The sequence below is a fragment of the Perognathus longimembris genome, chromosome 10 (assembly GCF_023159225.1).
Source record: "Perognathus longimembris pacificus isolate PPM17 chromosome 10, ASM2315922v1, whole genome shotgun sequence".
NCBI classification, from domain to species: Eukaryota; Metazoa; Chordata; class Mammalia; order Rodentia; family Heteromyidae; genus Perognathus; species Perognathus longimembris.
Genome location: NC_063170.1, coordinates 6,338,227 through 6,481,345, shown reverse-complemented (window position 1 = coordinate 6,481,345; position 143,119 = coordinate 6,338,227). Strand labels below are relative to the sequence as shown.

General features: G+C 48.6%; 2 protein-coding genes across 3 annotated transcripts; both read left to right on the top strand.

The window, feature by feature from the left end:
* The first annotated feature begins 16,087 nt into the window (after window positions 1–16,087).
* Window positions 16,088–22,539, top strand: Nudt7 (nudix hydrolase 7). The gene is made up of 4 exons (XM_048355077.1): window positions 16,088–16,205; window positions 19,799–19,952; window positions 21,186–21,344; window positions 21,920–22,539. Exons 1-4 carry the CDS (start codon window positions 16,171–16,173, stop codon window positions 22,280–22,282), a joined length of 711 nt encoding a protein of 236 aa, XP_048211034.1. The 5' UTR covers window positions 16,088–16,170; the 3' UTR covers window positions 22,283–22,539.
* A 22,359-nt stretch (window positions 22,540–44,898) lies between these two features.
* Vat1l (vesicle amine transport 1 like) lies at window positions 44,899–136,504 on the top strand. Of its 2 annotated transcripts, none has more exons than XM_048355440.1 (9): window positions 44,899–45,201; window positions 63,949–64,078; window positions 67,774–67,932; window positions 90,736–90,878; window positions 96,835–96,938; window positions 98,958–99,013; window positions 101,560–101,754; window positions 134,618–134,701; window positions 135,925–136,504. In XM_048355440.1, the coding sequence occupies exons 1-9, from the start codon at window positions 44,969–44,971 to the stop codon at window positions 136,021–136,023; spliced, it is 1,203 nt and encodes a 400-aa protein (XP_048211397.1). In that variant the 5' UTR covers window positions 44,899–44,968; the 3' UTR covers window positions 136,024–136,504. The 2 variants fall into 2 exon arrangements, with proteins under 2 accessions (XP_048211397.1, XP_048211396.1); XM_048355439.1 differs by having other exon boundaries at window positions 67,774–67,989.
* The last annotated feature ends 6,615 nt before the right edge of the window (window positions 136,505–143,119 follow it).

Below are 143,119 nucleotides of genomic sequence, written 5' to 3'. Positions count from 1 at the left end.
CAAACACCACGGCGATGATTCCAAGAATCACGGGGACTCCGGTTCCATGGTTCATACCTGCGATTCCAGCTGTTCAGGAAAAGATTCAGAGGATCAGAGTTCAAAGGTAGTCCGGAGAAAAAGTAACAGAGACCCCATCTCAACTAAGAAGCCGGGCCTGGCGGCCTGTAACCGTGATCCTAGGTACATGGGAGTGGAAATAGGAGGATCGAAGTCTGAGGCCAGCCATAGACAAAAGAAAAAAGAAAAGAATAGAGGCATCGTTTAGGTGATAGAGCACCCGCCTAGCAAATGCGATGCCCTCCCTGAGTTTGAATCCCAGCACTGGCCAAAAAGAATTATTTTTTTGTTTGTTTGTTATTTACAAAGACTCTCAGGTCAAAGAGAGGAAGGGAGAGAGGGTTGACGTCAAGAAGAGAGCCTTTCAAGCTGAGGATCCTCCCGCAGGCCCACAACACGCCTGCCAACCGCAGGAAGGATGCCGTTTGTGCAATTACGTGAACTTTGCAGGTAATGCGTGGGAAGCATTTTGAAAATCTAATTTCCCAGCTCGCTGCCTCTGCACACAGCCCCCTGCCGGAGGGTTCTGATGAGGAGGCGGAGCTCTGCGCCGGAGGGGCCAGCCCGCAGGTGAGCCTCCTCATAGTCAGCCCTTGGTGTCCCCCCCCCCCCATTCCAGGTCTGTGGTTCAACTAGCTACAGATCAGAGGGGTCAGAAAGGGATGGGGAGAAAAAAGAGGGAAGGGCTAGGGACAAAGAGGGGAGGGCTGTGTCTCTCCTGAACCTGGTCTTGGTTCCCTAAACACTACGCTGCAATCCTTGCTTGCATACATTTCCTTTGTATCAGTGCTAACAGCTTAGTGAGCCAGGCGCCAGGCTCTTGGGGGTGGGGGGCTGGGGGGGGGGGTGGGCAAACTCCTGTATTAACGCAGTGAACCCTCTACAAGTGCCCTTTCTGATTTCTGCCTAAAATGTTATGACAGAAGCTGATCATACCCAGAACTATCCCTGTCTGCCATTTCATTTCCGTATCACCTCCTGTTCTCTTTTTAATGGGTGCATTCATTGCGGCTAGTAAGGGATGTGGCATTTCCAGGCATGCATAATGTACCTGACCCCCTTCACCACCACCACCACCCCTTGCTTCCCCTCCCTCTTTCCCTCTCCCTTCCACCTCTCCCCCCCCCCACCTCCCGCCTCCCGCCCCCTCCTCCATCCTTGGGGCCCGGTTTTTGTTCTTGTTCTTTGTGTTTCCCCCTTAATTTCCACAAATGGAAGGAAACACGTGATTCTTGTCTTTGTGGGACTGTCTGCCATGGTAACCGTGGAAATCTGGGCTCCATGACCTTGAAGCTAAGTGTGCTCAAAACTACATCTGCTTCAAAGGTACCAGTGGCTCACACCTGTAAAACCAGCTACTCAGGAAGCTGAGGTCTGAAGGTCATAGTACAAAGCCAGCCAGGGCAGACACCTCTGAGAGATTCTTATCTCCAATAAACAGCAAAAAGCCAGAAGTGGAGGTGTGGCTCAAGTGGTCGAGCACCAGCTTTGAGAAGAAAATAAAGCAAGAGCACAAGGCCCTGACTCCAAGCCCCTAGCATCAGTACCAAATTAAATAAACAAATGTGTTCATGGTATTTCTCTGGTTTGTGCCCCGGGATTTCGGGTTCACATTCTATTTATTATGACATCAACCGATATCATACCACTTCACTCATCCTAGCCACAGACAGGCCCCTAATACATATTTGCTGGGTAATTAGACACTATCCCTAATACAGATTTTGCTTCATTGTGGGGGAGGGAGGGATTTTCATTACGGCTCTCATGGTTGTTTGTGGTGCCAGCACTGGGGCTTGAACCCAGGGCCTCATGCTATCGCTTGGCTTTTCCTTCATGGCTGGAGCTCCGTCCCCACGCTGAGCTGTGGCTGTTTGACTGGAGATCAGAGTCTCTTGGATTTACCCGCCGGGACTGGCTGCCCACGGTGATCCTCGGATCTCAGCCTCCCGAGTAGGGAGGCGGCCGGGCCTGAGCCCCCACTGGAGAACACGGAAGCTGAACAACGCGGCCCTTGAACGAGTCCCCGCGCCTTTGGGGAATGGGAGAGCGCCTCGCTCTAGGATCTGAAAGCACCAGGCCTGCAGGGGGCCCCCCATCACCCCCTGTGAAGCAGTCACACGTGGGGGGGGGGTGGAGAGGGACACATTCCTCCAGCCCTAAGTTTTGCTCATTATTCTGAGATAGGGTCCTCCCTCTTCCTGCCCGGGCATGTGCCTGAACCTGCACACAATCTGCTCCTGTTCAACTCCCCGTCGCGGCTAAGAGAACCGGCGCACACGGCCCTGGCCTCCCTCTCTGCAGTGAGAAGGGAGGGTCTCCAAAACTTGTTTCTGCCTGGCTTAGCTCCGAACCATGGTCCTTCTGATGTCGGTCTCCTCCATAGCTAAGACGACAGGTATGAGCCACCAGTGCCCCGTCACTGTCGGCTCTTTTCAAAGCTCACTCTTGAGATGTTGCCTTTCACATGACCTCCTCCAAATGTCCCTTCCTGATCACGTGCACCTACGTGCACGCACGCACACACATACATGCACGGTACGCCTTCATTTCCACACTGACACGTTCTGGATTTTAAAATCATTCTCCTAAGTATCTTCGTGGGGCCTTTGGAAGGTATCTTGTTTGCATGGTTAAAACATAAGGATAATTTGGTCAAAAGGTTCTCCCCTTAGTCTCTGTGCTGTTTGCCCATCGCCTGGCTCTGTATCTGGACTGGAGTTTAAGGGTGTGCTATGTCCCCAGTGGATGGTGGACTGGGAGACAGAGACAGAGCAAGAGAAGATGAGGAAGTCATATCCCTGATTTCTAGGAATCCTGCTTCTTCCTCCCACCCACGTCCATTCATTTTCTTCCAGCAGCAGAAGTGGAGAATTAACAGCAAATGTGTTGAGATCATTTAGGGTAGAAGAGGAGGGGAGGGGAAGGAGACTGAGGGATTTTTGTTGTTCTTTTGCTAATTGTACCAAAGATGTTGGACAGTGTAAATGAGATAATTTTGCTGATAGACACAGCTATGTTTTTCCACCGATCGCTTCTACCCAGGTGACCAAGGTGCAACCCTCGCTTTGCACCCCCACAGGGAACGGGGGGGGGGGGTGGAGGAGAGGAGGAGAGGGCTAAACGGGTCCGCCCACACCACCGCTAGCTTCTCAGACTCATCCATCACCATTGCTTTATGTGTGTGTCGTTACTAACCACATAATCCTGGGTTTAAAAGACTATCAGTCTGGGACCCAGGGAAAATCCTTCACCAAAATGTGATAAACACAGTCTGAATGCCATTTATTACCACTATAAAACCATCGCTTCCAGGTAGACTCTAAACACTAATACATTTAACACAGGAATTGTAGAATATTTGGTGTGTGTGTGTGTGTGTGTGTGTGTGTGTGTGTGTTGTGTGTGTGTGGATGCATTGGGCTTCATCATCTCACTTGGCTTTCTCACTCAAGCCTAGCCCTCTACCACTGGAACCACAGCTCCACTTCTAGCTTTTTGCTGGTTATTTGGAAATGAGTGTTTCCTAGACTTTCTTGCCTGGGCTGGCTGAGAGCCAGGATTCCCCGGACCTCAGCCTCCTGCGTAGCTAGGGTTACAGGCATGTGCCACTAGTGCCCAAAAGAGTGCTTTGTCTTCATAAATATGAAGCTGGGCCAGGCACTGGTGGCTCCCGCCTGTACTTTGAGCCACTCAGGAGGCTGAGACCTGAGGATCCCAGTTCGAAGCTAGCCACGAGACGCTTAGCTCCATACCAGCAAAAAAAATCCAGAAGTGGAGATGTGGCTTGAAGGGTAGAGCCCTAACCTTGAGTAAAAAAGCCCAGGAGATATATATATATATAAACTGAGCTGGTTTCTCCCCGATCCTTATGCATAAGGGACTAGGAGAGAGCACCCCAGAGCTCAAACAGCCTTGACCACAGCAAGAAGCTCACTGAGTCCTCCCTCCATCTCGTGACCTTACCCTCATCACATCTTTCCTCCTCTGCTGCTTCTATTCCATCTGATTCTGTGTCTCCTCCCATTGCATTGAATCCTGAATGCCAGGTCGCATTTCCCAAAGCTTTTACCTACATCCCAACCTCCTCTCTGTTAAGGGTAATACTGGGACGTACAATGGCAACAAACACGTTCTGCCTGACTCTCTTCCACGCATTCTTCTCAGTCACCTTTTTTTTTTTTTATTAAAGATAAATTTGCGGGGCTGGGGATATAGCCTAGTGGCAAGAGTGCCTGCCTCGGATACACGAGGCCCTAGGTTCGATTCCCCAGCACCACATATACAGAAAACAGCCAGAAGCGGCGCTGTGGCTCAAGTGGCAGAGTGCTAGCCTTGAGCGGGAAGAAGCCAGGGACAGTGCTCAGGCCCTGAGTCCAAGGCCCAGGACTGGCCAAAAAAAAAAAAAAAAAAAAAAGATAAATTTGCCAAAGTGAATGGTGGCTTGCCTCGAGCTGCTGTGTCTCACCCACAGAGGGAGAAAGAGAAGTACGGAAGTCTAGCTCCATAGCTATCTCTCTGGGTCTCGTCGTTGGGTGGAGCCAGGAATAGAATCCAGGCAATCAAGAGCCACAACCTCAACTCAGAATCACCACCCAGTACCAGTGGCTCCCAACCCGGGGCAGCCACGCTAGTCCAGCATTCTGCTGATTAGTTGGAGATAGGAGTCTCTAACATTTTTTTTTTTTTTTTGCCTCTGATGGCTTCAAACAGTGATCCTCAGACCTTTCAGCCTCTTGTGTAGCTAGGATTACAGGCCTGAGCTACTGATGCCCAGCTACTTTTTTCTCAGCCTTAACACTAAACCTAACCCACAGGCACCACTTAATAAATTAACAATAAAATGATCTGGGATTTTTTTTTCCCAAGCATTCACTCAACACCAGGTCCTAGGCTGAATGTTGGAACTACAGCAGTAAAAGAATTGTACACTGCCATGATTTCAGCTAAGCCCTTGAGCCACACCTCTTCCACGACTATTCCAACAGAGAGATCCTCCCATTCCTTTACAGTGCTCCCCGTTACTCGTTTGAGTCCTCTGCCCTTCTACCACAACTCCTGCATGGAGTTCTCTTGCTCGTTCTGACATTAGAAAGCCATGGTCCTTACAATCTTCACTGAGCAAGAACGCAAAAAATCCATACGCCACGTTCTGAGTGTCCCCTGTGAGATTAATCCTCACCCCATTAATTCCCTGGACCACATTAAAACCCGAAGTCAAAAAGGAAAACAAAAATCAACAACAACAACTGGCAAATCTCCACCCATGGCCATGGGTTTGGAGCCAGTTGAGGAAATCTTTCATACATTTCTACAGCCCGTCAGAGCCTCCGGTTTCCGATGACTAAAATCCTCTAAGGACAAACGGGAGAAGAAGAGCTGGTTGACAGCTTGATGACTTAAGGACTTTGCAGACACAATGGGTTCTAAGAGAAATGTTCTGCAGAGCACAGCAGGCTGCAGCTGAGAATGGAGGGACACAGAACCGCAGACCCTTATAGTGTCTACTCTTGTTGCCAGAAAGTGTGATTGCTGAGCACTTTGTCACCCATGAGGTGTCTCCACACGTGGAACTTACACGTAAGGGTGGGGCTTGACTTCTGTGCAAAGTCACGAGCAAAGTCACGTGCAAAGTCATGAGAGAATGAGGGGCACACATGTGGAGGCACAGGTAGGGAGGAACTGAAATCAGGAAATCCCACGTCAAGCCCCTGACACTTGTAGCCATGGTCTAATGTACACACACACACACACACACACACACACACACACACACACTCACACACACAGCCCCGTGCCTCTGAGGTCCCTGACCTAGAAAACTGCAGAGCATGAGTAGATCAGAAGCCACAAATTTGAAGCTGGGCATCAGTGACTCACCCCTGTAATCCCAGCTGCTCAGCAGGCTGAGGTCTGAGGATCTCAGTTCAAAGCCAGCCCAGGAAGGAAACATCAGCGAGAAAAAATCCAGACACGGAGCTGTGGCTCAAGTGGTAGAATCCAACAACAACAACAAAAACGCCCAGGGACAGCGCCCAGGTCCTGAGTCCAGGTTTCTGCAGGACACACACACACACACACACACACAGAGTCATATTGGCCCCAACGTTGAGGCAGGAGTTTGACCCTTTTTGTTTCTTCCTACAGGACCTAAAATGATCCAGGCAGGGTGTCTCAAGCCTATAATCCCAGATACTCAGGAGGCAGAGATTGGGAGGCCTGTGGTTTATAACCAGTCTGGACAAACAGCAAGATCTCCTTCTCAACCGACAAGCCAAGTGTGGTGGTTCACACCCATGGTCCCACCTTACACAGAAGGCATAAATAGGAGGATCAGAAATACAAGTCGCCTGGACAAAACCCTATCTGAAAAGTAACTAACGTAAAAAGGGGGGGAAATGTAGCTTGAGCGACAGGGCAATTGCCTAGCTAGTGAGGCCCCGAGTTCAAACCCTGGTACCATTGGAAAGAAATCTAACACGGCCCCTCTCCGGTGCTTTACTAGAGCTTTCTGGAAGAGCAAAAGGAACGTTATTCTCAACACTCAAAAGCTCTCTTCTAACTGCATCGGGTCGCTGACGGTTGACACGAGATTGCTTGATCTCTCCAATGACGGGAGACGGCATCACTGGTCTTGTTGCACCCAAGCTCTTGTGACAAGATAACCTTAGGCCGATGGTCTAGAAACAACAGAAAATCTGTCATGCATGGTTCTGGAAACTGAGAAGTTGGAACCGGAGAGGCGGTAAGTGCCGTCGATGCCTTCCTGTGCACAGGATGACCACCGCGCCTCCCCTCCCCTAGGACACGCCGGTGAGGGACCCCTGCTCCTGCCAGGGTCGGGGGTGGGGGAGGGCAACATTTCTGGGACTACAAAGTGGAAACAGCCCCGGGTGGGTCGCCATGCAGACCTGAGCTCTGGCCTCCAGCAAACCCAGCGGTGCGATCGGCATAACAACATGCCTGCGGTGAAATGGCGAGGACAAGCGCAGGTTCTGACGGGCCTGGGGGGCCTCCGCTAGACTCACCGGGAGCAATCCGTACATGCTACCCTTGTGGACACGGACGCTGACTTCCATTCACAGGCAGGTGCACACGGCCGTTAGTTCTAGGTGAACCATCAACTGTCCTCCAGATGTTGCCTGGGGCTAATGAAGGAACTTCCAGGCCTCCTGCCCACCATACGCTCTCCCTCCACAGCATTGGCACTGGGAGACCCTGGCAAAGCCAGGAAGCTATGCAGCTGGCCCATGCCTGTACACAGGCATGGAAAACTACCTTGTGATTGACTCTGATAAACCCAAGACAGAAAGGGCCGCCCAGCGCTGACAGGAATCCCCTCCATTTTCCACAGGACTGTGTCAGTTGCCAATGTATGGGAAGCCGTTCTTGTGAAAAGGCGCAGTCTAATCACCTTAGGGGTTAGATGCTGACATTTCGACGCGTGGTAAGACTGAGGTCCAGGTTTGCTGAGGGCCACCCAGCTGTACCCCCATGGTGCAGGGGATCTGGAGGGAGAGAGCTGAGAGCAGTTACTCTTTCTTGGCACGATCCCGTCTTAGCTAAGTTGTTTCCTGCTCTGTTGTGTTGCACTGGTACTGGGGCTTGCACTCGGAGCCTAGGTTCTATCCCTTTATTCTTGGCCCACGTCTGACTTTTTGCTGGCAAACCGGTGATCAGCGTCCTAGAGACTTTCCAGCCCAGGCTGGCTTTACACTGCAGTCCCCAATCTTAGCCCACTTCATAGCTGGTATTACAGGTGTGAGCCACCAATGCCTGCTCTTCGTTTGTGATGGCTGCCCAGGTCCAGTTCACTGGATCTCAGAGAGAAGAGTGGGAGCCCCCAGGGAGAGGCCCCTGTTGCTTGGCAACGCCGTGCTTCAGCCTGGCGTGGGGAGAAAGGTTCCTTCAGTTCTTCAAGCATCATCACTAAAAATAGCCTGAGACATGACATCGAAAGGAAAGGCCTCATCTGAGAAGAAAAACCCATTTTGCACAACTGGCTCATCCTTGGGCAAACATAAAAGGACAGGAGTGTGGATGGTTCTGGGCTTTTCTCAGCAAACATGCTGCCTCTGCCTCATTCCACCCATTCGTAACAGTACTCAGGAAATACCTAGCTCCATAAACACACACACACACACACACACACACACACGCACGCACACACACACACACACACCCGACTCTTCTGCTGGAATTCAATCCAGGTTGGATCAAATGCTTTCTGCTTGATTACAAAACACAGCCCTTCAGCTTCCCTTATTAATCTCCCAGAAATTAATCACCTTGGCTGCAATCACCTGAGGCACAAATGTGCCTAATGCCTCCATTTGTCATTCCGGGAGAGACTGTGCCAATTACAGAAGCACCAGCTATAAATCTCCAGGCTTCGGAAGAATATCAGATATTTAATTAGATCTTGAAGCCTCCTCTTCAGCCAGTATCTTAAGGGTCTCCAGGTCCCCCCTGGAGGCTGATAATTAAGGAAAGAACTCATCCTGGAGTCCTCTTGTTCTCCCCTGGGAAGCTCAATGGACCCGTCAGAGTCATTGCTCAACCTGAACGTCGGTGAGAGTGCAGACGGCAGAGAAAGGCAGTGCGTGCAGCCATGAACCCACCGAGCTAGGGGCCAGACCTCCATCCACACAGCCCATCCATAATTGATGGTGGCAGAATAATGGTCTCCCCAAAACGTTCATCTCCTAATCCCAGGCATTTGTGAGCGTTCCACTACACACGGGGGAATAAAGACTTCAGAAATGAAGGTCACTAACTCCACTGTTTCTTTCTAGATTAAGGAGATTCGCCTGGATTCGCCTGGATGGGCCTAATGGCTTCCCAACTGCCCTTAAAGTCAGAAGAAGGCGACAGAAGAGGGAGCCAGAGGCTTATGTGGTTTCAAAAAGGAGGAGGAGGCAGAGGAGGAGGAGGAGGAGGAGGAGGAGGAGGAGGAGGAGGAGGAGGAGGAGGAGGAGGAGGAGGAGGAGGAGGGGGAGGGGGAGGAGGAGGGGGAGGAGGAGGAGGAGAGATGCAGACAGGCAAACCATGTCTGGTTTGGAAGGTGGCGGAATCGGAGCTGAGCCAAGGTGTGGGGACAGAGCCCCATGGGAGCTAGGACGAGGGTGGACAGGAGAGCAGGGCACACCTGAGGCCCGCCGGAAACTGCGGGTTCCTATGGCTGCCTTGTCCTGTGTTTGAGCACAGGCCCCGGATTCTGAGTGCTGGGCATCACATAGGGATCTTGGAGGTGCCAGGCTCGTGGCCCACACCTGTAATCCCAGCGACTCTGCGGGATGGAGGTTCCAAGCCAGCCGGGGCAGGAAGGTCCCTGCGACTCTCCATTTAACCCAACAAAGAAGCCAAAAGAGGAGCTAGCCGCGTGCAGGTCAAAGTGGTAGAGCCCTTAGCCTTGAGCAAAAAAAAAAGCTCAGGGACAGCACCTGAGCCATAAGTGCAAGCCTCAGAACAGACACGAAAGAGAGAAAGAAGGAAAGAGAGGAAGGGAAGAAAGAGAGGGAGGGAGGGAGGGGGAGGGAGGGAGGGAGGAAGGGGGGAGGGAAGGGGGGAGGGGGAGGGAGAGGGAGGGAGGGCAAAAGCACAGGGCAAGCGCCTGTGGGTATTTTCCCACTGCTTCCTGATGTCCTGTCCCCTGCCCCTTGGACTGTGCCCTTTGATCTCCATGCTCCCTCTGACCTACTAAAAGCAGAGACGGTGGGGATTGGGCAGTTCAATCGAATCTGTCCATTTGTCTTCCCAGTGTCTGCTGCATTGAACCAGCACGAAGACTCTGGCGTAGCCTCTACAGCTAGAATAAGGAGCCAGGTTCTCCTCCCGTGCTCCCAACACCTCGATTCTAATCCAGCAAAACCCAGGCCATGGCAATGGAGCCAGCCAGTCCCACCGAGATCTTGAGTGCAAATACACTCTCTTCTGCCTTTAAGTTGTCTTTAAGGGCCAGGCATTCTGCGACAGTCACGCAAAGCTGACGAAGGCAGGCAGGCAGGCAGGCCTCAGCTAACCTTTCCTCCTGGACACCCATGCTCCTTTAGGCACGGCTTTCCTTTAGGTTCAGGATATGAAGCCTTATGGGATTTTATTTCCACAAAAGAAGGGAAATTCCCAGAGCTTAGATGTGTGTTTGTTTTTCCCTCACCACCGGGCAAAGTGAACAGCTTTTCCAAGGTAAAAGATGACAGCCCACGTTTGTCAGGAGTCCCCACGCTGGGGTTCTCACGGTGACCCCAGACACAGAGGCTTGCTGTGGGCACTGCGGACACACAGCCCTGGCCTGGGTTCTGGAAAGATCTCTGAAAGAAGGAATGGGAATCCTTAGCTGTGTAGCGCGTGAGTCCGAGTTCCTCTTCAACCCTGGTTGGGGAAGGGCTGAACAGCACAGAGCGATGACTTTCCGTGACCTGTAGGACAGCACCAAGACTATAAACCTGGTGCCAGTCTGCATCCATGTTCCTGCTTTGCAGTCATGCAGTGGGAGGAGGCTTATTCAAAGCAGGTCTTCTAAGATGACTTTTTAATTGCAAAATGGTCCTATCCCGGCCTTTCTGGCTGGGGGTGGGGGGCGGGGAAGGGGGCGCAGAGAGGAGGAGTTATTGAGAAAGTGTTTGTGTGTCCCGAGAGAAAGGCGGGGAGGTAATTACAAATGATTACCGCTGGGGCGGGCTGTGCTGACAAGATTGGGTCTCAGCAGGCTGCCAATCAAAAGCCTGCTTTCTAATCCGGTAGTTACTCTCAGCTGGCAACCTTCTCCGCTTTTCTTCTCGGACAGAATGGAAATGAGTGCTACACACACGCCTTCTCCCTTTGCTTTCATGGCCCATTTATCCCAGGAAAGCCCATTTGTCTGTGTAGCAGCCTAACCAAATTAGGTAAACAGGGTTCTCACAGGGACCGGCAGCTGCGAGCAAGACCAGCCATCACGAAACACAGAGCTGCTAGGCAGCAGGACCAACACCGTCTGTACGCTCGCGGCAGCTCACAGGCAGTTCGAGAAGGATTTCTCCACCGCACCCCAAGATGCTCTCAATGCTTATAGCTCATCATGGTTAAAAAACAAACCTGCACACCCAGGCTCTGGGGTTCACAGCTGTCATCCTATTCAGGATTCAGCTATTCAGGAGGATCTGAGCATCATGGTTCAAAGCCAGCCGAGGCAGAAAAAAAAAATCCACGAAGGAGACTCTTTTATCTCCAACTGACTAGCAAAAAGGCAGAAGTGAGGCTGTAGTTCAAGAAGTAGAGCACCGGCCTTGATTGAAAAAGCTAAGCAAGAGCTTAAGGCTCTGAGTTCAAGCCCTAGTACTGGCACACACAAACCTGACTACAGAGTCCTCTGTTCTTATGATTTCCAACGAGCCTTGGGATTGACCCAGGTGGAGATGGTCCCATTTGATGGGGAAAAAGGCACCAGGTCCTGATAACATAGTTTGCCCACAATCGTACAGCTAATCAACAGCCAGCTGAGATGTAGATTCAGGTATGACTGGAAAACTGAGAGAATATGTCCCAGCCATCCCAGGGGACCATGTGGAGATAGTCACGGAGAAGAAGGTTCATAGGGAGGTTTATTAGTGGGGCCCTATCTCCCACGGGAGAGGGAGCAACATGGCGTCTGCACCTTATCCAGGTGGCAGCTTCTCTGGGGCTAAAGGGGAAGTAGGTAGGTCTTAATGGTGAGTACGAGCAGCCTATTATAGTTCTAGGGCAGGGAGTTTAGGTATGGGTGGATCTGGGGGCTAAAGGGAGAAGCTGAGGACCTAAGGCTGGGGAAATGCTAACAAAAACCATGATTCCTTCCTTCCTTCCTTCCTTCCTTCCTTCCTTCCATCCATCCTTCTTTACTTCCTTCTTTCCTTCCTTTCCCTCTTTTTCCTGTTTGAAATATTTGCTTGGTACCAGACCCGGGCTAAAAACATTCCATTCACCAGTTCACTTAATCCTCCAAACAGCTCCCCTCGGCAAGTTTGTCTCCATTTTCCAGAGAGGCCAAAGGCAGCTCAGAGAATTTAACTGATCTGCCCAGGGTTACACAGCTAGAACGGGGCAGAGCTCAGTGCCGGCAAACACCGGCCAATCGACCACGTCGCTCACCTTCCTCTAAGTTCCCCCGTTTCTCTCATTTGGTTCTGATGTTTTTCTCTGCAGGGTGGCCGTAAGCCAGGATACTGTTTTCTAGAACAGTCCTGACCAAGAGAAGGGTTACGCTCTGGTGTGCTCCACAAGTGAGACGTGACTAGGAATAAGCAATGGGTACCTACAGATCCCGGAGCGGGGGGGGGGGGGCACTCAGTGTCATCCGTAGGAGGCAGAGGTGCGAGGTCGGAGGTCACGGAGAGCTCACCACACCTGTAGGCCCCACCTGGGCCAGCACAAGTCCAGGCAGTGCTTCCCTGGTTATGTGGTTCGTGGAGTTGTAACCCCAACTTCTCCCAGGAACTTTTCCGAAATGCAAACTGTGGAGCCTGGCACCGGGGGATCAAAATCAGAAAAGCTAGGCCCCGCCATTGAGTGAGGGCAGGAGGCAGGATGGAAGGCAGGGTCCGTGCCTGTCCTGCTGCTGCAACCTAACTCACGGGGAGGAAGTGTTCCTTACCAACACCGCCACCTCCTCTCGTCTCTCTGGAGCCCTCTGTGGTCACTTCTGGGGGCTCTCAGAGGAATGCGGAGTCCTGTTCTACCCGGGGGGGGGGGGGGGACCGATATCTCTGCACAGCCTTCTCCAGCGAGGGGACCCAGGTCCTCCCTGGAGCTTGCAGACCCTGCACCCTCTGTGGGGATGCTCAGGGGACAGGGGACATAGCGTGAGAAGGGTTTTTGCAGGAAGGACGCATGGAATAGGAAAGAGATTCCTTCCTTCCCTTGGCTTCCTGGAAGGCCAACGACAAACAGAAGCTCAGCAAACTTTTGTCACCTCCGCGTCAGTCTTTGGGACACAGGAACAGATCTTTCCTATTGGTACTGAGATGGAGGGGGTCGGTGGAGAGGTCTTCTCTCACCAGGCATCTTTAGCTCAAGTACCAAGAAAACTATGTTTTAAAGCAGGCAATGCACACATTACAAATAAGTTTTTTTTTCTGTCGGTCCTGGGGCTTGAACCCAGAGCCTACGCCTGTCCCTGAGCTTTCCACTCAAGCCTAGAGCTTTACTACTTTGGTCCACAGCTTCACTTCTGGCTTTCTGGTGGTTCATTGGAGATAAGAGTCTCATGGACTTTCCTGCCTGGGCTGGCTTTGAACCTTGATCCTCAGAACTCAGCCTCCTGAGTAGCCAGGATGACAGGCATGAGCCACCAGCACCTGGCTACAAATAAGAATCTTCGAAGTCAGCCATCCACATATTCATGTATGTGTCCTATATACCACTGCAGTCAAATGAGCACTTATGCAAACAGGCTTACAAGTGTCTGCCCGCATGGATTCCAGCGAACACCAAGTTGAGGAAGTGTTGGGAGTATGGATCTAGGGAGAAATGTGGTGTATTCCTGCTCTCCCCCACCAGGAAGGTCAAAGAAGTCAAGAATCTGACCTAGATGGAGGTGGAAGCTCCCATTAGGTCCATGAAAGGCTGAGAGAGCTGAGACTCCAAAGGACCCAGTTCCGCTGAGAGCCAGTCTGTGTCTACCTCTGGAGCTGAGCTATACATAAGTAAAGGAAAACTCTCCAGCCAATTTCACAACTAATTTTCATGCTAATTGAGAGCAGACTGCTACTCTTTGTGAGACTTTGTCATGCCCACGTGCCTTGTAAACCAATCTTCGTTTGATACCAAATGTGCCATCATCCTTGCCACTGGTAATTAAACCTCCTTGATTGTTCTATTACACAAAGATTACAGGACTGTAAAGGAATCAGACATAAGTAATCTTTATCTCAATTTCTAAAGGCACACAGAGAGGGGAACCGATGTGGGCACTCACCCACAAGTGTGGGTGGCGGCTTTTGACGGTCCTGCTTCACAGAAACTCCCAGGCATCTTAATATGCCAGCAGATGCCTGTTTTATTATTATACCATGAAAATTAAACACGGATTTAAAACACCACCCATGAAATCTCATTTCAGGCACCCAGAAATACATTTCCAGCGTTTACATTTTGTAACCTGTGGCAGTTCCCTATGCATTTCGCCTCTACCAAACCTTTGGTTATCAGTCCACACCAGGTCGCTGGAAAACAAGGATGGAATCCCAACTCACCAGATCCTTGGCTTCTTATTTCTGCTCTTGTAATTCGTTTTTTTCTTTTCAGGCTACAGTTCTAATTCCCACTCAACAAAGTGTGGGCTTGCATCAGAATCTTTCTAGTGAGTTGTGGCTCACAATCGTCATCCTTGCTACTCAGGAAGCTAAGATCTGAGGATCCCAGTTCAAAGCCAGCCTGGGTAGATAACTCTGGAAGACTCTTCAATTAACCAGCAAGGAGATGGAAGTGGAGGTGTGGCTCAAATGGTAGAGTACCATCCTTGAGTGTGGGTGGGGGGAACCAGAAGCAAGAGCCCAAGGCCCCAAGTTCAAGCCCCAGTACTGGCCAAAATAAAACAAAAACACCGGGCAGGGTGGAATTTGTGGCACTGAATGACCATCAGATGACCATGTGACCTTCACATGGAGGACTCCTGACCCATTTCCACCCAATCACTGAGAAATTCCTACTCAATCCAGTCCTTAAAGAACTCTCCAGACTTCTAGTCTTTTCTGTCCTATCAGAGGCTGGGCCTTTGGAGTCATGGAGCCATAGGAGAAAAGCGGAGTGTGGGTGGCAGAGGAGGAAAGAATCTGCTGTGCTTTGCGTTCAAGCCTGCAGCTATTCATCTGTACTCTGGACGTGGGAGATTTCATGTGAAAGCCTTCCCCTGAGATTTCACTCCAAGAGCTCAGCAAATCTCCGGAAAAACGAGGAAGGAATGGAAGAAACTTATATTTGGGAAGCATGTCCTCCCCCCCCCCCCCAGGAACTGTTCTTTTGCACAATTCACACAGTCCCACTGCCAACCCCCAGGCAAACACGACGGCTGTCCAGCTGTGTCTGCCTCCCCAGAGCTCCGGAGCTCTTAACCCCTCACTTGCATGCAGCCCAGACCTGCCTGGTACCACAGCTAACCTCCTGTGAATCTCCCCATCCTGGGGCTCCCCCCAGGGAGTGGGCGCTGGCTTTGTCTCAGCACCCATCACTCAGGCCTGGTCCGCAGGTGCTGCTCTTATGAAGGTAGGCGGTGGGAAGACAAGGCTGGGCCCTCTGCCCTCGCCCCTGGCAGGTGCTTTCCTAGAGAGACTGGCATGGTGGGTGTTGGCTTGCCAGGTCTGCCTGGCCCTTGTGGAGCACTGTTGTTTCCGTGCATTTGCCGGAATTATGTCATCACGCTACTGACTTAGGAGCCACCACCCCGTGCAGAGCTAAGTGGACAAGTCATTTCTTCTAGAGGATTCTGACGGTTAACCTTGAGGCTCTGTGTTGGGCTCCCCGCTGCCCCCCCATACCTATCATGATTCATTGCATAGTGTGATTGCTTTGCCTACAACGGTTTCTAAGTTTCCCATTTCCCACGCTTGGGGTGTGTGTGTGTGCGTGTGCGTATGCGTGTGTATGTGTGTGTGTGTGGTACTGGGCTTGAACCCACGGCCCCAGCTGTCTGAAAAGCTCAAGGCTGACGCTCCACCCCTGGGGCCACAGCTCCACTTGGGTCTTTGTAGTGGTGAACTCAAGATCAGGTTCTCTTGGACATCGTCTACCCAAGCTGGCATGGAACCGAGTCCTCAGAGCTCATCTTCCGGAGCAGTTAGGGCTACAGGGTGGCCCACCAGGCCTGGCGTGGAAAGATCTTGCTGTGCCCGGTCTTTCTCATAGGCCTCCTTAATGGTGCTTTCCCAGAGCGAAGGCCAGCCTGCATTTCAGGCCCCGCCCACGCAAGCCACGCCCCCTCCGGCCCCCGCCTCCAACCCGGCCCCGGCCCCAAGCCTAGCCCCGCCCGCCTCCCTCCGCAGGCCCCGCCCCCGTCCCGCCCCCGGACCGGCGCTGCTCTGCGCATGCCCACGCAGGCTTCCCCCACCCCCCCACCCCCTGCACTTCCCCCGCTGGAAGCAAACGCCCCTCCGGGCCATGGCGCGACCCTGTCCACTTCGGGAGCCGGTCAGGTAAAGCCTCCCGGCCTGGTCGCCAGCCACCTCGGCCGCCATCGCAGCGGGGCCGCCCTGGCGTGGTGGCTGGGGCCGAGCTTGCGGCCCCGGCTCGGGCGCTTGCGTCCCGGGCCGCTGGCGGAGGCCCCAGGACTTTGCACCTTGTGAGGCCTGGAAGGCCCGGGCTTCAGCCAGCGCGGTCCCTGGCTCCCGGCGACGGGGCAGTGGACCTCTGGGTCCTCAGAGGACAGGACAGTGGGCCTCAGGAGCCCTTCAGGACGGGGCAGTGGGCCCCAGAAACCCTTCAGGATCCCTTCAGGACGGGGCAGTGGACCTCTGGGTCCTCTGAGGACAGGACAGTGGGCCTCAGGAGCCCTTCAGGACAGGACAGTGGGCACCAGGAACCCTTCAGGATCCCTTCAGGACAGGACAGTGGGCCTCAGGATCCCTTCAGGACAGGACAGTGGGCCTCCGGGTCCTCTGAGGACAGGACAGTGGGCCTCAGGATCCCTTCAGGACGGGGCAGTGGACCTCTGGGTCCTCTGAGGACAGGACAGTGGGCCTCAGGAGCCCTTCAGGACAGGACAGTGGGCACCAGGAACCCTTCAGGATCCCTTCAGGACAGGACAGTGGGCCTCAGGATCCCTTCAGGACAGGACAGTGGGCCTCCGGGTCCTCTGAGGACAGGACAGTGGGCCTCAGGATCCCTTCAGGACGGGGCAGTGGACCTCTGGGTCCTCTGAGGACAGGACAGTGGGCCTCAGGAGCCCTTCAGGACAGGACAGTGGGCACCAGGAACCCTTCAGGATCCCTTCAGGACAGGACAGTGGGCCTCAGGATCCCTTCAGGACAGGACAGTGGGCCCCAGAAACCCTTCAGGATCCCTTCAGGACAGGACAGTGGGCCTCTGGGTCCTCTGAGGACAGGACAGAGTCCCCAGTCACGTGTCTTGCACCCAGTCACCTCTGAACCTGGACTAGGTGGGTCCTGTCCCCACCTACCTGGCTGATGTAAGAACTGAAAGAGGAAGATTTGGGGAGAATGTGGGGCCAGCCCTGCTCAGAACTTGCGTGTTGATTGCCCCAAGGGCCAGCCTCAACAGTGGACGTGCTGGTTTCTCTGAACGGTGCTTGCCCCCCCCCCCCCCGAAAGTCCTTAGGAGCTGGACACTGGTGGCTTCCGCCTGTCATCCTAGCTACTCAGGAGTCTGAGATCTGAGGACTGAGGTTCAAAGTCAGCCCAGGCAGGAAAGCCCACGAGATTGTCCCCAGGTAATCAGAAAATGGTAAGAGAAGAGGACGATGAGGCCCCGATTTTGAAATCCACTCTTATGACTCAATCACATTTAGGGAATGCCATGCCACAGAAAGAAATAACAGCAAGCATGCAGAAACAACCGCTGCTCTAACCAGGGGGCCACCTGGTGGCAGTGGTGACCACCTTCTCCTGGGCAACCTGTGGGCGCACATCCCTGCGTGAACCTTCAAACATGAGCCTCAAGTAGGCCATTCCCACACTGTGTGTGTGTGTGTGTGTGTGTGTGTGTGCGCGCGCGCACTGGGGCTTGAGCCCTGCTCTCTTAAGTGTCCGGGGGCATGTCCTTGCCCCTTCCAGCTCACTGTGGCTTCTAGCAGTCCTTGGCTCGAGGCAGCATCCTTAAAATCGCTGCCTCTGTGCTCACGGGCCTTCTTCCCTGTGTGCATCTCTCAGTAGCCGCTCCTCTTCCTTAGAGGATGGCTGTCACTAGATTGGGGGCTCACCCTAAATCTAACAGATCTCAGGCCCTTCGTGTATCTACGAAGAGTTTTATTTCTGAGGTTCTAGGTGAATGTGAATGTGAGAACGCTATCCAGCCTACGGCACAAGCAAGCAACCAAACATACCCATCAAAGGGATCAGAGAGAGGGGTACCATTGGTGGTTATAAATCCAGATAGTGGATGTATTCAGAAATGGTTATTGCGATAGATAGATAGATAGATAGATAGATAGATAGATAGATAGATAGATAGGATAGACGAGAGGCAAATAGATACCATAGATGATAGATAAGATAGACAGATAAATACATTGGGAGGTGGATCACATGATCCTTCTTGCCTCAGAGGCACTGGGGTACAGTCTGGGTGAGCCCATCCACCTGCCATTGGGTGCCTGGGTTGTGCCTGCACTCTAGAAATCATGGTAAGAACACATAGAGATTGAGGGGCTAGGAATGTGGCCTAGTGGTAGAGCGCTTGCCTAGCATGCATGAAGCGCTGGGTTCAATTCCTCAGCACCACATAAACAGAAAAAGCCAGAGGTGGCGCTGTGGCTCAAGTGGTAGAGTGCTAGCCTTGAGCAAAAAGAAGCCAGGACCGTGTTCAGGCCCTGAGTCCAAGCCCCATGACTTGACCAAAAAAGAAAAAAAGGAGAACACATGGAGGTTGAGACCTTTATGATAGAGCCAGGTAGAGAACAAGGGCTCAGATAAAGAGGTCACCAGACCTGTCTTGCATGCACTGAACTATGGATTTCAACATCCGTATCTGGCAAGTTGAAATACATATTGTAGCATACCTTTTACCTTGTCTTGTTTTGTACATGGGGTTGAACTGGCTAGGCCAATGCTCTACCATGGAAGCCGGTGCACCCTCTGGTCCTTTGGCTTTTAGTTTATTTTTCAGATAGGATATCCCAGATTTTGCCAAGGCCAGCTTAGGACTATGATCTTCCTACCTCTGCCGCCTGAGTAGTTGAGGTCATAGGGATGGTTTACCATGCTGGACCTAGTTTTAAATTTATGTGGGTTTCAGAGTGAACTCTGTACTCAACTGTGTGCTTGGTAGTTCTTTCATTGTTGTTGATGTCATTCCTCATCCAGTCTTGCCAACAATCCCCCATAATTTAAGTGTTGCCGCTCCTATCACCTTATGAGACAATGCACCATCACTCAGGAAAGCTCAAACACAGGCAGGACCAGAGCCCTGGGTATGAGCATGTCTGCTGGGTTTCCATTTCATTTCAGTTTTGTATTTTTCTTTTACTACTTTTTATGAGTCCATTACTACAAGATGGAGGTTCATTGTGGCACTTTCATCCATGCATATACAATGCACCTGCTTGAACTCACCCGCTCTGCCCTCTCTTTTCTGAAATACTTTCAACAGCTCTCCTTGTTCTATTTTTGTTTTTGCAAATCAGCTTCTTAGGTCATATTCAACCTCATTCACCTTCCCGGTGCCCTCATCTCCTTGTCATTCAATGACTTTTTTTTTTTTTTTTTTGTCCTGGGCCTGGAACTCAGGGCTTGGGCACTGTCCCTGAGCTCTTTTGCTCAAGGCTAGTGCTCTACTAATTAAGCCACAGCTCCACTTCTGGCTTTCTGGTGGTTCATTGGAGATAAGAGTCTCACGGACTTTCCTGCCTGGGCTGGCTTTGAACCATGATCCTCAGATCTTAGCCTCCTGAGTAGCTAGGATGACAGGCGTGAACCACCAGTGCCCAACTCAATGCTTTTCTTTTTTTGGTGCGCATTAATTTTATAAGTGGGGGGAGGCACCCTGGAATTTGAAACCAGCATATAGGGAGTTTTACTGAGGGTAACCCTTCCTATTTCTGTTTTCACTTCAGAAAAAACGTGGTCGACGAAGCCAGGGCCCATTTGAGGAAATTTGATGTGGGGACCAAATATTTTCACTTAACAGCTAACAAATACTCAGTCCTTTTACCACTGTCAGTTAAAGATGGGAAACTCTATTTACTCTTCACGCTCCGCTCAGACAAGGTAGGTGGGGGAAGAGGCACTGGCTGCGGCTTCCCAGACATTAAAAATTAAATGAATCAAAAACCCACTAAGCGCTGTCACTTTGCTTATATGTTAAAGCCACAATTACCAAATGGACTTTCAGACGCATGACATTGGAAGGTACAGGAAGCCTTGATAGATGGCTCTTCCCCACCGCCCCCCCACCCCCATCCAAGGGGCTTTCAAAAAGAAAAATAAGGGCTGGGGATATGGCCTAGTGGCAAGAGAGCTTGCCTCCCATACATGAAGCCCTAGGTTCGATTCCCCAGCACCATGTATACAGAAAACGGCCAGAAGGGGCGCTGTGGCTCAAGTGGCAGAGTGCTAGCCTTGAGCAAAAAGAAGCCAGGGACAGTGCTCAGGCCCCGCATCCAAGCCCAGGCCTGGCCAAAAAAGAAAAAAAAAGAAAAAAAAAAAGAAAAAGAAAAAAGAAAAATAAGAAATCTAACTTACAAGTAATTTAAAATACATTGAGAGCAGAATTTCCTCATCTTAGTGCTTAACCAAATGATATTGGCATCTGGGGCCAGACAACTCTTGTTTGTTGGTTTTTTTGGGGGGGAGGGGCAGGGAGGGAATAGTCCTGGGGCTCGAACTCAGGGCCTGGATGCTGTCCCTGAGCTTTTGTGCTCAAGACTCGCTGTCTACCACCTCAGCCACAGCTCTGCCTCCAGTTTTCTTGGTGCTTAGATGGAGATCAGAGTCTCATGGACTCCCTTGCCTGGGCTCAACTGTGGTCCTCAGATCTCAGCCTCCTGAGTAGCTGGGATTATCGGTGTAAACCACTGGCACCTGGCACAACTTTGTTTGTTTGTTTGTTTCCAGATACTGGGGTTTGAACTCGGGGCCTGTGTTTGCCCAGTTTGCTCGCCTACCTGTTGCTCCTGTCATTTACGCCATACCACCGCCGGCACTTCTTTTTTTGCTGGTTATTTTGAAAGTATAACTTTCTGCCCGGGCTGGCTTCTGAGCCTCTAGGTGTCAGCCTCCCGAGTAGCTAGGATTGTAGGGGTGCCTGAGCCCCGGGGCCTCGCCCAAGTGTATCTTTTCAGAAGGATTCGGGGAGACCTTTTTTTTTTTTTGTCTTAGTCCCTGGGGTTGGATTCGAGGCTCTGGCCCATAAGAGAAATCGAGCCCGGTACTTGTTGAGCCACCACACGGTTTCCAGAACTCGAACCCACTTGGCTGCTCCGTCCTTTCCCCTGTACTCAGCTGAGCAGATCGCCCGGAGAAGCCTGCTTTCCTGGAGGAAAGAGGGAGCCCACGGACGCGGATGACACGGCCACCGCCCTCCGCGAGGCCCAGGAGGAGGTGGGACTGCCGCCCCAGCAGGTGGAGGTGGCCTGCCGCCTGGCGCCCTACCTGCTTGACGTAAGGCTCCTCCTCCCGCTGAACGGCATCAGTGGTTTGCAAACCGGGTGCCGTGGAACCCCATGCAGGCTGTTGGGATGCTTTTGCTCACATTCTGTTCATCTTTCCTTATTCCTCAGTCTACATTTATTTTGAGACTCTACTCAGTAATGAGTATCCTTTTAAGAGGGAGTGGTGTATGACCTTTGTTGGAATGAAGGTCATTTGCCCCGCTTTGAGCCGTGCCTTGGACTTCTAGGAAAGCTATGTGGAAGTGGTCACTATTTGCTCTTTTCTTTTTGGCGCTGTTCCTGGGGGCTTACAGGGTCTGAGCACTGTCCCTGAGCGATTTCTCCTCCCGGTTGGTGTTCTGCCGGTTGGCCCCTAGTCCACTTCTGATTATTTTGGTGGTTAATTGGAGATAAGAGTCTCTTAACTTTCCTATTCAAGCTGGCTTTGAACCTTGATCCTCAGATCTCAGGCTGCTGAGTAGCTAGGATTACAGACGTGATTACAGACATAGCAAGCTTTTAACGTTTGAAATGAAACTGCTGTACTTCTTAATTTGTGGCTTTATTTTTATTTTTTGTCTTTAGGAAGATACAGCAATAACCCCAGTGGTGGGTTTTATAGACCACAGTTTCCAGGCCCAGCCCAACCCTGATGAGGTCAAGGATGTGTTCTTCGTGCCTCTGGATTACTTCCTCCATCCGCACGTTCACTACCACCATCAAGTCACGCAACCCAATGACCAGTTTATTGCTCATTGCTTTGAATATACAAACCCCGAGAATGGTCGCCATTATACAATCCGAGGGGTAACTGCAAAACTGGCTGTGCTGGCGGCTTTAATAATTTTAGAAGAGAGCCCCTCCTTTGAGACTGAATTTAATCTCAGTGATCTCATTTCATCTTATCAAAAATTCTTTCTTCGGAAACATGCCACAAACAAGTTGTGATTTGTGAGACCACAACCCACCAACCACTCAAAAGAGTTTCCTGTGTGACTCTCTGCACAGAATGGCAGCAAAGCTGGCATTCCTGGAATCCGAGGGCCTGCTTGCCCTTCCGGCACTGCGGAGCTCAAACCAGCCTGCTTTCCAGTGAGGCCATTTGAGTAGTGTGTAATTCCATCCACAACCTGTGGTACTTTCCCTATACATTTAAGGGAGAGTATCTGGCACATTATAGGCACTTAATAAATAGTTGTTGAGTTCATGACCATGTGGCATTTATTCAATGAGTAAAAAGCAGTATATTTATGTATTTATTTGTATTTGGTGGTAGTACTGGGGTTTGAACTAAAAGTAGGGAGGTCCTAAAGAATACATAGTTAAGGAAGGGAAGGGAAGGGAAGGAGGGAAGGAAGGAAGGAAGGAAGGAAGGAAGGAAGGAAGGAAGGAAGGAAGGAAGGAAGGAAGGAGGAAGGAAGAAGGAAGGAAGGAAGGAAGGAAGGAAGAAGGAAGGAAGAAGGAAGGAAGGGAGGGAGGAAAGAAGGAAGGGAGGGAGGGCAGTCAGGCAAGCAAGCAGGCTAGCCTGCCTGCTTCCATGACAGTTTAAGCTGGATCTATGGCCAGAGCTTGGATCTCTGAATGTTTCTGTGAAGCAGAGACTGGGCTGTCCATCGGGGTGTGTTCCAGGAGGGGACAAAATTCTGCCATCTGTTTACCCACTATAATTACAGCCTCTTTGTCACAGTATTGTTCTGGCCTTAAATAACAGACCAGATAGATATCCTGAGTTACACTGAAGGCTGGGATCAAAGTTCATGGCCAGGCCAGGCTAAACCTTTGCAAGACACAATCTCCACCGATTAAAAAGTTGGAGGTCTGGCAAACAGTTCGAAATTGGCATCTGATCTCTTCACAATCGGATTCTGTTCCACAGCTTGTCCGAGGGGACCGGGCTTGGCCAGCACCACCCAGAATGGCGGATGGAAGTTAAGGAACAAGAGGGGCCTACAGGTGGGAGGCGGAGCCGTATAGATCTCAAGATGCTCGGGAGAGCAAAACGCTGATCTCAAACACAAGCTCCAAGGTGAAATTTTTTTTTTAAAGCGTCCTGAATTTCATGCCCTGAGATCAGATAGGGACTGGCTTGTGTCACAGTTGGCTGAGATTTCCTTGTTTAACTGATAGAAACCACGGTGCACCAGGCAGTGAACCACTCTAACCACAGCTCTCCCGAGGCTGTGGCCCGTCTTACTGAGTGTAGTTATTAGACTTCCTTTTGTAAGCCAAACTATTTATGAATGAGACTTTGCTACAACTGCAGATCTAATGTCATCAGTAAACCCATCGATCCACCTGCCATACAGCTGTCTGTTGGTCCTGGGGTTTTATTTTTCTGAAACTTGGCAGAGAGGAATACCCAACCCACTGCATTATGCCCATCAATGTTTAAATAGCACCCATCTGGCTCCGACCACGAAAGCAGATGTTGGGTAAAGCATCCCCGTTAACGTTCCATAACTCGCCCTGCATGAGCGGGCCTGAACTGCTTTCAGAACAATTGTGGAGACATTTGCCAACGTGTATTTACAGTCTGACAGCGGTGTAATTGCTGGGTATGGGCTGACCTCTCCAGCCAAGCAGAAGCAGCTCTGCGAGCTGTATCTATGAACTGCGCAGACCTGCCTGGTTTTTAAGAGGAGCCCACGCCGCTGAGGTCCGCGGTCAAACGGCACTAATGCAGGGTGCTGGGTACAGTGAGAATCTGTGGCAGCAAAGGGCAAGGCTCTAATGAATAAACATCAGCTCTAGATCGAACACGAAGAGGAGTGACGGGGACCTTTTACCTCAGCACATCTCCATTAGTTCTACTGTGGTCACCTAGAAGGTTCTGGTCCCCTGTGCCCACATTCAAGGACGGAGCTCAGGGAAGGTTGGTCAGACAACTAACTCATCACACCTCCTTAGATTCTGGATTCTGCCATCCAGGCAGCTTACCGATGTATTCTTGGTACCCTTGCAGCACTGGTAAAGGAGCAGTTATGTCCCAGGGAAGAATCAGCACGCCGGGTGTCTGGTGGTGTGAATGGGGAGTCCCAGCTTCACAGGAGGTCTGGGTAAGAGGATCTTAGTCTAAGGCCAGTCCCAGGTAAAACTTGTCAGAAAAGTACCTAAAGCCAAACCAGGACTTCTCAGTTCTGAATAGCAGCTCTAGCTTCCCCTATTCCAAGAATTTAAACAAGCTAGCTATCTTCTGCCGGCCTCAGTTTCTCCTTCTGCATTCAGGAGAAACTTTCTTTTTAGCATTGTCAGGAGACCACAGGAGCAGCCTTTCTACTTATAAATAGAGCAAAGTGTGCAGAACAGAGCCTAGGAATTAGCGCCCAATTTCCTGCTCACTATTAAATATAGTATTTTTAGAACTGTACTATTAAATCATAACAAAGCCAGTGAAGCTATTATTCTCTAGTTCAAAGCTTCCTCCTTTTCCTGTACTGGATGTTCTAGAACTTTCTGTGTTCAGGTCAGTGATTTTCTTCCAAGGCGCACACACACACACACACACACACACACACACACACACACACATCGAGATCAAAAGAGATCCTTAATGTTTTGTTTATTATGAAATGAGGCCCAAACAAACTTAGCAAATAGCCATGTCCTACTAACTCCGTGGGCATTAGAAAATATAATTTAGATAGGCTGAAAGAAAAATACTATTTCCAGTCCGGTCTCAACCACGGTCTTTTGCCAAGGGAAGCAGGTGCACCCTGTTGGGCTTATAGGTAAACAGAAGCTTAAAATAAACAGAATGGAATGGAATAACATAAAAGAGAATAGGGATGAACTTACAAAGGGAGAAGAGACTCAGAGATTTGGGGACTCGGGAGTAACAGTCAGGAGCAACAGTCAGGAGCAGATGAGAGACAGCACTGAGCCTGTGGAAGGAGGGAATGAATGCCAGCAACGTGAGGGGGACAATGAAGCCGCCCTATTGCATGCCCAGCTTTTCACTTCCATTGTGATTCCTAGTTTCAGATTGGAAAACTGGAAAGGCCGAGAGGTTAACTATGTAAAAGAAGGCATTTCCAGTCCATGCTCCTCTTACCCACTTACCCTCCAGGAGGAGAGGAAGGAGCAGGGTTTGTTTACATTGCCATTTGCACCTCCACGTGTGGGGTTGGGAAAGGAGAGAAAAGTTAACCAGTGGAGAGAGGACAGAGTTCCTGTTTCGCCCTGATCCCGTCTCCCAGCTGACTCAGCCAGCATCTCACCCAGTGAAGTAAGTAATAGCTAGAATGATCTTAATTAAAATGGAACCTACCAATTAATTAATGACAGCACGGGCGCACTTGCTGATTTAACAGCCCCTTCACGGTGCCAGATTTCCAGTTAAAGAGCAGAGCGGAGACAGAGGGAAGGAAGCCAGCTTCCGCCCCCCCCCCCCCAGACGAGATGATTTCATTGAACACACGCTGTGGGCTCCGGAGGGTCGCGTGAGGCTCGGATGACATCATGGGAGGGCAGAGGCGCCCTGGGTCCCTTACAGGGCCTGTGGTGGTATTTCCCGTCCAGAGTTCCCAATTACCTGGCTGCCCCTCCCTTCCCAACACCACCTGTCTCCTACGCGCAGGAGTGGGGGTGAGGGACGGATTCTGAGGGTGACAGAATCCCTGGTGTTCAAGGCTTGAGGCACTGTTGGGCGGGGTCAGAAACATTAGGGGGTGTGGCCTAGCAGGAGGAAGTTAGGTCATTGGAGTTGTGTTCATGAAGGGGAAGATGGGTCCCTGGCTCCTTCTCTTTCTTTTTGCTGCCAAGAGTTGAATGGTCTTCACTCCCCATCCCGTGTTCCCTCCACCACGTCCCGAGCTGTCACAGGGCCAAAGCCACAGGACCAAGGAACTGTTAAGTTTTTTTAAAGTAGGTAGCCGGTAAAGGAGAACGCCACACGGTATTCAGGCAGGAGAGAAAGTTTATTACCAAACTGCTGGCCTGTGGCCAAGGTGATCCATGGCCAGAGAGAAGGTAGAGAAGAGAGAGAAGGGAGAGAAGAGGGTGACCCCCACCCAGCCCTGCTTTATCTAGGGCAGGGGCAAGGGGTGTGGCCAGGTGGATTAGGATGTGACTTCAGGGAAAGGGAAGGTAACTGCCTCCAGGTCTGCAGGTTACCCAGGTAACTGGGTGGAGACTTAATGAGGTGGGGGCATCTGCATGGAGCCCTCAGGGAGAGGACCTTACATTCCAGCCTTTTAATAGTTATGAAAAAGGACAAAGACTCTCTCTGGCTGCTTCCTGCTGGCCAGGGGCTTCGGCATTAGGGGTAAAAGGCAGAAATGTGGCCCCTCCTGGAGAAGGCGAGTAGCAGGGTCCCTTGGTGGTAGATGCCAGTCCTTGAATGAAGCCTGGAAGAAGTTTCATGAGGCAGGGGCTGGACAAAAAAAAAATATTAAGGCAAAAGGAAGGGTTTAGGGCACAAAATTAAAAATTGGATTACTTGGACAGTTCTTAAACTCAGGCATGGACAGATGGACAAGCTACTATCTCTTGATCCCCCAGCTCTGATTAATTTTGAAAGGGTGAGATAAAGTGACTCCATTTAGGATGTGACATCATTCTCCTCTTACTCCTCTCCATGATCCTTGTTCCCTGAACTGGCTGAGTCCCAGGGGTCTAGGTGCTTGTTGCCGGGATGGCTTGCCCCTGTTGGCATTCACAGGATTTGAACTCAGGGCCTGGGCACTGTCCCTGAGCACTTCTGCTTGAGGCTAGTACTCTAACACTTGAGCTCCACTTCCAGAATTTGGCTGGTAAGAGATAAGTCTCTTCAGCCATGCTTCCAGCTTGGCTCTTCGCTGATTAATTGGGAGATGGAGTTTGAGAGAGATTTTCAGCCCGGGCTGGCTTCAAACTGCAATCCAAGGCATCTTTGCCACAAAATCCCTTTTTTATTTCCAATTAAAACAACAAGGAGACCAAGGGGACTAGAGCTTACGTGTACTTTGTCAAGAATTGACCAAATACTTGCCAGAATTCTGTAATGACAAAACTCAGTAGATGTGATGAGTTTTAGCACAGATATATAGCTAGATGGACATACTAACAAATGACATTTACACAGACATACACACTGCACATAGGTTTTACAGCATGCAAAAATTAATTTCAGCAGTAGACTCTTTTGGAATTCCAATAGTAAATGACATTTTTTTGCCCAATATTTTAGAACCATGTGCTCAGTTAGAAAAACAATTTTGCTAGCAAACAACAATTTTCAGATTATAAAATGGAGAAACCATATTTTGACAAACTCCAGTGGGATGCCATGTTGAGGGGGGGTGGCAGGACACAAACACACTAACAAGAGAACATGTGGCATGGCATAATGGCGCCTGAGCTGATGACTGTTAAACCCAACATCCACCACGTGGTCAATGCTAGAGAAAAGAACGCTTAGATATCTTTGCTGACAAAGCACATTGGTGGTCAAGCCTCAGTTTCGGAGGTCTGTGAAAAGAGGCAGCTTTGTGAGCAAGGCACATTACCAGGATGGTACAACTTGGAGTTTTAAAGGAAGCAAGTAAGCAGGCAGATGAGGGAGAAAAAGGAAGAGAGGAAAAGAGAAAGCGAGAGAGAGCCTGAATATAAGTGACTTCTGACCATTTACCATTACAGTGGCAAAAACTGTATCTGTTTGAGTATTTCGAGCAGGCCTCATTGCACTGTCAAGAGGCGTGCTAGCAGTGTCCCGGCTTGGGTGTGACTGTGATGCAGAACCCAAAAAGCAAGGGAGGCGCCTGGTGAGTGGATGAGCTTACCGGGCAGAAGCGGCAGAAGCGGCGGACGGAGCGGCAGAGAACCGGATCGGCAGAGAACTGGAGCAGCAGCAGTTTCACTCACCAGGGTAGACAAGTGGTGTGGAGGTGGAGGTGGGTGTGGAGGCCAGCAATGGTATTAGTGAAAAGTGCCACGTGGTGTCTCGCAGCAGTTCGGTTCGTGGAAAATGGGCCGTCAGGACTGGGGATACTCCCAGAAAAAGGAGAAAAATAGAGGGGAATTCCGCCTGTCCTGGCTCTTAAGCCCCATCTGAGTCACGGCACCATATATGTTAGGTTTTTTAAAGTAGGTAGCCGGTAAAGGAGAACACCACGCGGTATTCAGGCAGGAGAGAAAGTTTATTACCGAACTGCTGGCCTGTGGCCAAGATGATCCATGGCCGGAGAGAAGGTAGAGAAGAGAGAGAAGGGAGAGAAGAGGGCGACCCCCACCCGGTGGCCAGGTGGATTAGGATGTGACTTCAGGGAAAGGGAAGGTAACTGCCTCCAGGTCTGCAGGTTACCCAGGTAACTGGGTGGAGACTTAATGAGGTGGGGGCATCTGCATGGAGCCCTCAGGGAGAGGACCTTCCAGGAACCACAGGTCGAAACCTTTGAACTCATGGGCAATACTCATGGTTCATCCCTTTACGGTGATTTTCTCCATGTTTTCTCATGACGACACAAAGCTGACTAGCACACGACACAGGCTGGGAGCCCATCCCCTTTCGAATCTAGACACGCTTGACTCACGTCATTCCGGAGCAAAGCTGGATGCTCCCGTCGCCATGTGTTCAAATCTTTAAGGGCTAACCTTTCTTCTACTCATCTCGGTTCCAGTTGCCAGTCTGCACCTTGAGTTCCTCTTTTCATCTCCCACTACCTCAGGGCCAATCCACGTTCAGGACGGAGACTACCCCACCTTGTTTCCTGAAGATGCCTGCCAGTAATTCTCTTGGTGGTTTCAGTTAGAGGCACGGGGATGTTAAGGCAGGATTTTGTCATATGAGGGGAGTAGAATTTAAAAATGGACATGGCTCTTTCTTGTCTTCAAAAGGGTCTGTCCATTTCTGCCAAATTACATTTTGGATTAAGGTTGTATTCCTCAATCCTCTCATTTGTCCCTCTTCTCTGTTTTCCTCGACCACTGAAGAAAGGTTGTACGTGTTCAACCTTTGGCCTCTCACACGGGCCAAGACTCAGTGTTTCCCTCCGATAAGCTTAGCCATGAATTCTCCTAATATGGTGTTTATTTGTGGCACACCGGTGCTAATTACATTTTCTTCCCACTCCGCTGGATATTTTTTAATGAAATGACAAGGGTCAGGGGAGAGCAGTTTTCTCACCAAACCTACGGGCACTAGATGAGCAAACATATTTGTGTCCAACACCACTGGCTGTGTAATTTTACTGACGATGCAAGGGGAGGGCTGAGAAATGGTGCCAGGGGTGAGTGATAGACTAGCTGTAGAGTGATTATCTGCTCTTGAAGAGAGCGTCTGTGACATTTCAGAAGCAGGAAGGAGAAGCCAGGGCTAAGGCAATGAGAGCCAATGGAGGAGACTGGGATTCAAAGGGAGAGGACAGGAGAGGCGGTGTTTCCACCAGTGATGTAGCAAGGGCAAGGAGAAGCAGGGCAAGAGGAGCAACCTTGAAACAAAAGCTCAAGGGCTGAGTCCAAAGTCAGAGGAAGCAACCATTGCCTCTTGTGCTGCCCAGAAATACACTTCAGAGAGCAGATTAAACTTGCGGCCCGGCAGCTTCCTTCCCTGTAAAGTAGCCTTAATTGGCTTCTAAATTTCTCCTGAAATCCCTGATGCTGGACATTCTCCATTCATATTTGAGTATATCCGGGTAGGTAAGCAGGTTTGCTTAGGATTTTATGTAGGGAAAATATCTGGCTGAGCAAAAGAAAAGAATCACTTCCATCTCCACCCCCCCCCCCCCCGCCCGCCCGCCCGCCCCGCTGGAATTGTTGGAAACTAGCAGCAGGCAAAGAGTTTATTATGTGAAAAGACCACTTAGGGAGATTAATTAAAAGTTCTGACATTTAGAGAAGGGATTTGGGGCAGGAATGTTCCAGTCCAGAACTCTAGGTGGAATTCGATAAGTGTCTAAATGCTCGGCCTTATTAAGTTTATAGTTAGGCATAAGGAAGGCCAGTATTCCAAACATAAGAGCTAGTTGGCTTTGTGTATTTTGTTTGAATTGTTGCCGGTTTAATAGGATTAATGGGCTGTTTCCCTGGCAATGCAGTCCTCAGAGGGGCAAAGGCTATATGCAAAACATGGTCATTGGGTAATTTAGAGTAGAATTCATTTCTGTGTACATCTTTATAACCTCCTTGCACATAAAAAGTGCACAATAGGTACTTAATGTATAGAAATTACCATTGTCATTATTAGAAAACTCTCTCTCTCTTTTTTTTTTTTTTTGCTGGGGCTGGGACTTGAACTCAGGGCCTGGGCGCTATCCCTGAACCTCTGTGTGTTCAAGGTTAGTGCTCTACCACTTGAGCCACAGTGCTACTTCTGACTTTTCCTGAGTAGTTTATTAGAGATAAGAGTCTCAGGCTTTTCTTCCCGGGCTGGCTTCAAACCACAATCCTTAGGGGCGTGAGCCATTGGTGCTAGGCTTCAAAAACATTCTTAGACCATGTTTTGTGCTCTATTATAATCGTGTGGGTGGTGGTGGTGGTAACAGGGCTTGAACTCAGGGCCTTGAACGTGGGGCCTTGTGCTCTCCCTTGGCCTCTTCCTCTCCTCAAGGTTGATGTTCTATCATTTGAGCCTCAGTTACATCACACCTTCCAGCTTTTTCATGGAGTTTTCTCCTCAGGCTGGCTTTGAACCGGGATCCCAGACCTCAGCCTCCTAAGTAGCTAGGATGACAGTCGTGAGCCACTAGTGTCCAACAAACATAAAATTAAAATTTTTTTTCAGCTCCCAGAGAAAGGCCCCCTGCATGCCAGACTGCATTCCTCCTCTAGCGATGCCAAATTCTTAACCCAAGGGGACCCAGACATCAAATGCACTTAGCGCCGACAGCTTCCGCTTCTCACAACCACTCGTTTCCAAGTCCTCCCCGCAGAGCCCAGTATTGCCTTGGCAGGCCAGGCGACAGCTTTGGATGCATTTCAGAGGGCATGACAGAAGTGGGTAAACACGCCATCTTGCCCTGAAAATCCTAGACCACCTTAAGCTCAGAGGCCTTGAAGAATGCCAAAAGCAAAATACAGCAAAGAAACACAATAAACACACAACAGAATGGAAATTGATTACCAAAGAATTCTCTCCCTTCCTATCTCTACGAGATGCCATCTGAACAAAATTCATTAACTTTGGCTTCCAGCTGATAAACACATCAGGAGATAAGCTCACTAATGAACTTTTTCATTTGGAACAGGAGACCACCAATGTTTTCAGGGCAGACAACACTGGAAAAACAGATGCTTATACTTAGCTAGTATGGAGAGAATGAAGTTGTAACTCCTGGGCTAAGCTCATCAAGTAAGTTCTCTTGGCTATAACTACTCAGACTTCAGGGATCACTAAAAGCAAACAAATTATTATCTTGATTTACTCACACTTTGCTACTAATTTTTCCCATGTACTATCCCTCCTCTCTTGCTCCGTGGCTGATTTTGGCCAAGCTAATGAGAAATGAACCGTGCTGTGCATTATTTATTTCTCAGATTATCTTCTTATACCCTAAAATTTGATCAATAAAAATTAAATCTTCAAGGAGCCAACTTGGAAAAAAAAAAAAAGCAATACTAAAACAGATCATAAAACTGCTGGCAGGGTTAAAGCCTGGAGAAAAGAGTCTGCCTTCTCTATCTATACACAATTTCCCATGGAAGATAGAAAAGATTATTGTCAGTCTGTTTTTCAGACCCTGGTAACTACAAGAAAAAGGCTTAAATGAGCACTGCGGGGTCACGCCTGCAATCCTAGCTACTCAGGAGGCTGAGACCTGAGAACCACGGTTCGAAGTCAGGCAGGGCAGGAATATCTGTGAGATTTTTTTTTTTTTTGCCAGTTTCCGGCCTTGGACTCAGGGCCTGAGCACTGTCCCTGGCTTCTTTTTCCTCAAGGCTAGCACTCTGCCACTTGAGCCACAGCACTACTTCTGGCCTTTGGTATATATGTGGTGCTGGGGAATCGAACCCAGGGCTTCATGTATACGAGGCAAGCACTCTTGCCACTAGGCCATATTCCCAGCCCCCTGTGAGATTTTTATCTCCAATTACCACCCCAAAGCTGGAAGTGGAGCTGTGGCTCAAAGTGGTAGAGTACTCGCTTTGAGCAAAAAAACTCAAGGACAATACTCAGGTCCTGAGTTCAAGCCCTATGACCAACCGACATAAACAAACAACAACCAAGAATAAGGCTAAACTTGATAGGACAATATTCTAACAATAATAATTTAGGGTCATAATTATTATCTTCATGTTTGAAGGCTTCCTGCTATTCTAAAACAGAGTTGTGCAGATTATAGCTCAAACCAAGGTTATTGAATCAGAGTTCATTAGCAGAGGGCTCGGCCCACTATTTACATACTGGCTGGCTGCTTTTGCTATTAGGGACAGAGTGGGAGTTACCACTGCAATGTAAAGAAAATTTACCATCTGGCCCTTGACATAAAAAAGTTTGATGAACCCTAATCTAAATGCTATTTCTGCATTTTGGTATCTAACCCTTACCAAACCAAGCAGTTGGCTGGTAGTATTCCCATTTTGTAGGTGGTAAGCTGAGAATAAAGTGGCTCCAAGGAACTTACTACAGAAATTTTACTAAGTGATTAATCAAGTCAATTAATTACTGACTGCCCATCCCTCTTCGAGGCCTTGCCAACCTCCATTCCATTCTTTGATTTGTAAATGTGACGGCTTTAGAATTCACCTAGTGGGGAAATGGTGCAATATTTGTCTGTCTGTGTCTGGGATATTGCACTGAGTGTCATTTCCTCCAAGTTCATGGGTATGAATCTTCAGAAGTATTTCTGCATGTCACCTTTGGTGGGACTTCCATCCTCTTTTCTATACAGTTGCATCCAAAGGGTCCTTGGATTCCAGTCTCTCCACATCCCTACCATACTTGGAAAGCCCCCAGACAGCCATGTCACAAGTCACCCAGTTTACGTGATGGAGACTTGGCCCATGTCAGCCCAGTACAATCTCACCCCTGCCCACTGAGACCTGGAAGTTTCGTGCTTGCTGGGTTCTCATCCGCGACTCCTACCAGCCAATTTCCATTTACTTACACGGCCATCTTTGGAGATCAAGGGCTCACAGGATCCCAGCTAATAACATGTGTCCCTCTTCACAGTTCTAGAAAGATCAAAGCTCTTAAATCCCTTTGTAGACCACAGAACTGTCAGTTCTTTCCTGTTTATCCTTCTTGAAAGGACCACGTTGCAAAGGTTGGAATGCTACAAAGCCCTCGGATTTATCCTTTCTTCAAAGAAGGTAAATATGAAAGCCATGATGTTCCTTATGTCAGAAACCAAAAGGCTTTGTTCTGATGGCAACAGCATCGGAGAGCAGGTGTAGAATCCAATCACTTATGGACGCCCCAGTCTCTTCTCAGGTGTGGGAAAGGGTCTCAACACCCAAGTCTGGGAGAGACACTTCTCTCCAATCTCCTTCCCCTTCCCTTCTTTGATGACGTGTCCAGCTCCACAGTCATACCGAGGAGGACAATGACCAGACACAGTGCTCTGATGTGATGGATTCTAGTTTGAACACTGGATTTGTTGCCAAGTGTTAAAAAAACGGAGTGAGGCTTCATGTCCATACATAGACATTTGGGTTACTAGGTACCACCAAAGAAAGAAGGAAGATCTTTATGAAAGGATGATAGAGCAATTTGGAGCAATTTTGTGGGGTGGGAAAAGAAAAACAGAGAGCTAAAGGGCACACATAGACCACTACCTTTGGGGTTACCGGAAGGAAAAAAAAATCCATGCACAAGTGCTGATATTTAAAAAGAAAAAAAAAACAAAACAAAAACAAGCACACAGATAAAGCCAGGTTACAAGGGAGCTGGTTATCCACAGAGGGTGGGTAAGAGGAAGTGGGTGGCAGGAAGGTGGAGGAGAGCAAACTTCCAGGTAATCTCTAGTGATTTCTAGAAGCCTAGTGACGCATCCATGTGAAAGTAGAATTAAACCATCAGAGGAAAGGAGGGAAGAGCGAACTATTCCAATCCAATCTCTTAGTTCCCACGGGGAAACTAAACACTCATGGGTCCTTGCATGTGAAATCAGATTTGTCAGGTGTCCAACGATCCTGCTTTTAGACTTGAGTTATGCCATCTAAGCCATGCTATACCAAGCCTGGTGCCAAGACTCCCCTATTTCCTTCCATTTGGCTGCAATTCTCCAGCTAGCTGCACAGGTACAGTCTCTGAAATCATGACTTGCTATCACTTGCTTTGTGTTTAGAACGCTTAAAACCGTTTCCCTCTGGAAATTCCCTTTATCCCTTCATTCCTCTGCTCTGGTGTCTTTAAGGCCTATGAGAATGAACTCACTTCATGCAAAGAGCATTCTACTGAGGTAATACCTCCTGACTAAATTTACCTTCCAGAAGGTTCCATGTATTAAAAAGCTATACCGCTTACTGGGAGCCAAGCTTCCATGGTGTGTGTGTGCGTGTGTGTGTGTGTGTGTGTGTGTGTGTGCGTGTGTGTGAAGGAACATACTCAAGCCTGTGTGGTTTCCTAACAATTTGTTCTTCCTTTAAACCTTCCTAGAGATTTCTGATTCTGTGAGATGCTATCCAATATCCTTTAAATGGATTTCTTTCATTAACACACGAAATCGGCCAGCTTCAATTAAGAACCTTGTCTGGTTAAAAAGAAAAGAAAGCTAATATACAATAATGTATTGGGTTGAGTGAAAGCATCATGATCTCACAGCTATACGACCGACTTTTTGCAGCAGCTAGAAAAGAGACAAGCAGAATGAGTCTACTTAGATCACAAGATAGTGTAGCCATGTTGTGTTAAAAATAACCTGCCTTGGACTGCACTGGTGGCTCACGCCTGCAATCCTAGCTGTTCAGGAAGGTAAGATCTGAGGATCGTGGTTCAAAGCCAGTCCAGGCAGGACAGTCCATGAGACTTTTATCTCCAATTAACCACCCTTAGCTCACTCTTCTTAATTTTGTGGGATATATATTACATTCCTGATTGTATTCTCCCCCCTTCTCTTCCCTGGCCCCACTCCACTGCTTTCAAGTACCTACTTCCTGGTGGGTTTTTGTTGTTGCTGAACTTTGACTTTGCCTTTCAAAAGAATGACCCTATTTGAGATCTCCCTAGAATCCTCCATATTTCATTAATACATTTGTATACACTTGCATACCATCCAGCATAGTTACTTGTAAGTTCATAAGCTAAATCTAGCTTCCACATATAAAGTAAAACACCATGAAACTATGACAGGAAGCAGTAGGGGAAACATCAGGGCTCCTGGGCACAGTCAGAAACATTCTGAGTCAAGAGTCAGAAGCACCGCAAATCAAAGAAAGACTTGATAAGCAGGATTGCCTCAAATGAAAGAGATTCCTTAACGCAGAGGACACTGCTAAGATCTTACCACCTCAGGCTCCTATCAGCATTGCAGAAGAGCTTACCCCTCAATCTACATGCTGCTGTCCAAGCCAATACAGGGGATGCCTGAGTCGTGGATGGAACAAAGCATCACCACAGTTCACACCTATTCTGGGAATGGATGTAAGGCCAGCACTCAGAAGTCCCTAAACAGCTTCTTGTTACCCCTCCTCCTCAAGGCGATGTGGTAGCACTGAGTCTGTCAGGGGACAATTGGGTCATGGAGGCAGAGCCCTCATTAGTGTGGTTACTTTCTTTGCCAAAGTGGACCATGAAACTTTCTCCTAAACAGATACTTTAGAACATAGAACATGTCTTCACAAATAGAAGAAAGTGGAAACAACCCGCTGTATTCTATCAGACCACTTGAAATAAAAACTAGAAATCAACAACCAAAGAAACTACAGGAAATGTTCCAATATGTGACGATGGATACTGTATTGACTTACCACGGAAATAAGAGAATAAAAAATATTCCTAAAGTCTAAGGAACATGAAATTTCAACTTGGTAGAACCTTTGAGATATAGCAAAAGCAGTACTAAGAGCAAAGTTAATAGCTATGAATACCTAAATAAAAAAATTTAAAAATAACCAGAGAGATCTCAAATAAATAGCCTAATGATGCACTTCAAGCTCAAAGAAAAGCAAAAACAAGGGCTGGGAATATGGCCTAGTGGCAAGAGTGCTTGCCTCACATACATGAAGCCCTGGGTTCGATTCCCCAGCACCACATATATAGAAAACAGCCAGAAGTGGCGCTGTGGCTCAAGTGGCAGAGTGCTAGCCTTGAGCAAAAAGAAGCCAGGGACAGTGCTCAGACCCTGAGTCTAAGCCCCAGAACTGGCCAAAAAAAAAGAAAAGAAAAGAAAAGAAAAGCAAAAACAAACAAACCCCAAATTAGTAAATGGAAAGAAATAATAAAGAACAAGGGAGAACTTCAGAGACTTAAAAAATATACAGAATTAATAAAATAAAATGATTGTTCTTTGAAAAGATAAATAAGATTGATAAGCCCTTAGCTAAACTGACCAAAAGAAGAAAGGAAAAGATCCAAACAAGTCAAATTAGAGATGGAAAACAGAGATACTACAACAAATGCCAGTGAAATCCAAAGGATCATTAGGGAATAAAAACATAAAAAAGAGTTCCTTGAGGGACCAGTTACCTTGCCTTCTGTGGGAGACACAACTGGAAAGTTGCCTAGGAACTAGAAAAATTGCCCTTCCCAGATCTGCTGGTACTTATATCCTGTTACTTTCAACCTCCAAAACTGTAAGAAATACATCATTTTGTTGGAATTTTGTTCCAATGACCCAAATCAAGGCAACGACTTGAATAACTGACTCTGCCTAGAAGATGAAGGTTCATCACAATGCAGTATTCGCAACAATTGGGGAATTCAATGTGTAGCTCCTTCTTTCTACTTTCTTCTTCTCTGTCACCGAGTCCCCCGTTCAAAACGTCCCTCCTCCTCCTCTACACCTCATCTTTCAGCCTGCCTCAGTGCCGCTGTCGGCATGACAGGATTAATTCCTGAAGATAAAGGGACAGTTTTGCTCCGGCTGACCTCCTAGATGCACAGGCAATACTCAAACTCAAAGTCAAGATCTCAAAAACGATCTCTGTTCAGAAAGACTGTGGGCATATTCAATGAAGGAACATCGGTTGATTTTTCTCAATAAAATATGATTGTCTCTGCAAACAAAGCTGTCCAGAAGGATTTAGTAGCCTTCTAGACATCAGCTTCGAATGCATTCCAGCACCTAACATAACACCTGTGCGTGGCAGGCTCGGAACCCATGCAGAGGATGATGAGCATCCCAAGTTGGGACAATTGTCTTGATGTGATGTGGGGGGGTCACACCAGTGGCTCTCCTTTCTGATCACCGTCATTTCTGCAGAGCGAGTCTTTGTGAGCCTGAGGACAGACGTCGAGGCCTCAGCCTCTGGACTAGAAAAATTCTTTCACCATCAAGGAATCCAAATATCTTCTTTGACCAATCAGGATAAGGACATGAGCCAAGGTTACACAGGCAGCCAATCAAAACCACGGCTCTCCTGTCTGCTTCCTGGTATCTTATAGGATCCTGGGCCTAGGGCAGGGTTTTGTAAACTGGTAGCATTTTGGACTGGGTAATGACATAAGATGTTTAGTGGCATCGTTGCCCTCTGTCCCTTAATTTCCTTTAGTGTAAGTCGTGATAACTAGAAAGGTCCCAAAGGGCCTTACTTCTGCCTGAGAATCGGTGACAAATGGCAAAGATGGTGAACCAGAGCCGCGGTGGCTACATTGGCTTTGCAGAATACACCTTGTTTGTCATGTGTGGTGTTTGTCAGGGATTTATAATCCTAGTACATTTCATAGATCGATCTAGGTTTCTGAATTCTCTCGAGCGTTTGGAACACCTGGAAATCCTGAGCTCACTTTTCTTACAAAGCAAAGTTGGATGTGACAGCTTAAATACGAAACCCTAGGGCCCATCCTCAGGAGCTCTCCCTGCTGAAGACGTAGTGCCCAGCCAGGGGTGTTATTTTGGAAGGTAGTGGAAATTTGCAGAGGTGTGGCCTCACTGGAGGAAATAGGTCACTGGGACCATGTCTTTTGAAGGTCACTTTGCGCCTAGCCCCCTCCTGCAATCTCTTTCTCTCTACTTCTGGCCACCATGAAGTGAGAAGCTACACTCAACCAAACCCTTCCACCATGATGCTCTGTCTCATCATAGGCTCAGAGACAATGGAGGCAGCTGACCAAGGGATTACAACTTCTGAAACTGTGACCCAAATTAAACCTTTCCTCCTCTTTAAATGGCTTCCCTCAGCGTGACAAGAAAACTATCTGGAACAAGGGTTCAAAGTTGAATTGATATTATAGTCATCCCTTTGGAAAGCCATTCACATAACCTGGGTATCACAGACCTCACCACTCCCCGCTGTGTTTGTTTCATAGTTCTTCCAATTGAGAGTTCGGTCTTCTCAAAGCTATCTGTGGGTCTATTTTCATACAATAAATCTGTCAGATCTGTGAGGGCAGGACCGTTTTCGTCTGCCTGTTTCTTCTACAACATCTACCTTGGGCAGGCACTCAGAGATACTCACCCTTTCATTATCTATAGCAGTCTAAAGTCAACCCAGCTGGGAAGTAGAAAAGTTAAGATTTGAACAAGACCTACCTGAAACAAAGAACGCATTCTTTCCACTTTGCTTAGTAAGAATGCATGTTATTGGATGGATGGTCTGGTTGGATGGATGGATGATGGAAGGTAGGTTGATGGATGATGGATGGATGGACAGATAATATGTTCGATCACTTACGTCCTATACTATTCTGTGTGAAGAAAACGTGTATATTAAAAGAAATAGGAAGGGATTAGTCCCCACCAAGAACATTCCTCATCTCCCAAGATTTAAACCCATTTAACCTGGAAAGAGAAAGAGGCACAGCGAGAGAGAGAGAGAAAGAGAGAGAGAGAGAGGAGAGAGAGAGAGAGAGGCAAAGTGTGCACTTCTCAAATTGAGCCTTTCCAGTCATATCAAGGTCTTTGAGTTTCACACAGTCATGACTCTATGAAAGCCTTAACAACTGGAGATGGGCCAGTGGAGTAATAAAGGAAACAGAGCTCTCAGGGAAATCATCTCTCCACTCAAACCAGAGACATCAGGGAAATAAGAAAGTGGGTAGCTGGAGGTCTAGTTCATCCTGATTTATAATAGCATGCTCTCAGCCCTGGGGAAGAAAGATGGAAAAAAAACAACCCACAGAGAAAGGGAGAATTCTCCCTTGTCTAGTGGGCACTGGACCTGCCCTGAGGAATACTTTGCTTTGGAACTTGAATTTTACATCACCATCCCACAGCCATTACTCACAGTGATCTACATCGAAATGCTCTGGGGAAAACACAGCTCTGCACAGCGTTTGGACGAAGCGGATGGCATTATTGTGCAATGATTCATACAAGAAATCATATAGTAGCTCACTAGGGAAAATCCTAGACAATATGCAGGGACCCAGGATAAAAGAAATCACCCTGAAAGGATCTTTTCCCGTAGAAGAGGATTCCAAACCATAAACGACTTCATTAAAATTCCTTCCTCCCTCCGCTGTGGTTAGGCCCTTCTTCACACTTGGTCAGCCATGTTTACCAAGTGACACGAAACAATCCATCAAGTGACCTCTCTGTGGCTAAGTGCTGCTCACGAAGAAAAGGATAAGCGTGGGTGAAATGGCACTAATTTTATTTATCCACGAGCTGGTTAATCCACTGCTAAAATGGTTTCCAGCGCTTTAGGACTAACACCCAGGTTTTCCTGATACCTCCCATTATAAAATTGCAGTTGAATTCTATGGGGGGAAATGAAGACGTTGAACAGGATTGAATAACGTCTTAGATGAGTTGTTGGAAGACAACGCTGAGTCCCAGGGCAGAGTTAGACTTGAGCAAGGGAGGGCTGAGAATCACCTTCTCGTTCTTCACATGGTTGATCAGTCATTCAGTTAAAGCCCTGCAGCATTAGTTCAGAAAAGTCCTCCCTGTACTTCCTGATGCTATCTATCACTCTTCGTTGTAGGACTCAAATGTTGTCACTGGGACATTAAATATGGAAATACTACATTCCCCAGCCTCCTTTGTAACGGGAAGCAGATAGGTAATTAGGCTCTGGCCAATAGGAAATTAGTAGATAAAATAGGGCGGCCTCCTGTTGTGCGCTTCCCTCCTTGTCTCTGTCAACCTGCGTGTGACCGCCCTGTCTTGCCCCTGAGCATGAGGCCAGGCTTTGGTGAACTGAAGATCACAGTGAAGATTTTGTAGTTGAATCGAATGCTTTACGGTTATTTTCACAGTGAAGGTTTTCTTGATGCTTACCATAGTTCTCCTTCACAGCATTGATCAAGCTGGACAAAATTATGTGATTTTTTTTTTCTGTAGGTGCCTGTACTGGATCTTGAACTCGGGGCTTGGTGTTCTCCCCTAGCTTTCATATTCAAGGCTGGCATTCTACCACTTGAGCCACACCTCTGCTTCTGGAGATAGGAGTCTCTTGGACTTATCTTGGCTTTGAACTGTAGTTCTCAGCTCTTAGCCTCCCGAGTAACTACAATTACAGGCATGAGCCACTGGCATACAGCTTACTTTATGATTTCTAAAAAAAAATATCTCTAACAGAATCTGTGCATGCTTCCACCCTTCCGGAGCTCAGCATGCCCATGCACAAACAATGCCTATGCCAGACTCTCTTCCAGGACAGCTTTGCCTAGCTGCCAGGCCCCAAACAGTCCAAGTGCAAGACTGGCCAGAAGCGGTGAATGATCATCAGATCTCACCCACAGACAGCTCAGAGTTGATGGATCCTCCATCTTCCTTGATTCTTGATTAGGGGGAGATAGTGGGGCGGGGGGGGGGGGGTTGCCTCTGAAGATTGTGCTTCCATGTTTCCTTGAGTTCCTAGGATTTAACCCAAATGACCCAGTAATGGCCTGTGGGCAGACTAGTTGCATTGATCTATCTCCCCTTCCTGACTCAGTTCACAAAGTCTTACTTGTATTTCCTGAAATCACCTCACAAGTGGGATAATCAGTGGCACGCAAAGGTCTGAATGAAGAAAGGTTTGCTTGTGGCAACCCAACCTAAACTGATATACATCGACATGGCCAGACCATGAACTCCATTGGAAACGAGAACACGTGTAATACTTCATCTCTAGCACTTTACATGAGTACAAGGTCAGCATTCAAAAGGAGATGAAGAAATAAATATCCCTGCTACTGGAGTTTCTGCTTAGGAGTGGTCCTGAAAGATGGAGATAGAAAATGGCTTTTCTCACCAGTTTTCTGCAGAGCGGTACAGTGCTTCTGACAGTCGTATACCAATATTTTTTTAAACAGTATCCAAATGAATTGTAAGAAATCATGGCCTTCTTTAATGCTAGCCCCTGATGTTTACCAGGGTCTTTTATTGGCCAGAATCTCCTACTGCTTTCTAGTATTCACCTTGTAAATTTGTCACTTTTCTTCTTAGCCTACTCTGTAGCATTTTTATGTCCAAATGATAGAGAAACCTATAAAACCACAGATATTATAGTGTAAAATTTAAGAATTCACATTTCAGAGTCAAAGGCCTCCCTCTTCAAATGCCAACTCTGCTACCAACTAAGCAGGAGCAACACCAAAGTTTATACTGAAGTTTCTCCTCTGTCGCATAGAGTTACTAGTTCTTGTAGCACAGGATTCTTTTCACGATTAAATCGTGGGATGTATGTGTGATAAATAATTCTAACAATATTGAAGTAATCGAATAGAATAAAGACTATTAAAGAATGTAATTGAACACATTGCTTATTGGACAAGTAATCTCCCTGCCCCCGCCCCCCCCACACACGGGGAAATAACAGGCATTTCTAATTACTTCATTTTTTTCTAAGACAATTTTGTCTTCCACTGTTACTCAAAAACCTCACCTCTATCATGCAATACTCCCCTCGGGTGTCCAATATCTTGAGGAGTGCTCTCTCGTTCTTTTTCTTTTTTCTCTCTCTCCTCCTTAATATGTCTCTCACTGTCTCTCTCTCCCTCCCTCCCTCCTTCCCTTCTTCTCTCCTTCCTACTCTTCCTCCCTCTCCCTCTCCCTCTCCCTCTCTCTCTCCTTTCCCCTCTCATGAACAACTGCAAAAGGCCTTTCTTGAAGTCATTGGTAAGGTCATAGAGCTGAGCTGTAATACTAGGCTTCACCAGCAGTGGCCGCTGTTTGACATCACCCTACAGTGCCTAAGGAATCCATTTTATAAATTAAAAATTGATCTATTGTGTTTAATTTTAGATATGCCTCCGGTACAGCTCTTGCTACATGCCACCAGGAAGGATCAAACTTTGGAATACTAAATGAAAGTGTTATACAGGATTCAGAGGTGGATATTCTTCTCCAAGCAGCAAAGAGAACGGTGTGTTCCTTCTGGCTTGTTGACAATGGGCTGTCTGCCAGTTAAAATCTGGGGCTTGTGTGCAGCCAGAAGATTCCCTCAGAAGTAATAATCATGTAGCCTTTATTATACCACGTAAGATACTTTCTCTTAAATGTGGTTTTTGCTGATTGCAAGGTAGATTTACTTTCCTAATGCCAAAGAAAAAACACTCAGAACGAAAGCAAGGGATCTTGGTGGAATAGAAATACGAGAAGGTCAGGAAAAGAGCATGGAACACCTTGAAATTCCCTACAGTAGTGTCAGTCAGAGGCAGAATTGTCCTATAAACAAACGTGACTGTTGAACGTCAACCCGAAGTCAGTTTATATCTCAGCACAGGTGAGAGAACCCATGTGTTGTTTTCAGCACAATGTCTCACTTGCTTAAGACTTGATTTCCTCTTTGGTAAGGGGTGGACAGTCATTCTTATCTCATAAAGATTATTCCGAGGATCGAATTGCACAACATACCCAACACATCAAGAATTACAGACATGGCCAAAACAATGGAAGACATTGTACTGGGTATCAGCACCAAAGACATGTCTGCTCCAAAATTATACCTTCATTTCTTCTACTTGAGGTAGTGAGGATGGAACTCAAGGATCTGTACTTGCTTAGGAAAGCCTACCCCTTGAGCCATATTTCCAGCCCCTTCATTGTTGTTGTTTTTTTAATTTTAGTTATTGTTCAGGTGTTTTTGTCTGAGGGCTTGCCTCATTCAGATCAAGATTCTCCAACCGCCCCCCCCCCCCCACGCTCCACCTCTGGAGTAATCTAGATTGCAGGTGTGAGCCACTGTACCTAGCCCAGTTGACCGGTACAATGCTCAGGTAGCTGAAGGCAGGCTGGAAGGATCAGGAAGTCAACTTCCAAGAGCAGCACTTGTCCAGTCATGTACAGAGCTTGGGGAAGTAAACTTTATAGCCTTCTTTTCTGGTGGATGAGCTGACTCCCATCCATTGTGTTTCCCTGGTGGTTGGTTTAATCCACTTGTGCCACTGCACCCAGCCGTTGGTTGCCTCGTAAATTCCTCCCCCCCACCCCGCACCCAACCCCAGGTGGCTTTGAACTGCTCTCCTGGATCTCTGCCTCCAGGTAGCTTAGGACTACAGGCTGGAGCCATCGCCATTGGCCTTATGAACATGTTCGGGGCACCCAAAGCCAAGGGATTGACATTAGAGAGGCAGAGGCAGAGGGAGAAGGGAGGGAGATACGCGTTTGTTCATGGTCTTCCCCAGGTTGGAGCTCCAAAACCCAGCTCCTCAAAGACACCTCTGGGCATCACCGAGATCATCAGATCCTCCAACACTTGACCCACGGCGGAGAACAAGGTTAACAGACGCACTTCCTGAGCACCAGCGCTGGGGAGGCACACCCAACACTGCGTGCGCCCGTCCCATCAGGTGCCACAAAGCAAGCCTCCTTCCATCGCCATCTTTTTTTCGTTTTCTTTTGAGTGCAATTATTTTTTTCTATGAACTTTTCTTTCAGGGGATCCGACAGTAAACGAGTAAGAAGGCTAGCTGCAGAACAAGAACAAGACTCTGTTGGGGGGGGGACCCAGATTCTTTCAGGAGCTTCTTTACTGACTTGGAGAAGCCTGGGAACTGGCCTGGGGGGGGGGTAGGGGGTTGCTCTGGAAAGGGCGTCCGGGGGGTGGCCCTGCAGGTCCAGGCTCTGCCCTGGGATTTTCAGGGTGCTGAAGGACCTAATTTCCCACTTCCCCAGCTCCCCCCCCCCCCCCCCCCCCAGCTGGCTGTTTGGGAAGCAGCCCGATCTCCAGGCTATCCACATCCCTGCCCCGCCCCCCCCCCCCCCCCCCGGTCTCCCGCAGATCGGGAGAGAGGTGAGGCCACCTCGTCGGTGGCCCTGGCGTGCTCCAGGCCCCGGGCATTCATCTCTGTCCATTTCCAGGCGCCCGCCCGACCCTGCGCCGTAAAGAACCCAATACTGCGGCCGCCAGCGAAGTGGGTGTGGGTGTGGGGTGGGGTGGGCCGGGCTGGGGTGGGGACCGGGCCGCCGCTGAGGAGCGGGAGGCTTCGGAAGCCCCGATCGGGAGGGGATCCGGGGGCGGGTGTGGACCGCCGGAGCCCGGGCTGGCTGGGGAGCGAGGCGGGAGCGGCGCGCGCGCGGCTCTTCGCGGGATTACGGCGGGGGCCGTGGACCCGGCGCCCGCCCGCCCGCTCCCCGGCTGGCGGAGGCTGCAGCCATCGCCGCCGCGCTCCGCCGGGCACCGCGCATTCAACAGGAGGAGCCCCGGTGGCCGGCCGCCCGAGCGCCCCGCACGCGCCCCGCACGCGCCATGGCCAAGGAAGGCGTGGAGAAAGCGGAGGAGACGGAGCAGATGATCGAGAAGGAGGCGACCCGGGAGCCCGCGGAGGGTGGCGGGGGCGACGGCTCGCACCGCCTCGGCGATGCCCAGGAGATGCGCGCCGTGGTCCTGGTGGGCTTCGGCGGGCTCAACAAGCTCCGGCTCACCAGGAAGGCCATGCCCGAGCCCCAGGATGGCGAGCTCAAGATCCGCGTCAAAGCCTGGTCCAGTATCCGCGCCTTTCGCTGGGGGGGGCGGGGGGGCTCTCCTCCCCTAGCGCGCTCCGCTCGCCGGGCGCCCCGGGAGTGGGGAGGGGGCGGGGACGGGAGGGGACACCCCCCCACTGGGGACCTCCGGGGGTCCCACCAGCTCCCCCCCCTCCCCCGAGCCACCCCTGGGGCCGGCCGGCGCTGGGGAGGGCGCAGCCAGGGGACCTCGCCCCTCGCCAAACCAGCCGGAGGGGTGGGCCGGGGATGGGGGCGCCCTGCACGGGGGGGGGGGGGTGTCAGGAGAATTGCGCCATTGCGCGCGGGGCGGGCGGGGGGGGGGTGCTGGGGGTCCCGTAGGAAGAGCTCAGCTAGCTGCCAGCGCTGGGGTGATGGTTGAAATTGTTTGTTTTTTTTTTTAATAAAAAAGAAAGCCACAGCAGCAGCAGCCGCAGTTTGGATAGTTCCCTGTGTGCGGTGGTGGAAGGCGCGCGAGGCGGGTTGATACTTCCCAGGGACCCCGCGAGTGGAGTGGAGTGCGGTCTCCTCATCTCCCCGCTCTTCCAGGGGAGAAGAGGAAATGCATGGCTTCTTGAGATCACTTACCCTGTCAATAAGTGGCGTGTGTGTGTGTGTGTGCGTGTGTGCGGCGCGCGCGCCAGGGATTGAACTCAGGGCCTGGGCACTGTCCCTGAGCTTTTTTTTTTTTTTTTTTTTTTTTTTTTTTATGCTCAAGGCTAGTTCTCTACCACTTGAGTCACAGCTTCACTTCTGGCTTTGGGGGTGTTTAATTGGAGTCTCACAGACTTTCCCTGCCCAGGCTGGCTTTGAACTGTGATCTTTGGAACTCAGCCTCTGGGCAGCTCGGATGGCAGGTCCATGGCTTGGTGAGACTTGGTCTTTCCACCTCTGCTGTGCTGCTCTGATGGAGGCTAGGGGTGGCTTGCAGGCTTCCTCCCCCCACCCCCCCTACCCCCACTTCTTTTCCTTTTCCTCCCTGTAACCAGGTCTGTGGAAAGGAACTGAGAACCGAGAGGGAAGGGTTATTTTAACCAGCAGCTCAAAGCTGGATAAAAGATGAAGCCAGGGCTACGGCCCACCCTGTCTCCTCCCCACACCCCCACCTTCTCTCTCCCAGGGCAGGCAGGGCAACCCTGATCAATCTTTGCTTGAACTCCTGCTCCTGTCTTGAAGCCTAGCTCTCTACAAGGTCCTCCATTCTCCACTTCCCCCAGCCACTCCTTCAGACCCACTCTCAGATGGGATCCCCGGGTGTGTGTAAATCTCTCTGTGTACCCCTTAGGTTCTGGGGAGGCCCGATGGAAAGGGTGCCTGGACCCAGCACTGGCAGGGTGTGCAGACTGTTAGATGGATGGTCTGCATCTCTGCCTCCTGAAGACCCAATACATTGCTTCTTAAAGAGACAGCCACCTGCAAGGTTCTCAAGTTAGATCAGAAACCCATAATCTGTGGCCAGATCAAGAGACAAGAAAAACACGAAAGCCAGACAGCCATCCCTCCTCTCTGCCCCCTTCCCTACGCTGAGAGCAGAGGCCGGGTTCCTTTGCCAAGGTCAGAAGGCAGCTGGTAGAAGAGGCAGCTGGTAGTAGCAATGGGAGCTGAGCTCTAGTTCATCCCATGTATGTGCAGCTGGTGTATCTGACTTTGAACTCATATCAGGTGCCTCTGGGGGACTCTGGGTTAGGGAAGGTGTTTTTGCAAATCCAGGGGCAGGGGTTCTGAGTTCTTCTTGTTAACACTTACCGAGCCAGGCTGATGGATCTTAGACGGCAGAACTCATATCCACTCTCTGAAGCAAATCCTCAGTGTCCAGCATTGTGCACTGGACATCAGAATGAATGATTGTGAAGCAAACGGATGAAGGAGAGAGCTTGCCGGGTGATTGTTGACTCATAATTTCTCTTGCTGGTGGAAGAGTCTCAGTCTAGTGCAAGGAAAGCCTTACACTGATAACTCTCCTTCATTAACCACCCCATTCTGCAGACCGTATTATGTGTATACAAATATACATGCAGATTACACTAATGTATATGCACATATACATGCAATGTACATGCATACATGCATATAATTAATGACCCTGAGTTCTAGGACTCAATAAGAATATATTCAGAATAAGAATATATAAGGATATATTCAGAGAAGAACACGTTGCAGTGATGTTTTAAAAGAACCGGGCCTCCACTACAGTGCCTGTGAGTCTGTGTTCTCTGATCTCTGCATCTTAGACTAATTGGATGCAGGCATGTAGGGACTGAATCATTTTGAGATAATAAATGGTAAGGGGAAGGCCAGCCAGATTGATCCTCAGTCTTAGACGCATACATTTCTTCTCTAGTGGAGCTGTGTGCGCGCACACCCTCCCCCGCCCCCTTGAATCCCTACAGATTCTGCCACCTGATCAGAAAGTCACCAGGCCTGGGGAGCGCTTGAATGCAATAGTGTGGAGGGCCCCAAATGGGTTTCCATTTGCCAAGCTGGAAGCAGAGTTAATGAGTTTTGCAAGGGAGGCCTGGAATAGCTTGTAAGGCTGGCCCACAGGGTCCCTGGTCCTGCACGGGCTGGGCTCGGCTGGCCAGAGAGGCTCGTTGATTGTGAGTTTTAGCCTTGAGATTCAGGATGACTCATTCTGTGTTTTTATGAACCAACGGATGGCCTCTGGGCTGGAGGTCCTCTTTTATCTGCTCTCTATTTTTAATAAAAAACCTTTTTATGATCAAGTAGGATATGCTCTTTACTTGGAAATAAAGCATAATACGTTTGAGGTTGGGTTAGTCAGACCTGGAATGAAGGATCAGGTTGGTTACTCTATGTACTTTGTGGAAATTGGAGAGAAGAGACAGAGAGAAATACTTGTTTTACTTCATTTACTCTCTCACTCATGGGCTAATGAGATGGGAATAATTTTTTTTTTTTATAGAACAAATTGAGGCTCAGGGAGATTGTGCGAATAGCCAGAAACCTGACAAAAATAGTAGAATTAGGATTTGAATCTGCTGTGCTTCGTGCTCTGCTGTTTTCCTTTTACTCCATTTTGATTCCATTTGTGGGAAAGCCGCAAGAAACGTGACTTACCTCTGTAGACCCTGGCATGTATGTTGTTTTCTCTTCCTTCTTTCTTTCCTTCCTTCCTTCCAAAAAAAAATACAGAGATTCCTTGCTCCTTTTAGGGGTAACTTGAGGGGACATTCTTTGGCTATCCCTGGGGTAACACCGCTTGGAAGCCTCTGGATTTCACAGGGTTAAGAATAGATAGAACCCAGCACCCCCCCCCCCCCCCCCCCCGCCCAAGCGTGCCAGGCTGGAGCTCCACTACTGAGATACACCACAGGGCCCCCCAGTGAATCATGAGTGCTATATAGCCTGTGTCCGGCCACGTCACTTAGGACGTAGGGATCAGACTTCCTAGAGCAGACCCAGTTGCTTGCTGGGTGCTGTAAGTGTATCTCCTTGGAGATACAGCCTGCCACAGGGGTCCTTTCCAAGTGGTCTGCTGAGCAGCGTGTTCGAGACATTGAGAGCAAAGGCAGCAGGGAGAGCTAAGTCAGAATGTGGGCCCAGCCTTTGAAGATGGTTGGCTGGGCTGCTTCCATTGCACACTGGGTGTATTGCTTAACTTGCCTTAGATGTCAGTTTCTGGGTCTATCAAATGGAGGAGAGGGAGGTAGTCATGGTGCCTTCCTGCCTTCGCGCTGTACTGCTGTTTGCATGTGAGACTTGTAGGATGATGCTTAGCACATAGGTGATGGTGGATGCATGATAGCTATTATTATCCAAACTATTGTTCTCGGTTGCCATAGAGACCCAAGATAGTTTACCATTCAAACTGGAACTCTTTTCAAAAAGTGCACTATTGGTAATAACTCAGGGATGGCAGGAGCAAGCGGGAATGGGCATAGTCGAGCGAGGATGTGTGGTCCTGTCGGACCGATCAAGGTCGTGTCTGTGTCCTTGTTGCCATCCGTCCTATCCCGCGCACAGGTTGGGTTGGAGGGGGGCTGTGGAGGGGGGTGTGTTGGAGGTTGAGCCGTAGGAAGGTATTTAAGTGACCATTAACAAGCCTTGTCTAGTTGGTGCCTCGGATTGGCTCGTGGTCGAAAGCCACTAATGGATTGAGGACATTTATTTTCCCTGAGTGATTTACGGTGAGAAGCCATAGGAAACTGCTGGAAAGAGACCCATTGGTTGAGAAATAATTTCTGCCAGTCATGGCTCCATTGGCTGATCTGAAAATGGGCCGAGGGCAGACCACACTCGAGGAAAGACATCAGATTGGTGGCGTCCTACTGCGTCACGAGGGGAAGTGGGATGGGAGGAGGGGCGGGCGTTGTTGTGAGGAGCCAGGCACTGAGTTGCCTGCGTGGATTTGGCTTTGTTGCGTCCGTCCTACCTACCAAACATGCACCAAGATCAGTATCAGGGTGGATTTCAAAGGGAAAGGAACTGACGCCGAGAAGCATGCCAGGGTCTCAGACTTCCGAGTGGAAGCGTGAAGTGGAAATCCAAAGCTACCTTGTCCCTGGACTTTGTTAACTTGAGGGCCAGAGACTCAGACACCACAGTGACAAATGCATCGAAGGAAAGGAGAGAAATAGAGATGACAACAGACCAGGAGGCACAGAGAGGCAGCCAGACGAGACAGGACCATGAGTGCATCTCATTGATGTAAAATAGCTCTGATAAGACTCAAAAGTGCATAATGCCCTCCTGCCCGTCTCCCACCATGCCCGTTGTGGCTCCGTGTCTCATCTAGACCGCTGGGGTATGGGATGCTTGGGTCTCCATCTAGGACTGAGTTTGCTTTGACTCTTGACCTGGAATATGCATGCTGATCAAACACAGCCAGCACTCCGTATAGCCCCAGAGAATACTGGAGTTCTTTGCCATGCTTTCTTTACTTGACTGGGTCTTGCTGACCATTGCTTCCCTTGTGACTTAAATACAAGATGTCCCGGAACAACGCAGCATTCAGCTGTCACTAATGAGGTTAATGCAATGAAATACGGCCAGTGCTGTGCCTCCTGTTTATTCAAATAAGCAAATGGTGTCTGTGAGGTTAAGTGACACAGATGTTTGTAAATCTGAGAAATTGCTCTGAGAATTTCTAATGCCCCAGCCAGAAGAAGATATCTTGACAGGCAGATTGAAACCAAGGCTTCTGACTCATCCAAGAATTGGATGGAGGTCTCAGGATTAGATAGGAAAGGATGATGTTGCCATGAGTCAGCGCTGAACCTCATTTTGGTGATGAGAAGATGGACGCATTAGCATAGGGGTCTTTGCTTGTGTACTGGAGTGTATATTTTCTTATTTCCTATATCCATACTGATGAGGTGGTGGACGGTGAGTCTGTATTTTACCCAATAATGGAACAGCCACACTTGATTCCCAGTAACTCAAGAAGGAAAGCAAACCCAGGATCAGTGGTTTTCCTACCTTATAGAGAAAGAGAAATAGGTTTAAATCCCGTCATTCGGACTTACTGCTTGTATTTAGCTATCTTGCCCTCTGGAGAGCATGTTAATCTTATTATCAATAGGGAAACCTCTCTGACTTTCCCTTCCTTTCTGCATCCCCTCTCTCACTATGCATATTCTTCTCTTCCTCTCAATTTTCTCATTGTGTGGTTTTTAAAAAAAGTACTAGACCTCAAAGAATGACCCAATAGCAGAAACAATAATTGGTCAAATTTACAGCACAGGGGGGAAAAGATTAAGAAATTAAAATTTGTTGTAGTAATATTTTATGTGCAATAGCATTCATACAAGTGGAGATGACTTCAGCAAAATAATGTAGTAGATTGCCGGCAGCTTCACAGTGCTATTGAAGACTTTTAAATTCGCTTTGAAAGTTGCTAATGTCATCATAACTCTGATTACCTTTTGGTAAGGGGAATATCCTAGGGGTTGAAACTGTTGAGGGTCAAAGTTATGGAATTAAAAATAGCCTGGGATCAAGAGGAAGGAAGGAAAGTTGGAAGGGAGGGAGGAAAGGAGGGAGGGAGGGAGAAAGAAGAGGAAAGGAGGAATGTCAGAGGGAGGAAGAGAAGGAAGGAGGGAGAGAAGGAAGGAAGGAAGGGAGGGAGGGAGGGAGGAAGGAAGGAAAGAAGGAACGAAGGATCTTCCTGTAGGGCTGGAATTAAGGCGGAAGGACCATTCAGAAGAGGTTCATTCATTCAGCCTTTAGAAAGGATGATTGATGGGGCTACAGGTGAAGATGAATGGAAATGGTCTATCCTTTGGAAAGTGCCTGTGCTTTGGGTCCTAACCCAGGCGCTATGGGTTAGAATTTTGCTTTGCCCTTTATAACCCAATGTGCTCCTTAGTTATGAACCTTATTTATTTTACTTATAAAATAAAGCTGAGATCTTAGAGAACATCTGGCATGTAGTAGATTTCCCCCAAACAACAGCCAGATCTTCACGAAACAGACACTCACCAGAAACCAATAGCAGGTGGCCCACGACAGGCCAAGGGAATGATGATGTAATCAAGGAATCTTGCACAGCCCCTCCCCCTCCCCCTCCTGTGCTGTCTTTGCATTGCAAAGCCCACTGTACACTGCAGCTTTGCTTCTGAGCCTCAGTACTCCGGAGGCAGAGAGCATGGTTTTACCATCTGGGTTTCCTAGGAGAGGAAACTGGGACTCAGAGACTCAAGTGGCCACCACGGTAAGGCTACAATAGATTTGGGTTCCAGCTGGAACTGACCTTAAGCAAATAACATTTCCACCTAGCACTGCTGGTCATACCCACCAGCTAACTGTTCTTAAGAAGACCTGCGGAGTCTGTGAAAGCGCTCTCTGACGGTGCTTTGCACAAAGTCGGTGCACAACCAGGGTCCTTCCTTTGCCTTCCTAAGTCAGTCAGTCATCCAGGCTGTGAAAGTGAGAGCCGAGATTTGAGTTAGCATCTCCTGGTTCTGAGTACCTCTCCTAACAACAGTGCTAGCAAGAAACACACAGAGTGCCGGCGCTGGCATAAAACTGGGCCACCCTATTGGGGCGCCACCATCAGCCCACCGTCGGGTGGTGGTGGTGCCAGGGATGTCTCTGGTAATGGGGGGGGGGGAGGGGTGCACACACCATCCAGCCACAGGAGCCTTTCTTCACTATAGTTCAAAGGAATAAACATTCACAACCTTTGGGTTCATCTTCACCCAAGCGTGGCGAAATAGCACCCTCACGCCTCCAAGATCCAGGCACTTCATCTTCCCAAGACGGAGCCTTCTTGATCACCTTAGCATTTGTCAGAGACGACCAAGTTCAGTTAGAGGCGAGACGAGGCTCTTCATAGGAGAGAGCGGCTATCACGATATCTCCAATTAGCCTGATTCCTCTTGTGTGTGATCTCATACAGGAAATCGACGGGAGTCCAAGTAGCCAAATAAGTTGAATTTTATGACTGAAGGCCCAGGAGACAAAAATAAATGCTTCCAGTGCAAGGACATGCCTTATCTTTGCATGTGGCCTCTTCGTCATTAGAGCATACAGTCAGCTGCTGTCTTCAATCTCCCTTTGCCAGTGACCCCTGACCCTTCAGCCAAATCTCATCTCCAGCAGTGTCCAGAAACATACTCAACGGTGCTTTCCCAAACAGAACCCAAACCCCACACTTTTTCTTTTCCTTTTTGGAGGGGAGGCAGCACTGGGGCTTTTGAACTCCGAGCTCAGCGCTCTGTCTTATATGTTTATAGCTGAAAGTTGGCACTCTACCATTGAGTCATACCTTTCCTTCTTGCATTTTATTGATTCATTGGAGATAAGAGTCTCTCTCTGATTTGTATGCCCAGGCTGGCTTTAAAGGGGGGAATACTCAGATCTCAGCCTCCTGAGTAGCTGGGATTACAGGTGTGAGCCACCGGCTCCTGTCTGTGTCTTATTATTCTGGACTTCCTGAAGTGGCTGCCTCACCCCCGCCCCAGACTAATGCAGGACAATTACCTTCCGTGCAAGGATAAGAAGGATTCACTTGTTGGAGTGGTGGCAACTGCACCCAAACTCTATAGGCACTTTTTTGGTTAGAAAGTAGTGTAAAGTTAAGTGAAGTAAAATAGGCTGGAGGCAAATCCTGGCTCTGATTGTTTTTAGCAATTTTCATGATCTTGAGAAAATGCTGTGCTCTTCTGAAATCTCAGCTTGCTCATCTGCAATAAGGGTATAATCATAGTACCTATATAAAAAAAAAGATATTGGCCTAGTGGTAGAGTGCTTGCCTTGTATACATGAAGCCCTGGGTTCGATTCCTCATCACCACATATACAGAACAAAGCCAGAAGTGGCGCTGTGGCTCAAGTGGTAGAGTGCTAGCCTTGAGCAAAAAGAAGCCAGGGACAGTGCTCAGGCCCTGAGTCCAAGCTCCAGGACTGGCAAACAAACAAACAAAAAAGACATTCTACCTAAAATGCCTAGCGATAAAGTTGGCAGATTGAATGTTTGTTGACTGAATAAAGTCTGTATCATGTGCTGTGGCTCTGATAGCTCCGAGGGGAAGACGCAAAGAAGTAGTAGATTCGAAAGCTCTCTAATATTTCTGCAAGTTTTCTGAAAGAGGCCAACCATTCATACTCCCCATGCCTTCCTCCAAAGGATACAACACTCTAACCTCAAGAGAAGCCCAGAAAGGCAGGTGCTGGAGGCTCACGCCCGTAATCCTAGCTACTCAGGAGGCCGAGATCTAAGGATCACAGTTCAAAGCCATCCCAAGCAGGCAAATCCATCAGACTCTTACCTTCACTTAACCACCAAGAAGCCAGAAGTAGGGCTGCAGCTCACGTGGTAGAGTGCCAGCCTTGAACTAAGGAAAAGCACGCAAGCCCTGACTTTTGAGCCCCAGTACTGGCACGGGAACACACATGAACACACTCACTCATGATAGGCTAGAGGCAGCGTGTCCTCTGCCAAGTGCAAGTAGATGAAGATTAGTTCCCAAAAGAACACCAGAGGAAATAAAAGCCACCACGTAGGATGCCGCTGTTAAATGCCAGGACGTGGGTCATGCTTAGAAACCTTCAAAGGAAAGGCCACTCCATTCCCCTCACTCCTCTCTTTGAGCGCGTCCTTTCTAGCATCCTGATGCCTGTAGCCCGGATCTCCTGCCTCTCCCTGCTTTCCCCTGCCCCCTTTTGATGCCCCTCTCCTGGCCCCTGCCACCTTCTCACACGCTCCGGCCACGGTGTGCCTTCCTTCTAGAGAGCCAGAGAGCTGTCGGCCCGTAGCTCCAGCCGCCCCGCACAATTTTAGGAAGCTTCCAATGCCCAGGGAAGCCTTTCCTCCCGTGAATGAGATCTCATCTCTGGCCCCTGGCCCAAGGGAACGAAGAGCTGAGGCTGACCGTATTTGGTCTCATTCTCTTCTATGTTGGTCTAAAAGAACAAAGCTTCGGGGGTTACAGCTCATCAGGAACACATGTGTGTGTGTGTGTGTGTGTGTGTGTGTGTGTGTGTGTGTTGAGGAAGAGTATGTGCTCCAAAAATTCATACTGTGCATTGGCCACAAGATGGATGAACGCGCTAGTCTGATGACCGTGGCAGACTTCGACAGAGCATAGTAGTTCCACTAAATCCCTTTAAATACTCGATATTTCCCATATGAAGGCCCACAGGCTCTGACACCTTTTCGGTCATCTTGGAAAAGCCAGGAACTTCATTATCCATGGGGTACTGGACATGGAGCACGGTACTTGGACAGCAGTAGGTTCTCCTTCAGTGTCTGCCGGCTGAATAAATCATGAAGAGTTTCTCCCGAGAGTCCACGGGACCTGAATCGAACTGGCAATGCGGCTTCGAGTCCTCTCCCTCCTCTTCCCTAAAGCCTCCGGGCTCGCTGGTCTTTAAGTGAGATCTTGGGAGAACTCTAGAGGGATTCTGTTTGCAGGGAGTATGACATCTCCCAAACACAATCTGTTCAATCCGGCATTTGCTTGCTCTGCTGTCTAATCACTATTTTCTCCTTCTTGACATCTGGCTCCCTTGGGTGCTGGAGGCCAGGGCTCTCCAAGAGAACCTGCGGCGTTGCTTCGGATGCCAGTCATTTCAGGAGCACTGGCTCAGACACTCCTGCAATGCCAGGCCCCGGCATGGAGGCCAAAGCCAAACTCTAAAACAAAACAGCATTTCCACGTGCCGGTCCCTACCTTCCTTGGCCGGCACCAGGTTCCCAACCTGTGCCTTTGAACCCGCAGATGGTGGAAAGTGTTTCCTAGGGACGTTGCCTGGGTGCTCAGGAACACAGTCCTCCTCTTTGTGTTCCCTGTGGATTCTGCCCCTTCCCCCATTGCTCTGTTCTGCCGTACCCTAAGGCCCCCCCCAGGAGATGTCCCTGTTTCTTATCCAGTCTGGGTGGTCAGGCTTCACGGGAAGGTATTTTCCATCCCTTGTGCTGTGCCATAGCGATGATGATAATCGCCCCTCCCAGGGTACGCCGCATGCCACGGGCATTGTGCTGAATGTTCTCCTGGGATCACTCTGATACCAAGGATGTCACACATGAAGAGTCGTGGACAGAGAGGGAGAGGCACTTGCTGAAGATTACACAGTTAGTGTGTGTGTGTATGTGTGTGAGAGAGAGAGAGAGAATGCGCTGAGATGTGAGTCTATATATATATATCTTTGTCCACCCCTTCCTTCTTTTTGCCCCTGTCTCCAATCCATCTTGCCCTCCATGGCCGGGGGGTGAGGTGGGGGTGGGGGGGGGGCGGAGAACAGGGTTCCTGTTCCCAGAACTCATGGCTGCTGTTCAGGCAGAACCTAGTCCCAGGACTCTGGCAAACTGTGCCGAGACCTTCCGTGTCCCCCCTTTGCCTCTCCCCCGAGCACAGACACGCACGCACTGGTGTAGCCAGGCCTCTTCCACTTGAGCCACGTCTCCAGTCCTTTTGATTTGCTTTTTTTGATTTGCTTTTCAGATAAGGTCTTGTTAGACCACGATTCTCTTACCTCCACCATCCAGGGATGTCTGGCCCAGCTAGCTTCACGTATGCATCTTTTAACAGACTATCTGTTAAACCACAGACTGTTGTTTTTTTTTTTTCCTTTTACCAACAAAAAAATAAAGCATCCTTTGTCTCAGATCAGCAAAAAAAAAAAAAAAAAGCTTTCCCATTTATCTGTGCTAGACTTATTCCAGTCATCTAATGGAGAGCTATTAAGCCCACCATTCCTATGATGGCTCTGAATGAATTTGCAATTGGATTCACTTTATCGTCCTGGCGCTACTTACTAAAATTGTTCCGATTGGGGAACTCATTATAAACTCTGACTCAGTATATTATAGCCAGAACTGGGAATGCACGATAAAGGCACCCACGCTCCTAGTCTTCATGAAACGGCATTTGGGGTTCCAGCACCTTCTCTGTCTGACTACAGAGACACAGTTGGTGCTTCTGGGACTCCTGAATATCAGCAGCAGATGTCGTTGTCTCCTTTAAAAAAAAAAAAAGTCAGTTGTGAGGCTTGAACTCCGGGCCTGGGTCCTGTCCCTGAGCCTCTTTGTGCTCAAGGCTAGCACTCAACCACTTGAGCCATGATGCCACTTCCAGCTTTTGAGTAGTTAATTGGAGATAAGAGTCTCATGGGGACTTTTCTGCCCGGGCTGGCTTTGAACCATGGTCATCAGGTCTCAGCCTCCTGAGTAGCTAGGATTACAGGGGTGAGCCATAGGCTCTCTCTTTTTTTCTCCTTTGAGCTTAAGCCTTCCTGTGCTCAGCCCGAAGCTCTCATGGGAGACTCTGTGTTCTCAGGATGGGTTTTTTTTTTTTTTAATCCACTCCTTTTCTTCTTTCATTTTCTTATTTTTCTTCCTGGTCCTCTTCACTCTTGAATAGAGACCATAGAATTGCAAAGCAGCGTCAAACCATGAGGCCCTTTAGGAGATGCCATTAGTGCCACAGGAAAATGTCTCCACAATTACGTATTTTTTTTTATGCCCCTGCAGTCTCTCCCGCTCTCTCCAAACTCTCCCACGCTTTCAAACCTTTTTCTTACTGTCTCTGACCATCTTGTATCTAGCTTGGCTCACTTTCACATTTATTGTTTTACCCTCCAGGGGTAAATCTTTGCTCTTTCCAAAAGGTATCAATCAAGCCTGTCTTTGATCTTCTTGGTTTTTTTCCTTGCCATTACACCATGGTACACCTGGGAACACAAAAGGCTGCCAGGCAAGCACAGCTCAGAGATAATTTCTTTAACAAGGAGAAAGAAAGAAAGGGGTGGGGGAAAGAGCTCAAATTGCTTCTAGGTATTTTCCTATTTGCATTTCCAGTCAAGGAATGGTTATTTGTCAGCCTTTGATGTGCACTGCACTCTACGCATTCAACATTGCGAGATGGATTTCTAGCTGGGCACCAGCCTTTCACATAGCTGTAATCACAGCTACTTAGCTACTCAGGAGGCAGAGATCCAGGGGATCACAGTTCAAGGCTGGCCCAGGCAAAAAGTTTGTGAGACTCCATCTCAACAGAAAAAGCGGGACATGCTAATGTGTGCCTGTCATTACAACGGGCCAGTCCAGGTAAAAAGCAAGAACCGATCTTTAAAATTCACCAGTTCTGGAGGCCTAGTACCCATGAAGTCCCCAATACTGCCAAGGGGGGGGGAAAAAAGATGGGTTTCTAGAGTTCCTCATAATCAACAGGGAAAGACCTGAGGGTAGCAATTCTGCTACTGCCTCCTCAGGTTAAACTTAAATATCAGTCCACCAAAATTTGAAGGCCAGTTAGTTCTTCAGCTGTATTAACCAAGTGTTCGGTAGCCACTCGTGGCTACCATACTGGGTAGCGCAGATTCAGGTCATTTCTAGCATCGCAGGATGTCCCCTGGGACACGCTCTCCTAGCCTGCATCCTCCCTTCAGCCCTTTCTTTCGATTGAGACAGCCAATTTACTCACATGCTCTATGGGGATCCTGCCTCTTGGTGGTTTCATGGAGAAATCAAGCCGTGGTCACTCTAGATGTCTTTACCCCATTTTATATAGAGGCTGATTGGGGCTGGAGAGACTGGAGAATGGGAACACGAATCCCTGTGTCATTCCTCCCTTGTGGGAAGCTCAAGACGCCAGGGCAGAGAGTTAACCACGTAGCCACTCTCTGCGCTAGCTGTGACCCCTGTATGACTGACGCTTGTGGGATTGTATCCCGAGTCCTGATTTATTTGCTGATCTCTGACCCCCTGGGAGGCACTGGATGTCATTGTCACCGTTGCAGGTTGTAACATTATGGCTTAGCCCAGCCCCAAGGCACTGGGGTTCTATGATGGCCAATGACTGCCAAGCTCCTGTCTGAACCTGAAACCTTGGTCAACATCAAACACGGAATATAGAGTTGTTAACCTTTCCGAGAACCGTGGCAGGAATAAATAGCTCCATCTGCCTCCCCAGGAGCGGCTGGGCGTAGATAAATCACTCCATCTTCCCAAATCTAAGGGGCCAGGCTTGGCATCAAGAGGGAGCTTGTTTGGGTTCCATTTGTACCACGCTTTTGTTTCTGCTGAAACCTGCCTGGGGATATTTCTATTCTCAGTATGTCTCCTTGACCATTTCATTCCATGTTGGAAATCCTGCTCGGGTGTGTTTTGAATACTAATTTGGACATACGATCTGCATGAATTTCCTTTCGCACATACTGCTACCACAGAGAACGTGAGCACCTGTATCCAGAGGTATCTGCCCCTTCTTCATCCCTGCGTAGATTATGGGAAAAGGGCTGGTGGAGGAGGTGACACAGCAGTGCCACTGAGCCAAAAAGGAAGTGGTAGACCACGAAACGCGTCAAATGCGTCATAGAGTTTCATATGTCTCAGACAGCTGCAGGGACGAACTAATATATCTACCAATTGTGGTTAGAGAAAGTTAGGTGGGGTGTTCTGGAGCCAGATCTCAGGGGACCATTGCAATGAGAAGAAGGAAGTTGACATACCCATCATTTACTCCTTGCATCCTCTGATTGAACACAGGGGTCCTTTCTAGCCCACAGTCCATTCGGGACAGGCAGTTCTGGTCGACAATTTAGGTAAGAAGCGTTTTGAGATTTGCATAAAAGGTGTCCTTGTCTTAGACATGATCTGCCTTCCAGAATAGATTCTTGTTATTCCTCTCACAATCTTGAGGCCAACTGTGTGCTTTTGAGTGAACCAAAAGGAAAAGAAAAAGAAATGCCAACACGATTTTTGTATTTTTAGATCAATCAGTGCTTCTTTTCTTAGGCATTTCTAAGCTATCAATTGGGATTAAGTAACCAGAAACAAGAACTTCAGTTGTTGGGGAATGAGGAGCTGAATCAAACATCTGTTTCTTTGGCCTCGTGTGGGTTGGAGTTAAGTGCTTTGATGAACATGCTATCTGCAATAACACACTTTCCTCGGCTGTTTTTGTTGTTTGGTCAGAGCCTTGTGTGGGTCTGCTTGGTTCTTCTCAGGGATGACAGAGGCTGGCACAGACACCGGGGTCCTTTACGCCCACCGGGCAGAAGGTGGGCGAGAGTTTCCATGTGGACTCAGAAAGTGTTTTCCTCTATCTAGCCTTCTGTAACCTCAACTTCCTACAGACATGTGGACAGCCCTGGCCGACTGTTGCTCAGAGCTTTTCTCAAGCCATGCATGCACGCACCTTGCATGCATTTTGATTGTGCCTCCACCTGCAGATCTTTTCCTTGTTTTCTTTCCCCTTCCTCTCCGTGCCTTTCTTGATTCTTTGATCTCTTTAATTTCTCCATCGCCCTCTCCCTTCCCTCTTCCAAGCCCTTAATGAAAGACCTTATTCTCATTGCTGCCTTCACGCTTAGCTCTAAGAACTTCTAAATCCTTCTCCCTGAAGGACTGACTCCTAAAGAAAGGAGCCCCATAAATAATCACTGCCAATGATAACTGTTCTGTGACCATGAAGGTGGGGGGGGGGCGGGCATGTGAAAGTGGAGATCGCACCCCCCCACTGTCATGGATGCCAGCGGACCATATCAGAATATTATGTTGGGACCTTGGCCTTTCTTCCTCATAGTTTGACAGGAATTGCCCTCAGCTCACCCTGTCCAGCCCCATCACCATCACCATCACGATCCTGACGTACCTCCACAACATAATTGTACTCAGGGTTCACCTCGTGGCTCCGTAAGCCCTGCTACGGGGGAGGGGGCTGGCAGTCATCACTCACGGAGGCTGAGACCTCACACCCCTCAGGGAAGGCAAGATACTCGACCTCCAGGTCTCATAGAATCATGAGAAGACACGATCTGATGCAGCGTCACACGCCGCTGATTGCACGCGTTACGTGTCCTTCCTGGCATCTGTCAGATCTTTGTGTACTCCTCGGACACTGAAATGTAACAGCCTGTCCAATATTTCCACCAGCCACTTGCAAGTCGAAGTCTACTGACCACCACATTTTCAGAGGCTATAAATCCTGGAGGGTGAGCCAGATTTGTTAATGATTTTTTGGATGAAAGATGGAAAGATCCAAGGAAGAGCCAGGCCAATTGGAATGGCAAGCCTAAGCTAATAAGACCACACTTAATAAGGTTAAACACAATGCTCTGGATTAGGATCAGAAACTCATACTGCCCTAGAGGCTAATGGGAGAAACTTTATATGTTCATAGCTATCTCATCAGCATCTGTTAATTTTGTTTATCCCATCTCATTCCGACAGTAAGGAAGGAGAGAAAGAAAACATGAAAAAAGAGACTTGAAGTAGCTTAAAACTAATAATTTGTCAGCTGTTCTTCAAAGCCCTGTCCCTAGCCCAGAAGCCTTACCTGGAAACGCATTAGCAATGTAAGCTCTCTGCCCTTACCTCACACCTGCTGGGTCAGGGGTCAGGCCCAACCACCTGCGTGCACAAGCCCTCCTGGGAATTCTGATGACAGGCCTACTGTAATAGCAGATAAGATAGTTTTTTAGGGGAACCTTTAATTCATACAGAAGTTGGGATGACATTGACAATGAGGAGAAGGAGGAAGGCAGATTTGGCTGAGAGCTTCCAATCTGCCAACACAAAGCAAGAAGCGTAACCAGTCTATATTCTCTATGAGGCCTAGGAGAGCCACGCAGCTCGGCTTTGTGCTGGAATTTCAGGACAAATTCCTCTGTCTTTGTAAAGAAGTAAATATGGCTATACTACTACCAGAGGGAGAAAAGTCAGCCTGCCATAGAGATTCTTACTCTCCTGTACTGTAGTGCTATTCATAATAGTCAAGTTATGGAATCAGCCTAAGTGGTGTCCAACAACAGATACATGGATAAAGATAATGTGATACAATATATATATTTGTGTATTTATAAATATACAAACATTTATAATATATAAATGTATTTATATTATGTATAATATAAATATATAATACAATGTATAGTATAAATACATATCACATTGTATCACATATTATACACAGTATATAATATGACATATACATATCACATTGTGAATATTATATATGTACATACACATATATATGTGTTACATACTTGCTTCCCATATAAATAGACATACACACACACACAACGGAATTTTATTCAACCCTAGAGAAGATGCAATTATGTCATTGCAGGAAAACAAATGGAATTGGAGATTAATATGTTAAGTAAAACAAGCAGACTTGGGAATACAAAGACCTGGCAGAATCACTGCTGGCCTTTCTGAGGAAACAGGAAGCTCCGGTCTGTTAGTCAGTCCCAGCTCTTCCCGGCTTCCTGTCCCCAGGCCCCACTCATGCTGATGGTGATTGACAGTTAATCAGCTCTAGCATGAAGGCGTTCTTCTCCAGGGAGTCTTCTGCATTTGCAGAACTGTCCAGTAACTTCTTCCGGCATTTCTTCATCAGGGCCTTGGGAAATCGTAAGTTTTCACACAAAGGGAAAAGCAGTGAGTTAACTATGCTTGGAATGCATTAGAGTGTTTGTTTGAGAATGTAAAAGTTCCTTTTATTGCTAAACAGTGAAGCTTTGTTTCTTTGATTGTGTTGCAAAATGGACCGTTTCATAGAAGCGAAGCTTATGGACTGCTGAAGTGTTCCTGAGCCAGCTCGGTAGCTATCTTTCATCCTTTTTCAACAAGTCTTCCCAAAATGCTTCTCAGACTTGCCTTGGTAACTGGAGCTGTGCACTTCAAGACTAACCTTGACTGAATATTCTCTATACCTAGTGCCACACTTGTTTAATTGCTTTACTTATTTGCACAGCAAGCCCATTAGGTGGGCACTACCTAATCCCTGCTTTTTTTAGATGAAGACATTGGAGCCTGGAGAATCTATACCACCTTCCCGAGGCCGCACAGATAAACATGGTAGACAGGAGATTTCGCTCAAACTGGAGACATACATTTTAAATACCCTCAATTAATGCATTGCTTCACTCAGCAGATATTACTTGAGTACCTAACCTATTTGTATTACTTTGGGTTTATGGCATGCCCAGGAACTCTGAAAGTGAAGAAATGTAAGCTGCCTTCAAGAGGGGAGGTGGGAGGGTGCACATTTAAGAGCTGTCCCATCTGGGCAGTATGGTCAAGGACAGCTTGAGAAGGTGGTAAGTTCTGAACCCATCTTTCAAAGGAAGGCATCCCTGTTTGTTTCCATGCATTTTTTATGGATAAGGCTGATGGGCCAGACTGGGGAATGCAGGCAGAATTAGATGCTTCCTTGGCTCCAAAGAGACAGAGGAAGAAATTGGCAAGGTGTGCTTAAAAATAGTTCAACCCAGGGGATAATGTAGTCAGGGGATAATGGCTCATGGGTTGGACTGGGAAGTTTGAGTTCTGTAACTGGAGTCTCTCTTAGAGGGTGGTTGGTGAAACTTAGAAGCACATTACAATCACGTCCTTTGGGAGGTAAAATGCATGCTCAGTGGGATGTGTTCTACTATGTGATTAGTAAATGGGTATTAAATGCCATTCCCAAGGGCACGTCCAGAAAACGGTGCATTAGAGTCAAGTAGATGGTTCCCCTTGGTGATGACTTCCGTATATTTTCATAGCATTCTTACCTTTAAAGTAATGGTTAAGAGGATATACCCCGTGACTTCCTTCATCCGGGGATAACTGAGATGCGGCGTCCCCTTAGCCATCAGGCCAGGCCTTTGATCTCTCTTTTGGAGCCACCCTTCTCCTGCAGGATCTAACGCAGTCTCTTGACGGCTCCACTCATCCTTTTGGGTGTTGTTGATGTGCAGCGCACTGGCACAAGTGAGTGTGACCATGGAGGTGAGGGAGTTGGCTGTTTTGAGAACTTTTAAGTTAGGTTTCCTTTCTCTTTCTCGTCGTTTGGCTGGAGGCCATAGTGTCTGGCTGCTTTCCGTGTGTCTGTTTGTACCTCTCCTTGAGATATATATGTATATATATATATACACACACATACACATACATACATACATATCTATGACCCTTGATTAAGTGCTAGATTGTCTAATGATTAGGCTAGTCGATATGTGTTTCCAGAGTGAGAGTAAACGGGCTCCAGGAGAGCACAAAAGGGCTCAATTTCAAATTAAAGTGAAAACTGCCACTGTTTTCTCTGCCAGAAGTCCATTATTTATCTGCTTAGAAGTAATTTAATTTTGTTTATTGATGACATGCAGCTAAGTGGCCTTACTATTACAGACACTAAACCAGAAAGGAAGGGAGGGAGGGAGGGAGGGAGGGAGAAAGGGAGGAAAGGAAGGGAAGGGAAGGAAGGGAAGGGAAGGAAGGAAGCGAAGACAAGAAAAATGAAGGAAGGAAAACCAGGTCGATGCTTTTATCTCATTTTGAATTTCTCTCTTTTCACAGTGGATTGAACTTCATTGACCTGATGGTACGACAAGGAAATATTGACAACCCTCCAAAGACCCCCCTGGTGCCGGGATTTGAGTGTTCTGGGATTGTGGAAGCCCTGGGGGACAGCGTGAAAGGGTATGAGGTAAGGTCGATTCTGACTTAAAGAGTGATACGCATCTAGAATCCACCGAGGTGATGAAAGACTGTGCCAAACATGTCTGAAACATGTACTATTATTTTATGGGTGATATTTGTTATGACGGGATTTCTTCAGACGGCTCATAGCTCCCTCTGTACAGTCATGCTGGAGAGGCAGGGGTCAGCTCCATAGTTCCATTGCTTTGATCAGTTGCAGAAGAGGATGAAAATCTTTCTCCAGAGGCCCAACAGCAAAGAAATGATTTGGGCTCATCTGCTCAGGGCTGGGCATTTTTAATGAGATGAACCGTCAGAGTGGTTTAAAACCTCATATATATATATATATATATATAATATATATATATTTACATGTTTCTGCTCTGTGTGTGTGTGTGTGTGTGTGTGTGTGTGTGTGTGTGTGTGTGTAATGTTGGAGGATTGAACAAGGCACTCTACTGTACTCCAGACCTTTTTTTATTTTGAGACATAGTCTTGGTAAGTTGCTTAGGCTGGTCTTGAACTTGTGGTCCTTCTGCCTTAGCTTTTTGACTGCTAGAATGTAGGTGTGTACTACCCCATCTGGCTTCCTTTGGAACATTATGAGCTTCCTTGGTAATATTTATGTCCGCTGTCATGAATTAGCTGTTTGTATCTGAAGTCACACACCTGATTCTGTTACTCTCTAGCTCAGTGGCCTTTAGCAAGTGACTTAGTCTCTCTTTGCCTCGATTTAAATGTCTGTAGAAATGTCAGTGATTCATCTGTACGGTGGGACGATTATAGAACCCACTCTAAGCATTTTTGCTTGTTTTTGTTTTCGCTGGGTAGGGGTAAAAGACAATTACTAAACTACAAAGAAAAAAATAGGGTTTATGCTAGTGAGGTTTATCTGAGAAGTGATGATTGCTAATTGAAAAGTCTGCTAGGTAGGATGGCTCATGCCTGTAATCTTAACTACTCAGAAAGCTGAGATTGGAAAGAACATTGTTCAAAGAAGCCCGGAGAAAAACTTCACAAGACCCGCAGCCTAACCAATGAAAATCTGGGTATGATAGCATGTGCCAGTCTCCCAGAAGAAAGCATAAATAGGAGGATTGCAGTCTACCTGGCTTAAGGCAAAAACTGAGACCGTATGCGAAATACAGTGAAAGCAGAAAGAGCTGGAGACACAACTTTAAGTGGTAGAGTGCCTGCCTAGCAATTACAGGCTTAAGTTCAAACCCTCATACCTCAGAAGTAAGTAAATAAACAAATAAAATCAGTGATAAGAAGATGTGTCTAAACTTACATATGCAAGATGTGAAATTTTGAAGGAATCATTCTGACTCCAGGAGTTTGGGTTTTTACATCCAAAAGTCTTCATAGAAGCAACGGACATCTCAAGCATCAGAATGGTTTCTTGTAACTATTACTTGACAACTCATGCAAGCTATTACTTTTATTTGCTCACTTATTTGTATTCATCGTTAATAATGATAGGCTTTGGGGGGGTAAACACCAGGATTTCAAAGAGAAGATTCTCTCCCCCCAACACCCAATCCTTAAGCTATCTCAATGACTGATAAAAGAAACGCATTGTCCACACTTGAAGATGAGAGGAAATCCTTGAGAAAATGGCTTCCCCAGAAGACGTGTCCAGCAAGTGCTAGCTGCTGTTCCTCTCACCTGTGGCCCCCTTTCCCATTTCTCTCTAAGCCTAGTCCTTCTCATGCTGACTTCCATTCTTGAGGTTTATGTGGGTTTTCTTTGAGATAGGGTCTTTCTATTCTAGCAAAGAGGCTTCCAACCTGAGATCTACTGCCTCAGTCTCCTGTGTGCTTGAGGTGGGGTTGGGGAAGGGAAAGAAGGAAAGTGGGAATGGAAGCCCCAGATCACAGAGGGTGTGTGTGTGTGTGTGTGTGTGTGTGTGTGTGTGTGTGTGTGTGTACGTGCATGTACGTGTGCCAGTCCTAGAGCTTGATCTCTGGGCGTTGGCATGCTGTCCTGATCCACAGCTCCACTTCTAGCTTGCTGGTGGTTCGTTGGAAAGAAGCATCTCATGGACTTTACTGGCCAGGCTGGCTTCGAACCCCAGCCCTCAGATTTCCTGAGTAGCCCAATAACACATAGGGTTCTGAAGCAAAGACTTCTCCCTGTCCACACCTCAGGGTGATCTCAGGGAAGGCGAGCCTGTTCGAACTTAGGTCAAGCTTCTAGAAGAGAAGGAAAGGTGATCAGAAGAGGGAATTAGAAAGCCCTCCACACCACGGTGGCAGATTGTTGGCCGTGTCCCTCTGTTCTTGGCTCTGCGTTGCCTCTGTGACTGCGACAGAACAATCTGTGACTGGAACATCTCTCCCGCAGTGGGCTAGCTGGACAGGCTGACTTAAGGACACTCTGGAACCCGCTGCAGAGATGCCGGGAATCACTTAGAATGTTGTTGCTGCTCTTCCCGCTGCCCCCGCATCCGCTTGAGTCGCCCCTCGAGCAGGGCCAGGGCTGCTCTGCTGTCTTTCATCCCCTGGCTGGCTGCACAAGCGGGTCCTTGCGGACACTGCCAGCCACACACCGAGGCTATGACAACTCCGTTCCAAAATAAACAGAGCTGGCCAGGCTGGCGAATCCCCGGTGTGCCTGGGAATTTTCCTCTAGGCCCCTCTGGAATCCCTGGGCCTGCCTACCCACCCTTCCCCACACAATAAATGATCTTAATATCTTCGGACCGATGTCTGCAACGTTGCCATCATAGCATCCTGCTTTTGGCTTGGGGCTTTATTCTCTACTAAAATATCCTTTCTAAATGCTTTTGCCTCCTACGCACAGTCACTGGCAGTATTGGCCACCTGAATTTTTTTTTTAAAGCAAATGGTAAAACATTTAAAAAGCATAGGCTGTACCTCATTTACAGTGATATCTCCAGTGCCGAAAAAACTTCAGATTGAAAAGGAGGCTTAAGGAACAGTCCTAACAGGGGACCACTAGGATGTGGGAAAACGTTTGGGATCAGACACGGTCTTCTCCCGTGTGATCTTAGGGCAGAGACTCAACTTTTTAGACCTTCGATTCTCTTCGTGGCCATCCATGAAGAAGTCATGGAGTTTAAGTAGTTTGGATCAAACGAACATCACAGGGGCTGTGTCATCATTCCTGTCTGAGGAAACAATAGCTTTCCTGTGGGGAATCAAATGCAAATGTAGGAAAGTCTCAAATGAGGAGTGATCAAAATTCTCCAGCCAGATTGTAAATCCAAGGATGATTAAGTTATGGTGGCTAAAGCCCAAGGAACCCCAAGAAAGAGTACACGAGAAAGGTGGTTTTGCAAGAATAGAGGAAGGCTCTTCCTTCCTTCATTAGACCTGCCAACAGTGCCCTGGCCTTGCTGCTAACTGAAAATGATGTCCAGAATGTCACAGAGAGAGCGGGCCTTCCTCCAGCCAGCCTACGGATGAGGTAAAGATGGCTAGGCAGGAATCATAGAGCCGTGGGCGATCCCTTGAATAAGTTGTAAAACTCATAAGCAGCCGGGGGTGGAGTGTTTGCTACAAGCAGACAAAAAATGACTTGTTTGGTCAGAGAACAAGAGACTATGAGACTAGGGAGAATGTGGGCAGAGATGACAAGAAACAATGGTGTTCTTCACTCTCCTTGTACCATGGACAGTTCCTGCTGACGTGGGCCCCTCGTGGAGCCTCCACTAACCCTGTGTTTCCCCATTCTCAGATCGGGGATCGTGTCATGGCCTTTGTCAATTACAATGCCTGGGCAGAGGTGGCGTGTGTACCGGCCGAGTTTGTCTACAAGATCCCAGACGACATGACCTTCTCGGAGGCGGCTGCCTTCCCCATGAACTTCGTCACCGCCTACATGATGCTCTTTGAGGTCGCCAACCTTCGGGAAGGGATGTCGGTGCTCGTGCACTCTGCTGGCGGCGGAGTGGTAAGTGGGCTGCTCGTGACGTGGCTTCCGGAAGGCGCTGCTGGCGGAAGTGGAGCGGCATGAAGCCGATTCTTTGGAGCGCTCTGTGGTTCTGGTGGCGCTCACGTGGCTTGCTCGTGCAGGCTTTGTGTATGATGGCGCCGGGGATAGGGTCAGTCAGCCTCGGAGACGGTCTCTCTGGAGCTTAGGAACGTCACCAGGATGGTATGAGAGGGTGATCTCAGCTGGCTTCCGTCGGGGTCGTTCTCTCCATCTTGAATGGAATAAAATGCTTCCATCATGGTGGGCCGCCTCACAAGTCCTGTCCTGAACGTGAGCTGCCCACCGCTTTCCATGAATTACACCAGGTTCCAGATGGCATCTCTATTTGTGACAGGTGTGTTCTTTTGTGTGCTGGTATATTTTCTTGCATGGGACAAAGGTGACAGAGACGAGACTGGCACACTAGGAATTAGACACTGACTAAAGAACACCCAAGCGTGCTGCGTGTGTTGTCTTTTAGGGATGTCTTTGCTGGGGAGGTAAACTGCGGGAGCTTAAGGAAGGCAGATGTTTCTTGCATGGTTTCACGGTACTGTCTGAGTGAGTACCTGTCATTCTGTATAGGATGTGTCCCCGCCCCTTGACAGGTACTATGTCTGCATTATGGTCAGCTTGGCCCGGATGGAACTGTAGTCTTTCTGAGAGCGACTGAATCATTCACCAACTCAATAAATCCATATTAAGCACCTAACATGTTTTAGACTCTGTGCATGCTGAGATCCTTAAGAAAAGGCCCCTGGATATCATCTAACAGGGGTTGAGAGGCTCTCAAGAATTGGTTATTCCGTAGTTTGATATCCCCCAAGGTGAACTCTTATACTGAATATATTTTCTTGTGTGTGTGTGTGTGTGCGTGCGTGCGTGCACATGTGCATGCATGTGGGTGCGTGTATGCTGGTACTAGGACTCAAGGCTTGGGTACTGTCCTTTGCTCAAGGCTGGTACTCTACCACTTGAGCCATTGCTCTCCTTCTGGCTTTTTGGTAAGTCATTGGAGATGGGAGTCTTACTGACTTTCCTGCCTGGGCTGGCTTGGACCTTAATCCTCCGGTCTCGGCCTCCTGAGTAGCTGGGATGACATATGTGTGAGCCACCAGAGCCTAGAGATATTTTAGGTGAAGGTTTTGTGAATGCTGAATTTTTTTTTAATCCTAGCTGTTTCACGACTATTAAAACCCTGTGCAATATAAAGCACATTTCTATATTTCTTCTCCAAGGAAAGAAGCTTACATCCAAACTGATGGTGGCGAAGATATGGACGTTAAGGGATGTTGTACAAAGTATATATTCAATCACTTTAGCAAATTTGCTGATGTCTTTGACCATGAATAAAGATATAATAAAAGCTAAAAAAAATCCCCTAGGAAAGAGATAGATTTCAGTTCCAGCAATCTGCTCACAGCAAGCAAGCCATTTAGAATGCTGGCATTTATTATTGTGGTGTGCTCAGCATACAAAGTGTTAGAGGCTTGTTTTCATATTATCAGCATAAACTCCAGTTTTTATAGTGATGTCGCACTCAGCCCTGCCAAGAGTTTCTATGCTGCACTGGTGATGTTTCACTTCATTTTACAGTTTTTCCTCCTGTGTTTGTTCCTGTGACAAGGAGAAATTATCATGGGCAGAAAAATCTTGGGAAATAACAGAAGTTCTTTTGGTTTGGTTTTGTTACTACCATTCCTTCGTTTAGGCTTAGAGACACCTTGGACAATAAGACCTAAAACAGGTGAAGGAAATGGGGGGAACAAAGAGGGCAGAGAATAAGATAACGTACAAAATCCAGGTCATAGTGTCCTAAGCTTTGTTGGTGGTGGACAATGGTGTCTTCTCTGAGCTTGGTAATAATGAGTGAAATAGAGAGAAATCGCCCTCCACTCGAAACAATGCTCCTTCGAGGGAGGAAACCATAACTCATTCTGGTTGGGAGACAGAAGGAATACCCATTCTCATAAGGGACGTGTGGAAAACAGTGTACGGTTTCATTGGAATTGTTCCAGTAAACACAATCACCTCTAGGAGCATTTTCCGATGCCATGCTCCCAACATGGTTTAGTAGCATCAAAGTAAAATAAAATGTAACCAAAGCAAATACACCGGGTCCAGAAGGACATGATCTGGCTTAATCTTTGAAGAGATATTAAAGGTGGGGCTGGACCACTCATTTCTCCAATGGCTTACCAAGGAGGAGGGTCTCCTTGAGCAGCTCTTCTCCCAGAGATGATTTGGTAGGTGATAGATGGTGGCCACCATTAGAGAATGGAGTTTTGTCCAAGTGGAGCAGACTCATAGATGTGAAGACTCAAGTGGGCTGGGGTTGATGCTATCTTAGAGGATTCATGAAGGCAGCCCAGTTGAAGGGGAGCCAGCACCGCCCACACTCCAGGGTGGAAAGCACAGTCATTGGACCCCAGTTAGAACTAGGTCCTTCCCTGGTTCTCAAGATACATCCTCCCTGTGAACCCTGGGGAGGAACACGGGCACTGCCCCTCTCTGCCAGCCACCCTGTGAATGAAAGGTAACCACTGCATACGTGGTTGCTGTGGCAGGCAGGACAGTGGCCCCCTGCAGGCAGATCTGTGAGTGTGTTGCCTTACATGGCAAAAGGAACTTCACAGATGTAGTTGGGATAAGGCTCTTGGGATGGAGAAATTCGCTTGTCCTGTGGACCCAAGGTGATCACCAGGGCCCTTAACACTGGAAGTGGGCAGCAGGAGAGGCAGAGAGATTTGAAGATGCTCTGTTGAGGAGGCTTTGAGGTCTCTAGATGCTGGGAGAGGCAGGAGGTGGATTCTCCTCTGGAGCCTGCTGAAGGAACCCAGCCCTGCCCTAACACCTTGGTTTTGTGCCCAGTGGGCTTCAGATCTCTACCACTGTCATGTGGGAAGTCTGCGTTGATCCACCGGAGTTGGTGATCATTGATGTGACAGCAGTGGTAGTTAATGCATACAGCAACATGTCCACTTTTCCTGGTCAGCTTCCACCTTTTCTCTTCCCATGGAGATTCCATTAAGGCCTGAGGAAAAAAAATCAGGGGAGCAAATGGCAGAGCAGGGATTTGAATTCTAACCTGGCAGATTCCACACCTATTCTGTTTCTACTCCACACCCCACAATATTGAGGGGACACGTATTATTCATTCCTTCAGTTTACTCATTCGTGCAACCAATATTTATTCAACCACCACCCAGTGCTAAGTATAGACATTTTTAAGAGCCACAAGATTATAGCCCCAGTATACATTTGCTAACTTGATGCTGATGAGATAGTTGAAAAGAAAGAGAAGATTAAGCCTAATTAGGATAAAGCTGTCTAAATTGGGTTTCTAAAACCAATCAGTGCTAATGCCACTAAGGCTTCTGTCTACTGTGCATCAAAGGCAGGAATGGGGGATTTGCAGACAGTACCTGAGGCTTGACAACCGTAGCTGGGATTCTGAGGAATTTTCATCTGGCGTTGGAAAACAACTCCATCCAGAACAGATTACGCTGTCGCTGGCAGTCCTCAAGTGCCTCCCGGCCCTCTAAACTATGGAAGGCATGGCTTCCCTCTGACGTTCCCTCACCAGATGGCCTGGGGTGGTAATGGGCCTAATTGGATCTTCGGTAACTGATTGAAACATAAAGGGAACGGAATGGAAGAACCAATGGAATGGGACTCATGTCTGGAAGTTCAACAGTTTTGTCGCCACTCCTATTTAACGGTACTGGGGGGGGGGGTGTTCAATTCAGGAACTTGCAGTTGCTATACAAGTCCTGTGCCACTTGAGACACAGTCCTAGCCCCTTTTTCTTCAGTTAACTTTTTTCCAGGTGAAATCTTGTATGCACCCCCAGCTAGCTTTGGACCATACTCTTCCTGCCTATGCTTCCTTTGTATCTGAGATTATAGGCATGTGCTGCTATGATCTGCCAATGTCAGCTAGTAGTAGCAGTAGCAGCAGTAGGAGTAGCAGTATTCTGTGTTGATTTGCCTATTTTACCCCATTTCTCAACCCAGAAACCTCTCATCAGAGCATTTTCTATCTCATTCTTTTTGTGTTTTCTTTGTGCTCCTTACCTGTCACATAAGAAGGCATATGTGTATCAAAAAAGCTGTCTTGGGCCACTGCAGAACATTCGAGAAGAGTTATTTGCTATGCTAAGAAGGCTCCTGTCATTGAATTAGTCTCAGTCAAACAATGGTTCATCTAACAGGCAATCTTGGGGGCTCTTGCCCATGCTAGCGAGCACTCTAAGCATACTACCCTGAGTTTCCGCTCTGTGTCTGTCTGGCGTGTGGTTCTAGGTGGATGTGCCACCCACCATCCCTCCATCATGGAATGACCACACACACAAGCATGGGATCGCAGAGCCGGGAGGAAAGAAAGACATCACTAACTCCTGTCAGTCACCAGCTCTGCGCTGGGCCCTTTGGAGTCATTATTCATCTAACTCTGATGAAGTCCTCCACGCTGGGGGGTTTGGGGCAGTGGGGAGGGCACAGAATGAGCTCCTGACTCAGGAATCCTGAGCTTAGTCCCAGCTCTCCCTTCTTGACCACCATAAGACGCAGTTTCCCACCTCGATGAAGCTGGCATAAGCACTTGGCACACACCTCTGACGGTCCCCACTGGAGATCAGCTGCTGCAATTTCCCAGCGGAAGGGTCCCAGGGCCTCTATACAGAGGCCACAATGCTAATTAGTCAAAGGGGAAAACGGGAACCCCAGCATTCGTGGTGTACCTTCACACAGCGTCAGCCTCGGCCACACCTGCCTTGTCCCGAATTGCCTCCACCTGCCCTGCCACGCGCTGCAGCGGAGAGAGATTTGGCTCAAACCAGACCTTCAGTCCCCCAGGGGCCCACAATGATAGGAAACAGAACTGCTAAAAATTTAAAGAGAACAAAGTGGCTCCATCATGTCCTTCATGAATAATCAAAGGGATGAGGATTAACTTCCTCCAGATGCGGCTGGGGGACTCAGTGTGGTTAGAAGACCCTGCTTCTCTAACTGCTAGCCTGGGAATCAAACACCTGCTTTCCAAAATGGCAGACAGGCTCTTGTCAGACATGTCATGATACAGGGTGCTGCCCTCCCCACCCCCCAATTTCTAGAATCTTCAAATGCCAAAGCCACATACTGCATTCCTCACACTTCTAGTCTGCTGCCGGGTACAAGTTTATATATCTAAAACACTTCTCCTGGGCCCCATCTGTGCCCAGCAAAGCTTCCCTTGATCTTTGTTTAACTCATTCACAGTAAATCATGATTGCTTGAAAAAGCTCCCTTCAGCATAAATATTGTAAAGGTTGAATTTGGCCTGTGAGACAGGTTTCATTTACTCGGTCTCAGTGGAATAAATATATCAGCTCTTAAGAGGCAAAGAGCTAAAACAAAATTAACCCCAGTTATTTCCATACATTCTCTGTGAGGTAGAAAAGATTACCTCCCCATTTTAGCAGAGGAAAGGGAGACACAGAGAGGTTAGGTGACTCACCGCAGGGCACACTGCATCAAGAGGAAGAGCTGTCATGTGGACTTTTGTTGAATCAGGAATCTGTGTGTGTGTGTTTTGTTTTTAAGTGCTGAGGTGCAGATGGGGTATCTCAGATCTAGTGCTGAGTAAGGACTATTTCTGCTTGCAGTAAGATGGGTTTTGTTGGCAGGATTTCTTCTCCAAGAACAACCTGGCATGACCAAGGGCTGAGAGGTACTTGGGAGGAGGGGTGGATTTTTGGTTGACCAGCTGATTTTGGAGCCAGGTAGATTCAGTGCTACAGCTGCCCTGGGCCTTAACTTTCAAGATTCCATGTCCTGGAAGGCAAGGATGGTGTAATCCTTCATCCCTGTATCCCAAGCTCTAAGCCTAGGGCCCAGCAGGTAAGTGTGGCTCGCTAAATACTTGTAAAAAGAATGAAGATATTAAAGAAAGAAGAGCAAAGGACATTTCTTAAGCTATATAAAAGGTATAAGACTCAAAAGTCACCCAAGTTTTGGCTGGGCATGGGTGACTCACATCTGTAAACCTAACTACCTGGAGGCTGAGAGTGGGAGGATTGAGGTTCAAGGCCAAGCTAACAGAAGAGTTCTTGAAAAAGATAACCAGAACAACAACAAAACAAAAAAAACCAGAGCTGGAAGGATGGCTCAAGTGGTAGAGTGTGGCAAATATGAGGCCCTGAGTTCTAACTTTGATGCTAGAATACAAAAAAAGAAGTCTAGCTTTTAGAGCTAGAACTAGAGTTTGCCCTCATTTCCCCAGTTTTCACATAAGACACCTAAAGCACATTCTTCACCTCCTTTGACCTCATTTCTTTATCTATTAAAAAAAATAGGCACAATACCCATATTCTCATCTTTATGTGGTATTTCATAAAGGAGACCATGTAATTGGATTAACATGCTCCATGGCTCGTAGAAAATTCCCATGTTAGCTGCTATATTACTATCATTATTAGCATTCTATTATTATTACTACTGTTATAATCATCCAATTAGAAAATATTACTCAGTGGTACTTTGACATTTATAGCCAGAAACAAGGGAGCAGCACATCACACAGTCTGAGCTGTTGAAGCTTGGAATGGAGGCAAGGAAAAGCCAGGCTCAGCTTCCTGGAAGTGAGGGTGGGGAAAATCGGTCTCCCCTCCCCTCGTGTCTTCTCTGTCTCACAACTGGCTGCTTGGTGTTCTCATGGATGAATGGGTTGGTCTCACTTGTCTCTCGTCAAGCATTAGTTTCCTTGAACACATGAGATGAAATTAAATGTTAAGGGATATTTTGCTCTGGAGTTCTGGCCTCTTGAACACATGCTAAGAACTCAAAGCACATACATTAATCTTGGCTGAGGTCATATGACCCTGGGGACCCATCCACTTCCTCTGTGACACATCGGGCAAGGCCAGGGTGCTTTTACGAATATGAATGCCATATTAAGAGGAAGAATCAGCTCCACTGGAGACAAATGAGCACGTAGCAAACAGCGGCCATGAGATCTCTGTTCCCCCTCACTCCTCCCAGGCTGTCTACCCCAGCCCTGGGTACCCTGTGTCCCAAGTAGTTATCCCGATAGGTGGTTTTTTCAGCTCACTCCATGGTAGATGAAGTTGGCTTTTTCCAGTAGCTCACTCCTTGCTCAAACTAGGCATGGGTCCCTTAACTGTACGGCAGGACAGGAAGAGGAAGTTGGAACCCAGCCTAGCCCTCTCACAAGCTAGACTCCTCCCCAATCAAACCCATACATACCTCCCTGTCTATCCCTGCTTCCTCCCCATCTCTTTCTGTATGTTTCTTTATTTGTTTTTCTTTCTCTTGCTGTGTCTCCCCCCAACTCCAACTCTTCCTCTCCATATTCTTTCCAGTCCTAGCCTCCTATGTCATTAGAATGACATGCCGAAGCCAGCGGTGCCTGGTTTGGGTAGCATAGTTCTCAGGGTAGCCAGAAGACATGGTACAAAACCCAGGAGAGTATGATCTTTGGAGAGACAGCTGCAAATCTGGGCCTGGCTGGACCTAAGGGGCAGGCGTTGACACGGGTGGTTGGGATGTTGTGAGGACCCTATAATTCTGGCTTCCCCAACCCTGTCTATTCTCCAGACTCGCACCTCCACTAAGTTTTTATTCATAAGTCTTAAGGCACTGGATGGATTAATTTCAAGATAAAACCAAGTAGCGATTTTTCAATGTCAGTAGGTCCATTTATATACGCGATGCATCCATAACATTAAGCATCCGATGTACTTTCCACGCTCAATTTTTTTTTCCACAAGCATGTTGCCAAGGATGTTGAATTCATTATCTTATCTGTGCTCACCCAAATTCATGAGGCATAGACGATGATTGCCAAGCGATTTTGAGACCTTTTTTAAACCTAGGATTAAAGTTTTGAAGTGGAGCCAGTGATACAGAATCACGCAACTGGCAAAGGGAGAGATAAAATCCATATTGGGAATTTTTCCCTCCTCAAAACCAATGCATCAGTGCGCAAATACTAGGTGTGGAAGGAGAAAGGAGACAGCAAATCCAGATCAACCCATCTGCTCATGGTTTCTGCTCTCACCTATTTTTGGAACGTCAAAGTGGCCTTGCTCCAAACTGTCTTTTGATGATATGTGTTGGCCTCTGAGAGGTGAGATTGACAGAGGGAAGGCAAGGAACCAGTCTAGGGGCATGGACGAGCTGGAGGGTTTGATCCAAGCTGTCCCAGCTCAGAGAGGAAGGTGCAGAACTTTCCTCACCACACAGCCCCAACACACAGGGTCAGTTCCAGTAGGGTTCCTAGACTAAGCAAATACAAATTTAATTGGCAATTCTTACTTCCCACACCCCTGAGTTCTCCCACAGAGAGTTCTAAACCTTCCAGGGGATTATTTACGCTAGTGAGACCGAAAGCTTTGGTTTGCAGTGATTAGAAGACATGCCCAGCCAGGAGTGCATTAAGGAAGGCAAATATTTTAAGCCTCAACAGCAGCAACTGAATGGAGCAGTGTTCTCCTGAGCACACTCCATGATGAAAAAAAAAAGAATCTGCACATTTAATGCAAGGCCTGGGCTCCTCTCACACAGGAGCAAGTAGAGGTGGTTCTTTGTCACCATTATACAGGGCCCTTCCCCGGCTGTACAGCCCCCCAGTCACGGACAAATGCAGATCGCAGACGCACAAAGGGCAGAAGATTAAAACCGGAGGCACTGGGGGCTTATGGATGGGGCCAGCCTTTCCTCTGCTAGAAAGTCCACGAGGGGCTGGTAGACTTTCAGATCACTCAGTGTGCCTTTATCGAGTGCTGTGCCGCACGATGGAGATCTAGGATGCAAGGACAGATAAAGCAAGTAATGCCAGGATAGCCACATAACCAAGTGGGAAACAAATACATATTCATATAAATAGATGATATATGTGCGTAAATATAAATACATACAAATCATATACAAATGAACATAAGCAAGGAACACGCACACACACACACACACACACACACACACACACACACACACACACACACCACTGAGTTGAAGGATCCAGATGCTATAATAGAGAATAACAGGAAGGGGGGCCTATTGCACACTGCACTGTCAAATATGTCCTCGCTAGCAAGTAACAAAGAAGCCGAGACAGGTGTATTTATCTGAGAATCCGGAGGGAAGCACTTGGCTATCTCTAGGACAAAGCGGGCACCCAGGTAGGGCGTGTGGACTGCTTAAGTCATTGATCCAAGCCCATCCCTTTCCTTGTCCAGTTGCAGAGTTTGCTTGCAGAGATCGGGCTGTTGCGTGAGGGGCACTGCAGTAGGCACCCACATCTCCTTTCCTGAGGTGGGTGCTGACAGCCTCAGGTCATGCCTGCAGGTTGCGGCAGCTCCTGCCTGAGGCTGCCTGTGAGATTGGTTTGGCCCATGCTCAGGGAAGGCTGGAAGGACTAGAGAGACCATAACCCCATGAGCATCCTTCAGCTAGCCCAGGGTAGGGTCAAGGGTCAAGGGTCAAGGGGGAGATGATGAAGTTTGTTTTAATGGTCTCTCAGAAGGACCCCACTAAAACCAAATTCTACTATTTACTGGGGGTATGCCATTTTATTGATTATTTTTCCCTCTTCCCTGCTTCATTACCATACCTGGGCATCTTACTTCCGGAGGTCAACTTTCAAATGCATGCTCTCTGTACACAAATTGTAGTATCACAATCCAGGGAAATTCAAACCCATGACTAAACCTTCCATGATAAGCCAAAGGTTAATACAAGCATGGCTTCCAGTAATGCCTTCCTACCAATCCTACCAATCTTTCTCTGCAGCTACACTTTTCTGGCCTTCCCCTGTACTTATGAACTCTCCAACATGAATGCCTTTGCTAGTTCTCCTTGTTTCTCTACCTGCTAAACTCATATTCATCATTTAAATGTTAACTCTTCCTGGAAGCCTTCTGAGCCTTTCCTATCTCTCTACACACTCTGCATAGTCTTTCTAATATTCCTCTCAAAAATTTCTTCCTCCCATCCATCCATCCATCCATCCGTCCATTCATCCATTCATCCACTATGTAATGTCTTCATAAGCCAGCCAGGTGACATTAGTATTCCATAATCATCCTTTGGCCTTCCTGTGCTAGGTTAGTTTTCTTGAAATTGGGGGAGGTATGCCTTAGATATTTCTGTGTGTCCAATATAGCACAGGGTCCGGGTTGGAGGGAATGCTAGGCAATTAAATTGATAAGACTTCCTCCATTCTAGGCAGACAGCGTCTGTGTGGTGATAGCGAAATTCTTATTTACACAGGAGAGGCTTACAAGAATGATTTGGAATTAACAGTTGAGTATGCTGTCATCCAAAGAGAGATACATGAAGACACAGTTTCATGGTTTAAAACAGCTCATAAAGCCATCAAGCCAGTGACTATGTTTGATTTGCCAACACTAAAATGCAATCTTCAAAGCAGAAATAGTCCTCAGCAGGCTCTTCAGGATATTCTTTTGTGAACCACAGAGATAGAAATTCCTCCTTTCCTTCCTCAGAATCTCTTTATGAGCCTACAGCCATATCAGTTCATTCTAGTCAGGCTTCCTTCTAAAATATAGGCTGCAGAGCTACCCTTATAGAGTTCAGTGGTAGAACACCAGAGTGGCATACAAGAAACCCCAAGTTCTATCCCCAGTACTGTAACAAAAAAAAAAAACAATATAAAGTAAAATAAATGATAAAACCTTAACTCCTGGAGTATCTCCTAGAGAAATTACAGAGTCAGACAATCTCCATTCAAACATAGACCATCTCTGCAACTTGGCCAGCAGTGTGCTAGAGACTAAATTAACAATCATGGAAAAACAGGCTCAGACTGCACCTTCTATGACATACAGTGCCCAAAATGTCACTGCAATATGCTTTATAGTTGTTTGATATTATGATTGGTTGTAAGACATGGATTAGGTAGAAGGAATTACAGTAGAATCCTGCGATAGAATATTCTGTAGCCATTCAAAACATAATGGTATTTAAAATGTTGTCACATTCCATAAAAAATATTCACAGTAGAGGCTTAGGAAGAAAAAAAGTAATCAGGTATACAGTGCTATTCACTATGATTCCAATTTTGTGGGGAACCAAATGCACTGGTAATACATAACAGAAACTCAGAACACAATAAGTCAAATCATGCCAAGGTTTTATCTCTGAGATATGGCAGTGCCGTTAGCATTGTAGAAATAGATAGCATCCCAGACTTTCTGAATTTCATTCTTTACAGTGGCATGGACATGTATCTCATTCACAGTGATGCTTTTAAAGAAGAGCTTAGCCGAGCTTTGAGTCGATCATGGAAGAATGTGGTGTTTCACTTTCCAGTACTTAATGTGTATCAGGAGAGAGTATTCATATGTTCAGAATTTTGTGCTGTGCTTGGAGAAATCGTTGCTCTCAGTTATGCCAGGAAATTTTCAGGAAGGAGGAGTTGATAGGAATCAGAAACAGTGAGTAATTTATCTTGAATTCTTTTTGGTGATGGTGACCTCTACGTATTTAGAGGTCAAGGGCAGAAGGTATTGGGAAAGCCCTGGACTTGTCTCATCATTGCATCCCAAACCTTGGCTCACTATCTGTCTGTCTGTCTGCCTGTCTATCTAAATATATATAAATATATAATAATGTGGATATGAACATATACTATTATGTATATATGTTTATCTTGGCTCACCATATATACTAGACTGCTAGGGGATCCAATCAACAGCTTTGTGGCTGTTAGGCAAGCACTTGTTCACACCTGTAATTCTAGCTACACAGGAGGCTGAGATCTGAGGATCATGGTTTGAAGCCAGCCTGGGCAGGAAAGTCCATGAGATTCTGTCTCCAATTAACCACCAGAAAACTGAAAGTGGTACTGTGGCTCAAAGTGGTAGAATGCTAGCTTTGAGCAAAAGAGCTCAGAGGCAGTGCCCAGGCTCCAACTTCAAGCCCTACAACCAACCAAGAAAAAAAAAAAAGGCCCAATGAAGCCACCAAGAAGTTGTAAAACCAGTGACAAAACCAAGGGACCAATAAGACAACTGTTAATGTGTGTTATGGTTAGGCTGTGGTCATTAATGGCAGCATGATTCTCTTCTGTGGTTTTCAGTGGTATTATTCTGATCTCTTTGATCCATTCAAATGTGGTACCCCAAATCCTGTCACGCAGGGAATATCTGGCATAAACGAAGAATTATCTGGACATGCAGATGCCCAGGTAATTTCCATTATGCCACATTTAAGAGGGTTTGTCACCATCATGTCATTGTCCACTGAGCACAGTTCCATTTGGCAAAGAGCTGAAGGTGTTGAACTTGGCAAGGCTGGAGAAGAGAAGGTCCCAGATGCAAACATTGAAAGAGCAACGATGAAGGAGTAAGACACACAGAGCTACTGTTGTGTGAACCATGCTTCCTTAGAGCAACATTTACCACAACAATACCTACTGGACAGTGTCAGGCCTCCTAAACAGAATTGTCCCACAAGTAAATGGGTTAATTTGGGAAGCCATTCATTGTCGGTTTCCACCTCATTATTATCATCGTGGAGATATTGCTACAAGAAATCAAGTCAGAAATCTCCCCTTCACCAGACAGGCTGGAATGGACAACCCAAGAATGTCCCTGAATGTTGAGAGACTCTGTGTTTGTGCTCTCAGTACTCCCCAGAGATCTCTTTCTCGGCCCTCAGAAGGAGAGCTAAGTCTGAGTTCCTGGTCTAAGATCTTGTTGGAGTGACAGGGAAACGTTTACGTGACGGAGTGTCCTACAGCTGGCTAGCAAATGTCATCAGGGTTCTTCTGCAGACACTCCGTCTGCAGCTCGTACCACCTGGTGAGCCTAAGACCTAGTTCAACATATTTGTTATGAAAGGTTGGGGCATAGTGTGCAGCATATAAATATTCACTGTGCAAAAAAGTAATCACGTAAAATGTGTGGGCTAGTGGAGGGAGGTTCTAGGAAAGGAACAGTGTTGTCTTACGAAGGTGCCCCCCACCCAAAAAAAAAGAAACAAAGGAGAAATGCAAAGATGGTCATTTACTGATTGACTCACTGACTGATTCATTCATTCACTTCTCTCCATATTTAATAAATACCATCCATGTGCCTGGCATTGTGCTTGGGTGCTTCAGATAATAGGTGACTGGTGACCTGTCATTGGTGGTATTGTTCAAGGAGGGGAAGTAACCCGTTGAACAATATTAAGAGTGAAATAAGAGCCAGGCACTGTAATTCTACCTCACTCCTGTAATTCTAGGTACTTCGGAAGGCTGAGATCTGGAAGCCTGCTCTTCCAAGCTAGCTCAGGGAAGAAAGGTCCATGAGACTTATTAATTTCCAGAGTAATCAGCAAAGGCAATGGTTAGAGGTGCTGTTCAAGTGGTAGAGCACTAGCTTAGGAAGTGGGAGGCCCCGAGTTCAACACTCCCAGTATGGACTAAATAAATAAATAGAATAAAATAGGGCTGGGGATGTAGCTCAGTGGTAGAGCACTTGCCTAGTATGTGCAAGGTTCAGGACCTAGCACCACAAAATAAAGAGAGTCAGCAAGAGTGGAATAAGTTAACTCCTGTTGCATGCACAAAGAAAACCAGTTAAGTCTTAATGTGTTTCATTATGAAATGGCTGGATGAGAGATGTTTTGGGGCACATGGCAACTCCCATAAGAGCAGACCTGAAGACGGAGAGGTAGAAAGGTGAAATGACCACAAGCAGGCATCAATCACAACGGCAGCTCCTGCCTGGGGACTTGTCTGGGTCAACTCTGTATCTTCCACAACTGACCCATAAACTACACGGACCTAGACTCTCGGGTGTCACCTTCCAGCTGTGATGGGCCCCGACCATTCTGTTCAGAACGTCAGTGATGGGATTTGAAGTCCCAGAGTCCCTGTGCGTGGTCTCTGGGAGCTGCTAGGAACAGGGCCATGGTGGGAGTGTGAGAACCTCACCCAGAAGGCTGCATCAGATGCCATTGTTGATCACATCCGAGGGTGTGGAAACAAAGGTCAGGCACCTGCTCCTGAGAGTCCCGGTTAATGAGATGATACCTTTTTCCAGCCTGGTCTCTCCCGGCGGGGCACCTATGCCTGCTAAGTAAGCGCTAGTGCACATGAGTGAATCAATACCTGTGTTGAGGGAGATGGCAGACAGGAGTCAGGGAGGTGAGCTTCTATTTCCTGAGCTTTGAGCCTGCATGAGCCTCTAAATTTCTAGCTCTTCACTCTCTGGGTTACCTGATAGGGTAGACTCAATTATCCCCCCGTGAGCTACAGCTCTCAGGTCAGAGTGAGTAGGCTGAGGTCTTTCCAGTGATGAGCAGGAGATCTAAGGGTCGGAATTAAAGGAGAGAACCAGAGATGGTTCCTGTGGCTCTAGAAGATGGACGTGGGACCCAATTTACCTGGGACATGCAGTTTATGTCAGTGGACCAAGGAAAATTAATAACCGCATCTCCTTTCACTGTCAGAAACAGTGTCAGTTTCGACAACTTTTTTTTTTGTTTGTTTGAAAATGATCCATTTGTGAAAACCACAGCTTCAAACTGGGGACAAACTGTAATTTGCCTGGAAAGGGAAATCCAGCATCCCGCTAGGCAATCGCAGCCATGCAGGGAATCTAGCCAGGTCCGCCGGAGGGAAGCCAGCCAGCCTGGAAATGACCTGACCCTGGGTGACGCGGAGCTTGTGAGGGGCACCGGGGTGGACTGCTCTCCGGTCAGGATCCTAGTCCCTGCTTCTGAGTCTACCTCGGGGAAAGAGACTGTTTATGAGCTCCGGGTTGCCCTGCCGCCCTGCGTGGCACCCGTCACGTTGCTAATGAGAGCGCGAAAGTCCGTTCGATCCCTGCCGGGGTAGATGACAGAGCGGCCATGCGCATCTAGTCGGGCGGTACCACTGCACAAAGAAAACTCCGTCTTGGAGGGAAGCGAGGAACGGCCCCGTTCCTGTTGCCAAAGCCCACAGCGAGGAGGGCCCAGGTCTATTTTCCAAACACACACGAAACTATGGTGGGCTGTGGAGTGAGGGTAGCCATGAGTACACACTGAACTCAGCTCTCTGCCCTGTCATCGATGATCGTAAATCCCAGAGAGACTGGGGAAAAGCCACCAAAGGCAGAAAATACTGGACCAAAGGTCATAAAGCAGAATGGAATGTCTTCTGAGTAAGAAAAGCAAGGACCCTGGAGTTTATTAAGCACCTGCGCTGTGCCTCGCTAGGAACCCATTGCTGAAAGCATCTCCCCCTAACCTTTGCGGGGGGAGGGCGGGGGAGTCAGCTCCTCACCCCTTTTACAGATGAGGCCACCGAGGCTCAGAGCACAGTCTTCCGGAGTCACCCAGCTGTCTGTGGTTAGCTCAGATACAAATACATCCTCCGACACTCAGCAGGCTCAGGCAGAGCGCTCCGTGCCTGCCCTGGTCCTTTCTGCTCACGTTAGGGGCTCGAGGCATCCGCACTGAGGGTAGGAGTGAGGCCAGGACTCAGGGTCTCAGCCGCAGTGTGTCCAGGGCTCCCCAAAGCCAGCTAGTTTTAGTCCGGTGGTCCACGTCCCCAGCCCACACCCATGGTGCCCTCCCACCGCATCCTGGGGTCACCTGTCCCTTTTTGCTCAGGTGGAATGCTCCGTGCTGGCTTGAGTCTCCAATGAGCCATGCAGCGAACCAAAAGTGGCCTCCGTGGTGGGTGGGCTGACGCAGGACGGCTCCCCAGCACCCCCTGAACCACCGGCATCTGGCTCATGGGCCCTTCTTAAGACGTCTCTCGTTGCTCACCAAAATTCTGTTTCTTCTGCTATTTCTTCCACTCAGTATATGGCTGCCGGAAGTACGGGACTTGCTTAAGAAGCTCACTACCTCATGGCTTGTACAAAAGCAAGAGGTGTTTTTTGTTTTTTGTTTTCCAAACGGAAGGGAGAGATGTAGAGAGCCAGGAAAAGGGAGAGGAGAGGAGAGGAGGAGAGAAGAGGACAGAGAAAGAACCAGGAGGAGGAGGTAGAAGGAGAGAATCACACTCCATAGTGAAAGAGGATTGGGGAGGGATGGCAGTGCCTTTAGGGGCAAAGCAGGAGAGAGAAACATTTCCAGTGAGCTCTCGGAAGGCTTCTCAGAAGAAGTGGTTTTGGAACAAAACACGAGCGCCTGGTCTACGGTGGACCCTCAACCCACACTTGACCTTGTGGGGTTCCCTAGAATCATCCCGGAGCCCAAGACCAGGAATAGGAGGCTCAACCAGGCTCCACTGGCCCAAAGTCAGGTAGGCAGTGCTAGTTCAGGATGGAGTTGGAGATGAGGGCCAGGCGTGTCATTGTTTATTATACCGACTAATACATATTCATTATGTAAATCAATAGATTTAATGATGACACTCCCATCCGTGCGTATAACATGCTGTGATCATATCAACCCTCCTGTCTGCCTCCTCTTGCTCCTCCTCCCCCTTCCCCTTCCCCTTCCCTCATAGTGGGACCTTCGCCTTACCAGGCCGCCTCTACATTGTCTCTGGAAGAGACTGTAACGAGCATGGGTTAAAACTCATGCCTTCCAGTTTGCTAGTGTGCAGACTTTCTGAGCCTCGGTTCCCAGTCTTAGGAGGACAGCCTGGAGGAGGTGTGCCCCCTCACTTTCTGTGTTCATCTTCCTGCTGGGGTTTGGTGTTAGGAGGTAGCACAGGGTGGGTGGTAAGTGCTGGGCACAGTGCTTCCCAAAGAGTGACCAGCCAAGAGGAGCCAGCGGCTCCCCTTCCTTCTCCTTCTCCCCATACGGACCCCCAGACTGTGGAAGCTGGAGACCGACGACGTGGGTCCGAATCTTGTCTCTGCGATTGCTGTGAGGCTCGGGACAGTTTCTCTGTGCTTCATTTCCTCTGTCTGGAAAATGACTTTGACCGAGGATCTATACAGCAGAGGCCATGCTAGAGACCGAGTTTTATTTATGGACCTGGGAGTCCTACACTGAACCCCATCAGCTCTGTCCAGGTGAGACTGAATGATGTGCCTCTAGCCTCCACTTCTTTGTCAGTGCATTGAATCCCACACTGCTGAAGGAGCACAGAGCTGTCTGGATAGAGACAGGTGGATATTGTCACCATCGCAGTCACGTGATAGAGCAGAGGCGGGACTTCCAAGAGGCCAGACCCGGGATATGGCATTGAGGCCTAGAGAACAGGGGGTCTCAACACTTCCGTGCATGGAGAGCACCAGCGAATGGGGCCAAGGACTTAGTTTCTCCTCTTGTGTCTCTGAGTCACAGAAGCCCACATTAGTCATCCTGTGATTGGCAGGATCCCACACACTAACCCCACGGGCTGAGACATCAACCTCAGCAAGGCGCTGAGGAAGGAGAGGGTTACTGGGCCATCACAGAGCAAATCAGAAGAGCAGGAGGCTAATGTGGCGCCGTCAAGTCTCTGCCTTCGCTGTGCATCTAGAGCCCCTGTCCCCAGGGGCTTAGAAAATGGGTGCTAATAATCACACCCTGCCCAGGCTTGAAATAAAACACCCACTCATCACCTATTGTGGGTGAGCACTGTGGGAGGTCTTCTAAGTGCCATGGGGTGAGGCTGACTCCCATCGGTGGGTCCCATCTCGAGCTGTACCTGAATCCCCTAGAATGTTGGTGAAACTCCAATGGCAGGGCCCCCATGTCGAAGTTGCCTGAAAATCTGCATTTCAACCAATTGTTACATAAAGATGATGCTGACCTAGACACTATACATAATAAGCATCAGTCCCTGGAGAGAGAGAGAGAGAGAGAGAGAGAGAGAGAGAGAGAGAGAGAGAGAGAGAGAGAGAGAGAGAGAGAGAGAGAGAGAAAGGCTATGCACCGTATCTTCTGAATATATCTACTGCTTGTTTGGATTAAGAAACCAAGAACTTGGGTGCTAGTGGCTCACCCCTGTAATCTTAGCTACCCTAGGAGGCTGAGATCTGCAGATCCCAATTCAAAGCCAGCTGTGGAAGTAAAGCCCGCGAGACTCTCCAGTTAGCCACTAAAAAGCCAGAAGTGGGTTGAGGTGTTTCTCACACGACAGCCTTGAGAGGAAAAACTCAAGTGAGAGTGAGGCTCTGAGTTCAAGACTCACGACTGGCATGAAAGAAAAAGAAAAAGGCAAAAGTTGCCCAGATTAACATCTTAAACATTTTTAAAATGCCCGCCATGCACTTTTTTACCCCTTTTTTTTCTTATCTTTCTACCTTAACCAAGTTTTCTAGCAGGTTCTTACCATTGAAATTCTCTGCCTCCATGTGTTAGAATGAGTGCAGGTGTAGGTCACTAGCTTTCCAGTGACACCCAAGACAGGAAAAATGAAGCCACTGGTTCTCAGAGCATAACAGGAGAGAATTAGAATATCCCTTGCTGCCTGAGGATGGGGGGTTATGTCAATCAGCTCGCACCGCAGCGATTTGAAATTTCCCGCTTTGACAGCCATTGAGTAAACTGCATTGTTGAGCCAGGCAAATGATAGCATTCATTACAAGGGGGGGGGTGGGGAAGAGATTCTGACCCTATGTCAAAATCCCTATGTGGGAGGTGGTATTGTCATAAACAAAGCAAAAGGCTGGTGCAAGTAGCCCAAGTATTAGGTTTTTGGGGTTTTTTTTTGTATTTTATTTTATTTTTTTATTTTTATATGTATTTTTTTTTATCAAACTGAATTACAGAGAGGTTACAGTTTCATACATTAGGCATTGGATACATTTCTTGTACTGTTTATTCCAAGTATTAGGTTTTTTGATTGCATGTAATTGTCTTCTGCAAATGTGAGTGCTTTGAAAAAGATGGAGATAAATGCAACTAAAAAATGTTTTTTTGGTGAGGTGGAGAATCCCTCATTATTTCCTCCCTGAATTCTTCTGGTACATTCTCCAGCTCGCCCTGCTGATACATTCCCATCCTTTGACCATGCCATTGGTCTGTGGTTTCCACAAGCTTTGGAAATAAGCTTTTGAAAAAGATAAATAGAATTCTTTAAAGTATATAGAAGTGGGTGAATCTGCAGTAGAAATATACTTTAAAAAAAAACACACAAACAAACCAAACTTTGGATACTGGACCAGCTTTTGCTGTCTTGGAGAGCCTTCCTCAGCCACCAGACCCATTTGAGACTCAGTGACTTGGTCCCAGGAGAGTCCTTCCCATGTCTGTCTCATTTCCTGCCACCTTCTGTGCTCTGCCTATGCACAAAAGCCTACTGCACCCCTGGGGTCTTATCAGTGGTTGAAACTGAGGCACTTGTCTCCATGGCTTTGGCATGCCGTTGCGCTTTTAATAGGACATTTCTTTTGTTACTATCTGTTGCTTCCGTTAAGATGCATGCTCCAAGATTACAGGGAAAAATCACAAACACAGCTGCCCTCGTGTTCCCAGTACCTCTCTCATCATTAAGCTTGATAGCCATAGGGTGATGGAATGATGGTAGACAAAGACTGGGAGTCAAAGGCTGCTGAGGAATGAGCCAGGAGAAAAGACGGGGAGGATTGGGTGGCCGTGGTCGCAGTGTGGACAGAGGTAGTATGAAGAGAGGCAGAGAGGAGCTTCAGAAGAATGCTGGGCCTTTTTCCCTAGGAGCTCAACTTCCCCCAGATGATGAACAATCAACATTATAGAGTCCCCGAAGAGCGGTGCACGCTGTGCCTCTTGTTTAGTTGAATCCCCGATACCAACTCCTGAATCTCACTGTGCTGATGGGATCATCTATCTTAAACTCCCATTTAGTGGGTGATGAGAATTTCTGCCGGGCTCCGTCCCAATTCCCAAATGGTTATAGCTGAAGCCTGCCAGTCTTCAGTACTTACCGTGGACCAGACGGTGGCTAAGCCTCTACAGGAACACAGCTATACCTCTCATCGTTTGTCTACCCTGCTTGGCTTTACTGCAGTAGATTTTACTTTAAATTGCTTGTCTGTCATTAGGAGTTGTAGAGCAGGGACCCAGCGCTTCTGTTAAACAACTGTCCCCAGGTTTCCTTCTGTCTCTGCTCTGGTGCTGCAAGCTCCAGAATAGAGATGGGGCTGATGGAAATCCGGCTGTAAACCTGTTCACCCGCATAACGCTGGGACAAGGCTCTCCAAAGGTGGTACCCAGGAAGCCTTTCGCATCATGTCTGGGGGCCCTTGGGTTCCCCTACCACTCTAGTTCCCAGCTCAGCAACCTGAGTGCTCAGAGGGACATACAGGAGGACCATCAGAGTGTGACCTTAGGGTCAGGAACACTGGCTCCAGGTACAAGCCATGGGAGTTCAGACAATTTTCACAGTCCCCATTATTAGGTATCAATGGGGAAGTAATGTAATACTTACAAGGTAGGTTAGAGACTAGTGAGGCCTTTTAGCATTGTCTTGCTCATATATATAATACACAGCTTCTCCTATTCCAGCGTCTCAGCCATCGGGAAGAGAAGGTAGACATCTCCAAGCCAGGGAAAGACGCCTGGGGCAGACTTTTCCCTCTCTGCCTATAGAATAAGCCAACCCTGGTTATACCTTCAGTTTGGTCTTTGAGCTGCCACATGGGAGAAGTTTCTGTTGCTAAAGCAACCTAGCTGTGACACTCTAGCAAATGAATTAATAGAATAGCCCATTTAGAGAGGGTCGTGAGCTTCGTTTCGGATCTGTTGGGTTTCTGTGTTGGTTCGGGGACAGCCAGGTAGAGTTAAATGTCAGTGGCAGCAATGTGTGAGGATGCAGAACTTTGTAATGAGGACATGGCATGTGCCTCCAACGTTCTGTCATCATATAGCACACGCTACATAATGAGGTTCTGTAAAGTAGAAGAATGAGGAATGGTCCCATTTGCCTGAGGACAGACAACAGAAGGGAGACCACAGGATATTAGAACTAATTTCTAATTTCCTGCCCCCGGTACTAACAAAGTTAGCTCGAGCCCTGCGACTATGGAGCTGCATTAAAGGTATAGGCAAGGCCAGTGAGTTTTAAGGGTTTATTACATTGGTTGCTGGGATTTACACTAGGAAGGATAGACTCCTCTTTGTTCTACAATGTCTGGGATAGAAGAAGAATTAAACAAATTTCAAAACTGTTCCTAGCACAGAGACCCATAGTCTGTCCAGTCACAGGTTCACATCAGTGTGTGGGCCACCAAGGAAAACTACCAGTGACAGGATTATTGTAGACAGCAACTTGGAAGTCTGCTTAGCTTGACATCTCCAAAGAAGTTGGCAGCACAAAATCACAGAAAATGCCAACGGCTCAAATCAGAAGGCCTTGCTTTGAATTCACCTCTGCAAAACTGGGGGCTTCTCTCCTTTTCTGGGTGTCCTTTCTCTCACCTATAAAACAATGGGGAGAAGACTCACTGGACAGTCTTCCAGCTCTGACATTCTGTGAGTCTGTCCAGGTTGCCTCTAATTTGCAACCTATCATAAGATAACATGTCCATAAACTGACCTGCCAGCCGAATTATCCACCATATTGAAGACATGCAAATCAGATAAGAGGCAGAAATGCACATGGCAGCTGACTTTGGTAGGATAACTTCCCCCAAATGAAATGCCAGAAAGAGATGGTGGTTTTGGACTGCATCTTCATTACCAACATAATGCTGTTTCCTGGAAAATTTCAAAACGCATGTGGCCATAGTATTTTATCCAGTGTCCTGAATTTCCACCATATTGGAAGAGGGTACAGAAAATGACTCCGAATTATACTCGTAATTTCTTCCTACCCCATTTCATATTTAAAACCTCGTGTTGATCTTTTCTTTATATGCCAGAGCACTTTCATTCAGCCCTGCAGATAATAAGCTCCTAAGGGGAAAGACAATGAAGATTTATCAAATACCTATTGAGTATCACATTTTTGTACAAGGTCCTTGAATTATACGGAGGGCTGCTTGGTTGTGCTGCCGGTTGCTTGCTATGGGATTCTGCCACATAACATCCTAGGCCCAGTAGAATAAGCCAGATGTGTGCAAGGGTTATGGTAGCCCTTCACCAACATGGGGTGGGAATAGTTGGGTAAATACTGCAGCTTTGTCATCTCTTGGTTGGAATAACCCTGAGCTGTATCTGCAGCTTCTCATGGAAGTCTTCAGAAGGATTAAGCTCCACCATTTACCCATGGTGGCTGTGAGCTTGATAACACAGCCTTTATTTGTTACCTTCTTCTTTGGTCTTAATTCCATGCTATTTTCTGAGACAGGGCCTGGTGGTACATACCTATAATCCCAGCTACTTGGGAGGCTGAGGTAGAAGGATTAAAAGTTCAAGGCCAATCTGGGCAAAGTCAGCAAGATCCTATCCCAAAAAATAAAAACAAAAGGGCTGGGGGTATAGCTCAAGTGGTAGACTCATTGCTTAGCAAGTGCAAGGCACTGAATCCAATCCCTGGCAGTGCACACATAAAGTTGAGTCTGTTGCTGAGGTTGACGTCCAGTTAGTTTTCTCAGCACCAGCAGCTTGTACCCAAGACAGATTTTGTTGAGATGCTGCAAACTGTATCCACATTTTTGGCTGCTACAGTCAGAAAAAAAGAAGATGCTGTTGGTGTGTAGCAGAGGCCAGGAAGACTGCTGAACATTCTATAATGCACAGTCAGTACACCACACAGACTAGCCCAACCTGACAAATGTTCATCGTGCCAGAGCTGAAGCGATAATGAAGATTTATTGAGGGTGTATGGAGTGTGCGTTCTGTCTCAGATCATTGGCTTGGGTCACCTTGCACCTCATTTAACTTAGTGGCTCATGGGTGTGACTCCCCTGTTTGTCATCTGCAGGGTCAAGCCGTGGCCCAGCTGTGCTCCACAGTCCCCAACGTGACCGTCTTTGGGACGGCTTCCACTTTCAAGCATGAAGCAATCAAAGACTCCGTGACTCACCTGTTTGACAGAAACGCGGACTATGTACAGGAAGTGAAAAGGTAAGGCGCTCGCTCCCACCGGCACCAGGACAGCCCTTTCTGTTCTCCCAGCAGATCCTAGCATGCGTTTCAAAGACGGCTAACAGCCCAGCCTGCAGGGCTCCTAGCTCCGAGTAGCTCCTAGTAATCAGGAGGCTGGGATCTCAGGATTTGTGGTTTGAAGTCAGCGTGGGTTTGAAAGTCCATGAGCCTCTTAGCGCCAATGAACCACCAAAAAGCCGGAAGTGGAGCTGTGGATCAAGTAGTAGAGTGCCAGCCTTGAGCACAAAAGTTCAAGGATAGCTCCCTGAGTTGAAGCCCCAGGACCGGCAGTCATAATGATAAACATCTACTGTCGCCCCCCCATGGAACGAAGCAATTAAGTAACTTCTAGAGGGAAGTTGTCAAGTTTTGTTAGCCGTTGCTGTCATCTGAATCTGTACCATTCTGTATCTCGTTCACATGTAAACAAGTCGAGGTAGACGATCTGCAAGGAAATTCAGAGCCCTACCCAGCTCTTTATAAATTCCAGTTCCACCACTGTCTTGGGTCTTAGGGCTTCTTACTCCAAGTACAGGAAGATTTTGTGTCCATCCCAGAATGAACACACACACACACACACACACACACACACACACACACACACACACACACCATGCTCATATCTGATTGCTCATGCTCAGAACCTTGGCCACCTTTACTGAAAGCAATCTGGGGACAACAGGCAGCTTGCTGTGTACTGACAGGAAACAGAGGAGCCTAGATTTGAACCAGGCACTCTGACTTGGATACACAACAGTGTACCTTTGTGCAGTGTGGCATGGGCGGTGGTTACCACAGGAAGAAGGGAGCTGGAAGCAGGTGCTCTAGCAAGGGTCTTAACTCTAGCTCTTGCTCATGAGCTTACAGTCAAAACATAAAATGCAGGGCATGAGTGGATGGGCTCTTTTGCTGTATGTACTGGTAGAGAAACAAACATTCGCACCAACCAAACGATGCTTTGACCTGAGTGTTGAAGGATGTGTTTGCCCGATGCGAAGAGTACTTTGGACTAAGGAAATGACGTGGGCCCAGGCTCTGGGGGCAACTCAGCAGCTCTGAGAGGAGGTTCGGGACGCTGGAGGCAGGAAAGGAGGATGTGGGGGAGAGGGTCGGGCGATGGCTGCTCTTCTGACAAAGTGACGCCCCCTCCCTGCCTCCTCCACTGCCTTTCGCCCCTCAGCCCCTGGCCAGCCTTGCTCTGACCTCTCACCCCTGGATCACTGCCTCTTGGAAAGCAGATGGCAGCGGCATCTGAACCCATCTCCCCCGGTACCTTCCCTCCAAGGGGACTTCCCACAGCTCCTTCCCGCAGCTTTCCGTAGAGAGGCTGGGATTCCACTACCGATGGGAAGCTGTGAGCACGATTTGGGTATCTACCCAGAATTCCGCCCCTTAGGAGGCAGCCCGGATGTAAGCGTAAAGAGATGGGCACAAAGCTGCCTGTCGCAGAGCCAAGCTCTGTGTCGGTGTCATATTTCTGTGCCACTGCGTGTCGACAGTGAATTACAGCCTGGTCCCTCAGTAGAAGTTCAGGGCAGGCACCCATCGCCGACAGAAAAGAAACTGTGATGGAGCACGCTGCCCCCACATTCTAAAGTACTACACAGCCCCTAAAAGTCATGATTAGAAAGGTAGTGTGGCAATTTAAAAACAAATACCATAGCCAGGGGGATAAAGGCGGAATGCCGATTTCCATCCCATTGTCATCACAGCTTTGTGCAAATTCTCAGTGTAGGCGGATATAAAACCAAAGCAAAATATCCATTTGCTAACATGCAACCGGCGTGTTATGCAGAGCAATTCCTATTTGCCTTTGGATTACAGATGTAATTCCATGTACAGCAAACAAGAAGATAATGAAATAAACCTTACTGAGATGAAAACTCTCTTATAAACCAATTGATCCATAATCGTCTTTTGAATGCACGCCTGGCCTGGAGCCATTTGCATCATAAGAGGAACACAGAAATAATATTTGACAATGCCGACTTAACCTTTACATCCAGGCACTTCCTGCCTGAGAGGAAACAGATGAGGATGGGGGAAGAACAAGCAAGAGCGTTAGCAACCTCAAGGTCCTGCTCACCTGACTACAAAAACAGGGCTTTAGAAATAGAAAGGAGGGTTTTACAGAAGGGTCAAGTGTGCAAGAATCCCTGGCCAGGGCAGCTGAGGCAGAGCCAGGTAGGTAAGACAGACATTCTCTGTTAGCCTCCTTTGCTTCTTTGGTCTCTTTGCTGAAACCATGGTCAATGCCACTGACAGACCTGTGTGACTCATTTCACAGACGTGGACACTGAGACTTAGTCCCCAACTGCACCTCCAAGATGAGTTTATGAATTCCCTGCCAGTCTCTCTTTTTTTTGGGGGGTGGGGGCGGGGGTGGGGGCTACCAGATAATACAAGGAAATGGGTGGGGCAAGAAGGGTGTCTCCCACACCCAGATGAAGTTGATGGTTCCTCAGGGGCAAACCCATGTCGCAACTCACTGAATCCGTGAGTGATGCAGTGTATGGCATCTACCGCCGCGCTTGCAAAGCATGTCTTTGAAATTTCAGCTGGTGGTGTATGGCTTGAGATCTTGGTCATTCATTCATTCGTTCCTTCATTCATTCAGGTATCGATGGTTATTTCTGCCTTGACCACACTGACACATCAATGAGCTAGAAACACACTTGCCTATTTTCTGAAATCCAAAGTTGTAGAGACAGATAGCTCAGTGAGTGAGACAGTGGGGTTCCCCCTCAGGAAGGGGGCACGGGCACCTGGGGATTCCAGGCGAGCGACATCAAACAGAAGCCCTGGTGATACAAAGGAGCTCATTTGGGGGCCTTACAACTACTGAGGCTTGAGCTCGGGGCCTGGATACTGTCCCTTAGCTTTTCTACTCAAGGCTAGCACTCTAGCACTTGAGCCACAGCTCCACTTTCGGCTTTTTGCTGGTTAATGGGAGATTAAAAGTCTCATGGACTTGCTTGCTTGGGTTGGCTTCGAACCACAATTCTAAGGTCTCAGGCCTCCTGAGGTGAGGAGGCCAGGATGACAGGCGTGAGCCACCGGCACCTTCCATATTTTACAAAGTGTCTTATACTGTCTTTGCTTTACTGAGAAGGGAGCCAAGGGACAGCCTGGCCCTGGGTCCCCGGCCTGGGAAGCATTATGCTCCTTCCCCAGGCACTCATACAAAGACCATGGAGCTGCCTGGATTCAAGCCCGTGCCGTGCGAGACGAGATGAGGAGAGGGCCTGGCCGGTCAACGTCAGGCCTTCTCTGTGTGTCCGAACTAGATGTGGTTGGCTGGGGTCTCTCTGTTGCTGGAGGCCATTCTGTGAGTTGGAGAAAGTTGAGCAGCAACGGTGGTCTTCACTGTTAGAGGTAGTGGCACTCATCCGACCTCGAAGACCTGGTGATGCGCCCTGTGGCCTGGGATTTCCCAACCAGAGGGTGGAGGCAGGAGGCGATGGAGACGCACATGAGCCTGACCTACTCGCATCATCTCGCGTGCCCGTATCAATAGGTCTCCCTCTACCCCGCCAAGCTGTACAGTTACTCAGGACCAGATGCGTTTAGCTGAAAACAGAACCCCTGGCCAGCCTCCTCGAAGTCCCGAAATGGAGTTCAAATTGGATGATGTCAGTAACGGAGAGCCCTTTGCTGATCTGAAGCAGAGAGAAGAGTTTATGGCGGGGGGGTGGGGGGGTGGGGCAGGGGGAACCCGGCTCTAACCACGGTGCGCGGGCTGAGTGGGAGAGGACCCCTGCAGTCAGGGGAACCTGCCAAGCAAGGGGCGAGGAAAGGCAGAGCCACGGGGATTCTGAAAGAGAATGAGACACAGTGGCCCTGGACACAGCAGGCAAGGCTTCCGGAGGTGTGGCTGGCGTTTAGTAAGAACCCTACTGTGTGTCGTTGTTGTGCGAATCCTACTATGTGCCAGAGAGGATCAGATCTGTGGGACAAGCAAGTTCTTCGAAAAAAAAAAAGGGGGGGGGACACTCAGAGAGAGCAAGGCAAGCGAGGGTCCGAGTGGGAATGAAATGCAATAAAGAGGAATTCACGGCCTGGCAACTTGGAAGGAAATCTCCTAGTATGGACTGCTGGGGAATCTCTCTCTATTCTAGCACATTCTCCCCCCATCTGCAGGTGGGAAGCAAGGGCAGGACTTATCACACAAGGGCCAGGAGTGGGGGGTGAGGGGGTGGGGGCAAAGGAAGGAGACACATAAAGATCTTGGGTCAGCCATTCCAACATATCTCGCTGCCGGATTTGGCCCAGAGCTGAGGCTACTCAAGTTTGCTTTCTCAATCCGCAGAGGTTTATGGCAGCAGGGAAAGCAGACCTCAGACCACTGTACTTGGGCCTCACGCTCTGCGCCTGGCACTGAGGACATTGTCAGCCATAAATGGGAGGGTGGCCGGTTCCCCAGCACAGTCAGCTGACTCTGCTGGTGATTCTCGTGTTTCTCCACCATGGGTGTGCTGGAGGGAGGCTCCTCTTCAAGAGGTTGATGGACTAGAACTTTTGCGGGGAAGGGTGCTATTGAGGTATAAACTTGAGGCTTTGTAAGCTTGTTAGCCAGGTGCTGTACCACTGAAGCCAGGCATCCCTCCAGCCCTGGTTTTCACCACTCATTTCTGAGATGGGAATCTCACTCCCAAATCTTTATGTGCACTGTGATGCCTGAACTTCACTGGGGTAAGAATGGGGCTAGGAAAAGGGAGGTGTTTGCTAAGACAAGATTACCTCTCATGTTTACAGAACTGGGAAATGCTACTCCTGTCTGAACAGAACAGGGCCCGCCACAGCAGGGATCTCCGTGGGCAGGGCTACTTTTCCATCTCTCGAGCCCTCCCGTTCTCCAGCCCTCTACTATGTCTTCTAGAAGCAGTCGATGTCTTTCAAGTGAAGGGAGGGAGGCCATCAACGGGTGGATAAGTGAATAGGAAAATGGTGGTTCCATCTGCCCAGTGGAGTGCAAATGCGGATTCTCTCTATGATTCTCTCTCTTTTCTATCACTGAAGGAGGGTCCTCTCTGTTTATTCCTCTAGAACACTCAGTTTTAGTTTGTACCAAGAGCTTGGACAAACGGAAGTCTGCAATTTGATTTCTGGGCCTCCCCTGCTGGGCCATCAGCTGGTGAAGACAAGGAAATGTTGAGGTGGTTGTTGTTTTTTCCCCCAGTGACTCATTTTCAGCACTTTGGACAGAGCCTGAACCATCTCTTTGCTCTGCCTTTAGCTGTTAACTCATTTGCTGAATGGCTGTTGTGGAAAGCCCCGGACAAGCGTTTTGTTTGTTGTCTCATTTCATTCTTACCACAGACAAAGGAACCACTCTGCAAAGGAGAGAGCTAGAGCTCAGAGAAGTTGAGTGAGGCAAAGAGATAGGAACTTCGGGCCCTCTGAGTTCAATGCCTGCGTTCATTCTCCCCAAGCTCCTCTTTGGTACTTGCTACCAGACAAAGGAATGGCGTAGGAGCTTAGTTGAGTTGGCCTGAGAGTAGCGCACACTCAGAGCTTCCATTCTTGAACTTGGGTCTCTCCTCAAACCCACCCCATGGGCTAGCAATGGATAGTGTGTTTTGTTGTTTTTCTCCCACAATGCTGTGTGGCCCCCAGCCAATCACAGCTCTCCGTTTAAGAAACCATGCCTCTGACCGCTGATTGCTGAGGTGTACTGTGCTGCTGACCTACGATGGGGTGGGGTCCATGAACATTCAACTCACACTGTTTTGGGTTCGCAGTGTGGATGTGTCCGCAGGGTAAGCCAAGGGGGGCGGGTAGCTAGACTCCGCAGACCAACCTCTCTCCCAGGCCTCTCCTGGTTCTCTAGCATTCCTATTCTGGCCCACAGGTGATGCTTCACACGGAAGAAGAGGCCTGTCCTCCTTGGCTTCTGGCATCTGACGGCGTTTTGCTTGGTCTTCTCTCCTTCCAGGATCTCTGCTGAAGGCGTGGACGTCGTGTTGGACTGCCTGTGCGGCGACAACACTGGCAAGGGGCTCAGCCTTCTGAAACCCCTGGGGACCTACATTTTATATGGTGAGTGTGCTCAGAAGGGCAGGGTGAGCCACGGGGAGCACTCGGCTCCAGAACCAGAGATGGGGTGTTGATCCACCGGGTGTAGGATCGGGGATATTTCATCTCAGTGTTCATTTGGGCAAAGGCAGGGCCAAGCCAGGGTGGTCAATGAGAATGTGAAGAACCCCGGAGGGACTCGAGCTCCACAAGGTGAAAAGCGCTCATGGCTCCAAAGGAAGCCATTAGATAGGGGCCAGTGGACAGAGCTCAAGGGGGGATAAATGTTCCCATGAAGAAGTGAGCCCTAGATTAGAAGTCGATTTCTACCTCCGCACACCTGTCTATTCCTGTCTTCTCTCTCCTGTCTGTCTCACTCACTTCTTACATACTTGAGTGTGCAAAAGACGTATGAGAACAATAAGGAGCAAGTTTTCAAGCACCATCAAGACTCTAGAAGCTACCTTTCCCCCTCTCCTCCTTGTTCGCCATCGGAGGCAGCAGCTCATTTGCATATCAGCCTGCACACTGTCAGCAAAGGCGCGGAGAAGGCCGCACGTCACGTTCCAAAGTGAAAGGATACCAGGGCGATCTGATATGTGAAATTCTTGGCACCTCACTGCCCCACAGGCACCATGGAAATTGAGTAGCTGAGAAAAAAAAGTCATTCTGCTACTAGCTGTAGAGATTATTTAAAAAAAAATGTCTTTGACGGCTATAAATATCTTTTTTTGTCATCATCATATCTTTGTAACAGAAAAAGGGTTGAGCTCGCCGGACTTGGGTAAACATTTCATTGCCGGGATGGTCTGATGGTTTCTATCCTGACCGTGTGCTTTTTCCTTGGGACTGGATACATTAATTATTGAAAAAGAGAACCGAGGAAGTCAGGGGACATTGTTCGGATGTCGGATATGACTAACAAAATGTGGATGGATAATTGATTTGTCCTTACTGACCAATTACCGGGATTTCTATTTTTGGACCCCTGACGTCATTTGGGTGAACTTTCAACTTGCTTATGTCACCATTATCTAATTCATTGCATTGATTACCTAGTGACTCAGGAATAGAAGCTGATGGGGGCATGGCTCATAATTGCCGTTTACGGAAGCAGAACAGTGATGAGCTAATTGGCCACATAGTGATTCACTAATCGGCGACAACTTATGCAGGCCACACAGTCAAGTATAAAGCACATGTTTTGTTTTGTTGTTGTTGTCCTTGTTCATTAAATAACTATTTGCTGAGAAGAACTTGCTCCCAAATCTTTCATGGGCAAAGTTGTGGCAGTCACTGGAGAGTCACCGATGAATCATCCGCATTGTTTCCTGTGTTGTTGCCTTGTCTCACCTACCACAGAAAACTCACAGAGGTGTCTTTTCTCTCTGTGCATCTTAGAGACTCTTTCCCAACTCCAGCTCCATTTAAATGTTGTTTGTTTCAACTGACAGAACCCAGGTTCTTGTCTTGAATGGGTTTTTTCTTCTCCCTCTCCACTTAGGGTCTTTGGACCTGACTCAGTGGTCACACCATTTCTTTAGCTTCTGAGTCTATTTTTATCCTCATCTACCTTCTCCCGAGTCACACTCCATCCATCCATATTGCCCTCCCGAGTTTCTCCGCCCACTTGCATAAATGAGTCTTGCTTGCCCAGCAATCAAATTCAGATCCACAAAGTGGCTTCCTATGGGACTTGGATTCTCAAGTCTCAAAGACCAGAACCAAGAAGACATTTCTGAAACTCGTCATTCTATTAAATTGTGGACCTAAATCACCTTTTGCCACATACCTGGTTTTCTAACATTATCACAATGGCACCATGAGAAATGTCTCTTCCTCTTTGAGCCAGGGATACCTTAGCATTGTAATCAACCCCCCATCCCCTATTACAAAGCCCCTCCCTTTCCCAAGGCTCAATTAAGCTTGTTTTTAAGCTCCTGCCAATTCTGCACCAAACAACTGCCATTGTCCCATGCACGGTAATGAGAGATACTGAGTTTTCATTAGCAATTGCTTGATTTGGGAATCTTTCCTTGGCAGGCTCCTCCAACATGGTAACAGGAGAGACCAAGAGTTTCTTCAGCTTTGCAAAATCAGTAAGTACCAGGGGTCTGCACACCATCAGCTCCATCGAAAGAGGGCTCAGTTGTCTATCATTTGCATCATTCATTTTCCATAAAGCCTGCCCAGCCCCAGGTGCATGGCAGGACCGGCATTTGGATATTGCTACCTAGAAAAAGCACAGAGGGGTGGGGGCTGTCCAGGAAAAGAAAAAAAAGAAGCAGTTTTATCGTCATTTCAACAGAGATTGTTTGAAGGTAGGTATTTCTCTCAACAATCAAAAAACGAGTTAGCATCAGCCGGGGGCTGGTATCTCCTGCTGGTAATTCTAGCCATTCAGAAGACTGAGGTCTGAGGACTGTAGTTTGAAGCCAGCCCAAGCAAGAAAGTCCAGGAGGCTCTTATCTCCAGAGAACCACCAAAAAGCTGGTAGTGGAGCTGTGGCTCAAGTGGTAGAGCAATCAGCCTTGAGTGAAAAAGCTAAGGGACAGCATCTAGGCCTTGAGTTCAAGTCCCACAAATGCACATTTACACACACACACACACACACACACACACACACACACACACACTTAGCATCAACGCATTTGCTCTAGAAAGTGTCCAGCCTTTCCCTTTGGCTATTTTCCAGCCAGATCTCTGAAGGCACTTGAGATTTCTGTGTCCCCCATGCTTGTGAGTTAGCAATAGAGCTGGAGACACCCCCCCCCCCCAGCTTTAAACTGCATGTGCGATTATTTTGCCCACCAGCCAGAAGGCTTTCCTCTGGGCATTCCTCCCGCTATGCACGTACACAGCTTCCCATCTAGAGCAATCCATGCTAGCATTAAACTCACCCGGGCTCTCCTCTGTCTCTACCCCACCATCTACAGGGGATTGCTGCTTCTTTAGTCTCCTGTGCAGCCTATGCTACCTGGCTAGGTTGATCACTCCCTCAGTGTTCACCATACAGACTCGCTGTGAGCGCCTAGCATGTGTGGCTTTGCGCCTTGCATCATGGTATTATGGTGACCGTGGCAGGTGCATCTGGAACCCTTGTAGCTCTAACAGGCTCATGAGCGAGCAATTCCCAATGATAGAAGCCCTGTATTACATCAAATCTCCTACAAAGGTAGAAACGGGATGGTGAAATAGCTGGATGGGAAGGGCGGGCAAGGAGATCTGCCCGTTCCCCGGGTGGTACTGTGGGGTTTTCCTCGGCTCCCCTCTAAGTGGTAACACTCACTGCCCGAATCGTAACCCCCGAATCCCAGACGCTGGAGTTTTGATCGGGGCCTGGAAGCCTGACGGGAGGGCCTTGGGGCTGACAGGCTGTGCAGGAGCAGGAGTGGAACCTTCTGAAGGCCGCTGTCAGCAGCCTGGGCCGGAGACAGGCTCCCTGCAGTGAATCTGATGCTGACAGCCAGCTCGGGGGAGCCACGCTGGTTCCGAGTGACGGACAGCTATAAGGAGAGAAGTTTTCCCTTTCACACACAATCTCAACATGCCACACTAATGAAATCATGGCGTGAGCTGGGGCTCTGTGAAGGTATTCATGAAGGACAGCCAGGGTGAAAAGGCGGGCGCTCTGCCCCAAGCAGAGCTCTCTGTATCTGGAGCGCATTCTGGCTCAGAGGCTCACTATCACTGCTCCTGGACTGGCTGGCAGTGAATGGGCAGAGAAGACAAAGGAGAGGAGCGATGACTGTGCTCTGAAAGGTTCCAGAAGCAGAAGACTTTCATGTCCAGTTGGCAAAGGCGTGTTTGGAACGGGATCTCTCACTCAGCTGCCTTAAGCGATCCTCTGTGTCACTGCGGAGCTGACACTGAGCTGGCATTTCCTTGTCAGCTGTGTCATTTGCTTTTAGGCCGTCACAGGGATGCTGGTCTCGGATGAGGCTAATATCCGGGAGCAGTCTCACACCAAATTAGAGCACTTAGGCACTAAATCACAAGTGCTCAAATTAAGATAATACAAATTGTTTGTGTTGATAGCGTGCCTGGCACACATCAGATACCATGTGCACCTTGCATGCATTAACTCACTCATTACCTCATTAAGAGCCTTTCAGCTCTAGAGCTGTGTGTGTGTGTGTGTGTGTGTGTGTGTGCGCACGCGCATGTGCACATGCACCAGTGCTGGGGTTTGAACTCGGGGCCTAGGCACTGTCCCTGAGCTTTTTCACTCAAGGCTGGCATTCTACCCATGAAGCCACACCTCCATTTCCAGCTTTTTGCTGAGTTTCTCGACAATACCAGTCTCATGGACTTTCCTGCCCAGGCTGGCTTTGAACTACAACCTTCAGATCTCAGCTTCCCGAGTAGCTAAGATTTTACTGGCATGAGCCACTAACGCCTGGCTCTAGAATTCTCTCTGCCACAACTGTGCAGCGATGGTTGACTCAGTAATCGGAATTCTACAAACATTCACTGAGAGACTGCAGGTATAGTGCAAATCACTTCCTTAATCATTCTCCCCAATGCTTTGTGATTAAACACTCTGGACCAAATGCTTGGCTCCTCTAGAGTTGGTCTAGAGTGGGTCCCCCCCCCCCCGGCAGTGGGCCGTCTTTTCTTGTAACCAGGCACGTCTCTCTTCCAGTGGTGGCAAGTGGAGAAGGTGAACCCCATTAAGCTGTACGAAGAGAATAAAGTCATCGCGGGCTTCTCCCTCCTGAACCTGCTCTTCAAACAGGGCCGAGCGGGCCTCATCCGAGGCGTGGTGGACAAACTCCTGGGACTGTACACCCAGAAGAAGATCAAGCCCGTGGTGGACTCCTTATGGGCACTGGAGGAGGTAAGAGCGAGGCTGTCCCTCCGCAAACACCCCCTCTCTTCTGGCTGTGTCGTCAAATGATTTTTCTCTTGGTTGGTTTGTTTTCAACATGTCCTCCTCGCCCCAGGCTCTATTGAGCTGTGGATGGAGCGATCACCTTAGTGGAGGTCAGAGCTGTTCTCAAACCGTGTACCTTGCCACCATGTTGGTGCCCTGAGCCCTGTACAGCATGGTGCCTGTGGTCACCTCGGGGGTCGATGAGAGACTGAGATGGTCAGGGTGGAAATGATGTGCATGCTAAGCCCCTGGGAGACGTCGTTGGCCGCCATGTTGGCTATGGTAATTCTTGCTGCGGTGTTGGGTCTGGTGTTAGAGTGAGTCTCTTTGTTTGTGGAGCTGCCACAAGTTTTAGCATTTGAACGCATTCCTGGCTTGTGAGAACACGGAGCACCCCAGAATCACCTTTAAAAGGCGCAAAATCCTGAGTTGTTTGGAGTGGGTCACGTGGGATGTGGGGTTGGGGGAGGGTTGAGAAAACCCTGCAGACAGAAGGAGGGCTGGGCGTCGGGGGGCTTCCTGTCAGACTGGACGGAGGATGCATCGGAGCTCCACGCGACGTCTCGCCGGGAAGTCTTCCTAGGTCAGGAGGTGCCTGGGAGGTATTTTTCAGTATGTGGGATGTGTTTGGGCTCATTTGTCTTTGCCTCTTCACGGGTGAGGTGCCCTTTTATACGGGTGTTTTCTGGACTTTGTGGCATCACAAGTGTATTTTAAAATGGCAGCCATCACTAGATTCTATGAGACAGAATAGGGCGAGCTTGGCATGGAGCCAGGGCTGCGCGCCTGGCAGACCGCGCTGGCCCACATTGAACAGCTTCTCTAAACACATACATAACCCCAACGTCTTTTTATCTAACCATAAATACCTCGCAAAAGTGTTTTCTGTAATCTGTACACTCCAACTGTACCTCTCTATGTCCATCTAATATTGTCTAAATTAAAAAAAAAGATACACACACATATACAAAGCTTGTGATAAAATAAATCTCTACAGCTAGCATTGGTGGTTCATGCTTGTAATCCTAGCTACTCAGGAGGCCAAGATCTGAGGATTCAGGTTCAAAGCCAGGGCAGGCAGGACAATCTATGAGACTCTTACCTCCAATTTATCACCAAAAAAAAGCCAGAAGTGAAGTTGTGGCTCAAGTGGTAGAGTGCTAACCTTGAGCATAAAAGCTCAGGGACAGAGCCCAGATCCTGAGTTCAAGCCCTAAAACAGGCACACATAAATAGCTAAATAAATAAGTCAATCTATGTTCAGCCAGGTACCTGTAGCTCACACCTGTAACCCTAGCTAGTCAGGAGGGTGAGATCTGAGGATCTTGGTTCAAAGTCAGCCCAAGCAGATAAATCTATAAGACTCTGTCTCCAACAAACCAGCAAAATGTCAGACTTGAGGTATGGCTCAAGTAATAGAGTGCCAGCTGTGAGCTTAAAAAGAAAAGCCAGTAGAACAAGGCTCTGAGTTTGATCCCCAGCACCAGCCCCCAAATAAATAAAATAGAAAATAAATACATGCTCATTACAGGAAATTCCTAAACGAATGAAGAACTTAAGGGAAAATAAACGCATGTCCACATCTCAGAGAAAGCTAATGAGGTTAACATTTCTCCTTGCTTCCTTCCAGTCTCTTTTTTTTCTATTGCTAGTGCTCGCCATGATTCAATTTCTTGTTTAATCAGGCAATAATATATGCTTTCTGCTGTAATTGCCAAGATGAAAATCTTTTTAATTTAATGAGTCAGTTATCCATGTTATTTGCAATGGCGTCTCCACTGAACGGGGGGGGGGGGGGGGCTGGGTTATATGGAGTTCTCGGTGGCCAATGGGGAGAGGGAGCTGGGCGTCATCTCTTAAGATCAACTCATTCATGAGGATTCAGAGAAAGAACTTCTGCTTAAACTCCGTGTCCTCGGGCACCCCAACAAATCTAGCAGCATTTAAGTAAGGATTGAATTTGAATCTGCCATCTATGTGTGTGTACGTGTGCTTACGTTCTGTACGTATGTATATCTGTACTTCACATGCTGAAAAAGAAAGTAAGATTATTTTTCATTCATCAAGAACCACATTATTGGGCTGGGGATATAGCCTAGTGACAAGAGTGCCTGCCTCGGATACACGAGGCCCTAGGTTTGATTCCCCAGCACCACATATACAGAAAACGGCCAGAAGCGGCGCTGTGGCTCAAGTGGCAGAGTGCTAGCCTTGAGCGGGAAGAAGCCAGGGACAGTGCTCAGGCCCTGAGTCCAAGGCCCAGGACTGGCCAAAAAAAAAAAAAAAAAGAACCACATTATTCTGCTCTGGGGCCGGAAGCTGCTGCAGAGAGTGACTCTGAGGGAGGTGGGCTTGGCTGGGTGTTGTGACTCACACCTGTAGTCACAGCTGTTTGGGAAGTGGGGAGAGTGGAATCTCAGCACAAGGCTAGCCCTGGCAAAACCTTAACACGCTCATATCTTGAAGAACCAGGTAGCTATGGTGGCACATGCCTATAATCCCAGCTACGTGGATGGTGTCCACACAGGATATGACGACCGAGGCTGGCCGGGGGCCAAGCATGAAACCCCACTCGAAAAGGAACCGAAGCACAGAAGGCTACAGGCATGGTTCAGGTGGTGAAGTGCCCAATCGGCAAGCACCAGGCCCTAGTACCACTGGAACAGAGAAGAAGAAAGAGGAAGACTCTGTGGAATAATGTCCTTCAAGCTGGGATATGCAGGAGCCAAAAAGATTAAAAAAAATAAAAATAAAAAGCAGGATCCAAGGCATTGCAGGCAGAAAGAATCTCAAAAGGCAAAGGGAGGGGAACAGAACTGTCTCCATGACTTTGGGTTTTCTCCAACCACCTTAAGAGGCTTCTTAAAGGTCAGGATCAAGAGGTACCGTGGCATGGCTCCAAGGGCGTTATGTACCAGGAAAGAAGCCTGGGTTGCTAGGCAGGGTCCTGCGTGATTATGGAAGCCTGGCGTTGGAGAGAGACCTCAGCCCAGTTAAGGAACGGAACAGCAGCGTGGAGGGGGAGCTTCCTGGTGGGCAGCTCTGGTCCCCACGGCGGGGGGGGGGTGGTGAGGAGGGCGGCAGAGGACTCACCTCCTGCTCAGGGCTGGCCACAGGACTGAGCCCACCAAGGGCGCTGAGCCAGAGGAGCCGGGCAGCCCTCCGCAGCCCCGGGCACGCGCTGGCTGCCCCGAGCCTCGTGCACAAGGGTTCTGGGACTTGGTTGCATCTCCACTCGGCGCTGCGCTGCACTCTCTGGAGCGCGTTTTGTTCATGGCTGGCGCTCTACCCCTTGAGCAGTGCCTCTCTCCACGTCCAGCTGTTGATGGTTAATCGGAGATAAGTCTCCTGGACGTCCCATGCCCACCCAGATCCTTTAGATCTCAGAGGCCTGAGGAGCTAGACGTACAGGTGTGCGCTACCAGCGCCCGGCTTTGGTACGGATCATCATGAGTGGGGGGTGAGGTGCATGGTGGGAGAATTTGCAACATCGGGTTGACCCCCGGCGACTAGAAGCCACAGCACCGGCCTACTCCAGCAGTGGCAGTCCACAGTGTCCCCTGAGTGGACAGACTCAGCCCCCTCGCTAAGAACTACTGGGTTTCAGGAAGCCACGCTAGTTAACGCAGTCCCCGGCAAAACAGAGGCGTGATGATTCTGGGAGCAGGCAGCTCTTTTTGGGAAGGGAGGCAGCCGGTTACTGCTTGCTTGCCAACACGAGCATTCACAGGCTCTTCCTGAGGGCTCTTTCCTGTGGTATTTACAGACATCTGCTTAGAGCTGCAGTTGGGCCAAATGGGGCTATTTATCAAACCCACGCAGCTCTCCTGGCAGGAGGAGAGGATAGCAAGCTTATTACTCGGGACCCTCAGAAGGAGGGTTCTGATGATCTCCCCCCATCCCCTCCAGTAAATGATTGCACAGAATTGCTTTTCCAAGCGGCTCTATAACTCCATTTATGGAATAGGTAATCCACCAGGGCTCAAAGAAAATATTCTGGAGCTCTTAAAGTCCTCTAACAAGAAGATTTAATAATATCAGGGGCTAAGAAGGTTTCCTTTTTGCCATCTGTCTTTGACTTTACTGTAAATATAGTACACTAAGCAGAGCAGGGACATCATGGCCTCAGGATTGCATCCAGGTACAAGCACACAGCGCCACTTCTGGCCCTTTTCTATATATGTGGTGCTGAGGAATCGAACCCAGGGCTTCATGTAGACGAGGCAAGCGCTCTTGCCACTAGGCCGTATTCCCAGCCCCCTGCCCTTGAATTCCTGATTTCGCTTTGTTTTTTGCAGTCCTAGGGGAGGGGGAGGGAGCTTGAACCAAGGACCTCCTGTCTGCCAAGTAGGCACTGTGCCCCTTGAACCCCACCCCGGCGCTATCACGTGAGTTCTGAGAGCAAGCTAAAATTTTATGAAACACTGAGAGGTGCAGTTGATCGTCAATTGTGGAGTGTTGGTTCCAACTGCAGCTGGATTTTGAAAGCGAGAGAACGCTATGAAGAAGGAATGAATGTTCAGCGATGGGTTCAAGGATGAGCTGGAAAGGCAGAGATGGTTGGGATGATGTTGGGGTTCTCAAGAAACTACTGTAAGAAAGGGACGGGAGAATGAAGTCACAAGAAGCAGGGGGGCGGGGGGGAGGGCACCGTTCATTTCCTCCATTTCCCAAGGTCACCTTGGCCCCGAGTATGGTCATCCCAAAGATGCCCTCTACCCATGGCAAATTACAACCACCCGCACTCATCTGCCACTCAGTGGTACCCGAGCGATGCACGTTCCGGTTAATAATCCTCAACATCTCCTACTAAAGATATATGTGGCGTTTTATGTTATTATTTACGTAAAGGTTTATGACTTCACTGTCCAAGAGGATGCTACTAATCACAGGTGGCTACTGAAATTTCAATGCGTTAAGTTGGAAATACGACCCTAGTCCCCTTCCATGTGCTAAGAAGGCACCTATGGCTTAGTGACTTCCCTTCACACAGGACAAGGGTAGAATGTTGTGGTCATTGCAGAACGTTCCGGCCTGTGACATGAGCTCATCCTTCTTTTTGAAGGCGGTGGGGGGGGGGGGGATCAGTATCTGCTAGCATTCTCTGGCAGGGATGACATTGAGTCCATTATGTTAATTATGCCCTTCCTTGTGCATCTCTCTTTGTCTCCGTGCGCTGAAGGTCATTGCCCAGAGGCAATCACTTTCTTGATGCAAATGTCCTTCCTCTCTTTCTTGTGCCTGCCTTTTTCTTTACTCTCTCCATGATGTGAGTTGTAGCTTGCTAATAAACACACACACACATATGTCATTCTAAATAACCACAAACTCCAAACCGACAGCAGTTGCCTTAAAAGAAGGAAGAAAGGAAAAGAACGGATCCTGAGTGTGCTGTTTCCCTCTTCCGTAATGAAACCAGGGGGTACAGGAAGATCATTGTGGAGCACCAGCCTCTTAGGAAACAAGGCGATCCCAGGGAGAGACAACGGCCAGTTCTAATGTAGCCACAAGTTTCCATTCCCACACCAAACCCAGAAGTTTAGGGCGAGTGAAGCCACACCTCTGACACACATGCCTGGACTCCAACTGAGAAAGATAGGTAGCCATGGACTTCATTACGGTGGATGGCAGTGAGCTTGTGTAGACCTTCTCTACCTGAGGATGCTCTGTCTGAGGCCCAGCTGGGGGAGGGTGGGAGCTTTCAAGCCTCCCCTAAGTAGTCAAGATACGTTGTGTCCCATGTACAATGGACGGGCAAAGCAATGTGGGTGGCTTCCTCAGCCAGGATCCCAAGGTAGCCTTTAAGGCACGGCCCTGTGCAGCTCAAAACCCACAGCACAAGGAGGAGAGCCAAGAGGGAGCTGGACAGCTACGACCACTACTAACGTTCCGAGGGAATCCGTGTTACGTCCCACATTATTCTAAGTACTCTGTGTATTAACTTCTTTCGCCCCAAGACCTGGATAGTACTCTCCTCATCTTACAGATGATACAAATAAGGCTTTGGAGAGGCTTGAAATTCTCAAACGTCCCCCTCCCTACCCCGCTTCTAACTGAATTTGGTGGACATTTGAACTCCAGGGAAGTCTAATGGAATAGAATTGGTTGAAAAGAAAAAAGTAGCAGCAAATAAACTCACCGGAACGAAAGAATGAGCTCCTTCATTCCATCAGCGCACGCGATGCCCGTACGTTCCTTTGCCAAGCCCTCCACCTCAAGCAACTCATTTCATCTACATGCTGCCCCTGAGGGATGGCTACAAGTGGGGAATGGAGGGGTACAGAGAGGAGGGAGCTGCCCCAGGCCCCCCCAGCTCCAACGTGGTAAAGCCGGTGTTATGCCTACACAGTTTCACCCTCCAGCCCAGGCTGGCAACAGTGAGTTCTTCCCCATAGGGCGCAGAAGAGTCCAGAGCCTGGCTTCCCCCACCACGTGCCTCGTAGCAGGTGGAAGGAAGGAAGTCCATGGACAGGCACTGTGAGAAGACCGTAAAAACCATCTGATGGGTCCTTGCTGTTGGCTGAAGGTGACCCTCAGGAGAAGCCTTTGGGTTGCACCCAGGGGTGCTGGTTGGCGCTTTGGAAAGCCCTTGCAGTAGAACAACGAGGGCAAAAGTGTGGACACAGAGGGTCGGGAAGGGAATGTTTGGTAGAACAGGCTGGCAGCCAGCGCGAGCCTCCTGCTTGGCATAGAAGGGTACAAATGGCCCGGGCACGGAGCCAGGAGGAGCCGGGTAAGGAGGAGGGCTGCTGAGAAAGTGGCTTCTGCTTTCTCCAGCATGGAAGATCGCGAGGAAGGGGAAGGGCTACCCCAGGTGTGGGATTTCTTTGGGGTAGGATAGCACGTCCTAAAATTAGTAGCAGTGATTAGTAGCACAGCTCTGTGGCTGTGCTAGACACCACGGAATTGGACGCCGGAGGCGTGGATTGTGTGGTATGCTGTACATCTTTGTGGTCGGCTAATTTTCTGTAAGGCGTCAAGCAAAAGACAGCAGAGGATGTGGTCTAGCAGCGGCCTGAGGCCTGGGATAAGCAAGCCCCCCTCCTGACACAGCATCCCCTGTTAGGATCAGAGCTGAAATGATTCCCTCTCTATGAGAGGCCACACCCATTGCAGGATTCGCTTCATTCACGGCCCAGCGCTCCGGGCTGGGATTCTGCAAGCTCCAGCGCTGAATACGTTCCTAGTGTTTGCCTTCTCACGGGTCACTTGGCTGCAAGTAGATCACAGAACTGTATTACCTTCTCAGCCAGGGACCGTAATGCAGACTACTTTGGGCCATGCTTTTTAAAGACTCAGCTGCATTCTGCTGCTTCTGGAGATTGGATGTGTTCTTCGTGCCATGCCTTTGATGGAGAAACCACTTCATACATCTTTTCTTTTCTTTTTTTGCAAGAAGGCCACAGAGGACCATTTTGAGCATCCTCCCCCTGTGGTGATATGTGATTCGCAGATTCTGATCTAGTGTCTAGACTAGATAAGAGAGCTAGCCTCAGTGCAGGTGAGCGATCCTCTGTACCCTGGAGCTTATGCTTGAATGGGAGAACACGGGAGTAGAGGTCGCATCCTGGTAAAGGAACACAGTGTAGACGATGCCTCCACTACCACCTTCCAGAGTCCATTAGCAGCTCTTGACTTCTAGTCGGTTTTCTCCACTGGAAATGAAGATCCGAGCCAGGTACCAGTGGCTCCAGCCTGTAATCCTAGCTACTCAAGAGGCTGAGATCTGAGGCTCAGAGTTCAAAGCCAGCCCGGGGAAGGAAAGTCCAGGAGACTCTTGATCTCCAATGAACCACTCAAAAATCTTTAAGTGGAGCTGTGACTCAAGTAGTAGAGTGCTATCCTGAATACAAAAAGCTCAGGGACAAGGCCTGCTCCCGGGATTCAAGCCCCAGGACTGGCAGCCTTTGGTGTTCGGCACCTGAACACATCACCCCCATCTCTGCATACATTGCACGTGGGGTTGGCCATGTGTGCATCGGTCTTTGAAATTCTCCTTTCTATCTGGATACAAGTCGTGTCGGGTGGGGTCCCAGCCCAGTGCAGTATGACTTCATCTCAACTCTATCTGCAGAGCCTTTGAACTCGGGTCGCAGCCTGAGGTCCTGGGCGTCAGGACTTGGACTTATTATTAGGGAAGGCGGGGGAGCAGCTGCGTGCTGCTCCTGCCTTGTGCTACCCAGCCTTGTCAGAGGGGTTTGTGGTGCTGCTTCGGGCAACAGAAGCTCCTCACGGCACACACAATAAACACAGGCTGGTGTTTGCTTTTCTCCATCCCCAACCAGCCTGTCTGATTACTAAACCGTTAGCTCTTTGGGGGTGGTGTTGCCAGGGTAGTGCCAGGCTCCGGTTAGTCATTTCATGAAATGTAAGGGAGCTGCTACCTGTGGGTTGTTGAATGACAGAGGAACGGGAGTGGCCCCGAGCGCCTACGTGCATTAGCTTGGATAGATGCATGGCCATCCTGTAAACAAGGAGCGATTATTTTTCCTGTTTTACAGATGAGGAGACTGGGGCTCAAAGATAGGGCTTGGGGGTCCAGGTGATGATACACAGATAGGAAGAGCCGGAGCCCAAGCTTGGCATTCAGAACCGGCCCTCTCCTGAGCTCCAAGCCCTCTGACGGTGGGGAGGGTCTTCTTCCCTGACGAGAGGCGCCCAGCCTCTTCTCTCGTTACAGACAGGTGGCCTTGCCTCTCAAGCCTAGCTCTCTGCATCGGTGGCAAGCAGCGTGTAAAGGGTCGGCAGCCTGCCCGGTAAGGATGCCGCAACCCTCGTCTCCTCCCTTCCCATCCGAAGCTTTCCGAGTGTATTCACAGGCACATATGATCCTCATCTGAGCACAAAGCTGGGCTGGAGGCATGACTCAATGGGTAGGATGCCATCTATGAGCAAAAGAGCTGAGTGAGAGTGTGGAGCATGGAGTTGCAATCCTAGTACACACACACACACACACACACACACACACACACACACCTCCAAATTCTCAAGGGGAACAGGCTCTTCTGTGAACAGCAAAATAACAGATGCATGAATCCTTCATATACAATGCTACAGCCGTCACACATAATGCATGCAAATCCTCCAGTATGCTTTAAATCATCTCCAGATTACATATAATCCCTACGACAATATCAATGGCGCGTGAATGGTTGTTAAACTCTTTAGGGCATAATGCCCTAAAGGGGGAAATGTATGTCTGTATCTGTTCGGTACAAATGCAGGTTTCTTCCAGTATTTTCGAGCCATCGCTGGTTGAATCCACAGAAATGGGCTTTTCCCTCCTCCCCCACCCCCATTCTCCCCCCAGATGGAGAGGAGGGCTGTGACTACAAAATTCAGCCATCGGCATTGCTCACTGATAAGTTCGCCTTCTTCTTTTCTCTTTTTTTCCCCTGTGTTTTCTTCAGCCAATAAATAAATAGAAAGCAGAGACCATAGATGAAAATAAGAAATGCATGATTCATATCTCAGTCATTAACCTCACCTGCACATGACAGGAGATAGTAACGAGTTATTTATACAATGCATCACGTTTCTATAAAAATATTGTATAATTATCTCAATAATGAGAGTACTGGATGACATTCAGCAACTATTTCTCATTAATCAGTAAGGTTATTTTTTTCTTTCAACCTAATGAAAGTTGTAAAATGGAATTTAAAACCCAAATGTCAAACCATGTAGCATTTAGTGTAAAAAAAATACTTAAAAATAATAATACTTAAAAATAAACACATCAAGGGAATAAAAAGATCATGCCCCATAGTTTTGTGGTATAATAGCTCAAATGTGTGGCATTTTCTTTCTTTGAAGTGTTCTTTGAATGTCATTTCGTGTAGTAGAGTGAGTGTAGGACAAGCAGGCATGAGGCCCTGAGTTCGAACCTCATTACCACCAACAAGCCCACAAAGAATGGGGAACCTATAGCTCAGGCCTGTGCTCCCAGCGAGGCAGTCATGCGAGATTCAAAAACTTTCAGTACAAAGCCAGCCTGGAAGCAGGGTGCAGGTGACTCACACCTGTAATCCTAGCTACTTAGGAGGCTAAGACCTGAGGATCACGGTGTGAAAAGCTCACCTGGGTAAGGAAGTCTACGAGACATTTATCTCCAAGTAACCACAGATAAATAAACAAAGCAAGCCAGAAGTAAGGCTCAAGTGGCAGAGCAGCAGCTGAGCAAGCAGAAGGTTGGGAGTTCAAAGCCTGGAACTAGCAAAAGAAAGAAGCGGATTCATCATTGGTCCTAAGAGACATCTGCATTCATCCACAGACATACCTTAAAGGGGGCATTTTCTATTTTTAGAAGCCATCAATTAGACAGTACTACTTTTGAAAGAGATCATTAGCATACAGCAGAATAACAATATGTCCCAACAAAAGCAAAATGCCCTTCTGGGTGTAAAAGATGCTACTCCTTTTTGTTCTTGATGTTGTTGGATTTTTTTTTCTCTCCCCTTTATTAAAGGCACCAATGGTTTATCGATGTGGTCCATCCATTCTGAGGTTTAATTAGTTTACATTCCACTTGAAAGGGTCGAGAAGCGCATCCACGGAATGGAGGACACCAAGAGACGTTCTCATGCAAAAGCAAAGGGTTTATTCGAGCAAGCTCGGGCTCACAGCATGACCGTAAACCAGTCAACAACTGAGAGCCCCGAGCTTTTCTGAGGGTGACCTTATATAGGACTCTACTATCCATTAGGGTAAAGCCCGCGCATTTGTAACCAATAGATTTAAAGTAACACATCGTGGTCTGCACGCAGGCAGCCAATCATTTTACACTGAGTCACATACATTTACCAATCATTTTAAGGAATCCTAATTTGGGCTGGTAAGGGATACGTGCCAAGTTGTATGTGTGCGAGGATTCTTGGAATGTCGAAGTGACCTTTTGGACGGGCTGGCGCCTTTTGTTTGTTCCCCTCAAGGTGGGGTTGGGTGACTGCTTGCAGGCTGCATAGTTCAGATAACTGCAAAGTCCAGATGACAATACATGGCAGGATGGGGGGTTTGTCCTCGTGTCCCGGAGGGAGAGGGGCTTGGGTAACTTCCTACTCAAGGGGGCTCGTATAGCCTCTTTCACACTTTAGTTTTAATAGCTTTTACTTTGAACATTTTTTTTTTTTGGCTTACTGCTCTCTTTCCTTCCTGATCAGACTGCCACAAACCCCCCTGCCACCCCCCGAAAAAATCCATAGGATGGATGGTTTAAACAATTTGTTGTTGTTGTTTTTATACTTGAGGAGGTTGGGAGTCCAAGGTCAAAATGTCAGCTGATTTGGTACTTGGCAAAAGTTCTCTTAATGGTTTCTAGGCAACTTTCTTCCCAATGTATTCACAAGAGGAAAATACCAGCTCTCTGGTACCCTATCTTAAAATGGTTCCCATCTTTTTTTTACCTCATTCCGCTCTTAGACCCCCTCCCATACCTTTTGTCCCTCAGTCCCCAGCTTTAAATGTCTTTAATGGGAATTGGAGCTTTGAGGCGTGAAGCCGGAGGAAGACAATCCTTCAAGCTATAACCCCTCCCAAATTCTCCATGAAAGGTTCAGACTGGTCTTTCTTTCCTAACTACTCTTAAGAATTTTGAGTGAAGAAAGGTGAATGAAACATCTCCTCACTCCAACAAAATATTTGGCATCCACCAAGAAACATGGTACTCACAAACCGACATGTTTAATTGAAACCCCATTGTACAACTACTTAAACACGATTTTTAAAAAGTATTGTAAAACATTTGGAATGTCAGAGAGAGAACAGCAGCCATTACATTCAGCTGCTTTCAATGGTGTGCGCATGTGTGTGTGTGTGTGTGTGTGTGTGTGTGTATGTGTGTGTGTGTGTGTGTGTGTGTGTGTGTGTATGTTCCTGGGGCTTGAACTCAGGACCTGGGTGCTGTCCTAGAGCTTTTTTGCTCAAGGCTAGCACACTCTACCATTTGAGCCACAGCTCTACTTCCAGGTTTTGGGTGGCTAATTGGTGATACGAGTCTCAAAGACTTTCCTGCCTAGGCTGACTTTGAACTGCCATCCTTAGACCTCAGCCTCCTGGATAGCCAAGATTACAGGCATGAGCCACCCGTGTTCAGCTTTAATGGCTAGTTTTAAGAAGACATGTTTCTCAATACTAAAAACCTGGGATAAGAAAGACATGCAAATGCCACTTAAATGTTGTTTATGATGTCACTTAAATTTATTTGAGTGGATTCCTTCCTTAATCTTTTTTTAATTTAATTTTTTTTTGGTCAGTCATGGGGCTTGAACTCAGGGCCTGGGTGCCATCCCTGAGCTCTTTTGCTCAAGGCTAGTGCTCTACCACTTCAAGCCACAGAGGTGGAGAGCTAGCCTTGAGCAAAAAGAAGCTCAGGGATGGTGCCCAGGCCCTGAGTTCAAGTCCCAGGACTGGTGAAAAAAAATTAAACTAAAATACTGTGTTGTGAGTTCAGTGTGGACAGAGGACCTTTGGAAATATGAATTGCAAACAAAAATTTCAGCCCCACTTGTGGTGATTATGAAAGACCATTTGAATTATCCCCTACCTCCGACTGTACCGGACTTCATGTGCCTGTCCTTAGTTTCGGCAATTCGTAAGGACGATTGCAAGCTTCAAGTGCTGGAAATAATTTTCCTGTGGCTTAAAAATAGAAAAGGAAAGAGCAAGGTACTTATTAAATTTGTTGGCACAGCTTCATTGTCTGTAAAGAAGAATTTCAGGCAAAATCAAGAAAGAAAAGGACACAGCTGGAAAATGGCTGATGTTATTCTCGCTGACCTTTCCTTTGTGCCAAGCTTCTAACCTTTCTTTTTTTATTATTATTATTGTTTCACTTAAAAACCAGACAAGGAGTTTCTTCAGATGGTTTTTGGAGAAAGCTTGCAAGCAAATACCAGAACCATCTCTGGAAGACATTTCTCAGTTCAGAGCCGTTTCCATGACTGTTTTCTACCGTGGTTTCCACTTGGATGCCGTTCTTCAGTGTCCTCCGCCGCCCTGGGCCCTGTCCCAGGCTGGCCCTGCTCTCTTCCTCCCAGAGCAATCAGCATCGCTGTCCCCTGCCTGTAGCACCAGTGCCCTTTAGGTGTTGTGTGACCTTCGTTCCTCAGCGTTTTGCAATGATGGTGTGCTCTCCTGAGCATGGCTGTACCTGGCTCGTTCGGTTTGTTTAAACTACTCCTAAAATAATAATTGCCATGTGTTTGTTTTGCTCCTCCTTCTGTTTTTAAAGGCAGGCACATCTTCCCAGTTGATCTCTGTCACTTCCTCCACGTTGTGGTTGGCAGTCTGGGCAGAGAGCGCCCTCTGGTTCACGTTGATTGCCCTTCTGGTGACATGAGTCATTTTCAACAGTAGCTGCCAGGCCGTGCTGGAGTCCCCACAGATGTGGCTTTGATAATATAGCATCTTTGTGAATCCTTCAGCAGATCAGAGCTTTTTTTTACTCATCCACCAGTTCTGGGAAGATTTAGATGAGAGAGACCGTGGAGTCATTTGTCTCCTTGGCTTCACGGAGACTCTGAAATATAACCCAAGATTCCCACATCTCCTGGGATGTCAACCCTCTTTCATTAAGAACCAACTGGGAAGGGTTGGGAAGGGATTAGAGGAAGTCTAAGCTCATTCCCTTGGCTAGGAATGGGACCAGATGAGAGGGAAATTGGAAGAGAGAGATGAAGAAGGCCGTGGAGATGTCCCAAACTCTGCGATGTAGCAGGTATATGGAAGATGAACTGGAGCGTTATCATTACAGTGAGATGAGCTTTTATTGAAGTTGTGCCTTCCATATATCACCCTTAATATTGGAAAAGTTTTAAAAATTGCTAAAGGGACTTAGGTCCCACACAAATTTAACAGACATAATTAAATTTTCACCCTAATTCAGTCCCAGAGATCCTCTCCAACTTCAGATCATCACCATTATGAAGATACTTGTCAATGGAACCCCGAGAATGAACCAGGGTTTTATTACATTTTGGTGTGCCTGAAGTAGTTTAAGGGCAACAGGTAGGAAGGTTTTGTGAATTCAGAACGAGGGAGATATGATCCCGGCACTGCTAGCTCAAGCCTGTAGCCCTAGCTGTGCAAGAGTCTGAGATCTTCCTGTACACCTCAGACTCCCTCGGTCTTCCCATCACCCTAGGAATCCCCCATTGATTTGGCACCCAACTAGGCCAGGAGACAGAGCAGCAGAGAGCAGGTGCCTGGGCCTGGATTTTCTCTAGCAAGAGACAAACGTGGAAGAAATCCATGCCGGTGGGAGAGTGGGGAGCCGCGGGCGTGCAGAGCTCTGTCATCAAGCAGCTTGCTAACTGCCTGAAGAAACGAGGGCTTCCCACACAGACCTCACACCAGCCGGCCCAGCTGCGGTCTCAGAGGCCAGCAAGGGGTGACGCGCGGAGCTCGATAAGCTGAGTACTCATGCCGACATCGAGACACGCTTTGCCTCATTACATCCCAATGAGTGACACTTGCTTCTGCATAGGAAAGCCAGAGTGTAACCTCTCTCTTCCTGCAGACACAAATAAACGCACACATCCGTTGCTGTCAAGTCCTCTCTCTCCATCTGGACACCGCTAGTAGAATCCCACTCGACTTCCTCTGTTGGGCTCCTTTGCTGGCTGCTGTTCTCTGGGCTCCTCCTGTCCCTTTCCCTTGACTCTGCTCTCCTTGTCTTGCTATGATGCATAATGGAATATCAGTCCCCCTGGCCTGCTGAGAGCATAGGCATTACCCATGGTGCACCTGGCTGACTGTGCCGCCGGAAGGTGAAAGACCACCTGGTCCAGCTGTTTTTCAGCATTGTACTCCATGCCTGGAAATACAGTTTTTTTAAATAGGAAGGAACAGGTGATGGTGGCTCACCCAGAAGGCTGAGAGCTAAGGATCAAGGTTCAAAGTCAGCCCGGGTAGGAAAGTCCATGAGACTATTATCTCCAGTTAACCGCCAAAGAGCCAGAAGTGCAGCTATGGTTCAAGTGGCAGAGTGTTAGCCTTGACTACAAAAAGCTCCGAGACAGTACCCAGACCATGAATTCGAGGCTCAATACCAACACACAAAGGAAATGATAATAATAAAACATAAAATAGGAAGGAGATGTATCCAGCCACTTTATCCATCCCCCTCTTCTTCCTTCCCACCCTGAACTCCTTGAGTGCTAGAAACTCCCCTAATTTTCTCAGAGTCCAGAAATGTACAGCCAGCTGAAGACAGATTCCCAGTTAATGTCTGTTTAGTGGGATAAGCTCTCTTTCTCTCACGAGCTTAGCACTGCTGTTAGTTAAAATTAAGTTGCTTAGAAGGCAAGAACCATCCATCATGCCTTCCTATCTAGTTTATTGCTTCTTCAAGAGAGCCTTCGCTAAGTAAACAATGCCAGGGCATCAGACTTGCCTCTTATAGTATAGGCTATGCCAGTGGGAAAAGGAGAGGATCGTCATGGAAACTAGCTAGTGTGTGTGTGTGTTGTGTGTGTGTGTGTGTGTGTTGCTTTGCAATACTGCAATGCTTCACCTGCAACCCAGGTGCCCTGGGCAGTGGGGAGGGGTAAAAGGGGGGGTGGGAAGCAAAAAGTCCTTCCTGCTTCTTGATTTGAAAATAACAGCAGGCTCCTCAGGGGTAGGTGTTGAACCTAGCCTGAGTTACTGTTTTGATTGGAAGGATGCTGGGCTGATCGGTTGAAACAAAACATCGTCCAGTGAACATGGAGCTGAAATGTGAGGATGTTCTGCAACCACATTGCCAGGCAGCCAGTTTGAAATGAATCAGAGGTGGGGCATGGAATGGCACATCACCCCCTCCCCTGGCTTCACGGGGCGGGTGGGGGGGGTGGTGGCAGGATGAATGGGGTAGGAGATTTTCACCTGTTCTTGTGTGAATTTGAGCCGCCTTCTTCCATCTCGTTTTCTTCAAGGAGTAGCCTGAGTCAAAGTGAGACTGTACAAGGCTGAGGAGGCGGTAGAGACAGAGCAAGAACTGATGAGATGCCCTTTACCACCTAAATGCCCTCAGCCCCTGGGTTGGCAGAGCCACATTTCACAGAGAGAGAATTCTCGAAACAAGAGATGCCTGCTACTGTCCATCTTGTCTCATTGTTTGTTACTGTAGAGTTGATCTACAGAGGGGTTACAGTTACACAAATCAGGTAATGAGCACAATTCTTTTTGAACCCTGTCTCCCCTTCCTTCATTCTTCCAGTTTTCCCCCCACCAGCAAGATGTACACTGGGACAGCCCCACCCCCGCACCAGCCAACTACAACCCTCACCGGTCTCATTTAACTCAAGAAAGCAAACCTTATCCAGAACACACCCAAAATTCCTGAAGGAATCCAGGGTGGGGACCCCACAGAGCTGCCAAAGCACTGGGCCGCAATTGTATCCGGCCCCTGGGGTCTTCCGCTCTGCAGAGGTCCTGGCTGCTTCTGATCCGATCTCATCGATGTCGATTCAGAAGGTGGAGGGAGGAAGGTGATAAAGACAGGTAACGCGCAGCCGCCGCACATGATGTCCTGTAGCTCAGGGAAGGCAAAGGAAGGCACAGAGTTGACCCCCAAAGTACCCCTTTAGAGGCCCTCAGAGACACAGCCACTCTGGTTAATGGGAGTCGATTGATTCCATACACCTCACAACTGCCTTAAAAACGCCCGCAGAATTCTATGTGGAAGAATGAGTAGCTAAATATATGTTTACACATAAGTTAAGTTTTTTTTTTATTTTTTGCCAGTCCTGGGGCTTGAACTCAGGGCCTGAGCACTGTCCTTGGCTTCTTTTTGCTCAAGGCTAGCACTCTGCCACTTGAGCCACAGCGCCCCTTCTGGCTTTTTCTATGAATGTGGTACCGAGGAGTCAAACCCAGGGCTTCATGTACGGAAGGCAAGCTCTCTACCACTAGGCCATATTCCCAGCCCCCTACACATTTGTTCATGTATGCACATAATATGTACATGTTTACTGTAACATATAAAGTGTGTCTATACAATGTGTATATGTATATCATTCACTGTATTAAGTGATCAGAATTTAACCCAAATCTCTATTACTTTAGCTCAGAAGTAGCAACTAGCCAGGTACCAGTGGCTGTCGCCCAAACTACTCTTGGGAGGCTGACATCTGATTGCAGTTCAGAGCCAGCCTGGGCAGAAAAATCTGTGAGGCTTTTATGTCCCATTAACCACCAAAACGCCAGATGTGGAGCTGTGGCTCAAGTGGTAGAGCACCAGCCTTGAGCAAAAAAGCAAAGGGATAATGCCCAGACACTGAGTTCAAGTCTCAGTACACACACACACACACACACACACACACACACACACACACACACACACACACACACACGGGAACAGAAGTCATTCTATCATTTTCAGCAGGCTGCCAGTGGCTTCTCGCGAGTCTGTTTAAGGAGGGATACTGAGGCTGGCTCTTTTTTCTCCATCACTGATAGTCACATCAGTGGCATGGGATTTTAGCAGGGAAGCAAGCCTGGCTTCCTGCTCTTACCGGGTTAGAGCGAATCGGAGCCCAAGAGCGCTATAAATCAAGGTAACATCACACCGACTCCTGGCGGAATTGCTTTTAGAGCACAGTGCTGATGGCCCCCTGTCTTGCACGGGGACGTATTGCACTGAGGAGGCTCCCTCTTGGGTGTCACGGGGGACCGGAAGCACCTTCGCCACCGCAGAGATTCCCCTTCGTGAGAACTCGGGAGAGAGGCGGATAGCCCGAGAGAGAACTGGCTTTCTCTTGAGACGGTGGTTAGCTCTGATCTGTGGGGGAGGAGCAGGGCGGGCGGGTGGGGGGGGGTGGGCACAAATCCTGGGGTGAATTATGCCCCAGCCTCTGCATAGGCCGTGGGACCAGGACAGGACTCATCTATGACCAGAACATTGAATCTGGTCAATGTGTTTTACCTGCTTATCTTACCACGGACTGTATTTTGTGTCTATTCATAGTTTCTCTTTTTCCTAATTGGACTTCTTCACTCCAGACTCTGGGGCATATGTACGTACGTACGTATGTATGTAGACATGGTGCTGGTCTTTGAGTTCTTTTCTGCTCAAGGGTAGCACTCTACCGCTTAAGTCACAGCGTCACTTCAAGCTTTTTGGTGATTTCTTGGAGACCGGAGTTTCATAGCCTTCCCTGCCCCTGCTGGTTGTAGACTGTGATTCTCAGATCTCAGCCTCCTGAGCAACTAGGATTCCAGGCATGAGCCGTTAGTGACATTTGCATTTTTTAGTGTTACTGCAGATCTACCTGAATAAATTGCTATCAGATGAGTACGTATACTTTAGAAAATGTTGGGTTTGGGTTGTGGTTGTTGTTCTTCAGATGACACGTTGCTGGTCAGCTTCAGTAGGTAGAAATCTCCTGGTCAGGTTTTTAGTCATTTGGAGAGCATGGGCTGGGTGTTGGGGTTCATATTTGAGGAGAGTGCTAGAGGCTGGGCTCGGGCCTATAATTTCTACCTGCTCAGGAGGCAAGAGCCGGAGGATTGCAGTTCTAAATCCAGCCTGGAGAGAACAGCCTGTTAGACTCCATCTCCAAATTGACTAGCAAAAGGCTGGACTAGAGGCATGGTTCAAGCGGCAGAGCACCAGCTGAACAAGCAAGCCCTGTGAGTTCGGGGCTCTGTCTTCAAGCCCTCGTATCACGAAATACAGAGACAAAAAACTCGCCTTCAAGGAGGAAACATTCATTTTGTTTCGTCGCTTCGGGGCTTAACAGTGCAGGCCCGGAGCTGGCTCCATCGCTTGTAGGAGTATGGGAAGACGGAGACATCATGGCGGTGAGAACGTGTGGTAGAGCAAGTTGGGAAGCAGAGAGAAGGGAAGAAGAGGTGGGAGACCAAGGCACACCCTTGGGGACACTTGCTGCAGCCGGGTGCCACGCTGTGATGGTCACCGCTTCCCAGTCCTGCCATTCCATCGTGAATCCGGCAAGGAATTCATGTGTGGATGACGTCAGAGCCGTCTGGGTCCACGATGAGCCCTCTGGGGACGGCTCGCACCGGAACACCTGGTGTTGGAGCTGGGGGTATAAAACTGGGCTAAGGAGACCCTCACTGGGAAGGAAGATTGGGAGGTGAGCGGAGCCAGGAGCGCGTGGAATGGCGTTCAGGGAACGTGGCCTTTCCATTCCCAGAGTCGGTACAAGAATAAAGAACCGTGGCCGCTTCCCACCTTCTCCCGTGTCCTCGGCTGCGTTTAATCAGATGAACTCGGCTGGGAAGGAGGCTGGCCCGGAGCCGCTTTTCCATTTCCCTTCCTCACATCCATCCTTGCCTCCCCGCGGCCCTGAGCGTGCCGTGCCGTCTGGAGGGAGAGGCTAAGGGAGGTCCAGAGGGTCAAGTGCCCACGGAGCTATGGCCGGGGCGCCGGGAGCTGCGTGCCGAGAAATGTGTAAAGCGACAGAAAAAGCCAGAGGTGGCATCCTTCCTGAACATCCCCCCCCCACCCCGCCCCACCACCGAACCCATCCTTCTTGCTTTGGAAGTCTGGGACTATGAAATTGGCTGGATGCTCTATTGGGAGCCTTGATGATCAATGAATGCTACATGTTCATTTGATCCTTGCCTGCCAGGCGATCGGCATTAGAAAATAAATAAATGAAGGAAGGAAAGGGAGGGAGGGAGGGAGCGAGGGAGGGAGCGAGGGAGGGAAGGAGCGAGGGAGGGAGGGAGGGAGGGAAGGAGCGAGGGAGGGAGGATGCTCAGTGATGTCTGGTGGTAATGGAAATCTGGCCAGATTGTCTAGAAAATATTTCAGAATCAAAACTAAGGTGGACATCGCAGCCCTCCCCAGCTCCACTCCGTTCCCCAGGACTCTTCCCTCAGCAATTCTCATAACGAAGCCTCTGTTTCCTTCCCAGACACGCGCACACACACACACACACACACACACACACACACACACACACACACAGACTCCTCTGGAGCCTCAGTCTCCCTGGGAGGGGACGCTGTCGCTCCACATTGGACTTGGAAAGAGACGTGTGTGTGTGCGTGTGTGTGTGTGTGTGCGTGTGTGTGTGTGTGTGCGTGTGTGTGTGTGTGTGTAAGCATGTACACATGTGCATGTGCACAGTCCTGAGGCTTGAACTTAGGGCCCAGGTGCCGTCCCTGAGCTTTTGTGCTCAAGGCTAGCGCTCAACTAGCCACAACTTCACTTGCAGCCTTTTGGGTGGTTAAGCCAGAACTAAGAGTCTCGCAGACGCTCCTGAGTAGCTCGGGTGACAGTTGTGAGCCACCAACTAAATAGGATCGAAGCAATAAGATTTGAAAGCAGAACCCTCTTCAATGATGTGTCTCATATAACTCACACACATCACCATATAAAACACACACACACACACACAATCGCATAAGATATCTTCAGTGGGTGGGGAAACCGAGAAAGCAGGAAATGTCCTTTGAAACGAGTGTTGGAAGCTTCTAGATGGCTGTGGCAGGCGTGCATGGTTATTTTTTATGCCGCGCCCCGCGACACCAATGCACACCGAATGCTTTCTGTGAGCACTGCATTCTGTGGGGAGGATGGACTGTAACCTCTTTCTCTGAGTCCCCCAATTCCCCTTCCTCTCCTTCATTAATTACCTTGGCTCCGTTGCCAATTCAACAATGGATGCTCGCTTTTCCACTTAGGGATCCGTCGGGAGGGGAAGATCCATGACGTTTTTCAGCATGGGTAAGACACAGGAGTTACATGGGCTCTGTGTGCGTGTGTGCTTAAGTACACGCATTTGTATCGTTCCCTAAGGAGTGTCAAGACGTGCTGAATTTCCCTCCGCATTTAATACTTCATCAGAAGAGTCTCGGTAGCACTTCTCAGCTCCAGCAAGTCATGGCTGTGCGTCAGAGACCATTTAGAATGCAAAAGTCCATGTCACAGGAAAGGAAACAGTCCTGCTTTCCCAGACGCTTGACATTTCTCGAGCCGCTTGACAGTCCTGAAGGAAGCAGGGCTCAGATGGGAGGTCATTGAGAGATGAAGGTGCTTCTGGAAAGCCACAAATGCTGCAAAAACGGTGTTCATGCAGATCCTCTGCCTGTAGTCAGAGTCCATTGAGAGTGTTCACATTTGGAACCTTCCAGAAGTCAGCAGCGCCAAGTCTTCAAGTCCACGGGGACAGACATGGATGGTTTTCTTCTGTGGCTCGTAACATTTAGAACTGTCCTAGCACATCAAAGAGCCCCCCACCCCCACCCCCAGTCTCCCTGAAAATAAGTGGTTTGTGGCATTGGCACCTAGCAAGAACAAGGACCTATTCCCCGAAGGTGACCAATTCCAGATTGTTGGAAAATAAGTGTTTTCTTCTAGTAAGAAAGCAGCGGCAGAGATATTTAAACCTCAAAGAAAGACTGGGAGTGGAGGCTGAGGCCTGTAATTCCAGCCCACTGAGGGGGCTAAGATTGGCAGAATCACAACCCATCCACAAACTTCACGAGACAGCCGTTCAGCCAACCTCAAGCGGGGCATGGGGCTGCCTTCCTCCCCCCAACCCCCAATTCTACAGGAAGTGCAAAGAGGTGGAGCGCGACCCAAGCAACACCAGGCAAAAAGTGAAGCCCTGTTGGAAGAATAATGACCGTGAAAAGGGCCGGGGATGTGGCTCAAGGGGCAGAACACCTGCAGAGCAAGCACAAGACCCTGACACCCAAGCCCAGGACTGACCAAAATTTAAAAAAAAAAAAATTGTGATCTGCTTTCTCCCTGTATACCCCGGTACACATTTTAAACGACAGTGGCTATGAAGTAGTCTAACCCAGGGGGGATATTGGCATTTTGTAGTTCATTTCCCCGTTTCTGGACAGCTCTAGGTTTACTTTTTCTTAGCTGCCAACCCTCTTGCATATGAAGTTTCCCTTGCATGTTAATTCCCCTGGGAGAGGTAGTTCTTTGTGTTTTAAAGGATTCCATTTCTGACAGTGCTTGGAGTGGATATGACTGCAGTGTCTTATTTTGGGTGTTGGTGGGGGGGGGTGTCGGTAGTGGTGAATAGCCACACACTTCCCAACAACTTCTCCCACGCCACAAGTTCGAATTCTTCCCAGGTCCACCTCTCTCTGTCCAGCGTTCCAGAGGGTCTGAGGACCGTCGAATCACTGCTCCTCTCGGGACAGTCTGGTCTGACCACCGCTGAAGGCTGGTGCGAAACAAGACTGCACGCCGTCCGCCTGTTCCGTTCCCCACACCCACAGCGTGCCCTTCCTCTGCACGGACCGCAGAGTCGCCCGACAAAACGACATCTTCTCCAGTGGCTCCCTTTCCTTCCCCATCTATCTCTCTCTCTCTATAGATGGGGCCCGGTTTGGTCTAGTTACCATGGCAACACAACTTCTAGGCTAATAGATGCTCCTTGGTGTATAAGAGAAAAACATCGGTTTCCAGACAGGCAGGAAAAGATGTCCGGGGGCGGGGGGAATAATATTACTTATGTGTTCCCCGCCTCACTTCCATCGTCTCCATAGACGAGGAAATGGAGAGGAAATTAGAAAGGTTCTGTTTTGTGACTTCGGCGGTCACACCCACACCACACTGGTAGAGTGATCAGTGAAGACCATCGGTTTTTACGCTGATCAACTGGATGGGGAGTGAATCAAAATCATCCCTGATTTCCCCCATCTTTGATGGAGACCCTTACAACGCAGGGTCGTCTCCCAGAATCCCTCTACCCTTGGGGGGAACCGCCCGACTTCCATACGATGTAAAGGATCCTGAAGATGAGGTGTGGAATTTCACGGTCCAGCGCGCCTCAGGACGCGGCTTTAATTTGTGTCCATTGCTCCTCACCAGCACCCCAGATTCCCATTGCTCCCCCAGTTCTCATCTGACTGCTGCAGGACTGCTTTGCACTTGGGGCAGTCTTCCTGACACACCTCTGATTGTGGTCACGGGATGACCAGCTCAGGTCCCTAGAGCCCCGGGCGCTGGCGGGGCTCGGCCTCCTGTCCCCTGGACCCGCCGTAACCCCGCTAACCAGCAACCTTTCAGGACTGTTTTCCTGTCTGTACACACACAGCTTCTCTTCCAGAGGGGATGAAAAATGCCACCTCCCTCCTCTACAACCCAACATGAATGCCATTTCTCTCTAAATTGAGTCATTTCTTCCCCTGGGCTCGCATAGCTCTTCGTTCATTCTCGGAACATCGCTCTTCCCACGCTCTCTGGGAATTGACAGTCTCCATCACCTCATCCCGCCCCGCCCCTCCCCTACCCTCCCCTCCCAACCTGTGTGGGCTTTTGCAGGGCGGAGGCTGGATGTAATGCCTGACTCCGAATCGGCGGGAGGTTTTGCTCCGGCAAGGTGGGCTATTCGGTTGAAAGGATGTGTTCTTCTTTTTATTTATTTATTTATTTTTATTAATTGAACATAAATTTTTTTACAAGGTGTTGTGCAAAGAGGGTGCAGTTACATAGTAGGGCAGTGTGTACATTTCTTGTGATATCTTACAACCTGTTTTTCCATCCCTTGTCTAGGTCAGGTAGACCCATATGCAATATACAATGTATCAAGCACGTATACAGTGTTCACAGACTTGGTCTCTACTGTCTCTCCGTCTCCCTTTGTTAACAGTCATATATCAGGGAGATCATGCCCCTTTGTTTTCTGTGTTCTAGGCTTGTCTCGCTCAACATTATTTGTTCGAGTTCTGACCATTTCCCTGCGAATAACAATATTTCACCATTCCTAATCGCTATGTAGTATTCCATTGTGTATAAGTACCATATTTTTTGGATCCATTCGTCTGTGGAGGGGCATCTGGGTTGTTTCCATATTTTGGCTATTGTGAATTGTGCCGCGATAAACATGGAAGTACAAATGTCTTTTTGATATCTTGGGTTTTGCTGTTTAGGATAGATGCCTAGGAGTGGTATGGCTGGGTCATAGGGTAGGTCTATATCGAGCTTTTTGAGAAACCTCCATACTGTTCTCCAAAGTGGTTGTAATAATTTGCACTCCCATCAACAATGGAGAAGGGTTCCTCTTTCCCCACAGCCCCTCCAGCATTTGTTGTTTCCTGAGTTCAGAGTATAGGCCAGTCTAACTGGGGTGAGGTGGTATCTCAAGGTTGTTTTTATTTGCATTTCCTGAAAGGATGTGTTTGTCTTGTCTTCTTGTCTGAACTTCCCTAGCATCCAACCTCTAAAGAACTCCAAAGCGCGTGCTCTCTCTCACTCTCTTATGACATAATCTCCAAACATGTACTCAGTTCTTGGAAATCTCATATAATGGCTGAACATTTGGGAGCTGGAATTATACAGTCCCAGTCCTGTCCTTCCCAAACATGGTCACATGTCCACGACTTTGAACAAAAAAAAAGAAAGAAACTAAAGAGTGATGTGTTTAGCTTTCCACTTTAGTTCTTCAAGGTATTTATGTCTAGATCCTTGCATATATGCAGACCATTACTTACCTGCTTATACTTAGAGCTAAAGATAGTTTATTTCTGGCCTCTCTCTTCTTCCCACTTAGCAAAGCACTGGTTTGTGTTTCACTCAAGGACGTGCCTCTCTACTAGACATTGGTTCACACTAGCACCTGTTGTTTCCTCCCTCTAAACAAGTCATGCCCACCTGTTACATCCCAATAGGCCACTCTCCTGGTATTTCCATTCGTAACAGGCTCATCATGTCTTGGGGCTAGGTGTAGTGGTACGTAACTGTAATCCTGGCTACTTGGGACCGCAAGAGATCAACAGGTAGAAATTCAAGGCCAGCCCAGACCATAAAGATAGCAATAACTTCATCTCAATTAAAAAAATTAGGTATGGTGGCACAAAGAGGCATAGGGAGGAGGAGGATGGGAACAAAAAGCTTAAGGACGCATCTGAAAAATTAACTATACCAATACAGGGATGGAGGCTTGCCTCAAGTGGTAAAGCACCTTGCCTGGCAAGCCCCGAGACTCTGAGTTCAAACCCTAGTATCACACACCCACACACGAAAATACCTTGGGCTGTGGTTGTTCTAGTAACCTGCTGATACTAATTCACTTCTTACGTTGTGTGACCTCACCATCCTGGAACTCGGCCTTCAGACCACGGTAGATGGAGTGAGGTTCACACAGAATCAGTGAGTGGCTTTCATTAACCACCAAACAATATTCTGGCAGTTTCTTCATACACTGAGAAGAAATCTAACAAAAGCCAACTTACAGAGAAGCAAAGCTGAAATCCAATTCATTCTCCGCTGCCCCAGAGGGGAAAGACTAGTAGCTGTGGCTTTCTGCTGCTTTCCAGCACAGCACTGTTATTAAAGCAAAAGCGTTAAAGTAAGCCTCGTCCAGATTTTGATCATCTCTCCCTCGGAGAGGATCTGAGGCAAGCAAGGAGAGCTTATCTCCCTTAGAGAGTCAACCCAGCTCTGCGCCTGACTCGTGGTGACCACTTCATGTTTGTCAAGTATGAGGCAGTGTTTGAATTAAAAGATTCTAAAACTTCCAGGCCCCGGGATCACAGGAGTGGGCTGAGTGCCTGTCTAGCCTCAACAAAGAGGTCCAGGGTCAAACGAACATCATCACTCTGCAAGAGCAGTGCCTGGGATTCGAATACAAGAAACCTTCCATCTGTGTTTTAAGAGAGACCCATTTAGCTTACGCTGTGTTCCACATTATTATTATTATTACTGTTGTTGTTATTGTTATTATTATTTGTGTGTGTGCCTTTCCTGGGGCTTGAACTCTAGCCCTCGGCGCCATTGTTGAGAGCTTCCGTTGCTCAAGGCTTGCGCTCTACCCCTTGAGCCACAGCGCCTCCTTTGACTTTTTCTAAGTAGCTTATCAGAAATAAAAAGCCTCGCGGACCTTTCTGCCCAGGTTGGCTTTGAACCACAATCCCCAGATCTCAGCCTCCCGAGTAGCTAGGATTACACGCATGAGCTCTCATCACTGGGCTTGTGCTCCCCATTCTTGTCCTTGTCCTGCAGGTACGGCAGAACCAAATCTCGTGTGACAGGCATCTGCCGGCCCATTGTGGAGACTGAGGTGAGCCACGATGCTACGTGGACTCTCCTTTTTCAGAGAAGTCCCCCTTGTCTGGTGTTGGTGGCTCACCCCTGTGGTCCTAGCTACTCAGTAGGCTGACATCTGAGGGCTGAGGTTCAAAGGCAGCCCAAGCAGAAAAGTCCCTGACCTTGTATCTCCAATTAACCAGCCAAAAACAAGCAGGAAATGGAGCTGTGGCTCAAGTAATGGAGCACATTACTTGAGTGGAAAAAGCTGAAGAACAGTTCCCAGGCCCTGAGTTCAAGCCCAAGTACCATTTCCAAGACGATAGCTGAGGCCAGGTAGGAGACAACTAGTGTGCAGGATTTAAGGTGGCACTCGCTTTCAGGTGCCTACATTGCACTTACCTGGACCCTGACGATGAGTGCCTCCTTAAACTTTATGCCTCTCTCGTCCCTCCCTGGTCTGTGCCCCGCTTTACTGCCAAGGTCCCTCACTTAGCTAGTCCTGAAAGGGGCTTAATGTCTGAATTGATCCCTTCTCAGTGGGCCTTCCGTTTCACGTTCACAATCAAAGACTCGTCCATCAGAACATCCTGGGGCTCACTCACTTGTGGGGCTCCTTCTCTTGTTTAGCAGAACCCAGATCCCAACACTGCTTGCAATGAATGTGTTACTGTCAAACACACCCTCTGGATTTTAAGCCATCATCCATCCATTTCTCCCAGAGACGGGCACCGGTCATGTGACAAATGTTTCACAAACGGCTCGGTTAGATGGGTTTCTTAATTACAACATTAGTCATTGCTTCATTATCAAAGCTTTTAATTCATCATCTGATAGGCGCCGGGCTCCACGCAATTATGTCTTTATTTTTTTTCCACCTTTAGGTGGCCACCCTCATTACCATTCATAACACAAGCCACATGTCAGGGTTATTCAGTGGTGTCATTTGTACCCTAATGACTTCCTGCCTTTCACACCACACAGAAGGAAACTGAACATTATGAAGCATTAAATAAGACCCTGAAAGACAGCGCATCATTTGCCTCGCTGCGGAAGAACGAGCCACTCAGGTAGAGGAGAGTGGAGATTCAAGGAGGTTCAAGATCTGTTTCCTTGGAAACTCGTAGGAACGCAGGACCAAAGGCTCCCCCCTTCCTCCCTGCCCTCCCACCCCACCCCCCAGCTTTCTGTGGAATAGTCTTCTCTCCTTCCTCTTGCCACGGCTTACGCCTTTTCATGCCTTACATCCAAGCTCCACTACCACCTTTTCCAAAGAAGGCTCACCCACGGTCTTCGCGATTACCAGGCAGCCTCTTTCCAGCCATGTGGGTCGTGATGTGCGCCTCTAAAAGACTGTGAGCCTCGTGCGTGGCTGTTTCGTGTGCTTGCGATCATCTTCCCCGGCTTAACTTTTCAATAATTTTTTAACTAAAAAGATGGCTATGCCTATCGGCATGGTAAGAAAAGCATCTTTTCTATCAAAGTTCTTTGGTTACTTCTTTTCTGTTAATCCTTTTATTTTACTTTACTCTTGCCCATCCTGGAGCTTGAACCCGGGGCCCAGGCACTGTCCCTGAGCGTCTCTGTGTTTTGACCCGTCCCTAGAGGACTAGACAGAAAAGACCAAGGCGGAGAGCCAGTACTCCCAGAGGAACCCAGAACACCCAGAGCCCAGCCCGGGACCTCCCCCCTCCAGGACCTACCCCTCCTCCCTCAGGCTTCCAGACAACCCCCCCCCCCCCAGTTCTGTTGCACACCACTTAGGCCTGACCAGAACTGCTGTTCCACTGCTTACGTGGTATGAGCCAATTAATTTTTCCCCATAGGCCGTGTTCTGAGTATTGAACACCAGCACCAGACTTAATCGAGAGCACGAACCTGTGACACAAGACGAACTATGCTGGCTTAACGCGTCGGGGCTAAATACACAAACCGGGGAGTCTGCATTAATAAGTCTAGCTGCACACAGTGAAATCGTTTATCAATAGATTATCCCGAGAGCTTCGACGGGGGAGGCTGCAGCCTCTGTGATAAGGTCGGTCCTTCACCAGGAAGGAAACAGGCAGAACAGTCTTGCAGGAGAGGGTGAGCTTGGGGAACCGAGTCTCTGGAAGCCAGAGGCGGGTGGCTTGTGTCTGCAATCTTAGCTATGCAGGATTCCCTTCCCAAGAAGGGAAGTCTGGGAGACTCATTACCTCCAATTAGTCGCCCCAAGCCGGAAGTAGAGATGTGGCTTAAGTGGTAGAACACCAGCCTTGAGTGGAAAGGCTTGGGCCCAGAGTTCAAATCCCAGTACTGACACAATACATAAATAAACAAACAAACTAATACATTACAGGAGACGGGAGTTCTGGAGTCTGTTGCCATGTTTTCTCCATCAAAAACACTGTACACTCCCTTACTGACATGTCTATTTTTGCAAGTCCTGGGGCTTGAACTCAGGGCCTGAGCACTGTCCCTGGCTTCTTTTTGCTCAAGGCCAGAACTCTACCTCCTGAACTACAGCGCCACTTCTGGCTTTTTCTGTGTCTGTGGTGCTGAGGAATGGAGCCCAGGGCTTCATGCGTGGTAGGCAAGCACTCTACCGCCAAGCCACCTTCCCAGCCCAGTGACATTTTCTTTTTCTTTAAGTTGTGGAACACTTTGCATCTCGATGAGTCCACAGGCACAGCTGGAGGTCCAGTGAGTTTCAGACACACACCTTGAGCAGTGTGGGGGAGGGGGAGGAGAGTCAGAGATTATGGGAGAAGGAAACCCACCAGGACCACAGACATCTGCCCCCAAGGTGTCCAGTCCACAGCTGCTGTCCAGCACAGCCACACACTAAGTTTTGAAATTTTTAAATATCCACACTTTTTAAAAGCCTGAAAAGTCAAGTTTAACGTCCTTTCCACCTTTCATCATTGCCCGCCCCCCCCCCCCCGGCCCCACGATTCTTACGGAGCTAAGCTTGCGTTCTGTCTTATGACTATCCAGTGTTGGAAAAGGGCTGCAAGTCTAGCTCAAGTGGCGCAGTACCTGTCCAGCCAAGGGCAAGGCCTTGAATTCAAACACTAGTACCGCCAAGACCTTGCATCTGGCGTTGTCTTTGTCGCTGACAGCCCATTGGTATTTATAGCCACTGTACTTCAGGTCCCAGGTGACTGGCAGCTAGCTGCTGGATTGGGCAAGGCAGGTAGACCAGATGTTTCTCTTGAAGGCAATGATATGTGGTCTAGCAATGCAGGTGGACCAGAGCCAATGACGCTTGGTTGTCCTCCAGGGAGGAGTCCCGTTCCCCCCCCCCCCCCCGGTACCAGTGTGCTTTAGGAGGCTATCACTTCCATCCTGGGGTGGTATCACCCTCGGAGGTACCACTTATAGATAGACTGGTAACACCTCTGCTGATGTTCACCTTGCCGGAGTGTGATGGAAGGGTAGCTGGGGTATGGCTAGTAGAGGCTGTCCCGAGTTCCTGTCCAGACCCCTGAGAAAGCCAGGCACCCCTGCCACGTCCTGCTACCGACGGGTCCCGTCCCCTTCCGAACCTTGGCCAGGCCAGTCCTGAAACGTTTCACCTTTGTGTTTCTCATCTGTGAAAAATGGATGCCAATGTCCACCTGAGAGGCCTTGTGTGCAGATAAAATCGCCACCCACATCAGCTGCTACCTGGGATGAACAAGAACAACAGCGACAAAACGTGGACCCGGCTTGGAAGCTCCTTTCCTTCTGAGTTTAAAAGAGAGAACGCACATTCTGGCAGCCTGAGTAAGGAGCAGACTAACTGAGTGACACGGGGAAGGACTTTTCTCCATCTTGTTTCACATGGGAAGGAAACTTCAAGGAGTCATTTCATTTCAGAAAATACACAGATGAGAGGCAACCCCATAGGGGGGTCGGCCAGGAAGGGGAGCTTTCTTCTGAAAGATGGCTTTCCCAGCATGACAATAAACTTCTAACGGGGGACAAAGCAGCTTTTACATGTTCTTGGGCTCTGTCTTATTTGAGAAGCAGCTTTAAAAGCGTTGTCCATCTCCAAGGAGTTTCCAAGTGCTTCATGACTTTCCAGCGTGACAAACAACTAAATTCTGGAAAATCATCCTGTAGGATAGTAGCTACCCCGTTCTTCTGCCTCTGAGCTTCACTGGAAACTTCAGACGGGGCAGGACCAGAGGAGGGGCGTTGTGCTTGAAGTCTGATGGGCCTGGTTCTGAACCGCAGTTCCATTACCAGTGGCCATGTAATTGTTAGCAAATTTGCTTTTATTTTTTTTTCCCCTCAGCATCCAGATACTTATCTAATTACATATTAATGGATATCTGCCAAGATGAGAAGCACGTGTGTAATGTTGAAAAAAATACGTTAAATTTCTGTTCCTGAATTTACTCCCCCCAAAGACACAGTGGCTTAGTCAGCCTTTGTGGCCTCGCAGCCGTCCGCCAGAGCGTGGCCTCATCTGGCTTTTTGTTTTTGTTTTTGTTGGACTCAGGGCCTCAGCACTGTCCTTGGTGTCTTTTTGCTCAAGGCTAGCACTCTACCTCTTGAGCCACAGCGCCACTTCCGCCTTTTTCTATAGATGTGGTGCTGAGGAATCGAACTCAAGGCTTCATGTATAGGAGGCGAGCACTCTACCACTAGGCCACATTCCCGGCCCCCGTGGCCTCGTCTGAAGGCTCGGCTGGAGACAGGTCTGGTCCCACCGGAGCTCAGGCCGTTCCTTCTAAGGCTGTGGGCTGGCCGGAGTCTTCCCTCCGCGCCTCACCCCGTGGACTTTCCCACGGGGCAGCTCATGAGATGGCCGCGTGTCTCACCCCAGGGAGGAAATGAGAAGAGCCACAGGAAGAGCGGCTACGGGAGGGAAGGGAGGGTCGTTCTTGAACCTGACCTGGGAAGGGAGACCCCGTTTCTGTTGCTGTGCTCTGTGGGTTGCACCTAAGTCTTTAGGTCCAGGCCATGCTTAAGGAGAGAGGCTCCCACATTACCTGGATCTCAGGAAGTAGGGGGCCCTGGGAGCCCAGCTTGTGACCCATGCCCCTGTACGGATTCCTGGGGAGCCCTGTGCACCCCAGGTCCCGTGCCTGCAGATTGAGCCAACCTCGGCAGAAAATACTCAGAAACACAACACCGAACATGGGCAGGCCTATTGTTTCTTGTCATTGTTCCCTATGCTGTGTAGACTAGCATCGCATTATATTGCATTAGGCACCAGGAGTAAGACAGAGAAGATGGAAAGGTAAGAGGCAAAGGTGTTGCGGGTGACGTGTAAACACACATTGGCACCAGTTTATACCAGGGACTAGAGCTTCCAGAGGCAGCTCTGGAACCAATCCCCGCAGGTACTCAGGGATCAAGACGAAAGCAAGTAAGAAAACTCTCCAAAAAGGAACGTCCCGCTGAAATAGAAGGAATCCCCGATTCAGTAGCTCCTGCCTGTAATCCTAGCTACTCAGCGTCGAAAGCAGGGAGATTGCAGCTCACAGACAATCCGGACTACACAGTGTGACCTTGCCTCAGAAAAAATAAGCAAAAACAAAAGGACAGAACAAACTAACCACCCAGAAGAAATGCATTTAAAGATGCATTTCATTCATAGTCAATATTGATTTGGTTCCACATGACCCAATATCAATATTTGGACACCTGACATGAAAGTGTTCATGCTCCAGGTCTGAAAGAAGAGCCATACTTTTGTTTTTAAAGAGAGATGTAAGTAATGTGTGTACAGTTTTTCTTTCAATCCTGCCATGTTTCTTTGCAATTAGCTGCGTCGATCTTTTGCACAGCACATTTCCATTCCGTAGCTAAATGCGAGAGCCACTGTTTACTTAACCATCCACTCGCTCCATGACATATGAGTGGTTGCAGTGTTTGGCCATGAAAAAACAAGGCAGTGATCAAGTACCTTCTTTTCTTGCCCATAAATTAAATTAGGTCTTTATAATGAAGTCCCAGAAAAGCAATTGAAATACAAAACATTTTAATGGCTCTGTCGAGTTGATATTGAAACAAGTGGAAAGCTTTGGTTTTCATTTAAGCAAATGCAGCTCCATTGCCACAGGCCGAGTTCTTCAAAGGCAGGCATTGTGTCTTATTTATTATTTTAAATCATGGCATGGGGCCTGGCAGTGACATTTACTGATTAAATGCGAGGCTGTAAGGAAAAAGAAAATAACATAGGCTAGAAGCATTGTGAATTTATTTTTTAAAAATAAATAAAAGTAAAGGGACGCTGTATCCTATCTAGATGTTACCAAGATGTGTGGAGTTCCCACCCACACCACACCAAGAGGTAGAATTGGCCACCTCCTCTCTGTTAGTTTCCACAGCGCCCCCTGCAGCTCATTTTCTACTTAGCAACAGAACAATTAATATAATAATAATAATAATAATAATAATAATAATAATTAATCCATTTTGAAGAGAACTCCCCTCAAGGTGGGGACACAGTTTCTTCCCAATATGCAGGAACCGTGGGGATTTTTCTAAATGAAGTTCAGCCCGTGGTAATGGGTTTATGTAGCTAAAACATGAGTCTGTGGTATGGAGCATTTAAGTAATCGAGTCCCAAATGGCCCTCAAAAACAACTTGGATGGCTTAAAATTTAGTCTCACTGGCGCTTCCTGATGCCCTGTGGCATGTAACTCTCAGAACTTCTGGAGAATCTTCTCACCTGGTTTTTATTTCCCTCTCCTTAAGGAAATCTTCACGTACCTGTTGCAAAAGCTATCTATGGCCTTCATCTTTACAGGCAGGAGACTGTTTTTGCCCAAGTGCAGGGCGTGATTGTCAGGAGGCCGGGGCTGCAGCGCCCTCTGGTGGGAAAGTATGGGGCCTGCGCTCTCCAAGGCCCCTTTCCTCTGGGTCCCTCAAGCTGACCAACGCCTCTTGCCCACCCTGTGTCTCAGGTGAAGGAAGCCATGCAAAGGATCCACGACCGAGGAAACATCGGGAAGTTAATTCTGGATGTGGAGAAGACCCCGACTCCGCTGGTAGGTGCAGATTTCAAGAGGAAGCCACTCAACTAATTCATGCGTGCAAGGTCTGTCGGGTGTGGGGGAAAACGGGGGAGAATGAGACACCAGCCGTCAGCAACTGGGCTTTGGAAGGGGACCAGGGGTGGTTGGCCCCTGAGAGGCTGGGAGGGAAACGCCATGGTGAGAGCAAGCTAGGAGCAACCCGAGAGCAGACAGGAGTAGATGGGCGGGGGAGTGAATCAGACCCAGGCAGCTGCAAATGGGAGAAGTCCTGGTAAGTTCTCAGAAATGCATGCTTGTGTTCCTAGAGGAATGATGCCAGCGGCCTGAGGCGTTCCCGCACCCCTAAAATGCTCTGCAGGTGCCAGGACAAAAGGGGCCTGGAGTCCCTACGGTCCTGTGCCCCTATTCCATGACCTTTAACCTTAGGCACAATGTCTCTTTCAGCCCCGTTGGGAGAAGGCAGACAGGCTCTAGAGACATTCCGGGCAGCTTATCATTCTTAAGCAAAATGGCTGGAAATCGACCTGAATCATGAAACAGTGCTCGGGTGCTGAAAAATCCAGAGAGCTCAGCATCTCTGTCATGATCTGTTTCTGAGTCGGGGAGGGTTGGGGGGGGTGGGGGGCGGGGGGAGGGTTCTACCCTTGAGATCCAGAGGAACAGAAGATGGCGGAGAGTGAGGATCTGGAGTCTCTGGGTCCTGGGGAGAAGTGGAGAGCCTTCTAGACGGATCACTGGACCAGAAGGGGCGGCTCGGACAATCAGGCTGACTGTCGAGCACTGGGGATGGAGTCAGTGAGAGCTCGCGCCGGGTTGAAAACAGCACAAGCCCAAGGCTGGCAGGAATAGGGTTCTCACGCGCACAGTGGGTTTGGACCCAAGTTGCCTGGATGGGTCTGCGTGGCCGCCACCGTCTCCCATGGGGATGACCCCTCTCAGGAAATCCTCCTGGCCAGGTGCCCGTGGCCCACGCCTGTCATCCGAGCTGCTCCGGAGGCTGAGATCTGAGGATCGGGGTTTGAAACCAGCCCGGGGAAGAAAAGTCCCCGTGAAACTCTTAACTCCAACGAAGCGCTCAAAAGCCAGAAGTGGTGCTGTGGCTCAAGTGGTAGAGTGCTTGAGCTCAAAGAGGCTCAGGGACAGTGCTCAGGCTCTGAATTCAAGCCCCGGTGACCAACCCAAAAGCAAAAGAAAACCCAGATCTCCCCTCCATAATGCCCTCTGTTCAATTCCAGATGGCCAACGACAGCACGGAGACCAGCGAGGCGGGGGAGGAGGAGGAGGACCACGAAGGCGACGGCGAAAACAAAGAGCGGATGCCCTTCATCCAGTGAGCCGGCCTCCCCCCCCCCCCCCCCCCCGGGGAGAGTGAGGAAGGACGGCGTGGAGGAAGCTGAGCGGCGACGAGAACTCTTCCGTGCCCCAGTGAACAAATGCTGTAGTCCAGTGCGTGTTGTGTTTGTCTGCAGTCAGCCGAGCTAAGAAGCTAGTGATCGCTGTCGTGGTTTTTGTTTTGTTTTCTTTTCTTTTCTTTATGGAGGGGGAAATAAGTGCCAGGCCCGTTTCATGCAGTATTATGTCCCTTTCTGGTCTGTGTATCACACACTCTTCTCTTCTAACCCACCCATCTACAGTTCCTCCTCGATTGTTCTAGAATAGCCTTGCACCTGAATGAACACAAGCCCCACAGGCTCCCAAAGCCTGAAAGACCAGGCATGGAGGAGGCCAGTTGTGGTTCCAGTGCGCCATCCGGGTCTGAAGATTCCATTCCTTCCACTGTCTTCGGGCCATAGCTTTGAGCCTCCCTCCGCTAGCCCTTCCATGCTGGATCCTCTCCCTGGTTCTTATTCACCGACACACAGAGCAGGTGTGGGCGTGGAAAGACAGCCACCGATTCCTCCGACAAAGCCAGGTCTCGTGAGCAAAATCCTCCCCCCTGGCCATTCTGTTTCAGTCTTACGAAAACTCACCACGGCTAGGAGTGTCTCCCACGTCACGACGTAAACTCGCTTGTGTTTGCCTACTGGCCATCAACATGGCCATTTGTTTCTCTATTCCATGTGTGGCCAAGAAACCACTTGGAAAGCCGGGCACCGGTAGCTCACACCTATCATCCTAACTACTCAGGAGGCTGAGATGTGAGGATCCCAATTTGGCGCCAATCTGGGCAGGAAGGTCTATGAGAATCTAATCTCCAATTAGACACCAAAAGGTAATCCAGGTGTGGTGCTGTGGCTCAATTGGTAGAGCTCTAGCCTTGAGCACAAAAAGGTCAGAGAGAGCACCCAGGTCCTGAGTTCCAAGTCCCAGGACTGGCACAGAAATAGAGAGAGAAGAGAGAGGGAGGGAGGGAGGGAGGAAGGGAGGGAAACCACTTTGAAAGAGCTCTCCTGTGGGCTGCATTTGAGTGGGAGGAACCATCAGTGAGTATCTTTCATGTTGCCAAAACATGCTCCAACATATCACCAACACCAAGATGCAGGAAGTGGCTGGCAGGCGTCCTCCTCCCAGCCCGTGAGCACAACCGTGGTGCTGGATTTTGCAGGGCTCCTAGGACATCGGGGACCAATCCGCTTGAGCCCATATCCTGTCCAGTTTTCTAGCTTCTAGAAAACGCCCCAAACTCCATTTGACTGGGCTTGGGAGGAGAAGTGAGCTACCCTGCCTGAGGCGCCATCTCAGTCACCCTACACAGACCGCCCCCCCCCCTCTTTCCAGCCCTGTGGCTAAAGGGTTCATCCCCCCCCCCCGCCCCGTCCCCAATCAACGCAGAACGACAAGGGATCCACAAATCAGCACCCCACGATTTGGTTCTGTGGAAGACCTAAGCGGGTTCCCCCTCCTTCCTCATGTCCTTGTGGCTTTGTTTCTTTCCTGTGGTAAGCTGGTCACCGTGCCCCATGTATGCCAAATATCGGAAGGGAGTCTCTCCCTATTGTGATTGTACAAGGACGATGCGGGGGGGAGGCAGGATGGAACCAGCCAGGGGGCCAACGAGAGGAGAGCCCTGTCCAGAGAGGATGCCCACCGTCCTCTGCTTCCCTCCGGGGACGTGCTAACATTGCACTTCCAGGTCACCTAGAGAGTGTACTTTCCCCTAACGCCTTACTATAGATTGTATTATTGGTCAGCATGCTCCCTCAAGGGAGGTCAGCCAGCAGAGCCCCTGTCCCAGCGCTATTCCTGGTGAGCTGAGCGGAAGCATCATTGAAGAAGCCAAGAGCCACCGGGGTCCTGGCGGAGGGGCACACTCGCCATGTCCCCGGCCCCCAAATCCGGTCTGTTGTTTCAAATCAGCAAAGTGAATCCAGTAATTGGTTGTTAAGACCGTTGGCTAAACTCTAACCCTCACCCTGTCCCCTGGATTCAGGGGCAGAAAACTGGAGCATGACCGTCCCCTGTAGCCAGTGGGGGGGGGGAGGGGGGAGGGAAGCCTCTCCCCCCTTCTCCTAGTCCCTCCTGCTCTCCAGTCTCCTGCTTATTTGCTGAAGGAAGTGTAAGGAAGGCCTCAGTTTGCCTTAAAGGAACTGCGGACTCTTTTTCTGTGGGTTTAGCTTTCTTGGTGTCGGATTGAAACATCGTCTAATGTGTTTGTGGCTTCAGAGCTTTCGTTATATTGTGCCTACAAAGCAAAAATTATGTTTACATAAAAAATATATATAAATAAAGTATTCAGCATAGCATCATTTCCTCTAGCAGAATTTATTCCACACAAGTAGCCACTGGCTAAAGCAAGGAACGGGTTAACCAATACATAAACAAATAAATGATAAGATGGCTTTAAATAGCAACTGAAGACCCCATGCAGAAAGAGAGAACCAGAATGATGACGAGACAAGTCTTTAAAAAGCATTTAGTTGGGTAAGTGTGCAAGCCAATCAATATGTTAATTAACTCAATGGAACCATTCCACAGTGTGTCCAAATGTCACTGGCACATGACAAAAACAGACAATTTTTTTGTCCATTAAAAATATCAGCCAGGGCTGGGGATATGGCCTAGTGGCAAGAGTGCTCGCCTCCTACACATGAAGCTCTTGGTTCGATTCCCCAGCACCACATATATGGAAAACGGCCAGAAGGGGCGCTGTGGCTCAGGTGGCAGAGTGGGAAGAAGCCAGGGACAGTGCTCAGGCCCTGAGTCCAAGGCCCAGGACTGGCCAATATATATCAGCCAGGCACAGTGACATACACTTGTAATTCTTGCCCTTGAGGGGACTGAGGCAGCAGGAGTTCAAAGCCAGGCTAGACTACTACAGCAAGTTCAACACTGGTATGGGACACAGCAAACCCCTGGATCAAAAATAAAATATCAAATTCCCTCAAGCAAATAGGGAAGAGGATTGTAGACTCTAGGACAGCTTGGGGTACACAGTAAGACCTGTCTCAAAAGAAAAACACAAAACCAGCCCGGCACTGTAGCACATGCCTGTCATCCTAACTACTCAGGAAGCTGAGACCTGAAAAATGGAGGTTCAAAGCCAGCCCAACTCTCATTACCAGTGAAGCAGCAAAATGCTACACGGGAGACACAGTTCAAGTAGTAGAGCACCAGCTATAAGCAAGAAAACGGAGCAAGAGTAGGAGGCCCTGAGTTCTGCATACACACACACACACACACACACACACACACACACACACACACACACACCACGCTAATCCTGATGATGATGGCGACCGTACAGCGATCAATAATAACAAAGCAGTGACAATAAGTGGTAAACATTTCTATTGCAGGGACGGGATGTTGCTCACAGAGCTGGGTGTGGCACTCACTGCCCCCCCCGCCCCCCCGCCCCCCAGCGGTGCTGAGAGGAAGTCCACACAGTGGCGAGACGGAAGAGCATTCTGGGCTGAGGTCACCAGGTTGGCCGGTGACAGAGCCAGGGCTAAGCTCAAGCCACGCCTGGGACCCCAGAACCCACACGCTTGGTTTGGTTTTGGTTTTGTTCGGCTGCTGAACAGTCAGGATCTTACCCGAACTCACTAGGTAGCCCAGGCTGAACTCACTGCCTCAGTCTTCCGAGGGCTGGGATTACAGGCGTGCGCGATGCCCAACTGCCTACTGAACCCGCAGGCTCACACTTCAGATGATGCCGAAACGCAGAGTGTTTCGAATCACCGTCCCTGGCTCGCTAGAAATTCTTCAGGGACTCTTATTTCCCTCTGATCCCAAGGTTAGGCTTGCACATTTGTTTTGCTTGGTCACCACGGATGTGCACCTCAAGAACCTTTCTCTTGTTTGTTCTTGTTTTTGTCCTGGCTGACCATGAGAGGGTTTTGTGAAGTGCTGATTCTAACCACACATCTCGACAGTGTTCATGACCTGACCTGCTCAGAAAAGCGTGTAGAAAAGCGTGGCCGATGGCTAGAATCTCACCGAAGAACTCCTCCTTGGGAGGCTACACCGTGTTTCACCACATTTCTCAACAGGCAGCCAGCAAACTACAGCTGGACGCTCACCCTAGGCCAACACAGGACGGGAGTGGGCAGCCCTCCGCCCTGCCTTGCCCTCTGCTGTGGAGGTTCGGAAGCTCTTTCCACGGACCAGGGGCCTCCTGGTGACTTCCAGCTGAGATTGCCCACCGTGGTAACTCACCCATGAGGGGTTCTTCCTGACTGTTTTTTGTTTGTCTTGCCAGTCCTGAAGCTTGAACTCAGGGCCTGGGCACTGTCCCTGGCTTCTTTTTGCTCAAGGCTAGCACTCTGCCACTTGAGCCACAGCGCCACTTCCGGCTTTTTCTGTATATGTGGTGCTGAGGAATCGAACCCAGGGCTTCATGCATGCAAGGCAAGCGCTCTACCACTAGGCCACATTCCCAGCCCTCTTCCTGACTTTTCTTAACTCATCCTATTCCTCTTTCCCATCCACCCAGGCCCTCGCCTCCAAGCCCCTCAGTGGGGAACTCCAAGCGGGCCTTAACTTGCCCACTCTTTGCAACAGTCCAATGAAGGAAATGACACCAAAGTAAGCGGGGTTCTCCCTTCGCCCCTATTTTGTAAATAGTAGAGATCAGAGGTGTTACATCAAGTGCTCCAAACTACATAGTAACAGTGTCCTCATTTTTTTAGGCCTAGAAGTCAAGCCAAGCTCTCTCTTAGGACGAAATCCCTGAGAACACATATTCCCAGCTTCACAAGCTGCAGAAAATTAACCCAAAGGTGAAAGTTGGCGTGTTAATTAAAATGACTTGTGGGAGCCGGGGTGCTGGTGGCTCTCGCCTATAATCCTAGCTACTTAGGAGGATGAGATGAAGTCAGCCCAGGCAGGAAAGCCCATGAAACTCTTTATCGCCAATCAACTTCCAAAACAAGTCGGAAGTGGAGTTGTAGTTCAAGAGGTACAGCCCTAACCTTGAGCCAAAAAGCTCAGGGATAGTGCTCAAGCCCTGAGTTCAAGATTCAGGACCTACACCCCAAATAAAACACTTCTAAGGCCAACCATTCTCAGCTTTTCAAAAGCCTTCTTAGGGCATATCAAGGGGTTCTTGCTGTTTCTGGGGAGAACTTCACAGGAAGCATTTGGGTGGAGAGCCAGCAACTCTGGAAGTTCAAGGCTGGGCTAGGAAAGGCGGAATCACAATGGCACAAAGATGCATCGCACATTCAGTCTCCTTCTTTGCAAGATGCACATACACACTGAGTCCCGAAGGATGCTCAAGACTGACTGCTTATATTTTCGTGAAGTACTCTTACAAGTGCGTGAGCACAGGGACAGAGATCGGCACCTCCCAGTCTTCCTTGAAGACTAGCCAGCAAGGGAGCAAGACAGGGCGCCATTAAGTTGACACGTGTGTACGTGTGATTATTAACTACATGAATTAAGAGTGCATCCATAAAGCTCCTGTTCTTACCCGGGCTCCCCTCTCTTGCTTTCCGTCTCTGCTAAGGTAAATATTATGAAGGAGATTTGATCTGAATATGCAAATATTTACTGTGCTTTGGCTATGAGCGTGGCCTTGCTTTTCGTGTTGTGAAGGATTTCTAGCCACTGCTGGCAACGAGCCCAGCGTCTGGAAGATGGGGTGACGCGGGGACACCCATCACAAGAGAGTCTTATCGGGGGACGGGCGCATGGGACTCTGGGAAAGACCAGACGGAGGGAGAAAATAGTAAAGTCTGTGCAACAGAGGTGAAATGGACTCAGGTTTCCTGCCTAGCACTGCCAGCGACGTATTTATAGCTCTGTGGGCAGACACGGGGGGTTTGAAGACAGATGGCCTGGGTTGAAATCCTGACTTGCAATTACCAGCTCTGTGACCTTGAACAAATTATTTAACCTCCGAACCCTCCTTGCCCTATTGCCACGAGAACGTTACCAGGTCGTGGTGTAACTCCCCCGAATGAGTGAATAGAGACCAAGGGCTCGCATGAGGGCCTGGCACGGGATGAACACGTGTAGTGGTGAGGTAGTTTATCATTGGGAGCACGACCTGTTCCTGGTGCATGCCGTTGGAGGTTTTATCAATCAAGGTGGCCTGCTCCACTCTAGCCAAGTGGACTCACGACCCAGGGGAAGCCCAAGAGATGTCTTCCTAGAAATTTGAAGTTTAGGACGCGAGAGGCAGACACAGAAAAGTGAATGGAGCCCAGTCATTCTGAGGGTGACACCCTAAAGAAATGCCCGAGTCCCCGACTCCGAGCTGTGTGCAATACCAGCAACACTGTCCCCATGGGTGTTTGGTTGCTCCTGTTGATGTTGTTTTTGTTTGCTTGTTTTGGGGGGTGGTATTAAGTGTCATGCCAAGCAAGCTCTCTACCCCTGAGCCCCAGCCCCAGTCCTGTAGGATTTCCCCCCCTTAAAATCAGAACTGGATTCTGTGAGCCTAAATTAGCCAGACCTGATTTCTGTTGCATGCAACCAAAGAAATCTGATTCCTCTGTAAAAGGAGGCCTTTAAACAGGTCTTTGAATCCTAGGGTTATAATTGGAGGGTTCAACTTCCTAGTGGCATTCACACATAGCATCTTTCGTTTCCCAACGGAAAGTGAGGACAAGGGAGTCTCCTTGCACACCCCAAGTGAGAACCAGCAGAAGACAACTATGTCTGGAATAGTTGAGTTTTTGGTTGGGACAACACGGCCAACTATTTCAAGTACAAACAACCAAAACAAGAGAGACTTAGAGAAACATACACAATAACTGGACCCTAGGTATCATTAATATTTTCTGGAGGAGGAGGAAGGAAGGAGAAAAAGGAATGGGGGAGGGAGGGAGGGAGGGAGGGAGGGAGGGAGGGAGGGAGGGAGGGAGGGAGGGAAGAAGAGAGGGAGGAAGAGGAGAGAGAGAGAGAGAAAAGAGTGAGTAAGCTCCCTGTGAAGAACAGAGAGCTAGGACTTGACTAAAGCCTCCTGCCATCTAGTGGTCAGACTGAGGAAACACTTCTAATTTAATCTTGACCTTCACTCTGTAAACTTTTGTCCAGGTCATT

Coding starts and splice junctions, on each gene's coding strand:
- Nudt7 (XM_048355077.1), top strand. CDS start 16,171: ATGGCGCGACCCTGTCCACTTCGGGAGCCGGTCAG. Junction 16,206..19,798: donor CCACTTCGGGAGCCGGTCAG/GTAAAGCCTCCC, acceptor TTTTCACTTCAG/AAAAAACGTGGTCGACGAAG. Junction 21,345..21,919: donor TGGCGCCCTACCTGCTTGAC/GTAAGGCTCCTC, acceptor TTTTGTCTTTAG/GAAGATACAGCAATAACCCC.
- Vat1l (XM_048355439.1), top strand. CDS start 44,969: ATGGCCAAGGAAGGCGTGGAGAAAGCGGAGGAGACGGAGCAGATGATC. Junction 64,079..67,773: donor ACAGCGTGAAAGGGTATGAG/GTAAGGTCGATT, acceptor CCCCATTCTCAG/ATCGGGGATCGTGTCATGGC. Junction 99,014..101,559: donor TCTTCAGCTTTGCAAAATCA/GTAAGTACCAGG, acceptor TCTCTCTTCCAG/TGGTGGCAAGTGGAGAAGGT.